This window comes from Apus apus, chromosome 1 (genome assembly GCF_020740795.1).
Source record: "Apus apus isolate bApuApu2 chromosome 1, bApuApu2.pri.cur, whole genome shotgun sequence".
Lineage (NCBI taxonomy): Eukaryota > Metazoa > Chordata > Aves > Apodiformes > Apodidae > Apus > Apus apus.
Genome location: NC_067282.1, coordinates 3,409,821 through 3,517,876, shown reverse-complemented (window position 1 = coordinate 3,517,876; position 108,056 = coordinate 3,409,821). Strand labels below are relative to the sequence as shown.

Below are 108,056 nucleotides of genomic sequence, written 5' to 3'. Positions count from 1 at the left end.
CAGAGTAGGATAATAATGAAACATAAGAATACAGTTCTGAGTATTTTGGTGAGATCCCTTGGCAGTGAATATATGAAGATTTAATTGAAACAATTTCTGAACTGAGTTACCCCATGTATAGATAAAGTCTTTTTCATCCTGAAGTGTCTTTTAAAGTACCTATCATTAAAGTCCTGTTTATTTTATGCTGCTTTAAGTACCTTTATACAGATAAAAATACAGTTATAGCAGGGGATGTTAGAGCAATACACCAGCTCTATATGGACAAGGCCTTAAGTCAACCACTGCAATTACCTCACCAAGTGGTTGAATGAACGTGTTTTCTAAAATATCTTGTCAAAAAAAGGGCATATTTATAAGAATTTGGGACTGATTTCTCACCTAGTTTCAAGATTTATTTTTTAGATTATCAGGGTGCATCCACGTTTCTGAAAAGGCTTTTGTGACTGGGGTGTGGTACAAAAGGAGGCTACTCTTCAGGTCTCAGGGCAGAAGGGTAACTGTCCAGTTTCAGCTCCAGTTTGATGGTGTCCCCTTTGTGGATCTGACCTTCAAGCTGAGCTGCAGCCTTCTCCTCGGTGCCCCCATCCCCTCCTGCAGCAACCGGGGGGTTCTCGATGCAGGTCGGTTGGGGCTGCCTGTGAAGTGACCCATTACAGTGCCCTGTTCTGACAGAAACACCTTCCTCTTGCAACCAGAGACCATGGACAGCCCGTGCTGGGGGAAGCTGGTGCTGCCTGGCTGCCTGTGTGGTTTTCAATCCAATTTTAAATGTATCCCAACAGAGGGAAGTAATTCCGAGTGTGCAATTCCGCAACAGGCTAAGCTGATTGAAATCAGCCCTGTTGCAGCCCCTCTCCCCCTACCAGCCCCAGACCTGCATTCTCACTCCCTCCACTTGTTTATTCTTGCGGGATTCATTTTCTGCTGGTTTAGCTCCTGAGCAAAGTTATCGTGGGAACTGATAAACGTTGGTACAAGGGGAAGGGCAGGACTGGCAGTGCTGCCTTCATCTGTCACACATGGGCACGGATCTCTGCAGAAGGGGCTGCTCTTGGGTGGTGACCTGTAGTATTTGTCCCCCTTTTGCCTGTACCTACCTGCTTCACTCGACGTTTTCCTTTTGTGAGCCTAGACAGCACGTTCCAAGAGCACAACCTCAGCGTGCCTCTGCTCTGCAATCCAGAGAGACCAAATCCCTCCTCCTCCTTTTCTCAGCAGAGCACAAGCGCTGGGCTGAAAGCTCCTCTCCACCGGGACGACAAGTTTCCAGCGAGCTTTGGATGGCAGGGCGAGCAAACACCCGTCCCCCTGCAATATAAGGTACAGACGTCTCGGCTTGTGCAACACAGGAGCAGGGCAGAGCCAGTTTTATTCTTGCCTTTTTTGGATCTGCAGGCACCCGGCCCGAAGCAGGAGGGAGCCGGCTGGGGGACAGCACCGGTGCGATAGCACAGAAGGGAAAGAAAGTCGTGACAGTGCCGTATACCGAGGGTATCCCTGCTGGAGATCCGCTCCCCGCCTCGTAGCTCCGTCCATGTCGTGACCACGACAGACTCGGACGTCCCAGGCCAGCCCAGCTCCCTCCCCTCCCCGCCCTGCCCAGCTGCCGCTCCAGCAAATTCCCGAGCGACCACCCAAGGGAAGCAACATCCCGATCTGCTGCACCGGGAAGGTACCAACACCCCCCCCCTCCCTCCCTCCCTCCTTCCCACCCTCCCACCCACCCGAAAACTTTTCACCCGGGGCCACTCGCGATGCTGCTCCCCAGCGAATCCCCCCCCCCATCCATCCATCCATCCATCCATCCATCCATCCATCCGTCCATCCATCCCTCCATCCCTCGCCAGGAGGTCCTGCCCGGCTGCCCACCTTGGCGGCAGGGGGGGGCTGCGGGGCGGGCCCCCCCGGAGCCAATGGCAGCGACAAGGCGGGGAGGGCGAAGGGAGGCGGTGCCGGGGCCACAATAGGGGCGGCTGGAGGGCGGTGTGGGGAGCCGGGGAGCAGGGAAGCTGGGGAGCAGGGAAGCCGGGGAAGCCGGGGAGCTGGGGAGCACCTTGCGGCAGCCGGAAGGTGAGTCCTGCCGAGCCGGGATAAAGGGATTTTCCTCCCTTCTTTTGCAGCCGGGAAGTTTGCGAAGGGGTTTGGTGTTTTGTTAGTTGGTTGTGTTTTTGTTGTTCTTCCCCCCCCCCCCAACGTCTTTTAGGAGAGGGGTCCAAGCCTGGCTCCCCCCCCCCCCCCCACCCCCCCTGCTGCCTCGTCCCTCCTCCTCCTCCCCTCATTCATTTAACAAAGGGAGTTGTTTTCAGCACACCCGGGTTTTGCAGGCGGGGAGCCCTTTTGGGGCCGCAGGCACGGGGTCCCGGAGCAGAGGTTGGGCTGGGAATGGGGGGGGGGGAGGGGGGTGGGCTCAGCCCCGGAATTCCTGCTGGACACCCCGTCCCGGCTTCGGCTGGAGAAGCGGGTGGTTTGAGACAAACGCAAAGAATTGAGGAGCTGGACCCTTTGCTGGGCGATGGGGTGATGCAGCTCCGGGCTTTGTGTGGCTGATGGGCAGGGATGGAGAGGTGGGAGCGTGTCTTTTAACACCCCCCCCCCCCCCCCTTCCCCCCACCCCCGTCTGTGAGTGGCTTTTTTTTTTTTTTTTGCAGTTAAAGTGCTTAAAAACCAAGCTGAACTTTAGGATCGTGAGATCATTCAGGGACCTCGGGAGGTTTCCAGACCAGCCTTCTGCTCAAAAGCAGGGGCTTCTGCCTGGGGAGTGGGTAGCAGGGAAGGGCCATCGTCAGATGGGAGGCACCCCTGGGTGCTCTTGAATGCTCCTGGGGGCCCGAAGGAGAGGCAGCACCTCAGGGCTCGTGGGGTTCCTGGCTTCCACGGTGCACGGAAATGCCTCAATCCACAGCTCTCCCATGCCTGCAGCCTCTCCTGCTTGCTGCTTTTGTTACCTAGCGGGCTTAACACTCATCAGGGTTGGGAAGAGCTGGCTCCATCCCTGTGTGTGTGTGTGTCACGGTGCCTCTGCTCCTGCTGGGCAGGTCCGGCCTCACCTCCAGGAGTTCTTCTTAAGGAGCGAGATTTATAAACAGATGTCAAAGCCTGGCTCCTTGCTGGGGACCTGTTACCAGCTCTGAGGCATGTACTTTGTGCGGTGATTAAGTCGGAGATTATATATATTTATATGCATATATATGGATATACAAGAACAACTGTGAAAGCTGTTTAGTTAGGCAAGCTTTTCAAAGTGAAAGCTGGTGTTGTAGCTGGGTGAAATGGCTGTGTCGGGCACAGACGGAAGAGTGTTTGTTCTTTTTGCTTGCAGTTACTCTTTGTACAGTGACTCACGGATGCCTTTCACTGAACTACCCCCTCCCTCCCCCGCCCCTTCTCCATACCTGGAGTTTCCTGGTGTTGCACACATTACCTGGCAAAGCAGGGAGCATCTTCCCATCTGCTGTTCCAACGTCTCTTAGCGTGGGTGTGTTAATCGTGCTCACAGCTTTTTAGGATAAGGCTGGAAAACCTCCTCCTTGTGGAACACTGTGTGTGTGTGTGTCCTGGATGTTTAGAAATTGTTTTTCCCCCTCCTTTCCCTGTGGATAAGTCAGAGAAGCAAAGTTCATCTCTGCACCCAGAACAGAAGGTGAGGTGGAAATTGAGACAAATCTATTAAACTCTCCGTTGCCCCTGCCTTGTGCCACAGGACAGGGTTTGTTCTCAGCTGTAACAAAGCTGGAGCTCAAGACTGGACACTGATAAGCTGGGTGGGTATTTTGCCTTTATGAGTCCAGTGGGGAGGCACCAGGTTCTTTAAATGAAATGATGTAACTGCTATTCTTTGACTCAGAAACGAAAGCCAAAAATGAAACTGAAGAGCAAAATGCTTTTGGAGCCTGACAGAGGGAATGCTTTGGTTTTAGGGAATATTGTGTGCTCTGGGTGTTGCTCAGGAAAAAGGAGTAAGGAAATAGAAGGCTTTTGGTTCATGCTTTTCCATGCGTCGCAGGGATGTTAGAAGAAATGTATCACAAGTCCAGCAAAACTTCCACAAGTGAAAAAATATGGCTTGTTTATTGTGTTTCAAACTGCCTTGCTTGCACTGGATTAAAAACTGATGCTTTTTGTTTTGTTTGTTTGTTTGTTTTTTCCCTGAGAGGTCAGTGTTTGATTGCTGCTGATTCTTCTCTATCCTTTTCCACGACTGTGCAAACCTTTTCTCTCAGCTTTGACTACAAATGCATGAATGTCACACAGTTTATTAATGAGTGTTCTGTTTTTTTCTTTTCTTTTCTTTTTCTTTTTCTTTTCTTTTTCTTTTCTTTTTCTTTTTCTTTTCTTTTTCTTTTTCTTTTTCTTTTTCTTTTTCTTTTTTTTTCTTTTTCTTTTTTTCTTTTTCTTTTTCTTTTTCTTTTTCTTTTTCTTTTTCTTTTTCTTTTTCTTTTTCTTTTTCTTTTTCTTTTTCTTTTTCTTTTTCTTTTTCTTTTTCTTTTTTTTTCTTTTTCTTTTTCTTTTTCTTTCTTTTTCTTTTTCTTTTTCTTTTTCTTTTTCTTTTTCTTTTTCTTTTTCTTTTTCTTTTTCTTTTTCTTTTTCTTTTTCTTTTTCTTTTTCTTTTTCTTTTTCTTTTTCTTTTTCTTTTTCTTTTTCTTTTCTTTTTTAAATAGGAGTGAGGTGCAGTGTAGCTTCTTTCCTTCTTTCTCCCTTTTGTGCACCTGTCTTGCTTCCTCAATGTGGCAAGTTTTGTAATTTCAGAAGTTAATTCATATGGTCCAGTTCTCTGGTATTCTTATGTGTTCAGAACCACCTAGAGCTTAAATAGATGTTTTTTTCTGTAGCAAAATACAGAAATGATCCAGAGCTCCACCCTTAAAAGTGATCTGGGTTTATAGTCCATCCTGTCAGCAGCAGATAACCGAAGCAAACAGACTTTGTAAAGGATCTGAAAAACAACCACTCTTTGTGAGGAGGTACAAGAAACAGACTGAAACCAGGCAACTAAAAACAAAAGTCACATTTCCTTAAACTCTGGTCAATTGTTTGCCTTTTGACAGGTACAAGATATCTCTTGTTGGCTTTTTACAGTGGGAAGGCAAAAGAATATTATGTGCCAGAATTGTGTTGTGTAAGAGTCTTTTTCTATGCCAGACAAGGAACTGAAGTAATTTTTCTCAGTCTGATGCATTGGCCTGTAGAGGAACTGGGGAGAATGTAGATATGTTCTGCTTGATACTGAGGGCTTCCTCTTATGGAGGAAATAATTAGTCTAGTGTGTGGCTTTTCTTAGGCACTTGTGTAGCTCTCACCTGGAGGGAACTGCTTTGCACCCGTGCTCCCAGAGGTGGGAATAGCTGGGTCCATTCCCTTTGGAGGCAGCAAAACTGGGACTGTCAGCAGATGCTCACTCATGTGGCACATAAGTCAGTGTGATCAGTTCTTCCCTTCTGAGCATGAGGCATGTGATGCTCTTCAGGAGTGAATAGCTTAAAAAGGTCTGACGCTGCTTATGCTAACCAGGTTTTTACTTACCTAAGGCCAAGCTTGACATTCCTGAACTTGGGTGGGGCTGTTCACAGCAAGTGGAGATGTGGACAGTTGGTGCTACCACTGGTGATGAGGGCTCCTGACTTTACAGGGGGGGAAGCTTACATGTGTCCTGTCCCTCCTCAGAGCTACAGACAAAGTCTTTGGGTCTGTCTGCTTTCCAGCACATGGCACTGGGGTGCACGTCCCAGTTTCAGGATCCTCCATGGGATTCACTTGATGAAAAAAACATAAATGCTCAGAGCTGAACAAGTCACCCCAGACTCCCAGTATGATCAGTAGGGAGGAAAAGGTTCCCTTGGGGTGTGGTACCTATTGTCCAGTAGGTGTTTTAAAATAGGTCAGAGAGGTGCACTGTGAAAATGCTGATACCTCTCTGTAGTCACCCTGGTCTCCTCTGCCTCCCATGAGTGGTGTGGTACCTGGCAGCAGGTACCTGAGAGGAGCTGCAGGCAGCAGGGCTTGCAAATCTCTTGGCCAAAGAACTGTTGTACAGCTTTCACAAGTTCCCTTCATTTTAGCACTTGTTTTCTTGGGGTGGGGCAAGGGGAAACAAAAAAGCCACCTGATTAAGAGCATTTCCAGGGGAATTTGAAGAAAATGTGGAAGTATTCAGTTGTGGTTTATGTACTGATATGCTTCTGGTGAATTAGTGTTCCAGCTTCTGCTCATCCAGCTAATGATGGCCTCTCCCTGTCTTGTGTCTCGTCTGAGATGCAGGTTAAACAGTAACTTTCCTTCCATGGTTTCTTTCCTTCTTGCAACCTGTGCTCTTTGGACTGATATATAGCTAGTTTATTTCACCCCTAAGCTGATAAAACTCCCTTCAAGTCATTCTATTTCCTACTTCCTGTTTAGAACCACTGAAGTGGTGGCAAATTAGGCATCTTTTTATCATCTGAGGCTTTAAAAAAAAAAAAAAAAGGAGAAAAAAAGTGTAATGGATTAGAAGAAAGGTCCTAATTTGGGAAGTAGTAACCAAATTGACTTCCTGAAAAAAAAAAAAAATTACCTACAATAGCCCTTTGTGATCCAAATTGCCCTGGGAGAGGCAAAGCACATGTATTGTGTCAGCCTTGAAGGATGGGACATCTAACTGTGAACACCCCCTTGATCTAGGGGGGCCTGTAGCTGTGGGGTCACAAGCGAGTGAAGTGGCAAGTAGGTGCTGCACACAGGTGGGGCACAGAGCCTGGTTTTCTGCCTTCTGTTCTTATCTTTTTCTTGCATAAAGTAAGTGCATACCTGTAATCTAAATGGAGAACGTGGGAGGAAAGTAATTACTGTTTATATCATTTTTGGCTGGGCCAGTTGTCCAGGTATCTCCTGCTCTTAGGAGCTTGATCCATGTGTGCCTGCCTGTGGTTTACAGCTGATGGCATTTGATGGCTTCAGACATGGCAGCAGAGAGAAGGAAAATCAAATACAAAAAGGTTAGGACACAGTTTGGCAGAGTGGCTTGCTAAGGTGTCACGGCAGCATTTTGGGACTTTGAGTTCCTTTCTCTAAGAATCAGTCAGGCCTTGAGCTATCAATTCTGGTAATGACTGTAAGTGGCACACAAGTATTTTAGATCATGCCTCTCTTAAAAAACAAAGCCCATTTCTCTGGGCTTATGTTCTATTCGTGAAATAGGAGCTGGAGTGAGACATATTTCTACTTGAGCTGGTGGTTTGCTTCATGTGGTTTTTCTCCTCATTTACATATAGAAAGCTTAGTGTAATGTGAAATACCTTATCACTCTTTTAGCATAAATAGTTTCCAATAGAGATTATTTTCTGCACCTGTACTCCCAAATGCACATTCTCTGCTGATGTTGAAATACTAGTGACTTGGCCTCTTTACCCAAACTCCTTTGTAGAAGGAGTAGAGAAATGATTGCTTTTGTAAGACTTGGATTTAATTTCCCCAGCTATCTGTAAGTGAACATTCTGCAGTTTCACCAACAAGTTCAACTTCAAGGCTCCATGCCAGGATGAATCCATCATTTGCCTTTAGTAGGTACTTCAAGAATGTCTTGTTTCAGTTGTGCTTTGGGGAGGCTAGAAGTCAAAGCTGAACGTAGAGTTCATGTGCCTCCACAGTTCAGCTTTTCCTTCATCCCCAGCAGGTCTGATTCCCCTCAGCAGCACCAGGCAGGAATATTCCAACCCCCCTTTCCCAATCCTGTCTGTACTACTGGAGCTGTTGGATTCATTTCAGCCCAAGCCCCCGTGCTAACCTCCATGTGTGATGCAGCCTGTGTTTGAGGCCATTACTGAGCTCTGTAACCCCAACATGTGTTGGAGGGGGAAAATGAGGCCAGGCTCATAACGCATCCTTGGCTTTTCTAATTCTTTAAACTGTTCACCTGAGTCTAAATTCTGGTGCCCTCTCGTAATAGAAGGTAGATTTTGGTCTGAACAATGGGGAGAACTTTGTAGAGAAGGGATGATGGTTGGACTGGATGATCCCAAGGGGCTTTTCCAACCTGAATGGTTCTGTGATTCTATGATTTAACAGCTGCAAAGACCAGGGAGTGCACAGCACGAAAAGGAATCAGCAGCAAAAGGACACATCAGGATTTGAAGTGCAATATGAAGTCATTAAAATTAATAAGACAATTATAAAACTCCCATTACATTTTGCACTTCTTCTGGAAATAGATCCATTTATATGTCCTTATCCTTTCAGGCATACCTCACTCAAGATAAATTGTAGTGTCATTTTTCTTTACAAACCACAGAATGTGTTAATTCTTAGTGGAGTCCAAGTTTGTTTGTGTTTTTATTTATGTAGCAAAGCACTGGTTTTAATAGACCATTGTTTTTAATAGACTGGAAGACATAGTCATAGCATGATGTACTAAAAAGTTGCTTTAATTGAGAGTGATCCAAATTAGTGCATAACTGAGCTAATGTTGCTGCAGTTAGAGTAAAAAATTAAAAGGCAGTTATTCACATATTGGCTAATTTTCAGCAAATCAGATAAATTTGTGTTGTTTTTTTTTTTTTTTAAAAAAAACATATAGAGGTGAAAACCTTTGATTCAAGCTCAGGAGCTCAAGGAACAAGTTTGTGCAAGGGGGTGTTGGTTCATGAGAAGGAACGTGTCACATTTTTTTCCTGATTCTTCAGAAATATGTATGTGGCCTCCATAACACAGAAATGTGATTTTCAGGCTCTAATGACCTTGTGGAACCTTAAATGACTTAAAGTTGGATTTCCAACGTGAACCTCTATGCTTTACTGAGTATTGTGCTTCGTTAAATGATATCTTTAATAAAGGATTTTCTTGAGAGGGTTTGAGCCACTGGTCTCATGGCACTTCTTGCTGACATGAGAAATTGCTCTAGGAATCCTCAGTTTCCATGCAAGAGGGAGGAAAAGACATAAAACAAAGATCCTGGTATGATTATTAGGTGGATGGCATTTAGGGATGTCATCACTGCTGATTCTTTTTTTTCCACTGAAGTTTGATTGGATTTCCTTACCACACTGCCCAGGAGAGCTAACTCTCCAGTTTAACCATAACCTGTTAACCACAAGCTTAGAGGTTACATCCCTGTTTTGCTCTGCCATCCTGCTCTTCTTCAGTCCTGCTTTGGAATAAGATGGGAATTCAATTTCAGTGTTGCTTCTTTGGCATCATGATTGCAGAAGATAAAGGAAAAGCTCTGGGAGCTGAACTCCAAGGGCTGGCCTGGAAATGAGTAGTGATGATATTCCATAACCTTTCAGCTGACTCACCCCCTTTCTGATAATTGAAGGAATTGGTAAGGTCCTTTGATAAAATGTCTGCATGTTGTGGGTGTGCTTTAATGGTGTTTGAGGCTTTCTGTTAAACTCCAAGATTCTGGAGATGTGAAAGCTATGCAAAAAATCTGTGCCATATAAAGGAGACTTCTCCCACTCCTCTCTGTAGAAAGAAATGACAGAATTTGATCCAAGTGTGCCTTGAAGACTTGGATAATGAGATCTAAGCTTTGGTTTGAGCCTCCAGTTCCTAATTTATTTATTTATTTATTTATTGGGGGGAAGGGGAAGTGAGGGTATCTACTGTCAGTTATTATTGTTATTCCCCCAAATCACTGAAGTCTTCACTGAGTAGCCTTGCAGAAAGACAGGGAAGTTGTGAGGGGAGGGAGGAAAGGGAATTGCAGCACCAGAGACAAGTATTGTGTCAGTTAATGTTGATCTAATAAATTAAAAAAAAATTCTGTCTCTTAATTTCTGGCTCATCAAATTTCTTGTTGTTGCATCAGCCTGTATATCTTGATAATAAAAGTGTCTAGTAAAAATTGCAGTCTCTTACATGTGTGTATCTTCTAAATTCTCTGTAATTTTGACTCCCTTGGTAGTAGAGGGAATGATTAAAAAGACTGCACCAAACCCACAGAAAGCAGCAGGAGTCTCATCCCCTACCAGGCCAGTGCCAAAAGAGTCTGAAAGAGTGGGACTAGAACCACTTTTCCAGGCCTGCTTTAATCCCTTGCTTATGTTCCTCAACCAGATTTTGAAGAGTATGGACAAAATAAAACTGACACTGTTGTTTTGCTGGAGCTGGAACCTCCAATGTCAGACTGGAGTCCTTCTTGCCATGTCTGGGAGCCCTGACAGTTGCACTAACATAAACTTGCAGTGTGTATGTGTGTGTGAACTAACTTTTGTGTTCTTCCTGTTTGTTTGGCTTCTCTGCCTACCTTCCTTCCTTCCATCTCCCAAAGCCTTTCTTGTTTATTTTCCTTTTGCCTTCCTACAGAAACACTGTTCATCTCCTGCCTAGTTTTACTTTCCCTGGCCATCCCTAAGATTGATGAGAAACAGAGTCCTCATTCATCTGTTATCCTGAAGATACTGGGCAAACCCAGATGAGCAGCAGGGGAGGTAAAATATTTTGTCATCCACTCCAGGAAGAGGCAAACTCTTCAGGGCTTGGGAGGAGGATGAAGACTGGATAGGGGAAGAAATTTTAAAGTCATTAATTGCCTTCTTCTCTGAAGGGGACAGTTTTGCTGATGAGGTATCTGGAAATACTTAAATGTGTAGCTTTTATTTAGAAAAGGCTGATGAGATGAGGGTAGGGCTGGGAATGGCAAAAGCAGCAATTTCTTCAAGAAGAAAAAGGAAGAAAACCCCTCAACATTCTTTCAGGCCTCTCCTGAAAGCCAGAAAGTAGAACACAACTAGTGAACCTTTCTGTGTAGGCTGCCTTTAAGTGGAGGCAGACATCACAGGAGGTGTTTGAATTCTAGGTTCAATAAGGCACATCCTTCAGTTAGAGGAGGCAAAACAGTGTCATTTCGTTAGAATTCAAAGCCAGTGTCTAAATGCCTCAGTGACTTGTCACCAAGTGACTCACTGCACTGTCAGAGTAAGACTTCTGGCTTTCACATGGAAGTTAAGTTGCTGAAACAGTGTCTGCCAGCTCATCTTAACAGTCCCTCCTCCCAGACTTGTCTCCAATTTGCTCGTGGGGGGCACAGGGCAGGAGAAGAAGGCAAGGGTAGGTTGCATGATCAGAAATCTCATTGCCTCTTCCTTGTAAATGTTTGAGGGCCAGGTTTTTTTTCATTTGTTCTGTCTATCTGAAGTGTGTCCCTGAGTTGCAAAAGAAAAAACATTCAGAAGTGATGAGCTGGCCATGCTTGTAAGAATTTAGTAATGTGCTTGCTCCAGCCAAAAAAGTCTTTCCTTGCATGCAATGTGTTCTTTTGAAGTTATTGGCTACTTTTAAAAAATGCCAATGTTGAAATTATCTCAATTTGAGTTCCTTTACCTCCTGCAGTTCATTAGGGGATAAGCAGGATCATGTGTTGTTTTTTTTTTTTCTTTGTTTAATTCACATGATCAATTTTATTTTAGATGCACTTTGGCTCTTAAAAAAAAAAGCAATCCTTTCTAATACTAGGTACATCCTGCAAGAGCCTTTCCTGCCTTCTGATTCAATACTTATTCATCCTGGGACCTAGTCCAAATGCCACCAACAGTGCTGTGTGGGGCTTTTTTTTGTTTATTTCAACAGTTTCATTACATGCTGACAGGCTGCAGCATTAACTGCATCAGTGTGCAGTTCAGGAGGTGATGGTCAGGGAGATAAGAACCTCACCTGAGCAGCAAGAGGCTCCCTGCTCTTAACATCACACCTGTTTTGTCAGCAAGGTTTAAGTTTAGTGTTCCAGTGTGATGTAGCTGATGATGATCAGTTGCTCTTTGAATTCCACCTGGCTGTTTTGGCTCAGTATCAAGGAGCAGTGACTTCAACAAGGTGGTCTCATCCAACATGGGGTGTGGTTGTGTTTGGTTTTGAAGACTTGAGATTTTGTTCCACCTGCACTTCCTCTAGTTATAGGTAAATCATCTGAAATCCAATGGGATGAGCATGTGTGATCCCTGTGGTCTGTCTTCCACCTTCCTCATGAATTCTTGTGCTTCCCTTCTGTGGTGGGGCTCCTGTTTTTGTTCCTTCCACTGGGATGTGAGTGGGGTGAGCAGTGGAAGGCTGCTGTCTTAAGCATGACCTGTGCTAGTTTCAGCATAAAGTCTGTTGGACCTCTCTGTGAGAGCTCTAATCCTAAATTCCTAATGAACTAACTACAAATTTTGAAGGAAAGAGTCTGTGGTTGACTCTGCATTCTTGTTGACTAACAGATGAGAAGCTTCTGTTTGCTTTTTTTTGTTGTTTGTTTTTCAAAGAAAGCCCAAACAGTCACCCCCCATCAGAACTACAAAGCAAGGACGTGGCTGTTGGCAGCTGTTCTCCTTTTGATGTGGTCCACTCAAAACTAATATCAAAAGTTATAACTCTGAACTTGCATTTTCTTGGAGACCGAATGCATGATGAAAGGGCAGGAGGGTTCTCTCTCCACCTGCTGGGAGCACCCTCTTTGCTTGAGTGTTTCTGGGAGGCTGTGATCGGGGGGGGAAGCTTGACACAGCTGAGCTCCCCGTGGCACGCAGCCATCCAAAGGCAAGGGTGCTTTTCCCTCTCAGCACTTGGCTGTGAGCTGACCTGGCAGAAAACTTCACAGAGCAACGTGAGTGAATTTAGTTGTGGTGTAGTATTAAAGATCCTGGAGCTCTCTGTAGGTTTGGAACCTGGGTGTAAGGACTTGAAGACTTCAAGCTAGGTCTGATGGTTTCCCAGGGTTAGTTCACAAGTAAGTGCCTTTTTACTCTAGAAAGATTTGTCATCGTGGTACCAGAATTTTATTTTGGTTAGTTTCTTTCTACCTTCCTCTGTCCCTGAGCTCTCTGAACCTCTAGCACTTGCCTGGTCAGCTCCTGCTGGACCTGCTTATGCTCTGTATCTGAAAGCACTTGGGACAAAATGGGTTGTGACTCCTCTCTAACTCATTCTGTCTTTAGTACATATATTTGGAATAAAGAGCCTGACAGAGAATCACAATGGAATCATGTTTCTCCTGGCTTCCCTTGTTGAGATATTCTGGATCTTCCTTTGATTCAGTGTGGAAGCACAATGCTTGCAGTCTGCCAAGCTGCAAGGTCTTCCATGCTTTGCCTGATGGGTTCATCTGTCAGTGTAGCAGAGCACTTAGGGGATTTTCCCACCACTTACCTGCATAATAATAACCATACAGAGTTTTTGTAAGCATTACATGTCTTCCTGTACTCTTGAAAAGATGATTCACAATTGAAAGGATATTTTCCCCAGATGTCCACTGCCCCCAGACTTCTTGCTGGAACTATAGTTGTAATCCAAGGCAGAATTAAGTTGCTAGTGCTGCTGCCAGTCACTAACATTATTAAATAATGCTTCTGTTTTGCTGTGCCTCTTCCACCTTGCAGTTCATAGTTGAGGGGCTCTAAGTGCAGTAGTCATCTCCTATACAAATGCTCCTGGCATGTGGATGGAAGTGATGAGATTCCATGTTGCTTTCCACCTAAACATTGCCCCTAAAGGCTCACAGTGAGCATTAAAACTACTGTGCTGGGGAGGTAATGTGCTTTCTTCTGTCATGCAGGTGCAAAGGGCAAACACAGAAGTGACAGGAACAGGGAGGAACAGGAAAACACCTTTGGGTAAAGCCTAACGTCCCTTTAGGTGGGAACACCTTGAAATACAGACAGAAAGACTTGGGCAATATTTGTGCCTTAGAATTCACAGCCAAGGCAAAAACAAGGTGAGAAACTTTGATGTTGTCAGGAGCTGTGCAGCAGGTACTGGGGAAGATCTGCTGAGCATGAAGGAACAAAAAGTTGTGGTTTGGGTGTTTTTTCTTTGTTTGTTTGTTTTATTTTTTTGGTGACCTGGGGGCATAACTCTCTCCGTAGCCTGTGAGTTTCAGTGGGAACACTCAGGGACTGTCTTAGCAGCACTTGGAGCCTAACCTTGAGAACAAAAAGTGGAGTGTTTCATGTGGTTGCAGACTGAAAGATGTGGGAAGGCATCTAGTGGGAATCCAGAAAGCGCGTGGGCGCTTGATTCCCTCGGAAACTGTTGGGATTTGGCACCTAAGCTGGTGAAGTATTTTTAAAAACTCTTAAATATCTTTCAGAAAATTGGGTCTGATGTTGCCAATGAGTGTGAGGGGTGGAGGGATCTTTCTTTCTTTCTTTCTTTCTTTCTTTCTTTCTTTCTTTCTTTCTTTCTTTCTTTCTTTCTTTCTTTCTTTCTTTCTTTCTTTCTTTCTTTCTTTCTTTCTTTCTTTCTTTCTTTCTTTCTTTCTTTCTTTCTTTCTTTCTTTCTTTCTTTCTTTCTTCCTTTCTTCCTTTCTTCCTTCTTCCTTCCTTCCTTCCTTCCTTCCTTCCTTCCTTCCTTCCTTCCTTCCTTCCTTCCTTCCTTCCTTCCTTCCTTCCTTCCTTCCTTCCTTCCTTCCTTCCTTCCTTCCTTCCTTCCTTCCTTCCTTCCTTCCTTCCTTCCTTCCTTCCTTCCTTCCTTCCTTCCTTCCTTCCTTCCTTCCTTCCTTCCTTCCTTCCTTCCCTCCTTCCCTCCTTCCTTCCCTCCTTCCCTCCTTCCTTCCCTCCTTCCCTCCTTCCCTCCTTCCCTCCTTCCCTCCTTCCCTCCTTCCCTCCTTCCCTCCTTCCCTCCTTCCCTCCTTCCCTCCTTCCCTCCTTCCCTCCTTCCCTCCTTCCCTCCTTCCCTCCTTCCCTCCTTCCCTCCTTCCTTCCTTCCTTCCTTCCTTCCTTCCTTCCTTCCCTCCTTCCTTCCTTCCTTCCTCTCTCTCTTCCTCTCTCTCTCTCTTCCTCTCTCTCTTCCTCTCTCTCTTTCCTTTTCTGAAGTAATCGCTGCCTTTGATGGTTGCTACTTTCTAGCAGTTAAACAAGGAGGAAATGGAAGGAAAGCAACAGAAATGACTTTGGGGCTGGAGGGACTGACGTGAAAGGGAAGATGAGAGTTATATGCTTGTGTAGTTTTATAATAGGAGAAGGAGGACAGGAGTGTTTATAGGCTTCTAAAGGCTCTAAATGCCAAGAAGCAGAGGGTGCGGAAGAAAAACTGTTTTGGTCTCCACTCTGCAAGTGCCTGTGCAGGCAGGTACCTTCATACACAGCTTCATCTGAAAGGATCATTTTCATTCAAGTAGTGAGGCTTATGGGACCTGCTGGGGAGAAACAGAAACACTGGCAGCAAGAAAGGTGCCTGCTTTGGTTCTTCAGTTGGGGTAAGACTTTTACATCTGCAGCTGTTTGCACCTCAGCTGGTTTAGCATCTATCAGTGTCATCACATTGCACTGAAGTTAATTTTCCATTTGTGCCAGCCTTTCTCATCAGGAGGAGCCCAAGCAGAATCTCCACTTAAGGCCGCAATAGCTCCTGTCCCAAACTTGCATTGTAAGTTCTTGAATCTCCACCTTGTGTTAATGCTGAGCTGGCTACCATGGAGACACAGCTGAATCTGACTGATTTCTTTGTGCTATCTGAAACCTCCACCAGGAAGGAAAGGCAGGGTGACAGCCATGCCAGGGCACAGGTTGGTATGAGGAGGAGAGGAGGGACAGCAGGCAGGCAAAACAGTCTGTCTTGGAACCACTCTTCTGAAATGAACTTTGTTTTAGAACTTTCTTTTTTTGAATAGAACCATAAAACGGTGAAGGTTGGGAGGGACCTTGAAGACCATCAGGTCCCAACCCCCCTGCCATGAGCAGGGACACCTCCCAGCAGCCCAGGCTGCACAAGCCTCATCCAACCTGCCCTTCAACACCTCCAGGGAGGGGGCAGCCACAGCTTCTCTGGGCAACCTGTTCCAGTGCCTTCCTGCCCTCATGGGGAAGAATTTCTTCCTGATGTCTGACCTCAATCTCCCCTCTTTCAGTTTAAACCCATCACCCCTTGTCCTGTCACTGCCCTCTCTGGTGAAAAGCCCCTCCCCAGCTTTCCTGGAGCCCCTTCAGGTACTGGAAAGGCACAACAAAGTCTCTCCAAAGCCTTTTATATCCATTAAGACATAAATATTATATACATTAGGATATAATCCATTAGCATTAGGGTACTCTTGGGGAGTGCTTGATGACAAAGGTGTAAAAAGGTTACTTGGAGTTGATAAAGCCACAGCAGAGAGTATCAGGTCTGAACTGCTGGAGATACTGGGAACATTGCTGCACCAAGTGCACTTTCTGTAGCAAATAGATCAGAGAATCTAATTTGAGATAAATATAAAAGGCAAAATCAGACTGAATAAATAGCTAAAGGTTAATAATCACTAGGCCTGGATGGTGTTCAACCAAGGGTCTTGAGGAACTTGAATGTGAAACTGCAGGACTGCTGGCCAGGCTGTGTCATTTATCCCTGCAGACAGCCACTGTGCCAGAGCACTGGGGGGGTTGCCAGTGCAATTCCCATCTATAAGAAGGGCTCTTGAGGGGATCCTGGGAACAGCACAACAGAGAGTCACGCTACCAGGCATGGACAGGTCTGTAATAAGGATCTCTGAAAATGCAGATCAGTGTTAACTGTTGGGAAGGAGTCAGTGTGGCTTCTGAAAATGAAGATCCTGCTGCCTTACCCCACAGAGTTCTGTGGGCTGTCAGTAAGGAAGGGTTCAAGTGGATGCAATATATTTGGGTTTTCAGAAAACTTCTGCCAAGAACTTAAGCTCCTACAAGTTTGGAGGAAATGTTCTTTTTACAGTTTGAAAGCCACACACATAATAGGAAGTAAAAAAATGGGGGCTGATTTCACTTTTCAGGATGGAGATGGAAGCATCGTTGCAGTAGCAACCAAAAAGGCCTCAGCAGGAAAGGGCTGAAGGGTATGATTTTGCTTCAGTATAAATGGTTGATGCACCCACACCTTGTGTGAGGGCTCCAGAGTCATGTTGCAGAAAGGCAGCTGGAAGGGTCAAAGAGATGGGCTTGCCTTCCAAGGAGGAGCTAAAACAGCTGGAACTCTTCCCTTTGGGAAGCAGAAGAGGAATGTGGGTGAGGTTGAAATGGTGAAGCCAGCAGGTAAAGCTGAATATGAAACATCCATCAGCTCCCGTGCTATTGCAATGAGGGAACTTCTGATAAAACAAGATAAGCTTTGATTTTAAACCAGATGAAAGAGCATGCTAGGGCAGTGGAGAAGTGGTGCTTGTGGCCTCAGAATACGTAGAACCTGGGGACAGGCTCTGCAGCTCCCACCCATGCAGGGCAAACCCCACCTGCATTGCCTTTGCCAGAGAGTCTGTGTGACCCTTCCTTGCCCCAGGGCTATTCTCTGCAGCTTTTCATAGGAAGTGATTATTCAGGTGGCTGCCAGGTTTGACACTCCCTTCTGTGAGCTATGAGATAGTTTTGGTTTTGTGTTGGTGCTTTTTAGTTTGGGGTTTGTTTTTGTTTTGTTTTTTAAATTATAAGTGACTTATGGCTCATAGAGGTGCTTTTTTTAAAAAAATATTTTTTTAAAATGCTGTCTTCAGCAGGGTGTGCATGTGAACTTTGTTTTAATTAAGGGTGAGGAATCTGTTTTGCATAACTCTATCCCAGATTCTCATGAGAGAGCGAAAACAGCCCTGAGGGACTGATGAAGAGGCCAGCAAAATTGGTTGCTTCACTGATGATGGGCCTGATTCTGATCTCTCTTAGATTCTCTTTACCTGTGGGACTTGCTCCAGGCTGGCTGACAACCAGGGGGACCGAACCAATACAAAGGGACTGGCTCCTCCTAGCTTCTTTTTTTGGGCCACTCATTTGTGGTTCTGGGCAAGCACAGGGGTGACGGTTGCCGTCCTGCCTGAAGTTGTTGTTCCTGGAGTGGGAATAGCCAAATGGGGTGTGAATCTGCTTCCAAGCCACGTCTGAGGTAGCATCAAGCCAACTTCTACTACTGTGCCCAGTGCCAGGGTATTATATTGAGACATTTGGTTCACCATCTCCTTGGAACAGGAGTGATATCAAAGCATGGAGCCCACCAGCCAGCCGAGTTGCTTTGGATTTAATAGTGGGATTGGGTCAAGGTGGTTCTCTCAGTCTTTAAGAGTGAAAGCAAATTGCACTCCAAGTCCCAAATGAACCTTTTGGAGGTGGTTGTCTCATTCTTGGCTTTGTTTTTAAAATATTATCAATGAAAATATTATTTCAGTTGTAAAACTTGAAAGGGACAGGGAGTAGATGAGTAAAATGTTTCTGTACCATCAAGGAGGGAAAATCCAGGGTGTGTGCATGTTGTGTTTTTTTTTTTTTCTCTTAAGAAGGAAGAAGTGATATATGTGTTAAAGCTCAATGATTGTAGTACTGGAAGCAGGGCACATAAAGAAAAGATGTCTTGTAAATGAAAGAAGATCTCTTGTTTTTTTCAAAACTTTTGTTTTGAAAACCAAACCGCAAACTCTGTGAAGATGCTGGTGAATTGTATGAGTCACACCTGGCATGTTGATAGCATCTGTTGCTTGTTTACAGTGGCCAAAGTGAGCATCCCTCTCAGACAGTCTCAGGTACTGGAGGTAGTTTTACTGCCCTGTTATCAACATCTCAGTGTGATGTTAAACTGTTGGTAGACTGCACAGTTGTGACCTGGTGGTGTCCTGCTGGACCTGGTGGTGTCCAGCAATTATTTTTTCTGAAGCCAAAACCCTGGAGAGGCTGGGCATGTCTGTTTATTGCCTCTAGGGATACAAGGACATATATCTTTCCTTTTTACTATGTTAAGCCAGGCTCAAACACTGATGCCACTGAGTGAGGTCCATGATGCTTTTTGTTAAACCTCTGTTCTCTGCCCTGACACCTGTCTCCAGAGAGTGTCTAGAAATTTGAGTTCTCTTGTCCACATAAGTACATGAATCAAAGGATGGTTTTGATGCTCAACTCTTCTTGTTTACTGAAGCAGCAGTTCATGAAAGTGTTAAGGTTTTAAAATGGATGGGAAGCAACTGGTGGTGCTGGGGCTTTACAGTTGTCCACAGCTGATGGTCCTCTGCTGTCTGTCTGCTATGAATGGAGGAATCCTTTTGGAGGAGCAGATTGGCAAAGAGGTGGGACAAAGATAAGCAGTAAATCTGAGAGTACACTGAGGGCTTTAAGTACCTCAGACTGCAGAGAAATTCCTGATGGTGAAATGGTTTTCTGAGACAGAGGCCTGACGTGCAAATCCCCTCCATGGCATTGGTGCTCAGAACAACACCACCATAAGCTTTGCCAGGAGCAGAGATCCAAATATCTGCTTCATTCCACTTGTGCCCTTCAGTGAGTAGGGTGAAGTGTTGTAATCACTTGACAGTTTGAACCAGCAACAAACTTAGGAGAGTTTGTCCCTGATGTCCCTGACCAGGGAAGCTGAACAGGAGATGGGTAAGGATGGCAGAGCCCTGCCAGTTCTGCCCTCTGAGCTGTCTGCCTTCTGAGTTGTGGCACCAGAGCCAGCAGCTTCTTTCTGCCTGGCAGCCTGTCCCAGCAGGCAGGTCCCTGATCTCTGCCTTGCTCAGGAGTCGCTTGCAAAAAAACTTTGGAGGGTGGAAAAATATAAACCCCAGAACCAGAGCAGAACAAGAGTCTGGAAACCTGCATGGTCCTTCTCCTCTGCTGTAAACTTGTGTGACCTTTCCCAGCTCTCTTAAACTATGTCCTCAGTTTATACACAGGTAGAGGAGCTATTGTGCACTGTCAGGCATTCTGTGCTGCACAGCTGTTGGTCCTTCCTCTACATTAGTAGCATCTTGTTCACTGAGTAGTGTTTTATGCAGGGATGGATTTCTGTGCATCGTTTATAGAAAAAGATCCTGACATTTCCTGAGCCTCTAGTGTAGGCAGAAAGAGTTGGCTGAGGGGGCACAAACACAGAATCATTCTGGTTGGAAAAGACCTTTTAATATCACTGAGTCCAACCACAACCTAAGTCTACCAAGTCCAATGTTTAAACCATGCTCCTAAGCACCACATCTGTATGTCTTTTAAACACCTCCAGGGATGGAGACTCAACCACCTCCCTGGGCAGCCTGTTCCAGTGTTTAATTACCCTTTCAGTGAAGAATTTTTTTTCTAATATCTAATCTAAACCTCCCCAAGGGGAGGGGCAGGGAAGGGTCAGAGGGGAAAGGAGTATTACCCATTTCTGCAGAAACTCTTGCTAATTTTCTCTTCCAAAGCTATTTTGGGGTGTTTCTTTATTCTGAATGAATTGTGTAGTGAAACAGCAGATTGTTGGTTCTTTCTGCAAGCTGCACAGATGAGAAGATGCTTAAATACGTAAGCCATAAGCAAAGAAGTGAGAACATCCTAAGGAGTAAGATGAACTGTGATGCTTTCAGGACTTCTACACAGCTGTCCAGTGATGGGTGAAGTGAGATTTTGCCTGCACAGATCTCCCAAATCTCAGTACTTCGAGTTTTACTTTGTTTTCTTTGGCTCCAGAGACAGCCAGTGTCTGGAGCTGAGGCACTCTGGTCCTTTGCTTAGTGTCCCTAAAAGACCTGAGAACTTAGCCAAGCTTTTGGGCTTGAAAGAGATGAGCTGTGTAGCTTGAATTGCAAGTGGGTGCCTCTAGTTCTGGGAGGCTGCAATGACTGCAACCTTTTGAAATCTTGTTCAAACTGTTTTCGTTACACTCAGACAGGAATGTTATGTCCTTTGTTCCACCTCCTAAAAGGCAAACAATTTTGTATAGGCCTTTTGCAGCTTTTATAGCTTGATATATATGGGTCAGGGGAGGAAGGAGGAATACTCTTAGATGTTTTCAAGCTGCAGAAGAAGTTCTTCTGAATGCATGGAGGAGGTTTTAAGATCCCAGCTGAATTTTTTGCTGATAGCCTTTGTCTTGATGAGGAATAGAAATAAGCCCCCAGATTTGAATTACTTCCAGCTTCTGTCCATGTGAGCAGGTGGGCCAACTGTTCTCTGAGACAGACCTGTGTGGTTAAGGGTTCCATGTTTAATTCTGAACTCTTCCTTCCCCTGGAAGGGAGTGTCCAAAGTCTCAGTTACCATCATTGAAATGTCACTGTTTTTCAAACAGAATAAAAACATGCATTTGGTAGTTGCAAAAAAGATAAAGGTTTGCACTACCTTTTGGAACCACAGGGAGTGCTCTTTGTGATGTCTGCACATGTTAAGGTGCACGTTAAGGTACATGTTTCACAGAATCAAAGTGGTTGAGGTTGGAAGGAATGTCTGGAGGTCATCTGGTCGAAGCTCCTGTGCTCAAGCAGGGCCACTCAGAGACAGTTACCCATGGCTTTGAACAACTCCAAGGATGCAGACTTCACAGCCTCCCTGGGCAACCTGTGTCAGTGCTCTAGAAGTGAAGCAGTTGCCCTGGTTTGAGCCAGGATGAAGCCAATTTTGTTTCTACTGATTTTGTTTTGTTTTGTTTTCTTCAGTGAACTCTCTTTTAAGCAGCACACAGCTTTTCCAGCTAGTGGACTGATAATGTTTGGATGTTTATAGCTAGTGCTGAGACCCCCCCCTTTACAAAGGTTCTCTTGCTGTGTGGAGCTTGTCCTGAGATGGTGGTGTGGTGCACACTTTGGTGTAACCCGTGCAGTGTGTTTTCTGTTACACCTGCCTGAGGATCTAAGTCTGCTCCAAGGACCAGCTGTGCAACTCCAGCTCAGGCTGCCTTAACTTGTGTTATTTGCTTTGGAAATTGTAGTTTGAATTGCTGCTGGTAACCCAGCTGACTGTTATGGTTTACATTTAGCAATCTCTTTTTAGTGCTTTTCTTAATTACTTAGGAAAATAATTTTAGATGACTTAGCATTAGTTTTGGAGAAGCTGGCATATCAGAGGCTGTGAGGCTAGCAGCAGGTGCTGCAAGTAATCACTCTTCTAAATTAAGCAACACTTTCCAAGGCAGTAGGTTAATTTCTGGGTAAGCAGCTCTGCATACAGATTCTTAGAATCAGCTGGATTGTGACCCAGCAAGTGACTCAAGGCTTTGTGTAGCTTTAATCCCATGAATTGTCTCACGGAAGCCTTTTCGTTTTTAGGAAACTGGGGCTGTGCTTCAGCTTCAGTGCTGAAATAGTGCTGTCACACTGAAATCTGTCACCTGGCTCTCTGCTTGTCTTCTCAGCCCAGTCTGCAGTGCCATCAGAGGGGGATTTGGGGCATGGGGCAGGCATGTCAGTCTCCCTGGGAGCCCAGGCTACGTACAGGAGGAACACGGAAAGGAGTTTATGCCCCAGTCTGTGCTGCTGTGGATTTCTGTAACTAGTACAAAAGCAAGCAGAGTAGCACTGGAGAGCTTTGTGCCCCTTCCTTCTCCACCTTTGTGTGTGCAAGTGGCTTTCTGCAAAAATAGTCCCTCAGATTTCTCCAGTGGAGCTCCCTTGGGATCCATAAGCAGTAACCATTATCCTGTGGGACAGATTCTGCTCAAGTGACACTATCATTAACCTTTGCTTTGGCACCAGTATTCATGCTCAAGGCTAGGAGGTCACCTGCAGAAGCATAGGCTGCTCTCCAGACACCACTCTGACCTCATGAGGCTGGTTGGGTCAGTGGTGTTTGTGACTAAAGTCATTAAAATTGTGACTAAAATCACAACATGATTTTCACAGACTCTGCAGGGCTCTTCATTTCTGTCACTACACAGAGTGTGACTCTGGACCACTTCACCTCACTTGTGGAGTAGGACAGTGCAGTTCTTACCCAACTCAAGCTCTCTTTAAAGTCTGTCTTCTTGCATTAAGATGCCAAAAAGTTAAGTGGAAAGGGGGAATTTGTACTTAAAGGGAATCTCACGCAAAGTGGAAAAGAGAAGAAATAAGGCCCTTCTTCCAGGGATTCAAGAAAGGAGAGAACTTTTTGGTGCCTCCATGTGACTAGTCTGGGACTTGGCACTTCTCTGACTTACAGTTGGTGCCTCTTGTGTCTGTGGATGCTCAGCCTAGTTATCAAGTTGGTGCTTGGAATTACACACCTGCTAAATAAATCTGAAGCCACTTTCCATGCTCCTTAGCTTGATTAGCTTGATCATGTTCAGACAAAAAAGCTCCTAGACTTGAAGCTCTGTGTTGGGATACAGCCCTTTAGTGTTTAGAAAAATAATAATCCAGATGACAAACTTCTGAAGAGTGAGCTCAATTCTTATGAGCAGTGTTAAGGAATAACATGGTTATTCCTTAACTAATAAATTCCTTATTACTCTTGTAATTGGTTTAGGGGTCTGTAATCACTTAAATCTCTTTTATCTTCTCACTTTCTAGATTAAAACTGTACTGATCTGTTTGCTCTGAAATCTTGAAGAGGCACAGTTCAGATGCTAGTGCAGAGTCTAACAGACTCAATATTCTACTGAAAAAGGATTCTTACAATATAAGCCAAAAATGTTCTTTCAGTTTTTGTTCCTAGAGGTGGCTGCTTTGATTTAAACAAACACCTTAAACAAATGAAGAGTTGGTGTTGATTCTCCACTTATGTCTGTCAAGTAGGGGCAGATTCTAACCCTATTTTCAGGAAGCCTTGTCTGGTGGAGAAGGGGCTTTCCTCCAGCCTGAAGGGCATGGTTGAATTCCCTGCTCTATAATGGAAACAAGATGGATAAGTCACTTGGGTTTTTGATAGCTCAGCTTCTATTCTGAAACCTGAAATCTCACATGGTGCTGTGAGCAAAAAGTCCTCTTCAAGTGACATTGCAATTCTGTGGCAATCGGGACCAAAATGATCTTTTAATAGAAATGGTGAGGAGGAAATTCTACTCGCTGCTTAACATTGACTCCTCACTCTACAGATCTTGTGATGTCGGGTGCCTTGTGGGTTTAACAGATGGTCTGATGCACCCAGATCTTCTGAGGGTGTCCTCTGTGATGCTGCAATGTGCCTGCAAGGCTTGGAAACACAGAGTTGAAATAGGCAGACAGTGATGTGGTGATGGGAGCATAGAAACATGCTAATCATGCGCACGTTTTCTGGGCAGCCTTTTCAAAAGGGGTCAGAATTTGACCTCTCATGAGCACTGTGGGGTTGGAGGCAGCAAAATCCTGTTTCCCAGATGTTTCGACTCTGTGTGGGTCACAAGAGTTGGAAGTGTCAGGAAATGCAGCCACCAGATAGTGAATTTCTTGTGGGCTGGCTTTCTGAATGGTCTCCTGGAAGAGAAAGCAGAGGACTGAACAGCCTCTGCTCCTCTGCATCTCACTAAGAACTACCTTAAACTCAAATCTATCCACACCTTTTTTTCCTGGCTGCATGAAGAATTTGTCCTGTTTTCTATGATCAAAGGCAGAACTAGAAGAAGGAGGAATCCTGTACCTTTCCAAAGATAGGAACGCTGCATGAAGGGACTTGGACACATGAATAACAACAAAATATTACTCTGCCAGTCTGTCCTCTGAAATAAAACATGTCAAGTAAATTGCTGTAACATTAGACTGAAAATTGGCAACTGTGTTTGTGTGGCAATTTGATTCTGTTCTCCTAAAATACCCCTGGAGAACATCCAGCTGTAGCTCTGCTCTGATCCCAAGCCTGCCCTGCGGATGCCCTGAACGTTCACACCTCCGTGTTAAGCAGCAAGCTCTGATGGCCTGGTCTGTTTATTTGTGAGAAAGCTTTCAAATCTGGTTTGCTCTCAGAGGGCTTCCCATCTGAGAAAGAGCAATTGATACCACCCCAGTTTGAATTCTGGAAGAGGAAGGGAAAATAAAAATGCTTCAGAGAACTGAGCTTCTCTCTAGGCTGTGGAGCCAGCTGGGTGCCTTGTTCTGGCTTGCCAGCCTGTCTCATTTGGGGTTCTTTCTGAGAGGTCAACAATCGCATTCTCTCTGTGAAAATAAAGCCACTTTCAGTGTGGCCTGTGAGCCCTGGTCTCCCATAACCCTCCTCAGTGACAGTTGTGTGCTTTACTGACCAACACAAACGCACCGTCTCTTCCCTTTGCTCTTTCACAGTCATTGTTTGAAAAGCTTTCCACTGCTTTTCCTGAAAAATGACTTTTGAAGTTCAAACCTCCTTTCGTCCACTCTAAAGTGTGCATGATAACTTCAGGGCAATCGCTGTGTTAGCTAAGATCCTGCAGTCTTCCTGGAGGACAAACCCTGCTCAGCTTCTTGAACCCTGTTCAGCTTCTCTCACTCAGACTCCAGGGGCCAGGGATGACAAATTTCCTAGGTTTTCCACTCAGTGGTGACAGTGGAATCTGTGTGGCTGCTCTTTATTATGCTGTAAGTAAGAGTTTAATGGACTTGCATGCAATAAATTGCTATTTCATGTTGGTGTGTGGTTTTCAATAGTATGTCAGAGAATTACTTATGCCTTTTAATTTGCACTGAAAGGCAATATATAAAGAAATGTGATTATGTTACCACAGGTTTGTCAAGTGGAGAGCAGACAGGCTTTTGCTTGCTTTAAATATTTCCAGTCTAGAGCATCGAAGTCATAAACAGGACTATGAGATTTTTTTTAATTTTATTTTTTTTTTTCCCCATTTAGAATTGGGCTTCTTTCCTTCTCCTGCTTTTGGATCATCTTAAAAAATGACTAGTTTCAGGGTAAAATGCACAGTTACCAACCAATCTGTCAAAGTCTTCTTGTCATTTGGTGTGAGTGCTGCTTTTAAATTGGAACCTGTCTTGGCTGTTCAGCAGCACGTGTGCTTAAGTTTCACTCTTTACTCCAAAATGAGTCATGTTTTGATTCCTGAAAGATCCACTGTCCCTTGGCTGTCTTTTAAACTTCTTTGTTCTGTTTGGGTTTTTTTCCTTTTGGTTGTTGTCAGGGAGCTGCTGTGACAGCTGAAGAGGCTGTACTAAATCCTTACCTATTGTGTCCCAGTTCCTGCATTGATTACTTCCAGGGAGACAGTCTGACTTGCCCCACAGGTGTTGATCCTGTCAAGTGCAACCCCCTGCTGCCTCCAGGGATGCAATTAAGAATCAGATGCCTCAAACTCTGCACTAATCTCAGTGAAATTTGTGACTTCGATTTGGGCAGGACCCAGGCCCCCCCGTTCAGGGCAGTGATCCTGTATGAAGGTGGAATCCATGAACTGGCTGTTGCTTGGGTCCCCACAGGAGAAAGGTCAGATTGGGTTGAATGGGGCTAACAGCCACGTTTCCCTCAGGGAAGACATTCAACTCTGGCATAAACTTAACTAAGTACACATATTGACCAGATAAAGAGTGTGGAACACAGGGATGGGAAAGACCATTAACTAGTAGCAGGCTGGTTTCCTGAGCATCCCTGCCAGAAGATTTCAGGGCAGAGGCAAATGTGTTGGCAGCAAAAGGCTCTTGGACTTCCATGATCCCTGGCTGTAAGCCTGTCCACCTTGTCACAGGTCACACTGGGGGTGGCAGTAACTATCCTAGGGCTGTTCTGGAGGTATCTGAGGGAGAAGATGACACCTGGGGAGGTGGTACTGGAAAGAGGTTCTAGACAAGCATCTGCCTGTTGTTGGCATTACTTATCTCATCGGTAATAACAGAAGGGAACCAAATGTGGGGGGATTGTTGCACAAGTTCAGTGATGTCCTGGATGCAACTGCTTTGTGGGTTTTTTGCTTTTCAAGGTCTAGTTTGTTTGGCATTGAGTAGCTTTTGGAAATGTGTTTTTAGCCACTGTGCTTTTAAACTCAGCATGCTGGAAAACCTGTGAATTGTGGAAGGGTGAGAATATGTGCATATGCAGACAGAGAAGCTGGATTCAATTGTTACAAAATGCACCCTTGGAAACCTCATCTCAGATGTTGTCAGCACATCCTTTGCACTTTGCATTTTGCCAGTTTTCAGAAGCTGTCAGGTAGTGCTGTGTGGGAAACACTACAGGGCATTATGGGATAAACCCTGAAATCCTAATCCAGGCCAGACTCCCACTGTTTTCAGTGGGTGTTTTACTGGTGTTAAGGCCAAGGACCCCACTGCTATCACAGATGACCTTTCTGTCTTTTAAAATTCAAGCAGCTGTGAGAATTGCTGCCTGCATCTTGTATTCCAGTTCAGACTGCAGGATTGCAGCCCTTACATTTTATACGTGTACTTGGATTTGTGAACAAGAAGTTGGTTAAATGAAAACATTCCAGTAACTGGTCTTCCCATTCTGAGTAATGCTGGTGAAATGCCAGAGATCTGGAAACAGAAATTAGCTGGTGATTTGAAGCAGTGGATAAAAACAACTCTCAGTCTGGAGGGGAAATGCTGATGTTCTGAAAACTCTACTTTTCATAAATGTGAAGAAAATATAACCACTTTTAAAATGAAAACTTTAAAATGCTTTCAAAATATCAGCACAAATTTATTGAAACAATATTTGTTCAGAAAATGGATTTAAAAAATGATATACTTCTATGAAATACCTGCAACTTTTGCCAGAATATTGATTTCCAGTAAGAGATACTGAATTGCATGTATTTGAGAAGTTAACAGGAAAGTAGGTACCTGAAGTTCCTGATGGTTACCAGGTAGTTGAGGTCATGTGTTCTGACTGTCAGTGTAAGAAAGAGGAAAATAGTGTGTTTGGGCCAGCAACACTCAAAAGCCCAAAACAACACCAAAAGTGAAAAAAAAGAGAGGTCCAAAAACCTTTAAAAAATCTTGCTTGACATGAAGTCTTCCCAGCTGAAGTAAGAGTTCCTTTCCTTCACCTCAGCAGAGCATCATCAGTTTGCCTGGACAGTCTTGGTTTCAGCCTTGAACGCCGTGCAGGGGCAGCCCCAGAACTTGCTCAACTGCAGTCAAGGCTCTGAAGCCCACCCTGTATTTTCTTAATTCCCCGCTTCCCTTTGGGTGGTCTCTGCTTATTCATACTTCAAGCTAGGGAGGGCTCTTCTGTCCCATTACTTGGGCTCCAAGGGTGAGGAAGGGTTTTCCCACACTCCTCTTCACCCTCTGCAGTTGCGTTTCCCATCAGAATTGAATGCACAGTTGCAGAAGCACCTGGAAGGGTTGAGGGGTTTTTTTTGTCATGCTGTGTGCTCTCTAATTACCTGTATTGCTTTTCTTTTAAAGAGGTGAAAGACTGATGGGAGAAAGGCAGAACAAACATCTTTTCCATCTTTTTCCCACTCTCTGGTGCCTCCAAGATCACGAATGAGGCCTGTGTGAGAACTAGGACAAGTGCTTGCATTTCTCAAGTACCAGGGCTGTACTCCACATGTTAAAACTCAAACTGAGGATGTTGTACTACTGAGCCCAGCTTTTTCACTCATTTTCTGCTCAAGGCTGTCACTTACCACCTCTTTTAATCTGTCTTCATTACTAAACTGGGACCTTGGATGAGGCTTGTGCAGCCTGGGCTGGTGGGAGGTGTCCCTGCTCATGGCAGGGGGGTTGGAACCTGATGATCTTGAAGGTCCCTTCCAACCTTCACCATTCTGTGATTGACTAAATCCACTTGCTTCAGACAAGTAGTTTGAATGATGCTGTGTATCACTTTCCTCTAGAGCCTCCCTGCCACTTTCTCTGGCTTAGAATTGCAGAATTGGTGAGGTTGGCAGGAACTTCTGTGGACAGTTTAGTCCAACTTCCCATGTAAAGTGGTGGCAGCTTGAACAGTTGCTCAGGGGCATGTCCAGTGGGCTTTTGAGCATCCCAAAGGATGGAAACTCCATGATTTTTCTGGGCAACCTGTTCTGTGGTTTGGTTCCTTCCCCAGGATAAAAGTTATTTTGTTTGTTTGTTTTGTGTTTATTTTTTTCCCTCCCTCTTCCTTACATTTAAATGGAATTTCCTATATTTCAGTTTGTGCCCATTGCCCCTTGTGCTGTTGCTGGATACCACCAAGACGAGCCTGCTTCCATCTTCTTTACACCTCCATCAGGTATTTATGCATCTTGATGATACCCCCATTGAGCTTTTCCTTCTGCAGCCTGAATGGTCCCATCTCTCAGCCTCTCCTCATCTGTCAGATGCTCCAGTCCCTTCATCATTGTGGACCTTCACTGGACTATCTCCAGTATATCCATGTCTCTCTTGTACTGGGGAGGTGAGCACTTGTCCCAGCACTCCAGATGTGTCTCACCAAACTGAAGCAAAGAGGAAGGATCACCTCTCTTGACCTGCTGGCAGTGTCTTTCCTAATGCAGCCCAGATGCTGTTGACCTTCTTTGCTGCAAAGGTGCTTTTGGAGGCCCATGGTCAACTTGATGTCCACTTTCTTTGCACAGCTGCTTTTCTGCCTCTTGGCTCCCAGTCTGTGCTAGTTTCTGGAGTTATTCCTCCCTAGGGGCAGAGCTTTGCAGTTTTATTTGTTGAACTTCAATGGGTGTTGACCTGTTTCTCCAGTCTGTCCATATCCCTCTGAGTGGCATCACACCCATCTGGTCTGTCAGCCACCCCTCCCAACACTGTGTCATCTTCAAGCCTCCTGAACCTGTACTCTGTGCCATCACCCATCATCTTTTCTTTAGAAGGAATCCAGAACCCTGGGTGAAGTGTTTAATTAATCAGATCTCTCCACAGTCCTTGAAAGTACCTTCCTGTTCACTGGGGAAAATCAGACAGAGATGAGGTAACTTCCTTAGCACTAAAATAACATTAAATACTGAGCCTTGGAGTGAAGGACTTCATCATTATTATTATTTAAGACTTTAATTTCATGTATCTTTGATACTTTACCAGCTCATGCTCTATGCTAACACCATAGCAACCTTCTGTGTTACTATACAGTGGTGCTTGTTGGCTAAAAGCTGGACAGGGAAATCCATGGGGTTGGTAGGAAAGGTGCAGTAGAATGAGAGAAAGAATCCTATTGTAATTTAATAGTATTGCAAAGTGATTTCCCCCCCCCCCCCTTTCCTAAACTGTGCCCCAGAGGAAATAGGGGCATCAACTGAAATTTTCTCAGTGCTTTATCTACATCCCCCTCCCCCAAAACCTACACCCTAAGCACAATCTAAACCTCTGGGCTAACAGATGGTGTTGAGAGGGGGAAAGGAGGGGGAACAATTTGCATTTAAATAGGTGCAATAAAAAAGGGTCATGTCCCACAGACCAGCCCCACTCACCTGCTGTTTAAATCCCCCTGAGAAACAGGCAAGTGAGGCTTAGTTTTTTAACGTTTGCATCAGCTGTAGCTACTCTCTGAAAGCATTCTGCCCTAGAAAAGCTGCAAGCCCCTGTATCTTGCTGGATGGATTGTGTTCTGACCCCCAAAACAATGAGCTCTTGAGGATTTGGTCCTTTGAATGTGGTTGACAGCTGTGTCACTTTTGTTCAGCCCTCCCATCAGGGTGACTGCTGCTGTTGGCTACCATAATTAGTGCAAGCACTGATGGTGTAGAAATGGTTCAAACCAACTCTTGCCTCTTCTCTCAGCTTCCTACTTGGGTGGCTGCATCAGTCAGTCTTTGCAGGTGCTCCTGCCATAGGGTCCCGTGGCCTCAATATTCTGTGCTAGGTTTGTGTGTGAGATGTTGCAGGTGAGGTGGGGTTTGGCCCTGGTGACCTCCGTGCTGCAGCACAGCAGAGATCCTGAGCCCCATCACTGCTGGATGACCATGCTTAATCCTGCATGGATTTCTGACTGTGCACTGAACAAATTTGCCAGGTTAAAACCAAGACCTTGCTGCTTTGTAGGGATTTTCTTCTTCAGTGTAGAGGTCTAGAAGTTGTTCTAACTGTTATTTTGGGGGTGGAGAGGGGAAAAGAAACACCCACCACTTCTACATATTCATGAGGACTGCTCTGGTTCTGCCCTCTGTCCCAGCAGCAGGGAGTCAGCTTTTGTCTGCTCAGACAGGTTTTCACAAGGTTTAAGGCTGTGGAAAGCCAGTAATAAGGACAATCTTCCCATTTTGTCATAATGATGTTCACTGTGGACACACTGAAACCACCCTACCTGATCTCCCAGTGATATTTGAGGGATGCAGGCAGTGGAGGAGGCAAGAGGGCCTGGCAGCTGAAGCTTAGTTGTACCACGAAACACCAGGATGAATGAAATGTGTTTCTGCCTACCAGTTCCTTGGATTTACACACTCAAATACTAAAAATAAATAACATTGAAATCTTCCAAGTGGTTCAGAAATGTTGTTAGTTATGTCTGTTGACATCATCTTCACCTCCCAATAAGCCAGAGGTATTTGGGAGTTTGAGTTTGGTAGGCTTGAGGGCTCAGCAGGATAAGGAGTGGTGTAGGAGATGGCTGGGGAGCCACCAGTGTCTTCTGTGTGGTGACCTGGCAGAAAGAAACTTCTGCAGTGGAGGATTTCTTTTTCTGGAATTGGAAGACCTTGAATCTCTTCTTTCTTCAGCACAAGCCTGAACGGAAGTGGTGAGGTTACCCTTTTCTGAGCTGCCTGGGCCTCCCTCCAACAAGGAGAAGTGTCTTGGAAGAGGAAATGTGCTCAAGAATTGTCATGGTTTTCTTTTCTCATTTAATTCTTGAGTGTATTTATAGTGAGTAGCAGTGGCTGAATAACCTGAATGCATGAGGCCAATGCAGATTTGAGCAACAACCTTGTTTATGTACCTCTGGGGGTTGGTTTGGTTTATTTTTTTAATATATTAATGTGCATTCCAGCTAGTAGAAACAAGATCTGGTCTATGCATACTTACAGGAGTAACCAGGCAGGGCATAATACCAAGTTACATGAATTCAGGGCTGTCTCTTGTGCTTTATAGCTTTTTACAGCTTTTTTATTTCTTTATTTATTTTTGGATGGTGCAAGTCACACACACCCATGCACATACACACCTGTGTGTGGACATTTATACACACACGTGTGTGACATGCAGTTTATACACACTGTGTGCTGTAGAACATACTCTTACCTCACAGAATCATAGAATGTGTGGGGCTGGAAGGGACCTCAAAAGGTCATTTAATCCAGCCCCCCCTGCAGTGCACAGGGACCTTTTTAACTAGATCAGGTTGCTCAGAGCCTGATCAAGCCTGACTTTGAATGTTTCCAGGGATGGGGCCTCCACCACCTCTCTGGGCAACCTGTTCCAGAGCTTCACCACCCTCAGTGTAAAGAACTTCTTCCTGATACCCAACCTGAATCTCCCCTGCTCTAGTTTAAGGCCATCACCCCTCGTCCTATCACTACGATGGGTAAAATGCTTGTCATGCAGCAAGGCCCCCCAGAGCATGTGAGAGCAAATCCAGAAATGAAACATGATTTGTAAAATACTTTCCTCTTTAAAAAAAAAAATCATGTAAATTGTGCAGCTGTAGAAGGGCTGCATATTCCTTTTTGACAAAGGAGTTCAAAGAGGTGGAAATGTGAGGAAATAAGAGGTGCCCTTTGAGGCAATGTTTGCAGGTGGTGGGGTGAAGAATGGAAAAACCTGTGTTTATTGGCCTGAGATTTAGGCTGCTTTTATTTCATTGGTTTTCTTTTCACTGTTTTTGTTTTTAAAGTGGCTTAGCAAGTGGCTGACTGACATGGGATCATTTATTTCTCTACCTTCCTGAGCTCTCCAATGTGGAGAGGAGCTTGTACAGAAAGGATCATGCTGGTAGCTTACAGTGGTGGTTTGTTTTTTTTTTTAATCTTCTAGTTTTGCACCCAGAAAGTGATTGAAAAAAGATGTGCTGGATTGGGGCCCTGCCTAAGGCAGTCCTTGGGATAATAGGATTATTTGGCTGATTTTTAATTAAAATAAAATTTTAACTAGATTGTTTTGAGCATCCATTCAGCTCTGGTTTGTTATTACTAGTCTAATTACCTCCTAAATTAGAGATACCAATATTGTAATTCCCCCTCTCCCTAAGAGGACACTTTTACACAGCATTTCACATTCTCTAAATGACACCCAGGCTTGCAAGACAGAAAATGGTCTTTAAAGACATTAGCCAGAACTCCAGTCTTCTCTTTACCTGCCATGTCTTGACAGAGAGAATGATGAATGGATGTTATTCTGTATTTATTTTCCTCTCTCCTTACAGGTCTTTTAAATGCTCAGAAATGTATTCTGAAAAAATGCCAATAATGTCAGCCTGTGAGGAAGGAGCAGTTAATGAATCTCCAAGGAAGCACCCAAGAATACAGATGCCTCCTGGGGGAGAGAAAGGTTAGGAGGTAGTGGAACAGTGGCTGGAGACAGATCATCATCTTGTATCTAAGACAGAACCTGGTAACATATTAAAATGACAGACTGATTTGATCAGGGCTGCTTTTTGAGACCCCTTTTAAAAAAATAATTATTTGGGATTTGACCACTTCTGTCTGAGCTATCTGGGTTCTGCTTGGTCAGAACCCAAGCATTAGGCTTTTGTACTTTTTAAATTGGGTGAAGGATTAAAACCCTCAGGGGAAGTTTCACCGATGAGGCTGTAAATTCAGACCATGTGAGAAGTTTAAAGAATATATATTAGGCTCAAATCCAACTTCTGTTTTTTTAAAGCTAAAAGGGACCTAGCACAATGGCAGGCCACAAATTTGAATGTCTGTTTTATCAGTGTCTGTTGCTCTACTAAAATATTATAAAACTCCGAGGCTTTTGTTAAAGTAGAATGTTTAAGGTACTCTGATAAAACTAGATATACAGTGAAGAGTGTTCACAGAAAAACAAGAGTTATTTCCAGCCTAAAGTGACTTTTCTTAAAAATACAAGCAGCCAAACGTGCTTATCTTGGGAGGCTGTGAATCAGTACCTGCAAATACCAGTAGTACAAGAATAACCAGGAATGGTGGAAATTCAGCCCAGATGAAATGGCTGTAAAGAAAGAGTGGAAGGAGAGGCTGGTAGTGAACATGCTTGAATCTGAATTTTTGGGATTAAGGAAGGATGATCAGAAAACTCTGCATCTTGATCTGCTGCATGCTGTGCTCTCTCAGGGAGGCTGATTCACATGCTGATGACCTTAGCAGGAAGCAGCTGTGGGACTTCAGCAAGGTGATTTGTGGTGATGGGAGGGAACACGGTGCTGAACAACATGCCTTGACCCTACAGCTTCCTAGAATAGCAGGTTTTGGTGGTCGTCTTAATTCTAGAAACCTGGTGGGTTTTGGCTAGCACTTGGATAAAGGCACAAGACTGTCTATAGAGCTTCTTGGCTGCTCAGTAGTGACCATCAAGATGATTTTGAGCTTTTTAAGAACAGAGGGGAGATGCAACCCTCCTGACAAAGCAGTCTTGAGCTGAATAAAACATGCATACTGGCAGTCCATCCATCAGTGAAATCCGAGTTCTGCTGAATTTGCAGTTCATATTGTTGCTAATTTTATGATGTAGCTGCTCATCCCCCGGGACTGAAAGAAGCGACTCACTTGCTGCAGATGCTGACAGGGCTGTGCCTGATCAGCCTCTACTGCATTTGGAGCTGTTGCAAAACTGTGGGACCTACAGGAAAGCTGGGAAGGGACTTTTTTTTTAAGGGCATGCAACGATCGGACAAGAGGGCAGCGGTTTCAGGCTGGAAGAGGGGAGATTTAGATGAGATATTAGGAAGAAATGCTTCACTGTGAGGGTGGTGAGAGCCTGGCCCAGGTTGCCCACAGAAGCTGTGGCTGCCCCATCCCTGGCAGTGTTGAAGGGCAGGTTGGATGGGGCTTGGAGCAGCCTGGGCTGCTGGGAGGTGTCCCTGCTCATGCAGGGGGGGTTGGAACCAGATGATCTTTAAGGCAATTGCAGCAAGAACAACTGGCACGTAACAGGATAGGAACATCCATGCCCCAGAAGGACTTTGACAAAGATGTTGAGGAAAACCTTGCCGACTATTTCTGGTCCTGTTATTAACTCCTACTCCTAATTACATGGTGCCTTAAAATGGGCCTGCTACTGTAATAAGTGATGTTCTTGTATTTTATATCTTTTATTCAGCGGAGTAGAAATAGTTCACTTGGCTCATGGGCTTTATTTAACCGAGCACTGATGCCCAATTGTGTCCCAATATGTTGCAGAAACAGCAGATCCTTTGTACCCCTCCTATAAAGCTTTCTTTGCTGATGGACAATAAGTTTGATTGGGATGCTACTAAACGATGTGATAAAAGGCCTGATGGTACCTCTTAAAAACAAACTGCTGCCCATTAAATGAAACAACCATTCTTAATGGACTCCTGAATGCTCTGCAGCCCAATGGCACAAGTAAGGAAGTCTGGGAACACCAGGCACTCACTGCTCTTCCTTCTGTGCATACTGGGATTATGAACTAGGTACAATAAGACATTTTGTTAGGTGGTTTATAATTGTAAACACAGAGCTGATGATCTCCCAGGCAAGGAGGCTCTACTGTGAAATCTCAGTTAGGTGGAAACCCTAAGCTACCTTAAGGTTTTTCATTTTGCCTTTTAAATGAGCTGCTTTTAGAGCATTACATGGACCATAATTGAAGGAGTAATCATGGCAAACCTGAAGCAGATTTATGTGCAGTTCTCAAAATGTTTGTCTTTACTGATGCTAAATTAGCTCTGTCAGTTCTGGGTATCTGACTGTGCTTTCCTTGTCTCTTAATTCAGTTTGTCTGCAAAAAGCTCATGTTTGATGCAGAGCTTGTTCTGTCCTGGGAGAATTATTCATTCTTCCCTTTTCCCCAGCTTTGAAGAACCAAAACTGTAACGAAGCAATGTTGAAACTGAAGCAATCTTTGCTATTTCCTTTAATTGAAAACTACTGCCAGTATGAAAATCCTGGCTGGCAATTAAGGGAATGTGACAGCTTTGCCAGTCATTACATAAATACTATGGAGCACATGGCTTCCTACTTCATTAGCTGCAGTGAACACAATGGGGCTACAGACAGGAGCCAGCCCTGCTCTGCTGATGGAAGTTTGCATTTCCAATTAGTGCTGAACTGTTGCAGCATTTCCCCCCTCAGCCTAATTGAGGCTCTTGGATGGCTTCATCGTTCAACGATGCCTGTCTTGTTGTCTTGCTGTTCAGTTTCCCAGAGGGAAAGGAGTTGGATGAGTTTTGCTCTGAAGAACACCCGTTTCTTCTTTGCAGGGCTCCGTCAGAAAATCTCAACCTTTTTACAGGTTGACACAAACTTCCTGCTGTTTACACACAGTGGCTTTTTGCTAACCACTGCCTTATGGTGTCCTCTGTGATTTGTGGGATGTTGTTGACTTGACCTGGCAATGTCCTAGTTTTCTGACATACTTCTTACCCCTGCTCCCGTTGCAGGCACTTTGTTAAATGACATTTGCCATTTAGGATAGGTGCTGTGTTTTCACAGATACCTCTGCCTGTGTAAGATATAACTGTGTTGTATTGGGAATAATTGCACGTTAGGGGATAGCAGGGCTTCATTCTGAGCCCTGTGCTCTCAGTTTACCTTCTGGCTTGGGAACTTTTGAATGGAAAAATGATTAATGATTCGGCTGCTTTCAGTTGCTCTGGCTGCTAATGTGCAGTTTGGAATTAGAGCCAAGTAACTTAGGTGGGGAGAGTAGGGAGAGTGTGTTTAACTCTGTGTTTTAATAAATTTTCTTTATGCTGCATCTAATAATTTCCTTTGGAACACAGATTTCCTCCAGGAAACCTGCTTGTATGGGCTTTGGGTATGCTTTAGCATAAGAGGCCTTTATTTTTCCCACCCTGCTTAGCAAGCTCTGACTTCAGCCACTTGTTCTGTTCAAGCCCTGCCTTCCTGTGAGCAAAAGTGGAACCAGAGCCAAGGCTGCTCCGTTCCCTGCTGGAAAATGGAGCCTGTCCTGACATCTGCAACAGTCAACTTGCTTGTTCAGGCATGTAGCTGGGGGAAGGGAGACAGCACTTCTGGATATGAGGAAATAAGGAGGATGATTTGTGAGTTGAGAGCTTTTAAAAATTATACTCTTGGTTCCTTCTGGCTCAGCTTGGATCTTTCTTTTTTTTTCTTTCTTTCTTTATTTTTTTTAATACAGATGCATTTTATTTCTCCTGGGCTGTTTAAAAGCACTGCTAGAATAGGGTAAGTGCTTGGTCAAAATGAGTAGGCTGCTGCTCAGGGATGGGAACAGCTGGAGCTGGTCTCTGCAGCTCTCACAGCTTTAGCTACCTGACTAGAGCACAAGTAAAGTGAGTTCCTGGTGTACTCCAGGTGCTTGAGCTTAGCTGGCATTGACTGCAAAATGTTTGAGACTGCCAGTTTTTCATGGAACAGCTGAAGGTAAGTCTAAACATGACAATTTAAACTGGTTTTGCCCCTCTGCACTATTGGATTCAAGCCTAATCTGGTGGAAAGGGCTTGACCTGCCTCAATGCTACTGAAAACCCTCCATGTGTCTGGGTTACTGTCACAGCAGTCATGCATGGGCCAACCCCCTGGAGGCTGGTGCAAGCTGGGCCTTGGTTATTTAAAACAAAACAGAAAGAAGCTTCCTTAACTTGAGTGAAAGGAGAACTCTGCTCTGTTGCTAGGAGTCGAGGGGTTATAATTAGTCTGTTCTTCTTCAGAAGTGTCTCTGTGCAGTACGAGGGGTTAGCAGGGATATCTGCCCAGAGAGAGATTTTGCAGCTCTCCTGCCCAGGTGCAGTGCCTGCTGTGGTGGTGTCCATGTCCTCCTGAAAAAATAAGGGCTGTGGAATCCCACCTAGCAGCCCCTGGTTTTAGCCCAAACAGCTGGAGTTGAACTAAAGGCTTATTTATTTATTTTTTTTTTTTAAAGACCCACCAGTCTTTTGGCTTTTAAAATTCCAAGTCATGGAGTTCTCCAGCATTGCTGGGGAGTTGTAACTGGTCAGTCATCCTTTATGTCTAGCACTGTGGAAATAATGCTGGCAGTGGAGCAAGGCTGTAACCTGTAGTTGGCCATCTGCCATGAGAATGGCTCTCCCACCCCTCACACCCACCCACTCTGGCTGTAGCACTGGATGCATTCTCTTCTAGATAAGCTCTTTTTTTTTTTTTTTTCTAAGTGATTTAATTATTATTCCATTTAATTTAGAGATTTCATCTGCATCTCTGGGTGTTGGCAGCAACTGCAGGGGTCTAACAGGTAAATTCTAAAGATAGATGAGCAAACAGTGCTGTTTTTTAAGTCTTCATTTATTAGAACTTTATGAAACCCCCCCCTTTTTTTTTTTTTTAAATTCACATGTGAATGTTGGGTCTGGGCTGATGCATTGATGGCCCTTGCTTTATTTATTTTTTTAATTGGCACACTTGCACAGCACTCAGGTGTAGAGTAACTGGCTGGGGAGACAGCTGGATGCTACGGTTACTGGTTGTGTTTTTTTTTTTTTAATCACCTCTAAATGTGACAGTCTGTCCTCCCTCAGGGTGTGTTGCCCTTTTCTGTGACAGCAGACAGTGTCCCAGATCCCATTCACTGGTGGGTGGAGGGAAGGGACACTTCTTGCCTCTTCTGCAGGTAGGACATGTGTGGGGTTCCTTTCCTTCAGTGTGTCTGAGACTTAGTCCCATGCAAAGTGATGAAAGAAATAACAGATGAGTGTCTTCTTCATCCTGTGTCAAAACCCAGCTGGTAAACTGTGCCGTTAATTTTTCTGTTGGGATTTGGATGAAAGTGTGACACCTGGGGGGGAATCTGCTGCTTGCAATATGTTTGAACAGAGCAGGGGGTTGGCCCCTGCCTCTTCCCTCCTTCCCACCTCCCACCAGGGCAGTGTAAGGAGGAAGAAGGAGATTTTAACTCTGTGCACACAACTGATCTCTAGGCATGGGATGGAGGGTCCAGGGATACTGGTGCAGAGATAAAATGCTTGTTCTGATCAGGATCAACTCAATTAAAGGTCAAGACTCCTCCTGCCTTTTTTTTTTGGTGAGCAAGACACTCCTTCCTCACCCTGGCAACAACAGAAAAACAGCTTCTTGGGAAAAACTGAGGTTTCCTTCTGGTAGTAGGAAGAGAGGGGGGAAAAACAGTTGCTGAGCATCTCCCTCCCTCCTCTCTTGTTTAATATAGTTTATTCATCTGTAAGTTGTAGTGAGTAACTTACAGCTACTGTCTTGCCAGACTACATGAATTATAGATGGCTCTTTTATGAGTTTTCATGTTGACTCCAGCAATTAGTATGCGTTGGACATAGTTATCTTTATGGCATCTGCTGTAGCGTAGGTTTCAGCTCTTCTGACTTTCAAATTGCTTTCTGTTTTAGCAATCAGTCATCTGCCTGTCTTGCTAAGGAATGCAAAGAAAACATGACCAGCTTGATAGAAACTTAAGAGTTCAGCCCGGAGCAGCAGGTCTGAAATGATGTGGTTTACCAGAAGGAAAAATGACATAAATAGAGGATCTTTGTTCCTTTTTTGTTTTTTCCTTCTCACGTGAGTGTGTGTTACACACAGTAGTGCCAGAAGGTTCTACATATGTTGGGGTCCTGCTCCTCTAGATGAACGGCTCAGGAGCTTGTGCCTGTTTCACAGTCAAACTACAGGCACGAACGTCATGATTTTGAGCCATATCTACTTCATGCAGATCTGCAGGCCTGCATGGATCTTGGGATGTCTCTGTGCTCTGGACTCTTGGATGCTGCTGTTGGCATCTGTGGGTGCTGTCTTCTGTTTGATGCCTCCACCTGCTCTGTCTTGGAACCTCCATGTGGTTTCCTGAGTCTCTTGTCCCCGTGTGTGTGGTTGTCTGGCACTCCTTCCTTTTTTGCAGAAGGGTTTTGTGGGTTTGAAAGGAGAGTTTCAGGTCTGCTGGTCGACTCTGTTGAGGCTGGGGTGAACTCATTTAGCTAATGGCCTTCAAAAGCTGAGGGGGAGGTGCAGGGAAGGCCACCACAACTTAACTTCTGGTAGTCACAGGTTGCAGCACGTAATAAAACTTGTCATCACTACTGTGTGCTGAAACAACTCAAACTTCCAGTACTCCCAAATGGCTGCAGAAACAATAGTCTTACCTCATGACTGTGACTTCCTAGTGGTGTCTGTGGGGTTTGGGTTGAGTGCTGGCATGTTAATATATATATAGTAGTTGAGAGTAATTGTGTCTGCAGCTAAAATGTTTTCCTTCTTCTGACGCCAGCTGAAAAGTTTATGTGCTGTTTCATTGCTTCCCCTGTTCACTTAATCATACTGTGGAAACACAAGATGAATTTCTCAAAGCAGAGTCGTGCTGCTGTGCAGAAGGAAGTGCCTGGGCCTGGTGTTGCTTTGCATTCCTGTCGGGATGGATCGGGCTGAGCAGAGTGACTCACTTCAGTGAGTGGTGCTGACGTTATGCTGGCTGGTGAAGAACTGCCTGGTGCTCTGAATTTGAGTGGAGGCTACACAAGGGGGGTTGTTTAAAGCCTGCTCACATGTCGGTTGTCAGGAGCTTGTAGGAATTCTCTTCTTCCTGAAGCAGTCAGCTGGGCTACGCTGAGGGAGATGGTCGTGCTCCCCTGGCCACACTCTCCAGTCACTCAGTATGGACCTTACAGGGGATAACTTCTGTAGAACCCGTCCCTTAGTTTTGTGGGTTGGAGGATTTCTCGCACCCCCCAGTCTCCGAGCTCATTACATAGCTCTTGTGCCTCCAAACACTAGACTTAAATGAGGAGAAAGATCTGAGGTCTTGAGTGATGGGGAGGAAAGGAGAGGCTGTACTACAAGCATTGTCTGCACTGAAGTTGCAGTGATCGGGTGCAGAATAACATTGTTTGTTAAGCTATGTAACCTCTCAGGAGTTGCACATTCAGGGAATAATGTAAGATAAAGAAGTGCTGGTCCAGCCAGTGTTTCTAGCCTTGCAGTAGAACTGTGCTCTATCCATTCCAACGAAAGGGTTTTGAAAAACCCTCTTATGCTGAAGAAATTGTGAGCAGATGTCCCTGGGGTTTTGCTCTGGTGGAACTGAGGGTGGGGATGCCTGACATCCAGAGGTTTCTTTTCTTAGGTTTTCATTTTGGTTTTCATTTACTTACATTCTTTTTCCTTGCCTCAGCACTAGGCCAGCCTCTGCCTGTAATCTGGGGGAGTTTTCATCCCCTTATCATTTAATTTTCTTACTGCTCTGTTCTCTTGCTTGTGTCACCTTCTGGTCCGATGGTGCATCCGTTCCCCAATGCAATAAACTTTACTCTGTCCCCTGCTTAGTCCCATGCTTCAGACAGCAAGTAGCAAGCACCAGTTCCCACCTCTCTGCTCAGTGGAAGAGGGACCCAGTGATGAGGCAGCCTCCCCTGCTATTTCAGTCATGCCTGCAGCTCCAGGGAGTCTGGGCTGGTGGGGGAATCTTTGGATGCACCTTTATTCAGCCCCCTGTAGGAGTAAACCAGGGTGTTAGTGCAGCAAATGTGGTGCCCACTCCTGGGCAGGGCTGTTTGGCAGGCACAGAGCTGCTAACATTCATTTTCCTTCTGCTTCCCTATTTGCAGCATGTTCCTAGCTCCCTCCCAGCAGTTTGCTTTCTCATGCTTGAATAAGAAGAAATGCAAAGAGTGCAGCTCTTCAGTAGCACTTCTGCTTATGTCATTTCCAAAGCTTTAGCTGTGCCAGTTCAGTACCAGCCCCTGACACTGTGATGTGCAAAACCTGTCAGTGAGGCCTCAGCATCTTCAGGTTGCACAAGATACGTGATCAGCAATGGCTGCCAAGTTTACCAGTTGGGTTTTAATTTAGACTTTTTTTTCCACTGCTTAAATAGGGAGAGTAGTCGTTTGCACCACATCATGGCTGGCACTCCAGCTGTCACTTAGATCTGCTCTGGTTTATACTGAAGAATGGCGTGGAGGCTGGAGCACGAGTGGTGGGAGATTCGCAGGGCACATGCCAGAACACACCCAGACAAATGCACAGCTCATTTTCCCCCACCCCTCCCAAACGCCAAAACTGTCCCACTGTTAAAATCCATACCCCAAATGCTGATCTGAAATTTAAAACAGTTGTGTTGGGAGGAAGCAGGGCTGGGGTCAAACCTGTTACAGAGCTCCTTGTGTGTGAAGGTTTGTCCGAAGCTGTATGAGCTGTGCAATAGAATTATAGAATGGTGAAGGTTGGAAGGGATCTTAAAGATCATCAGGTTCCAACCCCCCTGCCATGAGCAGGGACACCTCCCACCAGCCCAGGCTGCACAAGCCTCATCCAACCTGCCCTTCAACACCTCCAGGGAGGGGGCAGCCACAGCCTCCCTGGGCAACCTGTTCCAGTGCCTTCCTGCCCTGATGGGGAAGAATTTCCTCCTGATGTCTGACATAAATCTCCTCTCTTTCATCTTAAAGCCATCACCCCTTGTCCTATCACTGTCCTCTCTGGTGAAAAGCCCCTCCCCAGCTTTCCTGGAGCCCCTTCAGGCACTGGAAGGTGCTCTAAGGTCTCCCTGGAGCCTTCTCTTCTCCAGGCTGAACAGCCCCACCTCCCTCAGCCTGTCTCCAGAGCAGAGCTGCTCCAGCCCTTGGATCATCTCTGTGGCCCTCCTCTGGCCTCTCTCCAACAGCTCCATGTCCTTCCTGTGCTGAGGGTCCCAGAGCTGGACACAGGTGAGGTCTTACGAGAGCAGAGTAGAGGGCTAGAATTGCCTCCCTGGCCCTGCTGGCCACACTTGTTTGGATGCAGCCTGCCCTCTCCTTTGACAACACGTGTGAAGAAAGTGGGAACCAAAAAGTGAAGAAGGTGGAGCTGCAGACCCACCATGGCTTGGTTGGCAAAAGCTAAGGAACTGCTGCTCTCAGCAAAGCCCAAGATGTTGCAGCTGAAGGCCTTGCAGGCAGCATTTGCCTTTCTGAACACCCTGCAGCTGCAAGAACAGCATGCCCTGCGGTCCAGATCTTTCCAGTTAACACTGAGCATCAGTAGCTTGGCTGAAGAGGGCTTTGAAGGTTGGCAGGACAGCAATTGTGTGGTTGTGGGACTGTTGTGTGGTTGTGGGATCTGTTTGGAGTGTGTCCCAGCGTGGTTCCTCTGAGTCCAGCCTGTGGAAAAGCAGCTCCCTGGAAGCCAGCAGCAATCTTGGCTTTGTAACCAAACTTCTCACTTGCAGAGAGCAAACTGCTTTTGACTTTCTGCCACCCAATAATTCTCCCGGAGTGAAACATGTTTTCTTGCTGCTTATGAAATTTGTGAATTGAACTGCTTTTCCCACCCAAACAGAAACTGCTCCTGCTTTGGTCTTTGTTCTGCAGTTAACTCCCAACTTTTTTTTTTTTTAGAACCTAATGCAAACAAATTCCAGTTTCCAGAAAGATCTTGCTGCAGCCAGAGCTGAGTCTGGACTAATACTGTTGAACATGCTCCTTGTTGCAGAATAACCTATTACCCTGTTCCAAAACTTCTGCCTTTAAATCTGCACAGCAGGGATTATTTACTTAAGGCTTTCTGTGGGTGTCAGGGATCTAGCTTGCTCTGACCCTTCCAACAGAACATAATGCAACCCACTTGCTGGTGATTTGGATTCCTCCTGAAGTGTGCTGCTACCCTGGAAAGGCCAGGGCAGCTTGGGTGAGCTGGGTACAGCTCTGCAGCTTCCCAGCCAGCTCTGACTCTGCACCAGTTCAGCAGCTTTGAGCAAAGGAGCCTGAGCAGCTGCATCAAAACTCTTGGACTGCAAACTTCAGTCTTTCTGCATCTTGCTGTGCTGGAGACTGATACAAACCTCTTGACGTAGTTTTCAGTAGAACTAGAATGGATCTGAGAGGTCTTACGAGCTTGGCAACTCATTGCCTCCTATCTGATATCCTTCCTATCTTGTTTTTTTTCCACTCTGCCTCCCCACCCTACACTTCTGCTCCATGGGTTTTTGTGAGAATTGGCTGTATCCTGAAACGGGCTTTTCTTGATGGTCAATAACTCAAACGCTTGAAAATTGTCTTAACAGAAACAAATGGAAGCCTGAGTAGAATTTGTTGTGCTGAGACTTGGCCCCTGTTCCTATAAGGTTACAGGCTAGTCTGCAAATTCCTGCTTGTGTTTTATTTGACAGTGTGTGACTCCAGTTTCCAAAACCCAAATTCTTATGTCTTTCCTTTTTTCCCCGTTCCTAGTAACGGCCTCCCCAGCTGAAGATGTCTAACAATGGAGTTGAAGCAGAAGACAAACCACCTGCTCCTCCGATGAGAAATACCAGCACTATGATTGGATCAGGAAGCAAAGATGCTGGGACTTTGAATCATGGCTCCAAACCTTTGCCTCCCAACCCAGAGGAAAAGAAAAGAAAGGACCGATTTTACCGATCTATTTTACCAGGAGATAAAAGTACAGTATTTTGTCTCTTCTTAATAAACTTCTTGTCTCAATGTTGCTCTGAGTGACCTTGGTTAAACACCTGATGCTTAGTAATGTTTTAGGTTTTAGAAAATACAGTGTGTTTGTTTCCTGCACAGATGTCTTGGGTCATTTTGGGGAGGGACTTTTTACCAGGGGGTAATGGTTTTCAACTGGAAGAGGGGAGATTTGGGTTAGACATTAGGAAAGAATTCTTTACTGCTAGGCTGGAGAGGCACTGGAACAGTTTGCCCAGGGAGGCTGTGATGCCCTCTCCCTGAAGTGTTCAAGGCCAGGCTGGATAGGGCTTTGTGCACCCTGGTCTAGTGGGAGGTGTCCCTGCCCTTGCTGGGGGGGTGGAACTAGATGATCATCTAGGTCCCTTCCAACCCAAACCTTTATATGATTCTATGATTTTGGGGTACATAAGGTGCTGGCTGTAGGTATAGATTTTTTCCCTAGTGTATAATCCTGCCACAGTTAATCCATCCTGCTTATTCTGTTTGTTTTGTGCTTCCCCTCCCCCACCTTAAGTTATGAGAATAATGTCCCTGAAACCTGGGACTATCTCAGCCACTTCCCAGCCTGACTTGTCCTTAGTGATCTTGAAAAACACACTTTCTTGTACCAATGACAAGCTGGCCAATTAAAGCTGGCACTGGCAGTTCTTTTGCTGGAGAGCAGGGGGAGGTATTTTCTTGTTTGTTGTTCTAAATAGCAAATAATTTGAGTTAAGCATGACTAACAGGCCATCTCCTGCCAGGCATGTCATATGTTACTGCATGGTCACTTTACTCTGTTCTACTGCCTGTTTGGGTCAGGCATGGTCTACTTGCTGTAAAGAATTATCTGTTACTGCAAATTCTTGCACATTTCTTGTGAAGTGAAGGAATTTTCTCCTGTTACAGGGACTGTAACAGATGGAAATGGAGATAGGAACTGTGAACTGTACATGAAATTCTAATTTTTAAGATTAGGATATTTGAGAAACCTCTCTCTCATGTGAATCTTTTGGAGTCGTATATGGGGAAAAAAAAATGTGCTGGTTTCTTTTTATATCTGACCTATTTTTTGGAGTTCCTCTTTCTGATGCATGAGCTTTTTGTAGAGTATGCATTGCACTGGTATCTGGATTGTGATATTTAAAGTCAAGCCTGGGTTTCTTCAGCTTCCTGGACTTCAGAAGGGAGGTTGCCTCCTTGATTTTTATTCTCCAAAAGACTAATTGGAGTGATACTTCCACTAATTTAAATAAGCACAATCTAGATTCATTTTCTGCAAAGTATTGCAGCATTCATTATTATTATTGTTCTGTGATGCCTTCAGCAACTTGAACAAGCATGGATTTTTGATTCTGCAATCCATAAGCCCATGAACTCCATGTTAAAAGTTTGCCAGATCTGGGTGAGGACTTGGTATGAGTATTACTCTTAAAGAGCTGCAGGATTTTTGTGTTGGCTTCCTTAAGGGAGAGGGGTTTTCAATCTCTGGGCTCAACAGCTGCAGAAAACAAATTCACCTGGAATTTATAAAAGAGTAAAAGAAGAACAGCCTGAAATGCTGGTTTGAACTGGATTTTAAAGGAGAGCTGCAAAAATGAATGGTTTGGGTGAAATCAGCAGACAGGCTGTCACTGATGTGAAGATGCCTGTGTTTGCTGAAGATTGGCCAATGTGGCAGATGCTTCAGGACATGAGAGATTTTTGTTTAGCCAAGCCCAGCAGAGCCTTCTGTTGCAACACACCTGCCTGAACAAGAATGGTTGCTTCTGTCCCCTAATTCCTGTTGAGCAAAAAATACCTTTAACACTGTCACCTTCACTTCAGATTTGTTGATTTTCATCTTATAGAAACTTCTTCTCATCTCATAAAAACAACTGAATTCCCAGTACCTCCTGCTGCTGAAATGTTAATCAAATTCCCAGATATTCAGATGCCTCTCTTTGTTTTGTGCCTGAAATTATTTGGGTGTTATCTGTTAGTCTGGCTTGACCAAAAGGGGAGTTGATTTCCATTCAGTTAGAGGAATGTAGCCCAGGGGGCCAACCACATCCTGGGCTGCATCAACAGAAGTGTGGCCAGCAGGGCCAGGGAGGGGATTCTGCCCCTCTGCTCTGCTCTGGTGAGACCCCCGTGGGGTGTTGTGTCCAGCTCTGGAGCTCTCAGCACAGGAGAGACATGGAGCTGTTGGAGAGGGGCCAGAGAAGGGCCATGGAGATGATGGGAGGGCTGGAGCAGCTCTGCTCTGGAGACAGGCTGGGGAAGTTGGGTTGTTCAGCCTGGAGAAGGCACCAGGGAGATCTTTGAACACCTTCCAATACCTGAAAGGGGCCTATGAGAAGGCTGGGGAAGAGCTGTTCACAAGGGCATGTAAGGATAGGACAAGGGGTAATGGTTTCATGCTAGAAAAGGGTAGATTGAGGTTGGACATTGGGAAGAAGCTCTTTAATATGAGGGTGCTGGATGACTGGAACAGGTTGCCTAGAGAGATGGTGGAGACCCCATCCCTGGAGATATTAAAGGTCAGGCTTGATGGGGCTCTGAGCAACCTGATCCAGTATGAGATGTTCACATTGTAGGGGGGTTGGACTAGATGACCTTTAGAGGTCCCTTCCAACCCAAGACATTCTGTGATTCTATGAAACTAAGATAATTGGGAGACCATTCACCATTTCAGGGGTATGAAGAGAACACGGGTCATAAATGCAGAAAAATCTCTCCCTGTTTCTATATGGCAGTGCAGCCACACTGAACGTCTCTTCCTGTGTGTTGAATATGAACTGAAAGCTGGAATGTTGATGTGACTGAGATCATTATATTAATCATTCCCTCCAGAACTGGTTTTCTTGCTCAGCGTAGCTGAGGCTTGTTCTGGCTATTATCTCCTGCTTTGGGTAAGTTAGCAGTCATCTCAGTTTGCTGGTTGAATGGATACTGGAACTGCTGGTTGCAGAGTAGTTAGTTGGGATTTGGGTGTGCAGCAGGCAGCTTGGGCTGTCTGAATGGAGAAATAACAAAAACCACAAGTGTTTTGTCTTCTGGATAGCAACTTAATGCCCTCAAGCTTTTTTAGGGATACCTTCAAATCTCCTGTGGCAGTTGTCCTGGTTTTGCATCAGCCATGCAGCTCTCCTGCATAGTGGTGCTAGTAGAGGTGTCCTCTTCTTCCTCACCTGAGTGATGGGCTTCTAAGCTGACTGAGACCTCACTCTGATCTTGCAGAGAGAACTGTAGAACAAGTTGCCTCAAATGGCTTGCTCTGCATCTCTTTTCCTCTTGCTTTCCACCCACCTCTAGTGCATGCAGCCTTTTCTGTATACCTGCTGGATGCAGCTGCTTGCTCCTTTTCTGGCAGGCCTCTGTGCTGCAGATGCTCACCATCTGCTAACCAACAGCTGCTTCTGTCTCCTTCTAGCTCCCCCACTCTGTGGTGGCTCCTCCAGCATTGCAGCTTTCTCTCCTCCTTCCCCGTGGCAACTCTGTCTCTCTTCTGCTATTCCGCCTCCCCCGGCCCCTGTGTTTGAAAGAGGGATCAAAACCAATCTGTTCCATCTGCATGTCTCAAGTGGAGTATCTGATCCTTTAATTTTTCCAAAATTACTCTATGCAGCAGTAACTCTGTGATGATGCAGAGAACACTGCCAGAGCTGGCACTGGAGGAAGAGGAATTCAATCCTTTGGGACAAGCTCTGACCACCTCTACACAACTAACCACCAGCATTGTCTCAAGTAATTGTAATGCTGAGGATTAGCCTCACAGGTTTCTGAAATACCTGGGATTTCACCTCCACGTTGCCAAAAATGCACTGGGGAATGTCAGCCATGAAATAAAATCTATGTGGCTTTAGATACAAAAGGTGGCAGCTGGGAAACAAAAGGACTTTGGTCGCTTTATAATTAGCTCTGCTTCTTTCTAACTGCAAGTAGCAAGCAGCAAATCTGAGTAGAACATGGTTCTTCCTTAAACTGATCTCAATTTCTTGAACACAGTAAACATTAAAAGGAAGGTGGAGTCCTTAATACGTCGTAAATATGGATGAACTTAACCCAAAGCATAATAATATAATCTTGTTTGAAGACCTGGCTCGAAAATTTGCAGTGTGCATCTGCTTTGACTTACTTCCTTTCCTGTTTCTTCATGACTTCTGCTCCTCACCTGCCAGATTCTGCCCTCTTGCTCATTGTCTTCAAAGCTTGTTATTAAAACCACATTTAGGTAGAGCAGAAAATATAAATGGTTTTGCTCATAGAAGATTTGGTAGCAGAAGCACATATGTTTGGTTTTCTTCTCATAAACTCAGTTTTGAGGAAGTAGGATGAAAGAAGCAATTTACAAGCAGTATTTTTAGTTCATTTTGTCCATGTTTTGATAGGAGAGTCAAGAGTATATTTAACAGCACATAATATTTTTTTAAGTGGCTTAAAACAACAAATTAAAAAATGTGTTCAGAACTGCATGGCTTCCACTTATGGCCACTCTAGAGCTTTTGACTCTGATCTTTGTAAGTCTGAGTGAATATTTTAGGTAAATAGCTCTTGTGCTGTCGAGTCTAGCCCTGCCTGTTGATACTTGACATACCCCAAATATCAATTTCCTTGTCTTTGGTTTGTCCTGTGTTACAGGACATAGTTTTTTGTTGTCCACCCACTGTGGCTGTTCTAAAGTGAAGTGATAAAGTTGTTAAACTTGCTGTTTGTCTGCCCCGGATCAAAATCCTATGAGGAGCCAAAGGGGGCTGTGGTTGGGTAGGTAAATTGGAAGATACTGGGGAGATTTTAATTCTTGATGGATTTATGGATAATTTTTTTTTTTTAAAATCATTGTTGTTGTCTCTTCCAGCCAATAAAAAGAAAGAGAAAGAGCGGCCCGAGATCTCCCTCCCTTCAGACTTTGAGCACACGATTCATGTGGGGTTTGATGCAGTCACAGGAGAATTCACAGTAAGTGAAAAAAGAAGTGTGTGGTTTGGCTTCTTGCTGGGAGGAGCCAGGAGCCATTAATCTTTTATATAGTAATGCTGGAAAGGCTATTACCATCATCTGGTTTGATCTCCTTTGAAACACAGCTGCAGAGGTTACCCACTAATTCCTGCTGAGAGACTGTTTGTCAAACTTGGCAAGTCCCAGGAGCCCAGGCTGCCAGCAAACTTTTCCTTTCCTGTTTTTTTGGCTGATGTGGACAGCAAAACATGGCATGTCTCTCCTCCCTTCCCTCCCCCTCCTACAGCTGGATTAGGTCTACAACATAAACTGTATCCAGCAAGTGGGGCTCTCAGAGTTTCCCCCTTAGGAGGCACACAGCTGTGCATCACTACTTCACAGAATCACTTAGGTTGGAAAAGACCTTCAAGTTCATTGAGTCCAACCATTAACCCTACTCTGCCAAGTCCAGCACTCAGCCATGTCCCCAAGCACCTCATCTAGATGACTTTTAAACACATCCAGGGATGGTGACTCCACCACCTCCTGGGCAGCCTGTTCCAATTCCCGACAACCCTTTCAGTGAAAAAGTTCTTCCTAATGTCTAGTCTAAACCTCTCCTGGTGCAGCTTGAGGCCATTTCCTCTTGTTCTATCACCAGTTACTTGTGAGAAGAGACCAGCACCTGCCTCTTTACAACATCCTTTCAGGTAGTTGTAGAGGGTGATGAGGTCTCCCCTCCCTCCTTTTCTTCAGACTAAACAATCCCAGTTCCCTCAGCTGCTCCTCATAAGACTTACTCTCAAAGCCCTTTACCAGCTTTGTTGACCTACTTTGGACACACTCCAGCACCTTGATGTCTTTTTTGTACGTGTATGTGCTGTCCTAAGGCTAAATGTCAGATGCTTTTATGGGCTTTTTTAATCGACATGCAAAATACGATGAAGATTTGAGTTGTGTTTCATCGTATAATTCTTCTTAATTGGATGACGAGATAGTGTTTAAGAGCAGCAGAAGTTGTTTGTGAGCAAGGTGTTTTTAACCTGTGTTTATTATGGTTCTTGTTCAGGGACTTTGCTCTCCTACCTAATGATGTGTACAGTTGCATGTCAGGCTCTAGACTGTCCCAAGTTAACCTAGATGTAGCAGTGGGGTGTTATCTGAATGGTGTTTGCAGCCATACAGAGACTTGATGGATAAAGGTTCCCAGTCACCTGCCAGTTCATCTTTACAAACTGTTACTCTTCCTGGTGATGCAAGGCACAAGTCTGGTTGTATTCTAGTCATATTTATTTTCTGGCTGAAATTATGTCCCCATAATAAAATGCTGAGCTTCACAAGTGAAGTTAACATCTCTGCTTCCCTAACTCTTGTTACAATAGGCACCAAAGTGCTGGTACCAAAAAGCTCTTGTGCTACAAGAAGACCCAAGTGAATGTCGTGTGTCCATTGTGGTAGATACTGTACAGTGCCTGTTACTTCCATGATCTTTCTTGGATATGTGTAAATATGTGTATATTTGGGTATAAAGGTTTATTTTTTTTTTTGCTTGGGGCTCTTCCTGAACTGCAGCATTTCTGGTTTTTGAGTTCTGGTCTTCAAATACCTGGGACTCACCCAGAGCCCTGTGGGTCGAGTGCTGTTTGTATGTCCATGCAAGGAACACATGACTTGTAACTGATAATGGCCAGGAAGGTCTTGATCCACTGCCTCTTTCCCTTTCCTCTTCTCTCCTCTTTCCTCCTTGTGTCCTTCACAGCACTGCAAAACCCCAGAAACTGTGTGGCAAAACTGGTGGTGAGTGTGTGGGCTGTGAACCCTGCTAGGCTGACTGTGAGCTAATGAGCTGCATGAGGTTGGATGGGGCTCTGAGCAACCTGGTCTAGTGGGAGGTGTCCCTGCCCATGCAGGGGGGTTGGAGCTAGATGATCTTTAAGGTCCCTTCCCACTCTTAACCATTCTGTGATGATTCTGTGATCTTCCCACAGGGAATGCCAGAGCAATGGGCACGTTTACTGCAGACTTCCAACATCACCAAGTCAGAGCAGAAGAAGAACCCCCAGGCAGTGCTGGATGTGTTGGAGTTTTACAACTCCAAGAAGATCTCTAACAGCCAGAAGTACATGAGTTTCACAGGTACACAGTGATCATCACATACAACTTGTTTGTCCAACTTTCCATTAGTTGCTGGATGTGGGGTTTCCTTCATTTAATCAACAAGTAGATCTGTTTTCTCAAGGAGAATGTGTCAAGCACCCCTCTTCCTTCAAAATGCTGTTCTCTTAATCCTGATGCCCAGCATGGCAAAAGAGGAGGTCGGTCAACTGGCTAAATCCTCCAAAAGACAGGTTTTCTGAAGCTTCCCACCAGCATCTGGAAAAGAGTGTTGGTGTCGGGTTCACAGTGATGAAAATCCTTGAAAAAAACAGCTAAATTTTGCACCAGTTTCAGTTTCCAGTGTGGGTGGGGATGTTGCTTCATGCATGCTTGGGGTGAGGGTCTCTCTGCTCCCATGTGCTGTGATTGAGCAGTTGGCCTCATATCAATCTAGATGCTTGATAATTGCTGTCTGTTAACCCTGAAAATGAAAGCTGCCAAGGCTTTGTGCCTTCTGGATTTGAAGACTCCTGCATCCACCACTCCTTTTCCCTTTCAACTCTAACTCCTTCCCTTTCTAAATATTAATCCCTGCTTTGGTTCTTTTAAGAAGATAGAGCCATGTCACCAGAGCTGGTATTAATTAGGAGGGCTCCAGGCACTCCTAAGAACACAAATCTTCCCCACATGTGCCTGGATAGTCAGACAAGAAGCCCACCAGCTGACTTGTTGGGTCCTCTGTTGTTCCTTTTACTCCAGAGAGTTTGGGTGGCTCAGACAGAACATCTTGCAGGTCTAGGGGCTAACTGCAATGCCTCTGCTGCTGATTTAGCCCATTGAAAAGATTTTATGTATATGGGTAGAGAACAGTGTTCATTCAGGTGTAGCTCAGGGAAATTCCAGCCTTCTGCAGCAGGGATTCCAGGCCTCTGCATCTGCCTGAGCAATTTTTTACACCCTATTCCTGTATTTGCTAAGTGTCACCTTGTTCTAGGGAGCTGAGAGTGATTCTTAGATCTGTGAACAACCTCTTTTCCTGCCCTTTCTGAAGGGAGCTTGTACCTTTCTCCTCTCCCCATTGCTGCTGCATTTACAACTCACTTCTAAATACCAACATTACTGGGTCTCTTTCAGATAAATCAGCTGAGGATTACAATTCATCAAATACATTGGTAAGAGTTATATTTGCATTCTGTCTCAAGTCTGAGAATTGAAAAACTTGCATAAAGTGGTGTTAGCTACGTGTAAACTTCTAGTTTGCAAGTGGTTTAAAATCTGAACTATAAATATATTTCTATAGTGAATATATATCTATAAAAATGGGCAAATCATCCTAAAAAGGCACGCTGCTTTTTTTTGTGTTTTTTGTAAGTGGGGGAGAATCAAGTAGATAGAAGACACTTTTTTATTAGTGAATCATGAAATAGTGAGTAGATTTAAGGAAGCAGATTTAGTAGAATTAAGGAACAGAAATAGTTTGCTTTTTATAGAAGCTGATCTGTTCCTGTACTTAGATTTTTATAATAGCTCTGCTTTCATGTTTTATGTCTCTGTAAATATCTGTGTTCTAACAGAGTTTAATTACTAAACTGCAAGGTCTGATTGACCAAAACTCATGTAGATGAGTGTTGATTAACCAAACTAATCTCCAGCAGAAAAGGAAAGAAAATGTTCTCCTCCTTTCTCCTTGACCTTTAGTCTGTCCTTCCTAGGGCAGGCACCACTCCTGTTTGCTTTGTTAGGAGGCACGAGCTGGAAAGCTTTGTAATGGTTCTGTATCTGTGTATGAGATGGAAAACCCAAAACTTTAAATCACAGAATCACTTAGGTTGGAAAAGACCTTCAAGTTAATTGAGTCCAACCATTAACCCTACTCTGCCAAGTCCAGCACTCAGCCATATCCCCAAGCACCTCATCTAGATGACTTTTAAATACATCCAGGGATGGTGACTCCACCACCTCCCTGGGCAGCCTGTTCCAATGCTTGACAACCCTTTCGGTGAAGAAGTTCCTCCTAATGTCTAGTCTAAACTTCCCCTGGAGCAGCTTGAGACCATTTCCTCTTGTTCTATCACCAGTTACTTGTGAGAAGAGACCAGCACCTGCCTCTTCACAACATCCTTTCAGGTAGTTGTAGAGGGTGATGAGGTCTCCCCTCCCTCCTTTTCTTCAGACTAAACAATCCCAGTTCCCTCAGCTGCTCCTCATAAGACTTATTCTCAAGGCCCTTCACCAGTTTAGTTGCCCTTTTTTTGGATGTGCTTCAGCACCTCGATGTCTTTCTTGTGCTGAGACTCATAAAACCCCACGATTCCCTGTTTTCTTACTGCTTTGCCATTATCTAGAGTTGGCTTTTCCTGTTCCCTTCCAGAGGCAGCACATTCAAATCTTGGCTGTTTAGGACTCTCGACGAAAAGGAGAATGTGTCTGCTGTTGTTGATTGTTACAGGGAACTGTACATCAGTCCTTGGGAGCTTAGAATTTCTGAGGCTATTGAATTTTAAATCCTGGAAAAAAGCAGTAGTTGCCAGTCTACTGAGAAAGCCTGATGGCTTTTTGGAAGACATAGGGTAATGTTTAATTTTGGTTATTTGGTGATTTGGTACATTCAGGAAGTTCTCAGCACATAGGTGTGTTTCCTTGTTGCTTTGAGCAGGATAAGGTTTTGTGTCAAGTCCTGGGTGCAGCTCTGGGCCCCTCACTGCAAGAAGGGTCTGGAGGTGCTGGAGCAGGTCCAGAGGAGACAAAGAGGATGGGGAAGGGACTGGAGGGAAAGTCTGATGAGGAGAGGCTGAGGGAGCTGGGCTTGTTTAGCCTGGAGAAGAGGAGACTCAGGGGGGACCTTCTCACTCTCTACAACCACCTGAAGGGAGGTTGGAGTCAGGTGGGGTCGGGCTCTTCTCCCAGGCAACCAGTGACAGGACGAGAGGGCCTGGCCTGAAGCTGCTCCAGGGGAGGTTTAGGTGGGATATTAGGAAGCACTTCCTCATGGAAAGGGTGATCAGACATTGGGATGGGCTGCCCAGGGAAGTGGTGGAGTCACCATCCCTGGAGGTGTCCAAGGAAAGGCTGGATGTGGCACTTAGTGCCATGGTCTGGAGATGTGGTGGTGTTGGGTCATGGGTTGGACTTGATGATCTCAGAGGTCTTTTCCAGCCTCAGTAATTCAATAATTCTGTGTTATGCCAAGTGTACTTCAGCAATTACATGTCAGGATGTTGGTGAATTCAAGTGGTTTTGGGTGAGTGAAATGTTACTTTTTTTCTCCCCTCTTTCAGAGAGGACTTGTAATAGTTTTCCCCCAGCCACTCTTAGGGAACGGATGGTGCACAACCAGACCTGGTCTAGTGGGTTGAGGATCTTACCAGCTTTATTGTGAAATGTTTATGGTGTAAAGGATGCCATGAACTTCAAATTCAGTTTCAGATTTAAAAGGCTAGAAGTGGCTTTCATTTCTAATCACACTATTGCAAAAAATTTGAGATAATTTGTTGTAACCACTTATGAAACTTAAAAAAAAAAAAAATTGTTCCTATTTTTCACAACATTTTCTCTTGGAAAGCAATTTCAAAAGACATTTGAAAAGATTTTTACCTGATTCTACTTCCAGGTCCCTCATTACTTTGTTCTGAGTCACCAAAGCTGATTTTTAAATTGACCTCCCAACTTCTAGGGGAAAACATTAAGATTTTGATGCAAATTAAAGCATTTAAAGACTGAAATCTCCCACCTGCAAGATCGAGGTTTGGAGCAAGCAGCAAAAATAAAGGAGGCAACATCAATAGGAGGAGAAATGTCTAAACCCAGATATTGTCTGCAGAGTTTCTGGGTCCCTGCATGGGTGTTGGGAAGGCAGTGAGAGAGCCCAGATGGGTCTCAGGTCATTGGAAGAGGATTTCCACCAGAGAGGCAGACAACAAGCTCTGAGCTGTTGTGTCAGGCAGTGCTGGGCTGCCTCTCCATTTCCCACAGAGGCTCAGGATCTTTGGGGTGCAGGTTTTTCAGACACTGTAACTTTCTCACCTGTTCTGGGTGTTATTTTTCTGCTCTTGCTTCAACGCAGTCTCTGGGAGGAGCTTAATCTAACATTTGTGGTTCTGTTTGTAACAAGCAATTCAATTGTTATGTATCATTTGTGCAATGGCATGCAGAATGTGAAAGCTGTCTCTGAGACCCCTGCAGTGCCCTCAGTGTCTGAAGATGAAGATGATGAAGATGATGCAGCTCCACCCCCCGTGATAGCTCCGCGACCTGAACACACAAAATCTGTGAGCAGAAATACCTCCTTCACTCCACACTGCTGCACTCATGGTCAGGTCTTGGCTGTGACTCCTCATCCATGCTGCACAGATGGTGCTGAGCCCTTCCTGGGAGCGGGAGGGTGGAGGTGGGAGCCATTTCTTCAGGCAGAGCACCTTCATATCATCGCCTGCCTGGTTGTGGGGGACACAAGAGAGTCCTTGCTCAGGGACCATAGCTGTTAACCATCAGCTGTAGAAACACATCTCTGGCAACATGAATAACAACAAGATGATTAGAAGTGACTGAGCCTCCATCTGATTTGTGCTCATATGTGTGTTTTTTCCTCAACGAAATTAGATCTACACCCGCTCTGTGATAGACCCTCTTCCTCCTCCTACCAGAGATGTGGCGACCTCTCCTATTTCTTCTCCCTCAGAGAACAGCACAACAGCACCTGACATGCTTGTCAGGAACACAGAGAAGCAAAAGAAAAAGCCAAAAATGTCAGATGAGGAGATCTTGGAAAAATTAAGTATGTTTTTTTTTTTTTTTTTAAATCCAAAATCCAGGTCCTGCTGTGTTGATTTCTCACAATCTTAATAAGCTGAAATGTTTTGACATTCTCCTTTTGAGATCACTTACTGAATTGTGTTGTGACTGGGTGCTAAAACTGGGGGTAGATGTAAAGGGGGAGCATAAATGTAAGCTGAGCACCTGTGATGCCAACTGAAGTCCCTGGGGAGTTAGAGACCCTCAGGCTCTGCAAAAACAAGCCCTGAATAAGTGGCATCTACTTAACTATGAAGTCTGAGATTGTCCTAGTTTTAATATTCTGTCTCTCTGCAGCATGGGTGATTATACTGAAATATTAGGTGAGCAGAGCTTCCTCCTGTGTCTAAAAGGTGGAGAGAAAATGAATGCATCCCCCAAGTTTGCCTTCCCCAATACCGTGTTGTAAAGTGACTTAGTTATTTTTAAGTGCCCTGATGTGGGTACCCAAATTAGTGGTGTTTTTTTGAGAAAAAATCACCTTGTCTTTCTTCTGTGTCCTGGTGTCTTTAATACTCCCTGCCTTCAGTTCCATGAATCTTTTAAAGTGCTCCTCTGCTGCTTGGTATTTTTGGATTATGCTGTGGCATATCTGACAGCTGAACTAGCTCCTCTTTGCAATTGATTGCTATCCTCAGCCTGGGCCAGTTTTTATTAGGGTTGGGCATTTATTTGAACTGCTAATCCTGTATTAATGACATCCATGCCTTGCTTCTCAGTTGATGTAAATGGTGTTAGATCCCCTCTGGTCAGACTGGTCTCCTTGGTTGAGGGCATACCCCTAAAGGTCAGTCAGTATTTGATGAAGCAAAGACTAGCAGCTCAGTGAAGGAAGATTTAACCTGAGGCTGTAACTTTGAAATATAAAATAAAATTAAGATGGTACCTGAGTACCTCATTCCTCTAAATTAAACAAGAGACGTATGAGCTGGAGCTGCTTGATGTTGGAAAACTCATCATTTCTGAACAGCACCTTCACTCACTTAATTAGCAGGACTTTTGTACATGAAGGCTTCAAGCCATTTTTGTCACCAGCTGGGGAAACAGGGACTGTGGCAAGAAAAGATGCTGCTCGGATACAAACACACTCACTCCTGTAACAAAGAGAAATGCAGGTGCCACTCTTAGGATTGCTGGGGGAGCAGATGTGCCTTCTGACACCTTGGTTGCTCCAGCAAGTGGTGGTCAGTGCTGAACTGATTCTTTAACATGGAGGAGTTTCACTCTAAATTTACAGGTGTGTGTGAGGCTCAGTGGCTGTTTTTAGGTGTCAGCTTCTAGACGTGGGCTGGTCAGAACTATGTACAGATGTTTTTACATTAATCTTTCATGTTTTGGTTTGCCATATGAATAAAATGCCTAAAATCTTAAAGCATATATATTTTTACACATACTGAAGATCTGCAGAGTTTAAAAGCAGGCTGAGATATCTCCACCTCTTAGCATTAACACAACATGGGTGCAAACATTAACGAATCCTCACCTGAGGTAGGAAATACCACCCTGTGATAGAGCATTAAGATCAGAGCATTAAACAGGGCAAGACTGGCATCTGCCTTCTGTCACTGCAGCACTGTCCTCTCACTGCCTCAGGGAGATGTTTGCCTGTCTTACAGGCTGAACTTGTAGCTTGTGTTAGTCTTTGAGGGAAAGTTTACAACTGCTATTCAGAAATGCATGTCCTGAAGGCAGGCAGCATTGCTTCCCTAATTGTACAGTGGGGTTTGTACACATTTCTCTTCCCACCCTCCTCTCCAAACATGGACCATATTCTCTTTCTTTACCTCTGTCTGCCCTAAGCCCTGTGGGTTTGGCTGCTCTCCAGTGGAATCTGAGAATAGCCTGCTCTTGCTTGCTTGCTAGCTACTGGATTTCTTGGCCTAAGGACTGTGAGCAGCTTCTTTGCCAACACACATCTGTTTGGGCTCAGCCCTAGACCCCTGTGACAGCAGCACCATATGTTGGCAGCTCAAGTGACTTGCAAACACCAACTGGGATGCAGCTCTGCATCCCTGGATCCTACTGGCCACCCTGGTGCTGTTAGAGAGGAGACTTGTTCTCAGCTGAGCTCTAGGAATTGTTGGCTTCAATTGCTTCAGCAAAGGAAGGGAGTGCTGAGTTTCAGTGAGGCTCCTTTTGTCACCTCCTCCAATTTACCCCTGGGCAACCCACCACACAACTGCCTGCCCTTGTGCTGGGAGCCCCCTCCCCTCATACAGAAACAGTGTGTTCCCTATGGATACCAAATCCACATTGAGCCTGAGCAGCCCCTCACCTTCCTGCTCTGCAGGACACAGAGCAAAGTGCTTTTCCCTCTGAGGGACACAGCAATACACTTTTTTTTTTTTTCTGGCTGAACATTAGGGGAGAATGAGCTGAGATTACCTCAGGTTGCTCTCCAAAACCAGAGCTGTGCTGCAGTCCCATGGTAACTGCTGCTAAAACCTGGCTCTTGGGTTCCTGGAAGAGCAGCTGAGCAATGCCTGAGTCAGGCTGGGGGAGGTTTGGTTCTGAAGGATCTCTCAAGCTTCCCTCCTGAGTCTTGCAGCCCAGCCACTGGCTCAGTAGTGGCTGTGGAAATGTTGTAAATCCTTTTGTTGTGCCAGAAATAGTCATGGTGGAGGGAAATTTTTGGCTTGATTTGTAGTTGGCTCTGGAATGAACGAGGCCCTGGCCTCCAAATTCAGAGGTTGTTGCAGTGCAGGGACATCTTAGATCATCTAGTGTGTTGAAGCTGAGTGTGACTTTAAAGCTGCAGGTTTCCAGCAGATATTTGTGTGAGGGCCACGTATCCCCACCCCGTGCCTAGCAGTGTGCAGCCACTGGCTGCTAGTGAAGATTCAATGTGCTTAATGTCTGTATCCCACCATTTCTGAGGGGAAATACCTATAAAATAGGAATGCCACAGCTGGGATGTGCATAAATAACTGAGGACTTCCTTGGAGTTCATGTACTGGATTTCTCATGAGGGATTCAGGAGGCTCAGCAGAGCCTGCTGTGGCCTTGGGGATGCTCATCAAGCACAGTTGGTTCTTCCACCTGCATGAAAAAGTACTTACAAAATCCTCTTGGGTTTGTGTTTGTTGTGTGTTTTTTTTTTGTAGGAAGTATTGTGAGCGTGGGTGATCCCAAAAAGAAGTACACGTGTTTTGAGAAGATTGGACAAGGGTTAGTATGCTCTCCTTCTCTGGCCTTTGCCTTTCCTTTTGCTAAGAATGCAGCACTGGAACCAGGGTAAGGTGATTTGCTGGAAAAGCTCTTGGCGATGATTTGGTTTGGTCTTTTTCTTTTGTATTTTTGGGGTTTTTGGCTGTTTTGGTGGGTTCAATGTCTCCCTGCCCTCCCCCAGCTCTTCTGCCTTTTCTGGCAAAGCCTTGAGTCACAAGGACTGGGTTTGTTTTTTTTTATGCAATTGTGTTTTTAATATGAGAAAATATGTCAACTGGTGATCAGGTTGTTAAATAGAACTGCAAGTAGGGATGGAACTGCTTATTTTCAGCATGCCAAACAATCTTCAAATTACAGCTTTGCTTTCTGAATCTGCTCTCCTTGCTGTGGGTGTTGTGCCCCTCTTAGCAGGGTAGGGGGAGAGCAGGAGTTGGGCTACAGTGAGGCAAAGCATTGCAGATCACTGGGGGATTTGCTGTCAGCTCCATGTGCTGAGGCTCAGCTTCCCATTCCCCCCCACTACAAATGCCACATTTGTTTACTTTAGCTGATCCTATCTGCTCCATAATCATGTTGGGCAGCCTGCAGGCTGGGGCAGTGCAGTCGTGCCAGTTTAAATGGGATCAGCTCAGTCTTACAAGCTGTGCTAAGTTGCTGGTTTGGCAGCAAGGGTTTGGATGACCATAGTGTCCCTTGTTAGGAGCTTTGTTCCCCATAAATTCTCTGGCTTCTGCTCCAACAGCAGTCTTGGCTCAGAAATATTTCAGCTTATATTTAACACTAGAATTGTTACATGAAAAGGAATGGGGTTGAGAGCACTTGAGACAAGTGGGAAGGGGCATGTGCTAAGCTCTCAGTCTAGCAATAAGGTGCTTTTTGTTTGTTTATTTATATTTTCTCTCTTATTTAGAGCCTCAGGTACAGTTTATACAGCAATGGATGTAGCTACAGGACAGGAGGTAAGTGCTGCCAGAATACCACAGCAGTGGATTTTGGATTGTGTCCTAAAAGTTCAAGTTGGTGCTACAAAATAAAGACAGGCTTTCAGGGGTTCATGGCATCTTATTTTTAATGAGGTATTTATTTACTTACTAATGAGACATCATTGAGTGGTCTGAGCAGAGAACTGGAAAAAATTCTTTCCCCAGTTTTGATTCCTGAATAATTTCATATTTGTAAAAAATCCTTCTGTGACCACAATGGCTGGAAGCAAATCTTTGGACCAGGATGGTTCCTCAGTAGAATCTTACCTTTTCATCCCCAAGGTTTTTGCCTGTCCCCTTGTCAACTATTATATTCCCTTTGCTTCCTACACTAATACTAGTTGACTTGCATAGAAATAGTTCCTCTCCTTTGCAAACTTGCTTTCTGCTCTGGAATTGAGACAAGGAATGTCTGTTTGTTGTGTTTGGTTTTTTTCCTCCTCCCAAACACTGGAAGGTACCCTGTTCATTGCCTGCATGCATAATAAACCAGCAGTGAGGGATGTGCAGCATCTGTGGAAACTATTACTGCTAGATGGAGGATTTTTAAAGAGGGAAGTGTATGCATTATTCCCAATATATTTATGGAAGTCTGCAGCAATGCCTGTCTGCTTTGCATTTATACAATGTCAGGATTATCCACTAGTAAATGTCCTAACTGTGCTTTTTGCTGAAACTCCTTCACTCTGTTTTTCTAGTTCCTGTGCACTTAGTATGGTTTCATTGCAGCCTCTAAGGAAGGGACATTGCATTGATTTTGAAGCAATGAGAAGTTTTTTATGAGAAAAAACCTCTTTGGTTTTCTGCTTGCTTTCTGGACCTCTTTGGTGACTCCCACGTGGGTATTTGAACCCTTATGTTACAACAGACTTTGAAATCATTCCCATTACACTCGTCTGATCAGGCCCTGGATTTTTCAGTTTGCATTTGGGATTGCTGTGCCCATGGAATGCTGTTGCCCTCTTCCTTTCTGTCAAGCACTCTGCTACCAATCCTTCCAGGTCAGGAGCTCAGTGAAGGGCAACACGTTTTGGAAGCACTGGAAGGAGACTTCTTTATTTTGTGCTGTATCAAAACCCTGAGCAGCTCCCAGGATTAAGAATACTGAAGGTTTTCACTGGTAATGGTTGTTTAGTATAACTACAGGTGTTTGTTGTGTGTCCTAATGCGTGGGACAGGGTTAGATAAGGAAAATGCTCCCAGATGCACTTGGATCCTACCTCTGTAGGTTGAACAGGGGTGATAAAGTATCAGAATCTGCTGAGCTGGAAGGGACCCATCAAGATCATTGAGTCCAGCTCCTGTCCCTGTGTAGGGCATCCCAAGAACCACACCTTGTGCCTGAGAGCATCATCCAAAGGCTTCTGGAACTCAGGCAGGTTGGTGCTGTGACCACTGCCCTGGGGAGCTGGTTCCAGTGCTCAACCACCCTCTGGTGGAAAAACCTCCTGATACCCAACCTAAACCTCCCCTGATTCAGCTTCCTGCCATTTCCCCCCATCTTGTCATTGGTCACAGGGGTACAGGGATCTCTCTGAAGCTCCCTCAGTGTCAGTCTGGGATTTCTTTATCTTCATCAAATGCCTTCCCTCTCTTCATCTTTCACTCTTCTCTGCGGTCTTGTGCAAAGAGCAATGTGGAGTTTTTGGTTTTGTCTTCTTTAAGTACTGTTTGGCAGCCCTTGTGTATATGGTGGAAAACCAGTGTGGTGTCTGCCTGTTCGTGCCTTCTCATGTCTCAGGGTTTTCCTATAGTCTGCTCTGCTATACTATCAAAATGCTAATTGTATCCATCTATAGTGGCACTTGTTTCTTTTAATCCTTGTTTTTGTGAGCAGGAGTTACTGGCCTCTCTCCATTCACCTAGGCCTCTTTCTCAGCAAGTAGTGGTTTTGTAAAGGAATAATTACATTTCATTCCCTTTGCCTAAATATTGTACCAAACACAGCTGGGTGGTATTGTCTCTGGAAGTGTTTCTGCCTCCTGCTGTGCTGATTCATCTTATTGATTTGAAGGCTTGTCTGAGGGCCAGGTGCTCTCATGAAGTGCTGTTACCATGGAGAACTGAACATTGGAGTTGAAAACATGTTGCATCTTCCTGGTTTTTGCACATACATGTGCAGAATAGGTAGAGTGAAGCAGGCAGAAAACTGCTAAGTCAAAGGGCTACAACTGTTGGATCTATCCCTGTTTCCCTTCAGTTATGACTGGGGAAAAAGCTGAATCCAATTCACTTAGTTCAGCCTTTTATCTAAACTCTGGTGCTTCTTTCCCCCAGGTCTTGCTGTGACAGAAAGAAATAGAAATACCACCTTGAAGTACTAAACTGACTCTGCCTTATTTACCCCACTCATGCATGGCCACCCTGCTGTAGATTTCCAGAAGCACAGACTTGCACAGGAGCAGAAAAAGCCAACAAAAAACTTCCAGAAACATCCAATCCAAATTAAATTAATAAGAATCCTTTAAGAAATCAAAAGGTTATGGTGTATTATACTAGAGTAATGGGTTCTCTTACTTCTTACCAAGAAGTTGGAGATGGAGATGGACTGTCCAACTGGGGCACAAAAGTCCAGTATGAAAATAGTCATTCCCCTTGTGCACTTTGGCATTAAGTATCCTCCAGCAGGTGTGGAAATGGACTGACTGCAGGAACTCACAGACTTACTAAATGGCTGAGCAGCCCGTGATGAAAAAGTGTTTCCCTGCTTCACGTGAATGTGGGACCAAAATAATGGGCAATGGTACTGGCAGGTTTTTTGGGGGGCTCCTGTAATAATGCTTTCCCTGGTCTTTCTTCACTGCAGGTTGCAATCAAACAGATGAATTTGCAGCAGCAGCCCAAAAAAGAACTGATTATTAATGAAATCCTTGTGATGAGGGAAAACAAAAACCCCAACATTGTCAACTACTTGGACAGGTATGTTGTGATTTGAAGAGTTTGCAAAGGGACTCTGGAAAACACTTCCTTGTCTCTGTCTTCAGTGATCCTGTCTCAGCTTAATGCAGGTGTAGGGCAACCCTGCATTGCTTAATGCTGGGCTGTGGGTGGCTTGGTGGTCTCTCTCCATATCCTAGGAGAAACAGGTGTCTGACCTGGTATTAATGGGTATCTAGGCTCTCTTTAGAGATGTTGACAGCACAGGCATTAACAATATGTTGTCAAGACTCCCATTTTTCAGCTTTCTCCTTTGCCAAATTTGACACAAGCATTTCCCTCCTGCTACTGGAGGAGGAATAGAAGCAGTTTGAACTGTGTTTCTTCTTCTTTCCTCTTCTGTTGAGCAATGCTGACATTCTGCTTGCAGAGGAGCAAACTGCTTCCCAGGTTAGATGATAATCTTGTCCCTTGACTGTCCATTCAGGTTTTTTACAGAGTAGCAGAACAGTGATGAGGGTGAATGACAAGTGACACACAACCAAGCAAGACTGCTTTCTTGTGGGTGTGAACAAGGGAGAAAAGACTTGGTACAGACATAAGAACTCTTTGGAAGGTGGAAGGAACAGGGTTATTCCTTGCTCAGAGCTGGGCTCTGTAGGCTCACACATGAGCTGTGGCATTCCTGCTCAGCCTTGGGTGTGCTGCATCCTTATGGGACAACTCTTCTTTGAATCCCTGCTTTTCCTTCCTGCACCAAATAGTTTATCTATGTACAGGTCTGCTCTGCTTGTTCTGGAGCTGATGTCACTTGCACTGGGACAATGATGAAGCAGAAGCAAGCAGACCAGTGGCTGCTGTGCTGAGTGTAAATTGTTTTTAAAATAAACGTGTAGCCTTGCAAATGCTGGTCCCTATAGCTCAAGGCAGTAAAATGCCCAAGTCTCAAAAAAAAGGTGGCTGTAAGAGCTCTTCCCCACAAGATGTTAAAGCTGTAACATGAGGGTGATGGTAGCAGTGCCACAATCATCAGCTCTTTGGAGCCTGACAACTTTGGAAGAGGCAACTGGTAAATGTGCTTTATGGGTAGGGAGCTGGGGAAGGAAAGGGCAAGAAATTCTTGCATCCCCCCTATTGGAATTCCAGGAAACAGCTGTAAACTGTCAGCACTGAAATCTAGGGTAAACTAAAAGCCCAACAGGCACAAAATGTTGCACGGTAGCTTGAATTCCCCATCAATATAACATGGGTGCATGGTGTCATTCACCTTATGGTAAATATGTAGCTACTTTCAGTCAAACTGCAGCAGGATTTTCAGTCTCCTGCACACAACTCAGAACCCAGTGGTCCTGATAAGCTACAGGTTGGGCTTGTTGTAGGGTAAAGAGTGCTTAGATAGGGTGAGCTGTAGGCTTTCCTCTTGGCAGCTCTTTTTTTTTTTTTTTTGGAAAATGCAACAGAGGGATGTGACCTAAAATCTCTTTTGGAAATCTGAGGGAGCATTTTCATGTTTGTGTGCTCTGCTTGCAGATCAAAATCTTGTCAGCTGTTTCTTTAACAGGTTTTTAACGTCTTAGCCAAAAAAAAAAAGTGCTTCTCTGTGTGGCAGCATCAGCTGTGATGCTGAATTTGTATAGTGCTGTGTCCTGTGTAGGGCTGTAAAGGGCTGCTTTGTTGAAGGGACAGAAAGTTTGCTCCTGAATTTTTGTGTGGGCACAGGGAAGTGATGCTGGGCAGACACCTCCTTCTGACAAAGAGCAGAAGGATGTTGCCTGTGTAAAATGAATCAAGTGGCAAAGAGTGAGTTAAGAATCGAAGCTGGGCTGAAACTGTGTATTTCACCTGGATGATTAGAGGCTTTGTTTTGGCTAAATTGTTTGGGAGACACATTCTTCCCATTGGAGGGAGCATCACTAAGTACATGCACTTGCCTTGTCCAGCCAGTACCTCCCAGCTGTCGAGTAGCTGCAGGTCCCACTGTCTTGTTCAAACTTCCAGCAACAAAAGCTTCTGCCTTTGTCCTCCACTTTCTCTCACTAGTCTTTTTCAGACAGATTAGCTTTTGTTTTGTGCTGCAAGTAGACAGAGCAGCAATCAGGATCAACATGGGGATGTGCCTACAATGCCAGTCAAGTTTTGCAAGTGTGGGATCCTGTTGCTGGGGAGGTGTGTCCCTCCCACCTGGCCTGATGTGCCTCTTTGCTTCCTGAGCACTGCCTGCTGGTTTCTGCCCACTGCTGTCACAGAAAGAAGTATGAAGAAGGATGCTCTTGCCACTGTGGGACCTGATTTCTTTTTTATGGTCCCATTTTTGACAGTGTCTCCCCTTCAGAGTCCCTAATGGGAGCTGCCTGATAGTCATTGGTATAAACCAGCTCTCTTGCTTCTCTTTGTCTCAGCTCCTGCCCTTATGCAAGGGTGTCCTGTGCTTTATTCTCTCTTACCAGCATGGCCTACTTGCTTGTGGCTAAGAGGTCTGGCTGCTTTACTGTCCCCCCAAACATCACTGTGCAAATAGTGCATTTATACTTCAGACAGCTTTGGTGCTGCAGCATAAGTGGCTGGTGTTGCACAAAGGTGTGCTGTGACATTTAAGGCAGGGACATGGCCTAATTAACCTGAATTTAGAAGCATCCAGCTCTGATGACAGTGACACTGTTTTTGCTGTGCAGACAAGCAGCCACTTGTGCTGAGTTACCTTCTGGAGGTGCCCATTTCTTTCCACTGTGTGAGAGAGGCCTTCAGATCCCTACTTGTAAGCTCAGGTATCCAGACAGAGGCATCAGATGCTCAGTGTTAGGCAAAGCCAAACTCCTGCCCTTTGGTTTCTTCCTTTCTGAAGAACTCTCCTTAACATAATAAACCCCACAAATCCTCACTTTAAGGGGTGTGGCCACAGTTTCCATCACTCCAACCCCAAACTCAACTGGGGTTGGAAGGGCAGTCAACAAAGCTGAAGATGTATGGGTGACCTCATCAGTGTTTACAAATATGTAAAGGGTGAGTGTCAGGAAGATGGAGTTAAGCTTTTTTTCAGTGATGTCCAGTGACAGGACAAGGGGTAATGGATGCAAACTGGAGCATGGGAGGTTCAATGTGAATATCAGGAAAAAATTTTTTACTGTGAGAGTGACAGAGCCCTGGGCCAGGCTGCCCAGAGAGGTTGTGGAGTCTCCTTCTCTGGAGACATTCAAACCCACCTGGACACGTTCCTGTGTGATGTGCTCTGGGTGCCCCTGCTCTGGCAGGGGCGTTGGACTGGATGATCTTTCGAGGTCCCTTCCAACCCCTGAGATCCTGTGATTCTGTGACAGTCTTGAAAGGAAACCCTGATTTCTTGCCAGGTTAACATTTCGTTGGCATGTTGGAGGCACGTTACTGGTGCAGGAATCTGTAATGAATGATCTTGCACTTCTGGGGAAAAACACATTTTATAAAGGTTATCAAGAAAAAAAGGACTATGACTGACTGCTGTCTGTCTGTGACAGGAATGGTTTGGTGGGCACCTTCCTAAAGTGGAAGCTGAGATACACCTGCCAGGAGCAGACATCACCTGCTCTTACAGATGGATGAAGAGAAAGTTGTAGACCACCTCCTGTGTGGCCTGCCCTAGGTGGTCCTGCTCTGGCAGGGTTGGACGAGATGATCTCTAGAGGTCCTTTCCAACCCCTAATATTCTATGACTCCTTCCTCCTCAAAGACTTCTATCAGCTTTTTTCTACTTCCAACCTTGTTTTGGAAGGTGACCGCGGATGACAAGGTGTAACACCATGCTATGCCTGACATCACATGGAGAGCAACAGACGGGTGTATGACTTTCTGGTGATGTCTCCAGAACTACTGAGAGAGTGATTTTTCAGTCAGGCAGTTCAGTGACTAAAACTGGCCCCTGCTGCAGCAAGAGAGTTAAAAGATCCCTGAGACATCAACACTCGGTCTTCCGAAATGACATTTGTTGGGTGGCAGCAGGTGGGAAGCCACCATTAATTCCATCTCCCTGCATGTTAGGTCAGATCTGTCAGTTATTCAGGTGCCTGGGTCTTGGCACATGCCTTGGGCTGCTCGTGGCACAGCTTTGGTTCACAGTGTGGTTCTTGGCTCGCTCCATCCTTTTGGGCTGTGGAGAAATACCAGCTTGTTCCCAGTACGTGCAACCCGAGATTGTCAAGTTGGAGTGGTGGAGCCTATCCTGCCCTCGTCCTTGCAGTCAAGTGGATTTGGGCTGCAGCGAGTGTTGATGGCAATGAAGGGAACATTGTGATGCCCAGTGTGACACTGATTTGTTCAGAGCATGCTGAGAAAAACTGCAGAGAGCCTGGTTTGGCAGGAGTGGTGAAGAAGCAGGAACAGCATAGGGACAGGAAGGAAGGGTATGGATGGAAGGGTTTTCAGAGTCTGTTAGAAGGTAGATGACCCACAGAGTTGGCAGGAGTGCTTCTGGAAGCAATTCCACTGCTCCTCTCTCACTTTGAGGGGCTGCTGTGTAGGTGATGCTGCTTTTGCTACAGTCTGTGCTGCCAGAGGATCAGCTTTTCTTCTGTAGTGGAACTGGGGATCTGTCTGCTCTGGGAGCACAGCCCCATATCCTTGGGCTCTGCATCCAGACTCTGCCTGCCTGCATAGTCTTCAGCATCACCAAACCAAGATACCATCTTTGTCTCTCACATTAAAAGCTCTACATGACTGTAATGCTTCTGTCACACAGCTCAGATGACATTTCTTACTTTGGGGGAGTTTTTCCATCAGCTCAGGTTTTGTCAGGGTGTCCTTTCAGGGTCACAGTGTCCCTCCTGCCCACTCCTGTGATGTTTTACTCATCTCTGTCAGCTTTCCATGCCAAGTTGGGCTTGATAACTTTATTCTCCTTCACTGTTGGTCTCTAGCTAATTGTTCCCTAGAACCTTTCCTGCTTTTTGCTTTTGGCTCTTTGCAAATTTTGCTCTTCACTCTTCAGTAGGGTGTTTCAGAGCAAAGCAAACATCTTCTTGATGAACTCTAATGCCAGCAGAAGCTTTTTATTATTAGATTCTGTGTCGTCTCTCTCTCAACTCACGTGTCCACTCACTTTAAAAATGGGAGGATGGATTCAGAAGGTGAGTTTTCAAGCTGGTGATTCCTTCCTTCAGGAATGTGTCATCCTGATGTATCTGTCATAGAAGATTGTGTTGATGTTCTTCCAAATGGGCCCAGAAAAGCAGAAGTAGTTGGTGGTTTGGATTTGTGTGGTTTTTTTATTTTATTTTATTTTTATTTTTTTAATTTTTTAATTTTTTTTAATGAGTTTAGTCTTCATCCCAGGTCTTCTTTTTTTAGACATGAACACACACACACTCCCAGCAGAGCAGAATATCCCAAATGGCTGAGAAAAGTCGCCCTCCCCTCATCTGTCTCCCTCCTCATCTTCCTACCAGCCTTTTTCACTTTTTATTTTGTCTTTAAAATCGCTGTTGTATCCAGCAAGATGTCCTCATTTGCCCTTATGAATGGTCCTGAGTTTTTCAGACAAAATCCCAAACTGGTTTGGTAGCATAAGAAGGACTGCAGTGATTTTCAAATGCGTGGTGCTTAAAGAAACCCCAGATGTTCTTTCTCAGTTACTCTCGGGCAGCAGTCCATTGTGTCACCCAGGATTGTCCCTTGATTTTATGGCCAGGGAACTTGTAGTTTGCTCTCCCATTACCCCTCACCTCGACTTTCTGCTCTCTGCTCCCTCAGGCTGTGATCAGATCCCCCATGTACAGAAGGTACCTGGTGCCCCAGTGCTATTAAATATGCTGCTCAAGCCTCATGGTTCCTCTGCACTTCTAAGATGGCTGTGAAACCTGGGGCATTCTGGCTCTGCCAACACTGGCATGCTCATACTTGCTGTTTTTAAAACCTGGTTTTTGGCTTTTCAGTTACCTTGTGGGAGAGGAGCTCTGGGTGGTTATGGAGTACTTGGCAGGAGGCTCCCTGACAGATGTTGTGACAGAGACCTGCATGGACGAGGGACAAATCGCAGCCGTGTGCCGAGAGGTAAAGCAGCACTCACACCCAGGGGGAGCTGTGATTGGGAAGGGGACATCAGTTTTCCACAGCCTGTTGCTGGCTCCACAGGAATATCTGTCTCCAGCTTCTGTAATGGAACAGTCCATTCTTTCAGAGGATAGGTTTCATCTGGGAGGTTGCAACGTACAGTCCTAATGCAAGCCTAATATGTTTCATTCTAGAAGGGGGATCTAGAGTGCAGAATGGGGTTGGAATCCCCTTGGTTATTCCTGTTCTCCAGGTCTTTTTGGGACTAACTTGTCCTCCTAGGACCTGCTGATCCCGGTGAGGTATCTCTCTGTAGCCCTGCACATACTGAGCAAATGGTTTCTGAATATCTGAAGAAAGCTGGGGTAGGGCTTTTTACACAGGCGTGTAGTGAGAGGACAAGGGGCAATGGTTTGAAGCTTAAAGAGGGGAGATTCAAGTTGGACATTAGGAAAAAGTTCTTTCCTGTGAGGGTGGTGAGATGCTGAAACAGGGAGGTTGTGGATGGGGGAGGTCTTCAAGACCAGGCCTTAAGCAACCTCATCTAGTGGGAGGTGTCCCTGCCCATGCAGGGGGTTGGAACTGGGTGGTCTTTAAGATCCCTTCCAACCCAAACCATTCTGTGATTCTGTGAAAAAACATCTACTGTGAAAAGACACCAAGCCCTTGCTACTCAAAATGCATAATTTTAGGAGTCTGTTAGTTGGCTAATTAGGACTGCTTAATAATTTCATGCACAGTAAGAATATCTCCATTTTTTAATTTGTATTTTTTCAGTGTCTTCAAGCTCTGGAATTCCTCCATTCAAACCAAGTTATTCACAGAGACATCAAGAGTGACAACATCCTGCTGGGAATGGATGGCTCTGTCAAATTAAGTATGTGGGGAACATTGCTGGTGATGATTTAGTTTTCCACCCAGGCCTGTTATCTGCTCTGCATCAGGCCTATCAGGGAGATGGGTGTTTGAGGTGCTTGGTGCTGTGTTGATGAAGAGGCTGTAGAAATGGTCCTGTAGGTATCTTTATAGCATTGGTTTTAGTGGAAGTTGGTGAGCCTGAATCCTTGTGAACTGATACCAGACTCTTAAGTGAGCTTTGAGGTTCATTTAACTTTGGGTCATCTTTTTTTTGTGGACTAAAATAACAGTATTTTAATGCTACTCCAGTCCAGAAAGCTGGGTTTGAAGCTGTAGGGCCAGAAGTCTTTATTTGTGAGCAATCTCTTCAGTCTGGACAATACTGCAGGTACTTGGAGAGCAGGGGGAGAACTGAAAACTGTGTAACTGGGCAACATTTAATCTCACACCACCAATCCAGTCTGGACTCTAAATGTTGTGTCCTCCTTGTGTTATTGCCACTAAGACCATGAGACTGTTCTGCCCCTCCAGTGCTAAGGTGGCTGTTGTTGCCCATGGAGAGAAAAGTCTGGAAACCAGTGAATTATTATCTTCCACCTTTAGCTTTAGCAGAATTGTGCTCCCTTTCTCCTCCTCTCAGTTCTATTGGCAAGCACCCAACAGGAATAAATAAGTCTATTTTTGTTGACAGTGACAGCAGATATGAATGACTCAAAATTCACACGGTGCAGATATGCTGAGTAAGAAGGTGGGATTTTTTGGTTTTGCACATAATACTTTTTAGGTTAAAGCTGTACTTTGCTGCAGTCAGGTCTCTGGAGTGCTCGCAGTGAATAGGTGATCAGGGCCAAAGTGTTCTTATGGAATGACTTCTTTGAGCACAGGATGCAGGTACAGGGCTGTTAAAGTTAAACAAGACCCTGTGGATAAGGATGCAGTAACCTTTTGGACCTGAGCATCTTACTGGCTCTGCTGGAAATTTGCTCTGTTTGTGAACCATATGTACCTTTCCTGGTTGTTACCCTTGATGAAGAACTCAGGTAGGGATTAGCTGAATTTTCATCATTTTGCCTAAAATTAGACCCATGGTGCCACAGGGGGTCAGGATGGGCAGTGCCTCTTGCTGTGCTCATTCTGCTGGCCCCACAAGGACATAATGAGTTTTCTTTTGGTAATTCAAATGCAAATAAGACATAGGACCCAGCAATCATGGACTGAAGGCTCTCCACCTTTCTTATTATTAAAATATTAAAATAATTGGTAGTAGTGTAGGTACTTTACATTTATTCTGAACCCTGTTTGCTCTGTAAAGCGAATCCTGTGTGAGGGAAGAAATATCTCCTGGGGAGGTAATATCTCTGGGACTGCAGATATCACCAAACAATGCAGTAGGTGGGTTTGGGGGGGTGTATCTAGATCAGACTGTGCATTAATTTCTGTTCTCACATACCCAGGACCGAACCTTTAGACAATTTTTTACCCAGTGTGTTACAGCTGCATAACTCTGCAAGCACAGTCAAGTGTCTTAACCTTCTTGCTGATCCCCACTGTTCACCTGGACAAGGCAGCAGCTCTGTCAGCCTGGTGGCCTCCATGAGTCAAATTTAGATACTTACTCTGTGAGCCTGGTGGCCTCTATGAGTCGAATTTAGATATTTACTTCTCAACACAGTCTTCTGTATTAGCCACAAAACCACCCCTCCTTTCACAGCTGCAGGAGCAGCGCCCCAGGCAGCGCAGCAGGGGAACAGGTGCTGCAGCTCTGGCATCAGCAAGCGTTGGGTTTTGGAGAAACTTGTTGATTTTGATGGCTCTTTCTCTCCCTCTCCTTTAATTTTTCCAGCCGACTTCGGCTTCTGTGCCCAGATCACTCCTGAGCAGAGCAAACGCAGCACCATGGTGGGGACCCCCTACTGGATGGCGCCAGAAGTGGTGACGCGGAAAGCGTACGGGCCCAAAGTGGACATCTGGTCTCTGGGGATAATGGCCATTGAGATGATCGAGGGAGAGCCCCCCTACCTCAATGAGAACCCCTTGAGAGTAAGAGAGCCTCTTTTGCCCTCAGGTCTTCGCTGAGCCTGTTGGTGAAACCAGGCTCTGAAGGAGGAAGGTGAATCCTCCAGTGTGGTTTCACCAGGTGCAGCCCTGGTATCTCCTTGGATGTCATGATGAGATGGGTTTGGTTAGTTTTTAGGGCCACGAAGATGATCCAAGGGCTGGAGCTGTGCTACAAAGACAGGCTGAGAGAGTTGGGATGTTCATCCTGGAGAAGAGAAGGCTCCAGGGAGACCTTAGAGCACCTTCCAGTACCTGGAGGGGCTGCAGGAATAGACGGGGATAAACTTTCACCAGAGAGGGCAGTGAGAGGACAAGGGATGATGGTTTTAAACTGAAAGAGGGGAGATTTAGGTCAGACATCAGGAGGAGATTCTTCCCCATGAGGGCAGGAAGGCACTGGAACAGGTTGCCCAGGGAGGTTGTGGCTGCCCCCTCCCTGGAGGTGTTGAAGGGCAGGTTGGATGAGGCTTGTGCAGCCTGGGCTGGTGGGAGGTGTCCCTGCTCATAGCAGGGAGGTTGGAACCTGGTGATCTTGAAGGTCCCTTCCAACCTTCACCATTCTGTGATTCAATGATTAGCTAAAATCCATAGCTGGCTTCAGGTAGCAGTGTGGGTTCTTCCTGTTGCAGACCCTCTGGTCAGCTCTGATGAGTTAGATCATGCACACTCATCATTTCCCACTTTCTGACAGAAGCAGAAAGAGCACCTGATGGCACTGAAATACCTGACTTCTGAAATTCTTGTGCCCTGTGCGTGGGGAAAAGTTCATAAGTTTTAAAATATGACACGTTACTATTCCATAAATGGAACTTTTTCCTATTGGTGGATTGTTCCTCCTTGCATACTCCAAAGAAAGCTACAAACTTACTCTTTAGGCAGGATTTAAGCCTCCCAATGGCTTTCCCTTGTCTACTGTCTAATGAAAGGGGAAGTGCTGTCAGTTTGTAGGGATGTGACTGCTCTCAATATAAGCCAGGTTTGTGGCTTCTCCCTCAGCCTCACAGAATGAGAGGATCTAGAGAAGGTTCTGTTGAACTTTTATCTCCATCTCTTGCACTGGAAGTGAATTTTGGGAGAGAAGAGCAGCAGCAAAGAAGAGTGAAAGGCAAGTGGGTGTTAAGTGAGAGTGGTTAAGGAACAGGGCTTTGGCCTCAGTAAGTCAACTTGTGCCAGTTCCTAGGCTGTCAGACTGCTCCCATGGGATGTGCTGAGTGACATGCTTGAAGGGCCTGCATAGTAACAAGTCTCTGAAGATTTGAGTTGCCTTTGGAAATCCATCTAGGGAAGTTTCTTGCATGAAATCCCGAAGCGGATGAATTCTGAGCCCTTGATTCTTGGAGGGAGGGTGTGTGGGAATGCTTCATCCCCAGCCAGTAGCAAAACTGCTTGTTTCTGCAGGATGTTAAAAGCTGCTTGAAGGTTTGATGGGCATCTTTTGTGAGGAGGTAACTGCATCTTCATCATACTGACTTCTTAGGCCTTGTGCACTCAGGCAAAGAACTGACAGAACAAACTCTTCTATTTATTCAGGGGTTCCTTCCCATGAGGATACAGTTATTGCAGGGCTCTAGCCCTGGTAGTCATGCCAGTTAACTTCCCTATGTAAACATGGTCTGGAATGTTGTTTTTGTCCTCCTAATCCCTTGAGAGGGCTGCAGGATCCAAACCCAGATTATGAGAGTGAAACAATAAAGGATTGGATCCCATCCACATAAAAATAAGGCTGGCAGCTGTTTTGTTTGCTGAAACTTAGGCATTGATTAGTCACCCTGATAAGGTGGGATTTCTTTTCCTCCCCATTGACCAGGGGGGAGGGAGAGGAGAAGTGGGTGTTTCCATTAATCCGGAGATGGAATCTAACCTTCATAACATCCTGTTTCTTTGGTGCCTGTTTTTGCTTTAGGCCCTGTATCTCATTGCAACTAACGGGACACCAGAACTGCAGAACCCAGAGAAGCTTTCGACCATATTCCGGGACTTCTTAAATCGCTGCCTGGAAATGGATGTGGAAAAGAGAGGTTCTGCAAAAGAGCTGCTGCAGGTGGGTGATGGGGAGCAGGGAACCAGAGTCATCAGGCAATCCTGAGTGAGGCCAGGCTTAGGGTGAGATCTTGTTTGGGGTCTTAAATGCTGCATCAGCTGATGGCACAAGCACATCTAAGGTAACCTGCCAGAAAAAGCCAAACCCACCCCAAAACCTGAATCTGTAACCAAGTGTTAGCAAACTACTCCTTTTTTTCTGCTGTCCTTGCTACAAGCAGCAGCTGTGCAGCGTGTTCTGTAACAAACCTCCAATAGGAGCTGTGCCCCAGGGCTGCCAAATGCTGAGCTTCTTCATTCCTGTGGCTTCTTCACACAGCTGGCCATGACATCTGTGTGTGTCCTCATGGTCTGGCCATGCTTGTGCCAGTTTGGACAGGAGGAGGGCTTCCAGCTATCCTGTTTTTTTTTTCCTTTCTGTTGGAGGAGACACAAAGGAAGATTGGGAGTTCTTTGGAATTTGCATGGCTTACATTAACTGCAGCAGTTTGTTGCTACCACATTTTGCCAGATACTGCTCCTTACAGAGGTGATGGAGCAAAGTTTGTGAGATACCCCAATCACAGACTGGTTGGTGTTGGAAAGGATCATTAAAATCCTCTAGAACCCCTCCTACCGTCAGCAGAGACATCTTTCACTAGATCAGGTTGCTCAAAGCCCTGTCCAACCTGACCTTGAGCACTTCCAAAGATGGAACTACTCTGAGCAACCTGTTCCAGTGTCTCATCACCCTGTCATCACTTATTTTACTGAAAACCTGGTGTCTTAATCTGAACTCCTGGTGAAAAGGGAGGACCAAGCTACCAGGCTTTTTACCAACCTAGATGAGATAAGTGGTTTGTGTTCCTTCTGTCAAACTTGCCGTGGAGGTAGAAAATTCAGCTCTTTTTAAAAAAATCTGTGATCAGAAGCACTCAGGCCTCAAATGTGAGACAGTTCCCTTTTATGTGTTTCTTTCTTTCCACCAGTTTATCCAGCAGATTCAGTTTTGGATGTGTTGCTGCCTTCTCAGGGTGTAATGAAGCATTAATCACTGGCAAAAGGGCAGTAGTTGAAAGATCACTTTTTCTCCTGGACACTCCAGCCCCAAAATATCAAAGAGCAGTAAAGTTCTGTTCCTCAGACCAGGAGAACTTTTTGTCTGTAACATTTGTGCTTGTTTTTAACTACCTTTTAGTCTCCAATTTTTATTGGTTTTTTTTCCCCATGTCTTAAATAATGTTGCCTTGGCTGATTGATCCCTTCTGATGCTCAGAAGTCCTGTGGGAAATAGTTGCTTTTTGTTTTCAGAACAGCTTGTGGACTTGCCCTACATGCCTTCACTCTCATCTGAGAGCTGGTTTGATTATCAATATTGTTTTACTTCACAAAGCACCTTTGGTAGGAAACTGGCTGAATGGTTCTGTCTTGCAAGCTCTGTGCTGCTCTCCTAAATTCCAGCTGCTTTGTAAATTTCTAAGTTCCATAGAAGACCAAAGACCAAGCTTTCACCAGACCTGTGATAGCAAAGAAGAGAGAAATCATAGAGTCACAGGGGTTGGAAGGAACCTCTGAAGAGCATCAAGTCCAACCCCCCTGCTGCAGCAGGAAGTCCCAGAGCACATCACACAGGAATGTGTCCAGATGGGTCTTGAAAGTCTCCAGAGAAGGAGACTCCACAGCCTCTCTGGGCAGCCTGTCCCAGGGCTCTGTCACCCTCACAGGAAAGAAGTTTCTCCTCATGTTGAGGTGGAACTTCCTGTGTTGTCACTTGGTGCCGTTTCCCCTCGTCCTGTCACAGGCACCACTGAACAGAGACTGGCCCCTTCTTGACACCCACCCTGCAGATATTGATAGACATTAATAAGGTCCCCTCTCAGTCTCTTTTCCAGACTAAACAGCCCCAGGTCTCTCAGACTTTCCTCACCAGCCAGATGTTCCAGTCCCTTCATCGTCCTTGTAGTCTCCATTGGACTCTTTCCAACATATCCCTGTTCCTCTTGAACTGGGGAGCCCAGAACTGGACACAATGTTCCAGATGTGGTCTTACTAAGACCACTGGGCAGAGTGGAGTGGGAGGAGAAGCTCCCTTGACCTGATGGACACTCTCTTCTTAATACATCCCAAGGTACTATTGGTTCCCTTGGCCACAAGGGCACATTGCTGTCCCACGGATCACTTGTTGTCCACCAGGACCCCAAGGTCCTTCTCCATGGGGCTGAGAGGTGATTCCTGCAGGAAGCCCTGTGCTTTGTGTTTGAGCTGCACAGGTGGTTTTTAGCACACCTTCCACATGGAGTCTCACTATGGATTTTGCAAGACTTTATAATTTTCCAGGGTAATTAGCTGAATTTTGCTCGGTCTTGAACACGTGCAAACATGGAAGAATTCAGCCTGTGTTGGGTGCAAATCTCTTCAACACTTCAGGCAAGCTCCAGAAGTTTGTGGTGCTAACAGGCCTTTTGGTTTCAGCTGCTCAGAGATCAAGAGCAGGTTGTTAGACTTCATGTGGGTGTAGATGCCAAGACTTTGAGCAGCCACCAGACTTCACAGAATTGTCATGTTTGGACCTCTTGAGTCATGGATCTCTTGAGATCTGGGGCATGTTCTGAAAAATTTAACCCTTTTTCTTTTCTCTTCTTCCCAGCACCAGTTCCTGAAAATCGCGAAACCTCTGTCTAGTCTCACTCCTCTGATCATTGCAGCTAAAGAAGCAGCCAAGAACAACCATTAAAGTGATGGAGCCAACAGAGTCATCCTGTCAAGACTTCTAGATGTTATTTTTGGAGGCTGAATTACCTGCCCCTCTCTCCTTCTGCTCCTTCTTCACAGGGGTATTCTTAGAACTTTGACCTGCCCTGAAGGGTGGCACGTATTGTTCTCTGAATGTGGAAGGGCACCCAGCAGGGACATTGCAGAGTGAACTGTCTTTCCATCCTCGTGGTGGGGGTGAGAGGGGAGGAGTGTTTTGTATGGTTGAGAAGATCTTCCTGAGAACATCTGAACCTGACCTACACCTAGCGAAGCCAGTTTGTTTTCATGTTGCTTACTGTGTTTATTTTTAAAAATATGTGGAGCCTTAGACCATGTTTATCTGAATAAATGAATTCTTTTACTGGTTGGAGTTCTGCTTCTGGCAAGCTGCTGTCACACCACTGAGGCTGCTCTGTGCTTTGGATCACTTGAGGAAAGAGGAATTCAGGCAGCAGAATGTGAACAGCTGTAACAACTGAAAGGGGAGGAAGGGTGTGAATGTACAACCCTCCTACAGCTCTGTTGGATGCTTTGGGGGAGAAAGCCTCTGGGTGCTTCCTGCAGCCTTTGGAGAACGTAATGAATGGATCATCTTTTTGCCAAACTGTGAATTGAGAGCCTTCCCTCCTCCTTTAATTTCAACGCAACCAGTTAAACAAATCTCAAACATTTCTGATGTTCTGGAAGGTAAATCACGGGGAAAATTGACAAAGAGCTCTTTTAGGGTTATTTTATCAGTGCTGTGAGGCTTCTTAGAGACCCTTGCCCTGTATGATAAAGCAAACAGAGCAATTACTCTTAAAAAGGTAAGATTTGCCTGCAAAATGATGTTGAAAACTCTTGTTTCTTAGTGCAAGTCCAACGGAAAACAAAACTGAAGTCCAATGGAAAACAAACTGAAGTCCAATGGAAAACAAACTGATCATGGATGCTGCTTTCTTGGAGATGTCTTGGGGACATTAATTTTTTGAAATTATAGTGGTTTCTTTATGCTACTGATTCCTTTGGTTGCCAATAGTCTGTCAAACAAGAGGAAACCTGGAACTACTAGAGGGATTGGTTGTAAACACTGGGTTTATGTTCAGCTGTGTACTGATTTTTAATAAAATGACTGCTGCCTTTCTTAACTTGGGGCTGAGGGAGGAGTGCAGACTTCCTTGTCACCAGCCACATCTGGTGGATGAGATTATTGTTCATGTCATTACTGGGTGCTTGGATGGGTTGGATGAAGTCATTCAACATCTCTCTTACCTTCTCTGTAGTCCTTTGGAACAGCAAGTGGGAGTAACTTTACACACAGAAAAAATGGACACAAGATCTGTGTTGTAACTGGAGGAGCTGCTTTCTCTGTGCAGGTTTGGTCTTTCATGGGGTGAGGTTCAAGCCCTGCTGGAGTCACCACTCATCTCCCTCCGAAGCACTTGGGTTGCACAAAAAATCATTCCTGCATCTTGCTGAGACCTGCTGCTGGCTCAGCCCTTTCCTCCCTGCACCTGGGTTTTAATTCAAATGTACTTTTCCTGTTCACTCACCAATATGTGGCAGCTCTTACACTAATTTTACTGGGTGTAGATAGTCTGTCAGGTTTTCTGCTTCTGTTCTGCCTTCTCTTATCATTTGTGTTTCAAGGTGGTTGCTGTTTAACCCAAGGCTCAAGTTTCAAGTCCACTGCCAAAATCTGCAGCCTCTCTGTGTGCATATATATGTGTATATATGTATTTCACCTCCATGCAATATTAAGGGTTTCCCCTCAAAGCTTTGTATCCCAGGATGAATTCCTTGGGCAAAACAGTAAAGCTGCCAGCCTGGAGAGGGGTATCATCTATTGATGAGCTCTTCTGCTTGGAGCTTAGGTGGAGGTTGGGGAATGGAAGGCCACTACCCTTGAATAATTACCTTTGATAGGAACTTGGTTTATATTTCCTCCAGAAGACTCAAGATGGCAAAGGTAGGAAGAAAGAAACTTGGGGGCTAGATCACACCTGACCTCAAAATCAGCTTACAGCTTTGGTGATTCTTTTTGACAGCACAGGATGAAATCTCATCCACAAATGTGTTTAATGTTTCTTGACTTCTTCTTTAACTCCCTTCCCACTCCATCCCCTGTCCCATGGAGATGAGAACTTTACTTCATTATGCCTTGTCTGCCAGAGAGCAGGTGAGCAGAGTTTCTGTTGTATTTCTCTGGAGGAGGTAGAAAAGGTTATTTCTACTTGTTTAAGCTGCTATTCTGGTTTCTGTAATGGAAAGGAATCAACATGAATGCTGTTTATCCCACCTCTTGTGCCCCTGCTGTGCTTCTGTCTCATTGACTCCCACTTGGAATCAGTCCTGCCTGGTTTCTGTTAGCTGCTGGAGAGGGGGATTGCCAAAAGCTTTTTGTTCTCCACTGCTACAAGGCTGTGACCATAGGTGTGTGTCATCATCTTCCAGGCTTTTTCCCCCTCTCCCACCTGTGAGATGGGTGAGAAAACGAGATCACAGAATTCCTGAGGCTGAAAAAGACCTCTGAGATCATCAAGTCCAACCCATGAACTGACACCACCACATCAGCCAGACCATGGCACTAAGTGCCACATCCAGCCTGTCCTTGGACACCTCCAGGGATGGTGACTCTTCCCTGGGCAGTCCATTCCATGACTGCTACAATGTGCCTGGACCTAGTTTAAAGTTAACAAGCAGATCATGATTTTATGTGCTCAGAATATCTTGAAATTTTTGAACTAACTTAAGCTTAGGAGAATGGGATTTTTTTGTTGTTGTTGTTCTGAGGTGCATCCTTCACGTTCTCTTCATCTGTGCATGACTTGGCATCAGCACCTGTGTTACCTTTTGTGTAGCCATTTAAGGCACCTTCCTGTCAAGAGAGCTGTTAAGTAGCAACTCTGACTTAAAAATTAACCTCTGGGGCATATTTTCCTGAGAACATCTTGACTCTGCTCTGATTTGAAAGCAACTCCAACTAGAGAACTTACTTGGTGACTTGGCTTTTTAAAAAAATATTGACCCTATGAACTGATTTGTTTGAGTTGAAACCATTTATAATCACAGTCCTTAATTATTTATTTGCCTATTCAAGTCTCTCTTCTTTATTAGAACATAAAGTACTCAATTGTTGGAGTATCCTTTCAGAAAATTAGCTTCCTTTTTGAGGGATCTCAAGCAATTCTGCACCAGAAAAGATATAACTTACAAAGGGCTTTGTGGAGGGAGAGGCTGCAACTCATCTTTCTTTTCCAAAACAGAATATTTTCTTGTTTAGGGGACGTCAACAAGATCCTTCTTGTATTTCAAGAATGGACATTGAGATGTACCTATTTTATCTCTAGGTTTTCTTAAAAAATTGATCTGGATTTCACCAGGGCCAAGAGTTGGTGTGTGAGAGGGGTAGAAGGCAAGTTGTGATGCTGAGAGTGTAGAGCCAGGGCAGGGCTGGAGGGGATGGCAGAACTTGGTGGTTTAGTTCCAGCAGTGATAACACACCTTCAGCCATCCTTAAAATGTCTTAATTGGATAAGATGTGGTTTTTAAAGGACATCAGTCTGGCTGATGAGTTGTTGCAGGCTCTTCTCTAGGCAGGCATTGTGCCCCTACCAGACTGCATTCCCCTCTTCAACAAAAAGAGTCCACTGTTTTCTTCAGCAAGGAGGCTCCTTAAGAAAAGAGGTTTCCATGGAGACACTCACTTGACTTCAACGATCTGGTTAGGGCTTGAGAAGAGGCTTGGGGGGTAAACACCACGACGACACAAAACCCCGTCATTATGTGAAGCAGCTGAGGTTGCTGCAGCATTTTCTTTCCAACTTGCCTCTTTTCAGGGGCCTGGTTTTGAGAAACTACCAAAAATGCTGCCTAGTCAGAAAGGTGAGGTGTGTAAGAGGCTGTTCCTTCTTAGCTGAGATCTCTGTTAGTGTCCTAATCCAGCTGTCCCTCCAAATGCTGCAGGTCGGTGTAAGCAGGACACGTCTGCAGCAAAGTTCTGTGCAAGAGGGAACTGCAGTGGCCTGGCAGTGGGTACTTGCTTCCTTAAAGCCAACCATCCTTGGCTGACAGTAAAATTACCCCAAACCAAACCAAAGCTCAAGAACAGTATTAATTTGAACCTCATTTCTAATTAAGAGCTTGCATAATCCATTTGTACAGTGGATGGTGACACCTTCAGTTTTAAGGTGAAGTCTGATTCTTCCTTCATCTTTCCACCAAGACTTTTTAATGCTTTCCTATTTCAACAGTAACAGAGTCTGTAGATATATTTTGGGGTTGGGAGCCCAGCTGGATCAAGTGGGTGGATAAATGATGCTCCAGGAACTTCCTGTGTCTGGTGGCAGCTGGGACAGTGTCCAAGGTGGGATCGTGGAGAAGCAGCTGCCAACTGTGACATGGACAAGCAAATGGTGACAAAGTGGCAATCCAGGCAGGAGCTGGAGAGAAACTTGCTGCCACAATGGATTCCTGCAGGGAAGTGCTGGGAAGAGCTACAGGGTAACATGGAGTTTGTCCATGGATTATTTAGTGAGCTGTAACTGGAATTTAATCTTGGTCTAAACTGCTGATATTGGTAGAAGTGCTGGATAGGGGGTGGTTAGAAGGATCTTTTTTTTTTGCTATTTTGTCTCCTCAATTTATAAAAACACCATTCCAGGATCATATTCTATCACTCACTGTGTTATTTGGGCAGGTGTCTATGGGAGTTGTGTGGAAATTAGGGCTGATAACAACCCTATAAGTGCAAGTATCTGGGAAGATAGGAAATCTGGGAAGAGAGGAATCAGTCCTTCATGGTCAACATTGTGTTTCTCTTACTGGAAGTGGGAATGCTTGCTTGTCTTAGAATCATGTGCCAGATGAATTTGAGCAGAATGATTGTTCTGAAGGAAAAGCACAAAACATGATAACAAAAGAATGGAAGCATCATGAGCTATAGTTCAAAGGAAGGAAATCTGTTTCTTGTCTGGCTGGGTAAGACATAGCCCAGCATGTTCTTTTGATGTAGAAAAAAGTGAAGGTTAAAGCTCCAATTACACAACTGCTGAGGAAATTCAGGGGGTGTTCCAGCAACCTGGTGCATCTCAAGACAGCAACGTGTCTAGAGAAGAGCAGGAAGAAGCCTGGGAAAAGAAGAGGTGCTCGAAGTGGAGCCTGGAACAGCAATATGGATTTGAGTCACAGTCCGTGCTGAGAAAGCTGGAGCTAACCCAGGAGGTTGACAAAAATGACAAAACTTCAGCTGAAGAGGCGAAGTGGGAGCTGGAGTTGGAGGAGTTGGCCTTGATGTGCCAAGGAACTGAAGAGAGAGGCCAGATCCTGTGGGTATGTGGAGCAGCAGAAGCAGGTTTAAGAGGTTTCTGTGGATGGCAACCAGCTCCTTCCCTCTTGCCTTGCAGCATCTTGTCACTGTCAGCTCTGCTTTGGCATCGTGTCAGCAGCCACCAGGCTTTGGTCTCATGTTTGGAAAGAAGACCTTTTGCACCTACTGGTTTCTGACTGCAGCTTTCACCTGCCAACAAATGTCTTTGTGTCCTGTCCCACCTGGAAATAAGGGGGCTGGGGTAGTTTTAAATCCAGCTGGATCATGTGTTTCTCCTCCTGCTGCCTTGGCATAACTCTCCTGTAGTGCTGGCTTTTGCTGATGTGCAAGGTCAGCACAGCCATTTTAAAACCAAAACTCAAATAAAACCTGAATCCTGAATTAATTACCTGGTTCTCCTTCACTTGCTGTTTCAGTGACCCTTGGAGTGACAGTAGAAATGAGTGGAGATGCTTAAAGGAGGAGCTGTGTTTCTTCGACCTATTTTAGATGAATCAGGTCTTACATGATCAAGCTAAAAGCTGCTGCAGCAAGTGTGATTTTTACCACTTATTTTTATAGAATGATAGAATCATCCTGGTTGAAAAGGACCTTGAAGATCATCAAGTCCATAACTTAATTTACCCATTCAGTGCTTAAGTCATGTCCCTAAGCACTATATCTACATTTCTTTTAAACTCTTCCAGGGATGGTGACTCCACCACCTCCCTGGGCAGCCTGTGCCACTGTCCAACCACTCTTTGGGTAAATAAATTCTTTCTAATATCTCTCTATATTATATATTGTAGATATTTTTGAATTCTTTGGACAAAGTTAATGCTCTGAGAAACATCAGTCTGTAAAAGGATCTAGACCATGGCTTGAGGAGAAAGAGGAGGAGGTGGCTGGTGAGGGAAATCTTTACTTCCTGGATGCTTCTTTTCTCCTCAGGTAGAGTTTGGTGTTGGAGGCTCCTCATACAGAGGAGGAAATCAGGGGAGGGTTTGGGATAGGCAACTACAGCCACCTTCTCCAGCATTGCTTTTTCTTGTAGGTCAGTAGGATGAGGCTGATGACAAGAGCAAGAGTTTATCATCCTCCATACTTGTTTGCACAAGTGCCTTCTTGCAGCAGGGAGCAGGAACATCAGGATTTGGGGAGGACACGTGTGAGGTCTGGAGTCTGAGAAACCCAACCATGTTCTGACAGGACTTTTGAGGTCAGCCTAGGGGAAATGTGGGGGTGAGGAGCAGTGAGAAGCTCTGCCAAGGTCCCATAAGTCAGCTGGGTGCTGAGCCAGATTTTAGGGAGGGTGCTGGGAGGAAAGGGGACACCTTGAATGGGGATGTAATATAACCAAGTAAGATAGGGCAGTTGATCTACTTCATAACAAACCCTCTGCCCAGAAGAGGTGCTCTAGCTGAAGGCTGCTTTCCAATGACTCTTTTTCATAGAATCACAGGATGGATTGGGTTGAAAGAGACCTTATAGATCATCGACTCCCCTGCACGGGCAGGGACACCTCCCACTAGACCAGGTTGATCTCAGCCCCATCTAACCTGGCCTTGGAACATTTCAAGAGATGGGGCTTCCACAACCTCCCTGGGCAACCTGGGCCAGTGAGTTGGGTTTTTTTTGTTTGTTTTTGGTTTTTTGGGGGGTTTTTTGTTTGTTTGTTTTTTCCAGGAAAGCCAGAGGAGTCACCTGTTTTTTTGCAAAGACCCATCACTGGAGCAAGAACAACATTGCAGCCCAACTGGCTGGGATTGTGGGTGATTCTCTTTGCCATGATGTGGTGGCATTCATGTTGGATGTCTTTTTCCCATCAGGGAAGGGAAATCAAACTGTGCTGCCACCACCTCCTCCTCTGGAGCTTCACAAAGCAAGGCACCAGGCACACCTTTGCTCCTGGTAATGCACCCCTGAAAGTGCCCCTAAAAGGTGACTGGGTAGGTGTTGGTGGCTCTGCCTCCTGCCCCATGGAGGATGCACAGTCTAACTAGTTATTTTCCATTATTTTGGGAAGAACTTTATGGCTTGGAGGCCACTTCCCTTGAGATAACCTGGGCTGGATCACCCAGCAGTTGCTGGGGGTGGGAGATGTTGGACCATGAATGATTTCAAAGCTTTGTCCTCTGAGCTCCTGCGTGACTCTGGAGAACTCCTGTGACCTCAGGGAGAGGTGGAGCCTTCTGGTGGCCCAGCTGATCTATGGAGAGGAAGCAAGAGATGAAACCTGAGGAGAAGCTTTAGGGAACTGCCAGATATTAATTTATTTGGGAGTGCACCGAGGGAATTGGCAGTGGGAGCAGCAATAGGCTGGCAGGTACATCAGAGAAGGGGTGTTCCTTATCACCCACTTCTTACCCTTCTTCTCACACTCTGCAGGGAAAGCTGCAGCATCCCCTGCACATGGTGCTTTTATGGAGTCGCTGGTTTTCAGCAGCACCCAGAAGACTTCCAGGTCTCGGTTCCCAAGCTCATCTTTTGGGAGGCTCTGTAGCTTCAACACCATGAGCAGGGAACTTGCCGGGCTTTCCTGGCAGGTCCTTTCCCCATTCCTGGGGCTGTAATGCCCTCTCCTGGCAGCTGCCCTGGGGATTCGTTTCTTTTGATGTTGCTCGGTTTCTGTGAACAGTGTAAAAAAAAAATATGGGCTGGTCTGGTTTTATGATGAAGAGTCATGTTTTTAAGCTGCAAGAGGGCAGATTGAAACGATTCTGGGTCATTTGTGTGCATGAACAAGGGTGGGTGTTCGCAGACACTTTCCCTGGGTCTGGTGGGGCTTTCAGAGATGTTGGTTAAGCCTGGTGAGGAACAAGGGGGTGTCACCAGTGCCAGGATGGCTGGCAGAGTGGTGACAGGCTGTGAGGCACTGCTGAGCCAAGGCTCATCCTCCCTGAATGCAGCCGTGGGTGAAGTGAACCACAACCCATCCCTCACCCCACACCTTGTGCCCCTAACCCCACTAATCTGCAGAGATTGGGGCTTGCAGCTCTGCTGGCAGTTGAAGCCAGGGTCCTGCTGGCCACATGTGCAGCTGTAGTGGTGTCCAGGACCCAAATGTGCCTGGATCATGCCCTGAAGGGCAGTGGGCAGGTAACAGCCCTCTGATTTCTCTCCAACGGAGAGCTGAAATGCTGAAGGGCTTCTCCTGGGGGCTGGCCTGGCACAGGAGAGCAGTGAGCTGGAGGGTTAAACACCACCCCCCACCCAGCCCCACTCTTTTATTTCTTCCACCGAGCTGCTGGCTGCATGGATGGTCCCCTGGCTGGGAAGCACCTGCCACTTTCTTCTGTTTCTCACGTTTTCATGCTGTCAGGTTCTAACTCCATTTCTCAGCCAAGGTCTTCATGTTTTGTAGGAACTCTGGAGCACCCCAGGCTTTGGGAACTGCTCAACCCACAGACACTATAAGCTGGCCCAGCTTCTTTTCCAGCAAGTAGGGAGGAGCAGTGCAAGGTCAGTAGCCATGCTGGGACAGAGAGACAGTGGTGTCTCCACACCAGACACCATCCAGCTCAACCTTCCCCTTGCAAGGCTGGCTGCTCCCAGGTGGGGGCAGGAATTTTGGGCAATGCCACCACCCGCCTTGGTGTGCTGGGGAAGGGAAGATCTCATTGATGGTGGCTCCCTCTGGTCAGCCTGGCTCTGCTTGCCTGAGCCACCCACCTATGTAAGGGTGAGAAGCACCCAGTGATGTCTCTGGGCTCATCCTGCTGATGACAGGTGTCACCTGAGAGGCTCCAGGGTCACAAAGCTGCAGCACAAGCATCATGGCCCAGTCTGGGAGACATGGGGCACAGCACAGGTCTGAGTGTCATGGGAAGTGCCTTTGCTGAACTGTGAGTCCTCACAAAACTCACTGGGAACCAGGAGCATCACACCCTGTGAGGTTCCCTGAAGGGTGACCCATGTAGATTATAACCCCAGGGCTGCAGGGGACCTCCTTGTGATATCCCCACTGAGGAGCAGCAGGGTGTCCCCAACCACCCAGGGGTGACCAGGCTGACAGGGTCCTCCAGATCCACCCACCAAAGAGGAGGGGGAGGCAGGAGTAGCAGCATAGAGCAGCTGCCCGTGCACTCACAAACCAAAACCCTGATGTGCTTCACTCCTGACCTCCACCATGGTCCCAGAAACGTTTGGCCAAGTGATGGTTACTGGAACCTCTTCTTCCTCGAGCCTTGCATCTGTTTTTCCTCTCTGACACCCCTGGTCCATTTGGGATAACTCAAGTTACACCCTCCTGGCTGCTTTGCAACCCCCTGATTTCTGCCAGGAAAGAACAAAATGATGCCATTCCATAAAGGACAGCCATAAAATGTAGAAGGAGGGTGAGGACCATCTCTCCCCCTCTTTTCATAACCCTGTCTCAGCTGGTCCATGGTGCCAGCCCCACCATGGTAGAGCAGGCAGTGGAGCTGCTGCAGCAACGGCTGCGAGAGGCAAAGGTTGTCCCTGCTGGATGCATCAAAGGGTGAGGTGAGAGCTCCTGTGACCACCTTCCAACCACACAACACGGCTTGTGTTTGTGCTGGGGGGCTGGTTCCTCATGGCCAGGCTGCATGGTACCCCCCTCACTGCCCACCCAAGGTTTGTGGCTCACTCAGAAATGATGCTCAGAACCCACCTTGGACTCCCAGGACTCAGCAGTAGCTGCCTGGTAGTTTTCACAGAATCATAGAACGGTTTAGGTTGGAAGGGACCTCAAAGATCATCTAGTTCCAGCCCTCTGCATGGACAGGAACACCTTCCACTAGACCAGGCTGCTCCAAGCCCCATCCAACCTGCCCTTCAACACTGCCAGGGATGGGGCAGCCACAGCTTCCCTGGGCAACCTGGGCCAGGGTCTCCCCACCCTCACAGCACAGAATTTCTTCCTAACTTCTAACCTAAATCTGCCCTCTTTCAGTTTAAAGCCATTATCCCTCATCCTGTCACTCCATGCCCTTGTGAAAACAGCCTTCCCCAGCTTTTCTGTAGGTTCCCTTCAGTTACTGGAAGGTGCTTTAAGGTTTCCCTGGAGCCTTCTCTTCTCCAGGCTGAACACCCCAACTCTCCCAGCCTGGCTCCAGAGCAGAGCTGCTCCAGCCCTTGGATCATCTTCATGGCCTCCTCTGGCTGTCAGCACCTTTAGACTTGGATACACCATGTACTGCACATCTGGTGACATCTCTGCTCTCTTACTGTGGGACTTGGAGTCACCCAAGGTCCTTTTCTCCTCCAAGCCCATCCTCTGTGCCTCCACTGACTGATGCTTCTGCTTTCCAGTGGGATATCACTCTCTGCAAAAGGCTGACACTGCTCACCTCTGGCCTTGGGGTCTGTGCCAGCATGCTGTTGTCCCCTGGAAGATCAAGAGCTGAAGTTGGCATCAGTTCAGGTCACCTGCTCCTTCTTTCCCCACCTCCCTTATCAGTCCTAGAAATGCCAGTGCCATAAATGGTGCCATTTCTGTAGTTAATCTCACGGAGACATCGTTACTTGCATGAGTTGCCACCTCTCAAGGCTCTAGAGCATCATCTTGTGCAGCCATGCAGTGGTGTGGGGGACACCCAAGCACAGCCTGGACATGGAGACACACACCAGCCCCTCTGTGCTGCCAAGGCAGGGTATTGCCAGAGGAGAAATGTCCCAAATGAGGTAGAACATAAGGTTGAGAGGAGAGAACACAGGTATTTCCCAACGAAATACTGTTCATCATGGCTGGCAGCTCAGCAGGGGAACCCTCCCTACTCCCTCTTTGTGCCATTTCCCCTTTGTTTTTATCCTCTTCTGACACAGGGGCAAAATTCACGGGGGTTCAAGGCCGACCAGCCCTGCAGATGTCCTCAGGGTGGGTTTGTATGTTGCCAGTTCCTTACAGGCATTTTCTTTATGGCTTCATAAACTCCAAGGCCGTGCTCAGGTGGCAGGGCTCCAGCAGATCCTCCTTTGCCTTCCTTCCCTGGGCTGGGACACTGGCTGGGACAGCAGGATTTTGTGGTTGAGATAAGCTGGTGAACTCTGAGCTGAAGATAGTGGAAGGCAGAGCAGCCTCTTCTTGAAGGGTGAGTCCTTTGCCAGGTGTTTGCAGAGCAAACTGCAGCACTGAAGGCTCTTCATCTCTGTACCCAGAAGGAAGCAAAAAAACCACTGCAAAAACACAGAGAGAACAGGGATATCTGGGGGTTTCTTCTTGTGTCAGGAGGTGGGGCAATGGTTGGCTTTTAATACCTTTTTCCCCTTTTTTTCAGGGCTCTTCCCTCCACCAAAGGGAGCTTTTTGGCACTGATGCTGTTGCTCAGTCCTGTCCCCTTGTTCTCCAAGTATCCCTTGGAGTCCATGCACACCATGAGGATGCAGCACCTGGAAGAAAGGCAGCCTGGGGAAGGATGATGGAGAAGCCCTTTCAGAAGGTATTTTGAGGAGTGCTGGGCTTGCCACTGGCTTCAAAAGCAGAGCAAAGTTCTTGGGCTCTCTGTGCTCTACACTGCTCCTCAAACCTGCTGGATCACCCCCATGCCCTGTCTCCCTTGGGCATGGACCTTCAGCACCTTTGCATGGCCCCAGGATGGAGCTGGGCTCAACACAGCCACAAATAGACAAGGAGAAAAATCCAGTGGATCAACTCGAGGGATTAAAACTTCAAGGTACCTGGAAAAGCTGCTGTTGCTGCTCCCTACATCTCATCAGTGCCATCAGCCTTCTTATTCCAACCCTTTCCTGCCCTATTTATGAATCAGGTCATAGAACAAGTCATATTTCTAGATGCTCATGCACAATCCCATGCCTCTACTCCAGCCAGCTGAGCATTAGCTGGAGGATGATCAGTAATAAGAACAAGTGCTTTTATCTTCATACCTTGCAGTTCCCTCCAATTCCAAAGGGAGATGATGCTATTTTAGGTCCTAGTGCCGAGTAGGGATGAGCAATCCTGCTTTTAGAGTGGAACTGTTATGTGTCTCCTGCTCATCATTAGGTTTCAGAGGGAACGACTCCGTAGCTCATCTTCTAACTCAAAGTTTCTCTTTGTAATGTGAGCTGCTGCTCTGTTCTTAGAATCCCAGAAGATGCTGAGTTGGAAGGGACCCATCAGGATCATCCAGTCCAACTCCTGTCCCTGTGTAGGGCACCCCAAGAATCACACCATGTGCCTGAGAGCATCATCCAAAGGCTTCTTGAACTCAGGCAGGTTGGTGCTGTGACCATTTCCCTGGGGAGCTTGTTCCAGTGCTCAACCACCCTCTGGGTGAAAAGCCTTCTTCTGATATCCAACCTAAACCTCCCCTGATTCAGCTTCCTGCCATTTCCCCCAGTCCTGTCATTGGTCACAGGAGTGAAGGGATCAGGACCTGCCCCATCTCTTCCCACAGACTGCAGTGAGGTCACCCCTCAGCCTCCTCTTCTCCAAGCTGAATAATCCAAGTGACCTCAGCTGCTCCTCGTAAGTCATGTCATCCCGACCCTTCACCATCCTTGTGTCTCTCCTTTGGACACTCTCCAATAGCTTGATGTCTTTTAAATATTGTTTTATATTTTTGTGTCTTATATATATATATATTTCTATTCTTCCCTTCTCTCTTTGCAAGGGCAGTTTGCTGATTTTGCTTTTGAGGGACCCTCTGATTCCTCTTTTCATCCAACAAGAAAAATCCCAATGTGAGAGAGGACAGGGATGAAATAACTGCACCAGTGGTGTTTCAGAGAACCTTCCAGGGCTGGAGGGGATATTCCTTCAGCCTCTCACGCAGCAAAGAGCTTTTTAAGAGCAGGAGGAGCTCCACAAGTTTGCACAGCAACCTGACCTGGGCGATTTCACAGATGCCTCCTGGAAGCCCAGGGCACATTGGAGGTTACAAAATACAACTGCACAAACTGCTTTTGTTGTGCTGACCTGCCCCCTCTCCCCCTCCAGAGGAAGTTATGTGTCTAATAGGATTTAGATATTAAAGTCCAAAAGCGTTGCAAAAAGAAATTTCAAAAAGTAAAATAAGAAGGTTTTGCAACTGGGGCTGCTCAGAAATCCAGTGCAGTGGATTCCTGCCCAGGGCTTGCAGCCCTGGGAAACCTTTTCACAGAGGGGTTTTAATTCTGAGGGTCAGGGATGACACATCTTTCCCAAATCTCCTTTGGGCTACTCCTTTGCCCCCCATCCTTTTAGACACCTACTTCTGGTTTGAATACCAGCCTGTTCTGGGTGGGTGAGGGATGGATCAAACCCAGGTTCACCTGGTGTCTCCCAGCGCCACACGCTCTCATCCCGTGTCCCAGGATGAGATTTTAATTTTTGCAGCCTTGGGGACTGAATTTATTAAGCCCTGCCTGGCCCCTCCTACGGTGGGAGGGACAGCTCCAGCAGCCTCTCTAATACTGGGTGTCACACAGCAGTGCCACCATTCGGGTCCCAGAGTGTCAGAAGCAAAGGACACAGCAACCCAAGTGCAGCAGAAAGCAAAAATAACCCCTCCATGTGTGTCCCAGCCAGGTAAGTTGCCTCCTCTCTCCTAAAAGGTGTTCCTGCCTGGTGAAATACATCCTTGCCTGCACTTTCCTGCCTGCTTTAAAAGTTAGCAGAGTGTGTGGGGGGAGGATTTATTTGACTTTTCCTTCTTTTTCTTTGGACTTTTGAGTGTGTGTTGGTTGGGATGTGACAGCAGGTGATTGACCAGGTTCCTGCCTGGGTTGCAGCGAGAAACAAAGGCCCAAGAGCCAGAAAATGGGGGGAACCAGTACCAAAAGGGGGTGATTTGTGAGCGGGGGAGTTTCTAAGGGCTGGTTGGGGAGGAGAAGGTGCCCAGCAGTCTGGCTTTGCTCTCAGGGTCTGTGCTGGATGAGTTGGCTGTGATCTGTTGAGGGGAGAAACAGGGGGCTGGGATGAGCTGGTGGGTGGCTGGTGGGGTTGCTGGAGCTGGGATGGTGCTGGGAGGAGTAGCTGAGCATTTGCAATGCTTGGGATAAAGGGCTGTTTCCATAGTAAAAGGGAGAAAGGAGAAAGGAGCCTCTCTCTTTCTTCCCCTGAGCTCTCTGGGCATGTGAACAGGGAGGTCGACTCAGGAAGAAATAACCCATCAAAGTGTAACATCTGGGAGCAGCTGTAAAGTATCAGGATCTGGTTGGAAAGGCTGGAAAGAACACTCTGGTCCAGCATTTGCCCCACTGCTGAACTTCACCTTGGGAGTTTTGGTGGGTAACTGGAGGACAGCTCAGTTTGCAGCTGAAAGCAGGATTTGGCCAGACCTTTGCTGTCGTTTTCCGACCACATCCACGGCATTTGTAGCTATAACCAGAATTAGCAGTGAAACGAAAAGGGAATTTTCACTTCTAGGAAAGAGTCCATTTCAATTCAGGGTTTGCTGCTCAGCTGATAAGAACCTGGGAGCTGGCACCAGGCCAGCGTTGGGTTGGTTAGAGCCAAGTTTGATGAGCTGTAGGTCCAGCCCGTGGTGTGCATCACCTCTTCTTCACTCCTGCTCTTTCTTTGGGCATCCTGATCTCGTCGTCTAGCATCTCTCAGGACTTACCCTCCAGCACCTGATACCAGGTGGAGGGCAAGAAATAATTTCCTACAGCTGCTCGAGGCTTTTAAGCTGCATTTAAGAACAACAAAAAAAAAGCACAGTGTGCCATGGGACCAGCTGGATTTGAATTTAAAAAAAAAAAATGAATGTGAAGGGAGCCAAAGCTGTCACTTCTTTACCAGCTTTGCTATTGAAAAAAAGGTGTGCAAGATTTTGGGGACTGGAACTAGATGATCTTTAAAGGTCCCTTCCAACCCACACCATTCTATGATTTCCTGGGCAATTTTAAATATTTGTAGAGAAATACAAAGCTGAGGTTCCTCGGTGACTTTCTTATGCCATGATATTGGACCGAGGAGGTGACCTCATGATTTATTTTTGAGCTTTATGTGTCATTGCTGGTGATGAAAATGTAGTTCTTTAAAGTTGCTGGTGGTAGCTTTGCTGTGATGCTACCTGCAGCTTACCAAGTGCCTCTGTGCAAGTTGTCACTGCACAGCTGTGCTTAGTGTGATAAAGTAGAAGCCAGAAGAGAGGAGAAAGCATTTCATAAAAAATATTGTGTCTGTTTCACAGTAGGCACCTGATTTCCTTGCTGAGTGAGAGCCCAGAAGCTCTCACTTGGGCAAACATTTCTCCTTGTGTATAAGTGGCTTCAGAAGTTACCACCCATCAGCTAAGACATGTTTTCTCCTCACAGTGTGGAGCAGATCCTGCCCAGTGGTCCCAGCTGGGTGGCTTTGTGTGGGGGACAGGCTAGAGGGAGCTCTGTGGTGGTTGCTCCCTGCAGGCTGCAGCGCTGTGCATGTGTGTGCAGCACCAGCTTGAGTCCACACCTGATTCCACATCTTGGGATATTCTGAAGACAGGGGTCTGTCTTCGGGTCCCAGAGACCTCTGTGGTGTGTGAAAAGTGAGGATCTTGGGCTACTTATTAAGAAGAGCAGATAGGATAAGAAGTTGGGAAGATCCTTTGGGCTCCAGGTCTTACTGAAAGGAAAGAAAGGGAGCTGGTGTGGGCAGAGCAGCTTGGAGACACCACCTGTGCTGCACTCTGGACCTTCATGGCAGGATGAGCCCTGAGGGCTGCATGGGCTTGGCTTCAAGTTGCAACCTCTGCTCCAGCTAATGACACCTGGTGCAAGAGGGCTGAGCAGGCTGCCTGCAGGTGCTCCCCTCTTCAGTGTCTCATCCTGTTCTTCACGTGCTGGACGCTGCTCTCCAGCAGTTCTCAAGAAGGATTCATGGCTGGCTGCTTTTTGGTGACTGAGGGGCTTTATAAGGTCCCAGTAAGTGGAGGGTGGTCTTGGCTCATGTTCCCTATGACTCTCCCCACCAGCAGGATATTGGCATCTGCTGCATTTCTTGTCCTCTCCAGGAAAACGGAGGGAAGAAGAACAAATTATACTTTTGAGGGCTGAACAGGTTGAACCATGTCATGTTCTCATAGTGGTCTTATTCTCCTGTCATTGTTTGCCTTGCAAGTATTTGTGGTGTCCCTGGGGAAGATGCTGTGCTAAGCATGATGAGGACTTGCTCTCAGGGTCTGGATGGACTCTCTGTGCTCCTGGCCCAAGTCCTTTCTGGTCATTGGGCAGTTGTAGCCTATGTGAGTGCACATGATGATGGGAGAGATGAGGAACCCTGTCCTGCAACTCATCCTCAGCAGGTCAGTTGCCTAGGGAAGGCTCTTGAGGCCACCACAGTGTGCCAGCTCTTTTCTCTAGTCAATGTTTGCATGGAAAGGTGACAAGGTCAAGAAGTGAGCCATGATGGTGGTGCACTGTAACTGCAGCAGGCAGGGAGAGAGGGCAGTGTTGGGTGGGGCCGGTGTCTCCATGGCTGCTGCCCATGAAGGCATCTCCACTGCTGGGTGCAAGAAGAAGGAGGAACAGCCCTGCAAGCAGGGCACAGCATGGGAGCAGCTCAAAGCATCCCTGAGTGCCTGCACACTCGGGCTGGAGTCTTCCTTCCTTACTCTTCGACTTCATTTCCTCTGTTCTCCAATGCAACTGTGAGCAATTCCTTGTTTCTCCAGCTTCCATCTGCTCTAATTAGGCTGGAAGCCCCTGGAAGGTTTTCAATCCCTGAGATGTTTGTACAGCACTGAGCCTCTGGGACAATTACAGGTCTGGTCCTCTCCTCTCCTGCAGCCCCTGTGCCGCCACCGATTCCGTCTGGTCCTTTCGGCAGCTGCTCTTCGTCACTGAACTTGTTTTGGAAGGTCTCCAGAGCTGGAGAAAGAAAAGAGACTTTAGAAAAGTGGGGAGGGGGGAACTGGCAAGAGCCACTGTCTTTTGAAAGACTTCTTATTTCTTAAGATGTACTTGCTACTGATTAACCTCTGCTCTGCGATTGCTTTAATTAATTCATGCCTCAAAGCAGTCAGAGAGGTTCTGTGGGGTCACGGTGGCTCCTGGGTGCTCTCTTTCCCTGGGCTGCTTTTAAGAATTTTTTGGTTGAGCAGAACCCAATTCTTGCAAGAAATGCAGGTGAATGACACCAACCCTATTACCTTCTCCACCCCTGAGATGCTCCAGCCCCCATCTTAGTGCTTTACCCCTGTGACTTCTTCCTTCCCTCCTTGTTGCCAGTTGGCAACCTGCTACCAGGCTGAACCTGGCCCATATTCCTCTGCAGCTCATGGTGAATGTTGGATTTTGGGGTGATTTTTTGGTCCTTCTGTGAGAATGAGGCACTAATTACTGCTCCCAGTAAGCTTGTTGGTGTCTGCCATGTGGTCCTACCATCCATGGTCCCCATGACTGCTTCATGTAACCCCACGTGAAGAATTTTGGTGGCTGCCATTTGTGTGGCAGCAGGCATGGACCTAGAGCTGGCCAAGGGGGAGACAACCCACTGACACTGGGGTGTCCTTGGGCTCTCCACCCTGCCAGTTGGGTGATAAAAAGTGTCCCTGCCCACCTCTGTCCCTTTGAGGTTTGGGGTGAGATGCACCTGGCAGAAACCACATTTTGGAAAGAGGTGCGTGTTGGGCTGGAAGGAAGAGAAACATGATTCATGGGTGAGAAGGGTTTTAACAGAGATCCAGAAAACTTTGTCTTCTGGAGGTGCCACCAGGGCTGGTGTCAGGATAGCCTCTGTGGGTCATCAGAGGCTTGCCTGCTGGCTCCTGGCCCCAAGCCAGTGCATGTTTGTGGCTGCCAGCTGTACCAGCAGAGCCCTCACGACCCAGGAACAGATATCCAGGGCTGGCTTCCAGCACCAGAGGAGCTAAACTGAGCTGGGAAAAACTTAGCAGGGCCAGGTCCATCATGTGCTTGGTTGTGTCTGGCATTCCCAGATCCTGGTAACCACTCTTTCTTGATCCCATTATCTAATGTCTGCCTGGTCTGAACTTTTCTATGGGGGTGTCTTCCAGGTAGCCATGTGCTTTGGTGCCCATACCAAGGCAGCTTGTGAAGCCCAGGATGCAGAAATTCCTTGAAGGTGAGTAGGAAGGGTCACAGAGCTGAGCTGGGCTCACTGGGTTTGAGTGACAAATGCCTCTTTCTCTTGGGCTCAATTCGTGCCCTGACACTCTGGACACAGGTGGGACAGCTCATCTTGGATGAGCTGAGTTGTGCCCATTTCTCTTTGCTGTGCTGGGAGCTCAGGGTTACCACTCAAACACAGAGGAGATGAGTCCAACTGCTCTTCCAGGAAGACCAAGGGAGGAATGAACACACCCACCCCAGGCTCTGCAGCTAAATAAATTACTCCCTTCCTCCAGGCTGCTGGGATGTGAGTGCTGCTGGGTGCTGATCCAAGAGAACTGGTGGTGTTGGGTGTCTTGGGCCCCGGGGAGCTCCATCAAGGTTTTTGCCCACAGGGTGTCTACACAGAATCACAGAATCTTAGGGATTGGAAGGGACCTGGAAAGATCACCCAGCCCAACCCCCCTGCCAGAGCAGGGTCACCCAGAGCACATCACACAGGAACGTGTCCAGGAAGGTTGGAATGTCTCCAGAGAAGGAGACTCCACAGCCTCTCTGGGCAGCCTGGCCCAGGGCTCTGTCACTCTCACAGGAAAGAAGTTCTTCCTGATATTCCCATGGAACCTCCTGTGCTCCAGTTTGCACCCATTGCCCCTTGTCCTGTCACTGGACATCACTGAACAAAGCCTGGCTCCATCCTCCTGACACTGCCCTGAACGTGTCTGTAACCATGGGTGAGGTCGCCCCTCAGTCTCCTCTTCTCCAAGCTCAAGAGACCCAGCTCCCTCAGCCTTTCCTCATCAGGGAGATGTTCCACTCCCTTCAGCATCTCTGTGGCTCTGCCCTGGGCTCTCTCAAGCAGTTCCCTGTCCTTCCTGAACTGAGGGGCCCAGAACTGGACACAATATTCCAGATGCAGCCTCACCAAGGCAGAATAGAGGGGGAGGAGAACCTCTCTTGACCTACTAACCAGATCTTTTCTAATCCACCCCAGGATGCCATTGGTCTTCTTGGCCACAAGGGCACATTGCTGGCTCATGGTCATCCTCCTGTCCACCAGGACCCCCAGGTCCCTTTCTCCTACAGGCTGATGTCCAGTTCATGAAACCCACTGATTTTCCTGCCCTGCAGATCTGACTCCATGGCTCACACCAGCAGACGAGTGCAGATCAAATGAGCTGGAGAGTTCTCATCTGCTGCTCATGTTGTGCTGCTGGTGCAACCCTAAGTGGGGAAACTGAGGTTCTGGGTGATGGCTCTGCTGTGTCTGTAGGTGGGTATGAGGTTGGGGGACTTGAGCGTGGGCCTTGTGTGCCAGACTATCCTTTTGCTTTGAAGTGTGTTGAGAAGTTTTCTGAGATGGCTTGTGCAGAAAGGTGGTGGTGCCTTAACTGGCTGGAAAGGATTTTCCTCTGGGCTCAGCAGAGCCACTTCCTTATGGTGCAAAAAGGGGCCAGGCCTGATGTGTTTGGATGCTGCAGGTAACCAGGCACAGAAACCTCTGGCTGATGGCACAGGAAACACCCTTTCCTCTCTTTTCCTCCTCTCCTTGCAGGGATGTTTTGCTCCAAGGTCTGAACTGTAACACCAGTAACCTGGGGGAGGACACCCCATCCTTTGTCCAGAGCTGCTGGGCAGAGGTGTGTGAGCTGCAAACCTCTTTCCTTCCCCCCTCTTGGCTGATGGACAAAGCCTTCCCTTGGAGATGATGCCCACAGTGCTGTGCTGCCCTTGGTGGGGCTGTGGGGCTGGAGATGGTTCCCCCCCCACATCATGCTACTTCCCAATCTCCTGGTCTCTCCTCAACAGCAGGACACAAAGAGCCTCTTGGGCAGAGAGGGACCCAAGCCAGGGTGTGCTGAACTGCACAAAGTAGGATTCACCTTCAAAGAAATATTTCCCCCTATTCTGAGCTCTTTTTTTTCCCCCAAGGGATTTATTCCTCCTTCCCCCCACTCCCCCCGCCCCAGGCAGGATTTGAACCATGGAAACACTTCTTGCCTTCTCATGGTGGCTTCTCAATGGTGGGGGAATAACTCCTTCAAAAGCCACAGGCCACCCAGGGACAAAGCCTGGGGCTGTGCTCCCTGTGCTGGACAGGGATGAGCTGCAGGCATCACTGCTGGGGAGGCTGCAGGGCCAAGGAACAGGAAGGACAAAGCCCTTCTCTTCTCCTCTTAACCACCCTGGAGCGTGGGGAGTAGCTTTTCACCCCAAACTGGTGATGTTGAGTCTCCATTTCCAGGCTTGACCTGGAAGTCTGAGCTCACCAATGCTCCTGATTCCCTCTTTGGCTGAGCAAAATTACACCTAGACGTGGACATCTTTAACTGCTGCCAGCTGGGATCAAGATCTGATTGAGTGCTGGAAGGTCTTTGTGTGGTCACAGCTGGAAGGTCACTGTTCCTGACCACTTTTGGGGCTAATTTTTGGTTTTCCCACCTACACTGCCCAGAGGAGGGACACCAGCTTTCCCTTAGGGCTGGTTGTCCTTATTCAGGGGACCCCCAAGGCTGAACTAAGTGGGACTGGAGCAAGTTTCTGGGTTGTAGATCAGCCATGTGAAGGATCTTAGGGTCAAAGAGGGAAGGCACAGCTGATGGGCCTGGAATCAACAGGGCCAAAGCTACATGTGCATTGGGCCCAATCCTGTGATGCTGGGAAAGTGCCCATAGACCCAGCTCTTGGATCAGAGCTTTTCTTAGAGCAGGAGCCACCCTGATACACCCTGAGAAAGCAGTTCCTGAGAAACACAGCATCTGAGCCACTTCATAGGGGTGAATATCTATTTTAACAATCAGATTTCTGATGGAGCAGAGGTTTTCAGGCCCTTCCACAGCCAAACTGGGCCCCATCCACATGTTAGTACAGAGGAAAACACACAAAAAAACAGACATAGAAGTACAAAGTTCTGCTGTGTTTCAGCATTTGATGCTGGATTTTGGGACTTCGTTGCTCTCCTCAGCCAGTGTCTCCTCTCCCTCATTGCCATCAATACATCCAACAGCAATTGCTGCCACCTGGGGCTAGGAGAAGGCTTTGGCTTGGGCACTGGTCACCTTTTCCTCCCCTTGGGATTGGAGTGTCTCCTGCCCGGAGCAGTGAGGGCTGGTGAGCCTCTTCACTCATCACCTGGAGCCACCAGGCTGCAGCAGCTTGCCTCTTCAGTCCTTGGGACCATAGCAACCCAGGGCTGGTGGTGGCCTGGTGGCCACCAGGCATGCCGGGCTGGTGGCAACCGGTGGCCATGGTTGCTGAAGGAAGGCAGTGGCAGTTCCTGGAGAGGCAGTTGGGGCTGTTGGGACTTTTCTAGAAGGAAGCAGGGGAGCTGCAACGGTCTGCGAGGACCGTTGGGCTGGGCAAGACACCCCAGAGGAGAGGGAGAGTCAGCTGGGAGGACTTTTCAGGAAGGTAGGTGGGGCAGACCTCTGTAGAAAGCAGCTCTCAGCTGAAAAATAATTTAAACCCAGGACCCCACTGGGCAGTTGTGCTGGGAATAACCTCCTGCTCCCCCTCAGAGGGAAGTTTCCCTGGTCAGCATTGTCCCCATCTGTGCTTTTCCTCCTTGCCGTGGAGGTGGTAGGCAAACCCCTGCAGAACCCAAACCACACAGCCCTGGCAGGACATTTCTGGCTCGAGATCATGGATGGGAATGTGCCTGAGTCCAGCCAAAGATGTGGCATTTGTGAGGAATCTTTCTCCACCCCTTCTTTTTCTTCCCCCCCCCCCCCCTTTTTTTTTTTTTTAAGCTACTACCCACCAGCTTTATTCAAAACACTCATTTTGCTCCTAGCAAGTGAGAGGGGAAAAATCTATTGTAGTGCTGTGAGAGTCTGTTACAAACATGATGATTTCCCCTTGCCTGTTGCCACACACAAAACTTGAAAGCAGTTGTAGAAAATCCATTGTCAACGCTCTGAGACTTGCCCAGTAATTTCACATTTTGCTAACGTAGCCCTCAAAGTGCTTTGAAGATGGAGAAAATCAGCTGTAATTGTTAATGGTGATGATGAAGTAAGATTTCTGGGGGTAGCTGTGGGGTGAAAGTCATCCCCAGGGACTGGACACTGGGGACAAACATGCTCCAAGCATGGGAGACTATTGAGAGAGGTAGCTCCAAGGAGCAGAGGTACTGGATGATTTTGGAGGTGGGTTGAGGGAGGGGAAAAAGTCACCTGTGTGAAATGTGGTTCAACTTTGGGGCTTTATTTCCTCTGATGGTGACTCTGGAATAAAGGCAGGGATTCAGGTGCCTTTGCTACCCTGAATTCTCATGGCCAGTGTGTGGTTTTGCATTAAGGTGAATAAATCCCGCCTGGAAGTGGGACTTGATTCACTCTGCTGGGGTATGTGTGGAAGTCTGGGGCTGGCAGCAGTGTTACCAAACCCGTTTCACTCATCCCCAGCACTGAGGGTTCCACCAGGGCTTGTAGAATTTTCCCCACAAAATGGATTGGTTGCCTCAGAAGATCTGGCTTGAAAGCATTTGCGTGTGGCCACAGATGAATCCTGGTCTCAGCAGACACTGGGACATGCCAACCATTTCCAGCACAGCTCCTGCTGGATGTCTGACCTTCAGCCTGTAGTGCAGAGAGTTCTCTGTGGTGGGGATGAGTCCCTGTGCAACCCTAAAGGATGCAGGACTTTGGCTGTATTTGTAGGTGAATTTGGTTGAAACGTGTTTGATAATTGGTGTCTGTTTCAAGTGTGGTGGAATATTACAAAATCTAGGGCATTAACCTGGTGGAAACCTCCCCATCCCTTTGAAAACCACAACCACTGCACGTTGTGCTACAACAAATGGAAAGGTAAAATAATGTCCCTGCAGTCAGAGGAGCTCCTTGGTACCCCTTTCTACTTCCACATTCAGTCATTATTTCCCACCTGAAGCCCTGCTGTTTCTTTGTGCTGATGGCTGTGATCTTCACCTCAAAGCTGGCCCCTAAGCCATTCGTGAGACACACTTTCCATGGGTTTGCTCCAGGCTGCACGTGCTCCCTGGGATCCCCCCCAAGAAGTGAGCTCTAATTAGGGCTTATAAAGAAACTGTTGAAAGTCTTAGTGATAAATTCTAATGATTAACTGCCAGTGAAAGGAAAGGATAGAGAGTCTGTATCTTATCATGGGGAGATTATGAGTAGCTTTATTTTATTTGATCCTTTTTCATTTCCTGTGTCAAGCCTCATTAATTCCCTGGAAAGAAACTGAAGGCAGATGATGTTGAAATAAGAGGGATCCTAGGCTGTGATCCAGAGCCTTGGGCAGCAACGCAGGTTTAAGGGGTGCTCTTTGCTGAGCTTTTCTGCCTGGTGCAAGGTCTGTGTGCAGCTCGTGGTGATGGTGATCAACCAGCAGCTTGCCAGGAGGCTGATTTTACTCCTTGGCATCTGGTGGTGTGAGGCTGTGGGATCCTAGGGGGAAGGGCAGGAAACGATGCCCCAGAGAGTGGTGGGATGGCACCAGAAGTCTCCATGCAAAGGAACTGCAAGTGATGGATCCCCTCTCCTCCTAACATCAGACAGAAGGAGGGAACTCAGGGGACAGGGAGGAATGGAGGGAGGTGAAAACCCTCCCAGCCCCCCCCTCCCCCCACCTCCCAGTTGCCCTTGAGAAATAGGGATGAGGCTTTGGAACTTCAGGACCAGGCAAATGAAGATGGAGAGGTAGATCCATCTGGTGAATCACCTAGGGCTTGTCACTCACCCCCACGCCTTAGGACTTCTTCAGCTAAGAAGGAGAGTAATTATGGTGGGTGACTCCCTTCTGAGGGGAACAGAAGGGCCCATCTGTCGACCAGACCCACCCCACAGGGAAGTCTGCTGCCTCCCTGGGGCTGGGTTAGAGATGTTAAAAGGAAACTCTCTGCTCTGGTGCAGCCCTCTGACTACTGTCCACTGCTGGTTTTTCAGGTTGGCAAGGATGAAATTGTCACAAGGAGTCCAAGGGCAATGAGGAGAGATTTCAGGGCCCTGGGACGGCTGGTTAGGGGGTCTGGAGGGCAAGTCGTGTTTGCCTCCATCCCTGTTGCCAGAGAGGATGAAGAGATGAACAGGAGGAGTCTGCAGATCAATGTATGGCTGTGTGACTGGTGCCACAGGCAGGGCTTTGGGTTTTTCCATCACAGGCTGCTATAGGAGACACCTGGCCTGCTGGTGGCAGGTGGGATGCACCAGTCCCAGAGGGGGAAAAGGCTTTTGGGGCAGGAGTTAGCAGGGTTCATTGAGAGAGCTTTAAACTAGATGTGAAGGGGGAAGGGGAGATAACTGGGCCTGTTAAGGACAAGTCCAAGAGAAACATACCAGGGCTTGAAGGATGGTGGACTAGGGAGGATTCTCACTCTGTTGTTTCATTTGAGAGAAAGGATAGATGTTTAGAAATCATGGAAGCACCTGAGAAGGATCTAGTAGGAAATGGAGTGGAAAAAATGTGTTGGAATCATTAGCTCATCTGAAGTGCATCTATAGCAATGCACCCAGTAAGAGCAACAAACAGGGGGATCTTGAAGCCCTGATACACCAGGAAGACTGTGACATATTTGCTGTCACAGAAACGTGGTGGGATCACACTACTGAAGTGCCACAATCGATGGCTACAAGCTCTTCAGGAGGGATAGAAAGGGAAGGAGAGGGGGTGGAGTGGCCCTGTATGTTAGAGAATGCTATGAGAGCTTGGAAATCAAATATAGTTATGATGAGGTTGAGCATGTTTGGATGAGGTTAAGGGCCAATAAAGCTGGTATTGCTGTAGGAGTCTGCTAGAGACCTCCCAACCAAAGCAGTGATGGGGATGAAGCTTTCCATAAGCAGTTGGGAGAAATCTCCCAGTCACTTGCTCTTGTTCTTGTGGGGGACTTTAACCTCCCAGGCATCTGCTGGGAATACAACACAATAGAGAGGGAGCATTCCAAGAGGAATGTGTGGAAGATAACTGATGGGCTGTTGCCATTTCGTTTTTTGCACTTTGGGATCACAGCTGAAATGAACCACCGAGGAGCAGACAGGGACACTCACACAGCTGATAAATGAGCTGACCAGGGAGGGTGCCCTCCTGGACCTGCTTCTGGTGAACAGGGAAGGTCTTGTGGGGGAAGTAAAAGTTGGAGGCCATCTAGGACACAGTGATCATGAGATGACTGAGTTTTTGATCCTTGGAGAAACAAGGAGAGACATTAGTAAAATTACCACCTTAGGCTTCTGGAAGGGAAACTTTGACTTGCTCAGAAGACCGATTGACAAAGTCCCTTGGGAGGCTGCCTTGAAGGATAAAGGAGGCCAGGAAGGCTGGACTTGGGCCACATCAACCCCAGGCAACGCTCAAGGCTTGGGGAAGTGTGGCTGGAAAGTGTCTGGCAGGAAAGGACCTGGGGGTTCTCATTGACCAGAGGCTGAACATGAGCCAGTGTGTGCCCAGGTGGCCAAGAGAGCCCATGGCATCCTGGCTTGTCTTAGACATAGTGTGACCAGCAGCAGCAGAGAGGTGATTGTCCCCCTGTGCTCAGCACTGGTGAGGCCACACCTGGGGTGTTGTGTCCAGTTTGGGGCACCTCAATTCCAGAGAGATCTCGAGGTGCTGGAGCAAGGACAGAGGAGGCAATGAAGCTGGGGAAGGGCCTGGAGAATCAATCTGATGAAGAACCCTTGAAGGAGCTGGGAATGTTTAGTTTGAGGAAGAGGAGGCTGAGGGGAGACCTCATCAGTCTCTACAACTACCTGAAAGGTCATTGTGGAGAGGTTGGTGCTGGTCTCTTCTCACAGGTGATCAGTGACAGAACAAGAGGGAAGGGCTTCAAGCTGCACCAGGGCAGGTTCAGACTGGACATGAGGAAGGATTTTTTCACAGCAAGAGTGGTCAGACCCTGGAACAGGCTGCCCAGAGAGGTGGTGGAGTCACCATCCTGGGTGTGTTGAAGGGTGGTTTGGATGTGGTGCTGGTGGATGTGGTTTAGGGGAGAACTTTGTAGAGTAGGGATGATGGTTGGACTTGGTGATCCCAAGGGGCTTTTCCAACCTGAATGGTTCTATGATTCTATTATTCTATGCTCTGGTGCTGAGAAATGACCATCTCCATGTCCCTCACATGGTTACTGGTACCCACCTTTTGTTTCTTTTTTCCAGTTCTCTTCTTACAGCCAACTGGGAAGAGTGTTTGTGGTCTCTGAAACGAACCCTGCACCTGCCTGCCCACATGCAGGATACTGTGTTGGAGAAAGCTGCCTAGATGCAGGAGAAAAGAGAAAGACTTTAAAATAAAACAAAAAAAAGGCTATGGAGCAGTGCCAGAGTGGGCTGCTGTACCTGCCTGCCCTCATAAGATGGATACCCAGGCTCTACAGCACCCAAAAGAGGCAGGAACACTATTTCTTTGCTTGTGCAGGGGCCTCTCAAGCAAGCTCAGCTGTGTTCAGCCCCTGCAGCTGAATGGTTCCTGCTTTTTCTCCCCTACATCTTCCCCCATCATCTCCCCAGGGCTATTTTCTCATGCTTTTCCTCACTCTCTGTCAAGCAGTGGGAAACAAGCAGCCCTGTAGGATTATGGAGGCTCTTATCTGGGAGCAAACAAAGCCTCTGTTTGCAAGGAAAAGACCTGGATCTCTTGGGTTTATGGAGCTGAAAACCATATGTTGCCTTTTTCATGGCTCGCTTGTTGAGGAGGCTGAAACTTTGCTCTCCTGTTCTTGTGTGTTTTCCTTCTTGCTCTTTGCTCCCCTGGCTTTCCCAGGGAATGGATTCAGGTTTGGTGTTTCCCTCTTCTGCTCATCCAGGGGGTCTATCAGAAAGATGGGGATAAACTTTTTAGCAAGGTCCGTAGCGAGAGGACAAGGTCTGATGGTTGTAAATGGAGAGAGGGGAGATTCACACTAGAAATGTTTTACAGGGAGGGTGGTGAGACACTGGCCCAGGTTGCCCAGAGAGGTGGGAGATGCCCCATCCCTGGGAACATTCCAGGTCAGGTTGGACGGGACTCTGAGCAAGTTGATCTGGTTGAAGCTGTCCCTGCTCACTGCAGGGGGTTGGATTAGGTGACCTTTAAGGGTCCCTTCCAACCTGAACCCTTTTGTGATTCTGTGATTTGCCTTTGCCTGGTGGAGATGGGATTGCAGACAACCTCTGAATTTTAGGAGCCCTCTGATTCAAATCCAGATGCAACCACTGTGAAGCCTCTTGCTATGTCCTGGCAAGTACTGAATTGCTTCAAATCCTCATGCAGACCTACTGTCCTCTGCATCTACTCTGTGTTGGGGTATTGTTTTCCCCATGGCTGGTTGCTGGGTCTTGAAGTTGGATTATTCTCTTAGGATCACATTCTTGTGAATTCAAACACTTCAGCATCTGATGTGGTCTGAGGCATTGCAGAGTCAGGCAGACCTCAGGAGAGTTATGGCTTCTGGATGCCCCACCACAGCTCTAACAGCACGTTGGTCATGTGTGAGAGATGATGAAACTGTGGGATGGAGAGTCATGGAGAACCCGAAGGGCAGCTGAGGTGTGGAGAGGCACCCAGCAGGAAATGAAATACAATATCCAAGCACACAGAGGTGCATCAGAGAGCAGAAGCCTGGGAGAGGGTGTGGAGGTAAAAGAGAAGAAGTTACACCTCTGTGGAAGGTCGCAGAGAAAGAGAAGAAAGGGGTGCTGGAGATCCGAGTACACTTTGAGCTGAGAAGGACCTTTCTGGCTGCCACTGTTTTCCTTATCCTCACATGGGACTTGTCACTGCTAAGAGGGGTTTATCCTCATCTCCTGGTGTTGCCACTGGAGTGTTTGCTGCTACCAGCAACAACACAGGGTAAAGGTGTGGCAGATACCTGCATCTTGCAGAGCTGCAGAGGGAGATGAGCTGTTCCTGGGAGTCCCTGCCTTCAGAATGCAGTAGCTCAAATATTTGGTGAGTTGTGCCTGGTCTTCCTGAGCCCTGTCAACTCTTTTCTTTGCATCTACACACAAGCACTGACTTCTGTCTAGTGCCTCAAGCAAGTCTTCTGCTTCATTCCTCAGCAGAGACCCATCAGTCCCCCACACCTGTGGGGCAGAGTGGTTCAAAGCCTTCCATCTTCTAGGTGAGCTTTGCATGCCCAGAGGGAGCAGGAGAAGCCTTGGGTCAGGATTTGGAGCAGGGTGGTTTCTGCTTTGGATGACAGCTTGCTGATCTCAATTAATGGATTTATTTGTTTTCCTGCTCTCTAGCTTCTATTGGTCTCTGGTTGTACTTCTAGATGGGTCTGGCAGGTGACTGCAAGGTCTTCTGGGCACAACCATCTCTCATTTGAGCAGAGGAGGCTTTCATCCCCAGTAGCTCTCATCCCCTAGTCAGCTAATGCCAGAGAGGAAAAGCAGATGCTGGTAGGAGATGGGAGAGACTGACAGGCTCCTTATAAACATCTCCAAAGAATTGTCTTCCTAGATGCAGAATTAATGAACTCAGATGCCTAAACTTAAGCCTCATAAGTGCCATTTCCCAAGGGTTGGGTGCCACCATGCCCTGAGAACTTTGGGGTTGGTTCTTGGGCAGGGTGTCCCCTTTGAGCACCAAGGGCTCTGAGGTTGAGCCCATGATGGATAGATACCTACTCCTGCTATCTCAAAGAAAAGGAAAGGGCTTGCACCATGTCCATAGTGGCTTCTTTCTGCTGTTTGTGCTGTTTCTGCTCTACTGTTCCCTGTATGTTCACACACTGCATTGCATCAAAGAGCTCCTGTACCCCAACCATACCTTCTCCTCCTGGTGAAAACAGCCTTCCAAACCCCAAGCTCCTCAAATGCTCCTGAAGTAACAACAGTTTGTAACTTCAGCCAAACATCATTGAGCTAGCTAAGAGTGACTGGCTCGTGGGGACCATGTATGTCCTTAACAGGCCAGATTGTCTCATGTAGGATGATGTATTTCCAATTACTTGTGTGGAGATATATCAGAGAGCATCTGTGTGCAACAAATGGAAGTTCAGTCTGGCTTTATTGCCTTTGTGGGTTCCTTTGGCTCTTTGGAGGCTCCAGAGGGGCAGCTGTGAAAGGTAATTCTGTCTCTTGGGTCCTGGGAGAGCAGGGACAAGGTTTCTGAGCAGAAAAAATAGAAGAGGGATGGATGAGTGGATGCTGGACCAGCAGAAGCCAGAGCCCAAAGCAGGGGACAGGTTATGGTCTTTGCATCTTTACATGAAAGTTTTTACAAAGCTGCTTATTGCTGTGGTACCCTCAGCATCTTGGGCAATGTGGTCAATGGGATTCAGGGAGTGCCAGACATGAAAGCTTGTGCTTGTCTTTGGCCAGCCTGATGTTTTTGAGAGGGCATGGGGTTGGTGGAGGTGGTTGTGGAGAGGAGGCTGAGTTCCTCTCTTCCTCCCTCCCCAACCTCCCCTGCAATGAAGGGCCCCTCCCCCAGCAGCCCCTGGGCTTGGAGTGATGACTTGTGTGGGAAGACTAAAGCAGGAGTTCCTGAAATCCTTAATTATAGAGATGTCCTTAAGTGCTCTGGTGCATAAAGCTGAAAACACCTTTTCCTTGTCACTGGGGGTGAGTCCAGTGTGAATTATTTAAGCACCCAGGTGACCAAAGTCAGACAATGGGTTTGGTACATGAAAGAAACTGGATGCTGCAAGTGTTGAGGAGCCTGGGCTGTGGTTGAACAGGTCCACCCTGGAGGGGTTGGGGGTTGTTCATCACAATACTGGTATGGCTACTGTGTGCCAGGAAACTTGGGAAATGCAAGGAAAATCCCCAAAAGCAGGTGACTGTGGAGTCCATACAAGGATGTTCTGAGGAGGAGAAAACATGAACTACAAGAAAAAGCTAGAAAACCTGGGCTTGTTCCATCTGGTGAGGCCTTAGGGCAGGAGATCCAAACTGTTATGAAATATGTAGGAGGGGAAAGGCTTAAGCTGTTCTTTATATCCACCAGGAACAGGACATGGAATAATGGTCTTAGGCCGTGCCACAGGAGACCAGGCACTGGGAAAAAATCCTTAATATTAGAGCTGATTAGGACTGGATTAGCCTGTCTTGGGAGCTGGTGGGATCTCCATCACTGGCAGTTTTTATGAGGGGTGGAGTAACACCTGGATTTAACCTGACGTGCTGCTGAAACCAGCCAGATGGAGCAAACAGTGTTTTGAGGGCTCTGTTATCTCTGTTTTCCTGTCAAATCCTGTGTGCTCATAGGTAAATATTGATGTGTGAGCCTTGTGTCCACACCAGGAATGTGAGTAACCAACCTCATGGCCCCTTGCCAGCAAAACTGGTGGGTTCTGGCCCCGTGTTTGAATCCCTGTTGCTGAAGAAGAAGGGCTGGGCAAGAATGGATGCTGTGGTTTGGTGACAGGGCTTCAGGGATCCTGGGAGGTGGTAACAAATGCTGCAACTCCACGGTACATGGTTCAAAATAGATTCAAAAGATGTGGCTGGGCTCATTTGGTAATTGCTGGGTTTATGCCAGGCTGCTGGAGGCAGCAGGATCAGTTGTCACCTGCACCACTCCCAGCTGGCAAAACGTCTGCACCCCCCGTCTGTCCTCCTGGTAATTCAAGAGCAGGATCATCATCTTGCCACATGAGACTGGCATCAATTTTTTATTATGGGGTGACCTGCTGGTGCCCAGGTCTGATACTGCTGAGCTTCTAGGGGTGGCTTGACCCCACCATACCCAAGAGTATGTGATTCCCTGTGGCTGTCCTGGAGCAGCAGACACGTCTGGCTCAGGAAAGCCTTCAGGGAATGGCAAACTTGGCCACTGCTCAACTAATAATGGTCCAGACTGAAACCCCTTTTGCTTCATTTCCATCCTCTCTCCTTGCACTCCAGCTGGAACACTTCAGAAGGGTACCAGAGATGTGTCATCTCAGTTTTAACTTGCATCTTATATCTCTGTTTCATTTCAGCTTTCTGCAAACTGATCAGGTGGTTTTGGGTTTTTTTTTGGAAGTGTCAATTTGCAAGGATTTATCCACAGATTTCTGCAAAGACACACTGGGCTCTGAGTTATTTGCAGACAATTTATGTGTGTTTTTCTTCCACGTGAATAGTGCAGCAAATTGTTCATACTTTTTCTTAAATTACTGTTATTGCATCAAATAAATCAGGGAAATTGGAGTCCTGAGCAGACATGCCTGGGTTTAAACATGGTTGGTGGGGACTCAAGGACATCATGGCACCTCTTAATGCAACAGAAACATCTCTGGCTGTCTCCGGGCTGAACAGAAGTGCTTGGGGTGGTGATTCTTTTTATGCCTACATAAGACTTTGGGTTTTTTTCCTATTTTTTTTCCTGTGGTCTTGGTAGTGCCCTGCTGGGTGAACTGCTCTTGGCTGGCACAACCCTCTGTGTCATTTGCTGTTAACTACATCAGCTGCAATTTACCACCAAGGTCTTTGCTTTCTAAAACCTTGATTACGAAGAGACCTCCCACGTGTGCATTTTTACAGCTACTCTTCCTAGAAAAACTCAGCCAAATCAAGC

General features: G+C 46.4%; 1 protein-coding gene across 8 annotated transcripts; it reads left to right on the top strand.

Moving 5' to 3' along the window:
- Positions 1–1,027: 1,027 nt before the first annotated feature.
- On the top strand, positions 1,028–82,077 carry PAK1 (p21 (RAC1) activated kinase 1). 8 transcript variants are annotated; one of them, XM_051608727.1, is made up of 17 exons: positions 1,028–1,323; positions 1,399–1,675; positions 28,571–28,649; positions 43,626–43,836; positions 48,685–48,785; positions 50,753–50,900; positions 51,996–52,033; positions 55,013–55,129; positions 55,461–55,635; positions 58,757–58,820; positions 59,731–59,779; positions 62,610–62,722; positions 68,578–68,695; positions 69,473–69,572; positions 71,397–71,593; positions 73,515–73,652; positions 76,278–82,077. In XM_051608727.1, the coding sequence occupies exons 4-17, from the start codon at positions 43,647–43,649 to the stop codon at positions 76,362–76,364; spliced, it is 1,635 nt and encodes a 544-aa protein (XP_051464687.1). In that variant the 5' UTR covers positions 1,028–1,323; positions 1,399–1,675; positions 28,571–28,649; positions 43,626–43,646; the 3' UTR covers positions 76,365–82,077. The 8 variants fall into 8 exon arrangements, with proteins under 8 accessions (XP_051464687.1, XP_051464685.1, XP_051464684.1 ...); XM_051608724.1 differs by lacking the exons at positions 1,028–1,323; positions 1,399–1,675 and adding an exon at positions 2,021–2,073; XM_051608728.1 differs by lacking the exons at positions 1,028–1,323; positions 1,399–1,675 and adding an exon at positions 10,298–10,403.
- Positions 82,078–108,056: the final 25,979 nt, after the last annotated feature.

What these genes read in the sequence shown, in the direction of transcription:
- PAK1 (XM_051608727.1), top strand. Translation starts at nt 43,647, where the DNA reads ATGTCTAACAATGGAGTTGAAGCAGAAGACAAACCACCTGCTCCTCCG. An exon ending in GACCTGAACACACAAAATCT is followed by an intron (nt 55,130 to 55,460) that starts GTGAGCAGAAAT and finishes CAACGAAATTAG; the next exon opens with ATCTACACCCGCTCTGTGAT. An exon ending in ATGTAGCTACAGGACAGGAG is followed by an intron (nt 59,780 to 62,609) that starts GTAAGTGCTGCC and finishes TCTTCACTGCAG; the next exon opens with GTTGCAATCAAACAGATGAA.